Source organism: Manis javanica, chromosome 2, assembly GCF_040802235.1.
Source record: "Manis javanica isolate MJ-LG chromosome 2, MJ_LKY, whole genome shotgun sequence".
Taxonomy (NCBI): domain Eukaryota; kingdom Metazoa; phylum Chordata; class Mammalia; order Pholidota; family Manidae; genus Manis; species Manis javanica.
In genome coordinates, this window is record NC_133157.1 from 1,375,384 (window position 1) to 1,480,952 (window position 105,569).

At 59.1% G+C, this 105,569-nt stretch overlaps 2 protein-coding genes and 1 long non-coding RNA gene across 11 annotated transcripts; 1 reads left to right on the top strand and 2 right to left on the bottom strand.

Annotated features, from left to right (window-relative positions):
* Positions 1–4,639: 4,639 nt before the first annotated feature.
* On the bottom strand, positions 4,640–65,025 carry NACC2 (NACC family member 2). 5 transcript variants are annotated; one of them, XM_037007662.2, is made up of 7 exons: positions 64,889–65,025; positions 31,942–32,371; positions 31,428–31,584; positions 13,005–13,169; positions 10,813–10,918; positions 10,316–10,413; positions 4,640–9,131 (listed from the first exon to the last, which is right to left on the bottom strand). In XM_037007662.2, exons 2-7 carry the CDS (start codon positions 32,305–32,307, stop codon positions 8,629–8,631), a joined length of 1,395 nt encoding a protein of 464 aa, XP_036863557.1. In that variant the 5' UTR covers positions 32,308–32,371; positions 64,889–65,025; the 3' UTR covers positions 4,640–8,628. The 5 variants fall into 5 exon arrangements, with proteins under 5 accessions (XP_036863557.1, XP_036863554.1, XP_036863553.1 ...); XM_037007659.2 differs by adding an exon at positions 48,440–48,587 and having other exon boundaries at positions 31,428–32,371; positions 64,889–64,984; XM_037007658.2 differs by having other exon boundaries at positions 31,428–32,371.
* Positions 61,744–64,880, top strand: LOC108391891 (uncharacterized). Its single transcript, XR_001851878.3, has 3 exons — positions 61,744–62,663; positions 63,408–63,697; positions 64,129–64,880. It is a non-coding gene; the product is annotated as an uncharacterized lncRNA (long non-coding RNA).
* Positions 65,026–81,393: 16,368 nt separating the features above from the next.
* TMEM250 (transmembrane protein 250) lies at positions 81,394–85,875 on the bottom strand. 5 transcript variants are annotated; one of them, XR_005058360.2, is made up of 4 exons: positions 85,563–85,875; positions 83,919–84,429; positions 81,776–82,015; positions 81,394–81,601 (listed from the first exon to the last, which is right to left on the bottom strand). XR_005058360.2 is itself a non-coding variant. In XM_037007665.2 (4 exons), the coding sequence occupies exons 2-4, from the start codon at positions 84,332–84,334 to the stop codon at positions 82,450–82,452; spliced, it is 573 nt and encodes a 190-aa protein (XP_036863560.1). In that variant the 5' UTR covers positions 84,335–84,429; positions 85,563–85,862; the 3' UTR covers positions 82,105–82,449. The 5 variants fall into 5 exon arrangements, 4 of the variants coding, with proteins under 4 accessions (XP_036863560.1, XP_036863558.1, XP_036863559.1 ...); XM_037007665.2 differs by lacking the exons at positions 81,394–81,601; positions 81,776–82,015 and adding exons at positions 82,105–82,490; positions 82,628–82,743 and having other exon boundaries at positions 85,563–85,862; XM_037007663.2 differs by lacking the exons at positions 81,394–81,601; positions 81,776–82,015 and adding an exon at positions 82,105–82,490 and having other exon boundaries at positions 85,563–85,851.
* Positions 85,876–105,569: the final 19,694 nt, after the last annotated feature.

A 105,569-nucleotide genomic window follows, 5' to 3' on the forward strand; every position in this document is an offset into this window, starting at 1 on the left:
ATTCGCTTTGGGGTGCCTCCCACTGCGTGGGAGGAGGGGGCTGCTGGGAGTGGGGGCTCCAGGGAGCTGACCCGGGGAGGGCTGGAGTGTGGCCTGGGCCTCTGGGGTGGGGGCTCAGGGCCCTGGGTGGACCCTCCCTCCAAACCCACGCACCCAGTCTGCCTGGAAGGACGCAAGGCACAGGGGCTTCCAGAAAGGAAGTGGGGGGCTTCCCTCAGCCTCCTGGGACAGTAAGGAAGCTTGCTGCCCTGGAGGCGTCTGCCTGCCGTGCTGGGGGTTCACCCCCGGCCGCCCACCTCTCCAGCCCACCCTTGGCTCGAATCTTGGTCTGGGCATGTGGTCTTGGTCTTGGTCTGTGGTAAAAGAGCATGTGGGCCCCCACAGCGCGGGGCTGTCTGCTGTGTCCTCGGGGTTGCAGGGCTGCGGTCCAGCAGCTGGTGGGGGGGTGGGTCACACCTCCAGGCAGACCCTGGAAAAGGCGGACAATCCACACCTGGGTCACCCATCCACCCACCGAGGGACATTTGGGCGCTCCTGATTTTGGCTGTCAGACATGACGCTGCCATGATATGGGTATGATGCTGGCTCTTCAGGGCCACCCCTGCCTCCTCTCGGGATTCGGCTGAGAAAGAGTCCACCTGGGCAGTGGAGCCATCATGTTCGAAAGCACCACGTGGGCCCCACCACCAGCACCTGGCCTCGGTGTGCTGGAGCCTCGGGGTGAGGGCCGGGCTGAGCAAGACCACCTGCCCTTTCCCTGCTCTGCAAAGCCTGGGGGCACCCTGGGCAGGTGACCCCCGCCCTCATCTGTTCCAGGTGTCCTCCCGAGGTGTGCCACACTGCTGCTGGCTCTCAGCTGTGCCTCCCTCCCCTTTCTCAGAGAGCAGGGTGGCCCTGCAGACAGACCAGGTGCCCGATCTTCCCCTCCTTGGAGGGAGGGCCGAGGACTCTGCTTGGCAGATGGACAGGTGGCACCTGGTAGGTGGAGGAGATGGCCCAGCTCCCTGCCAGCCCCCCTGCCAACCTGGAATGCTCACTCCCCTTGGCAAGGGGTGCCGAGGGGCAGGCACCTGGCCCGAATCCTGGCTCTGCCACCTTCTAGATGTGTCCGGGTGACGTCCTAAGCTCCTCTGAGCCTCAGTTTCCCTGCCTGACCAGATCCCTTCATGGGGTCATGCTGGGGCTTCAGTGGGCTCCTGCATGGACCATAGGCCAACAGAGGTCAGCCAGGGTCAAGTTCACCCCCAGTGAGGCCATAGGCAAGGTGCTTCCTCCAGCAGTGGAACATGGACAGGATCAAAAGCAGGGCCCCCACCCTCCCCAGCATCCCACAGGCCTTGGGTGCAATCCTGGCTGTGTCTGCATTCCGTGTCCTGGTTAACACAATTCCCACGTGGCCAGGGCAGTTCCCCACCAGGCGCCTGAGACTGCGGCCTTGACCTTTCAGGCAGGTGGTGAGGGCTTGGGTCTGAGAGCTCAAAGGCTGGAGAGACCCTGCCTTCTGGAGGGGACACTGAGGGGCAGAGACGGCAGGCATGCTCCCTGCTCACAGCTCATGGCACCAAGCCAGAGCTGGCATCGTCCAGCCCAGAGTCCTCTGTGTGGTATCCTGGATTATCTGGGGCCCGGGCTCCCGGGGGCTAAGTGGGAGCTGGGCAGCCAGGGCCCGGTGCACAGACGGCTCTGGGTGTGACCCTGGGCTTTTCAGGTCCCACTAGCCCAGGACGCTCTCCTAGCTGTTGCCCAGCCTCCGGGCGCTCCAGGTGGAGACCCAGATGGCCAGGGCCCCTCGGTGGGGGACCACAACTGCTTCCTTGAGGGGAACCTCTGCCCCTGCCCTCCTCCGGAAAGGGCTGGCTAAGGGCCACAGAGCTGGGTGTCCCAAGAGGGGGCTTGCAAGCCGGTGTGACCCATCTAGGGCACTGGAACCCTCTGGGCCATCATGGCTGCCTCCAGGTGCCCTGCATGAGGTGCCGGGTGCCGCACAGGCACTCCTTTCTGCAACCTGTCCACCCGTAGGAAGGCTGGAGGGACACACAGGGCTGTCCCCTCCCCAGGTGGCTTCTGTCCATACCTGATGGAATGGGCACGGAGCCACACTCCTGGGCCTGCCCCTCCCTCCCGTGTGGGAGTCGGGCCAGAGGCAGCTGCCCAGCCACGCGCCCAGCTCAGGGCATGTGGGCTCCACCCTGGCCAGCCCGGCCCTGCTCCAGGCCCCGCTGACCCGTGCCTGAGGCCAGCTCTGGGGAAACAGGGCCGCCCTTCCTGGAAGTCAGAGCCTGGCGGCCCTCCTCACAGGACAACGGCACCCACCTCCACCCACCCGTCTGGGCCGTTAGTTAGGGTCCCAGGAGCTGCTTCTCTGCTCAGGGGCCTGCGTCCTGAGGGTGGGCTGGGGGTGGGACCTGGACAAGACCCCCAGCGCCAGCACTGCCTGGACCAGAAGGCTGTCCCCTGAGATCCCTGCACCCCCTCTGCAGACCCCCAAACCACACACCTGCAGCTGGGACCCCACTTGGAGGGGGCCCAGGAAGTTGCGCAGGTCATTGGGCCTACCCAGAAAGCCTGCCTCATGCTGTGGGGGCCCCTCCCCTGGAGCTGAGGGCCAGGACAGACCTGCCTTCTTGGCCTCATTGCACCCCCAGTGGGCTCCGCAGGCCCCATGCAGCTGCAGCCCTCGCCCTGGCCAGACACCCCAAGGAGCCCAAGGAAGGAGATGGCCTCGTGCATGGGCACAGAGGTCGAGTCCTGGCCTCCGTAGCCCCCTACTGTCAGAGGGTTCCATTGACAAACTGTAGCCAAATCCATCCTGCCCCTTCCAAGTGCCCAGACCTGGGTGGGGCTCCGGTTCCCCCCCCACAGTAGAGCCCCCACGCTCTGGCCCTCCTGTGGTCACATGATGGGATGGATGCGAGGCAGGGCCAGGACCGACCTGCCCCAAGCCTACTCAGCCACAGTGGGCAAGCTGGGCCCCCTTCTAGCTGGGCTGCTGCCAGTGTGGCATGGGGTGCACAGCACGGCGCGGGGTAGTTAGCAACTCCCTGCCCCTTGGAGCCTCCGCCTCCCCCTCTGAGGGTCAATAATGCCCACCTCCCCCTCTGAGGGTCAACAATGCCCACCCGGTAGGAGTGTGGAGAGCGTGCCACTCATAGCTTGTCATTTGGGGAGGAGCCCCAGCCGCCCCACCTCCCTCCCACCCCTCACCGGCCAGGCCCAACCCCTGCCCCACACAGCCCGGACCAGCAGGGGCCCTGGGGGCTCTGACCCTTTGTGCGGAGGACAAAGGGCTCAGAGTAGGGCTCCAGGTCCTGCTGACACTGCGCCCTCCTCCCAGGACAGGACAAAGGGCTAAGAACTAAGGGCTGATGCCTCAGCCGGTTTTGGTGGGAAGCTGAAGGGCAGAGGTGGAGGGGACAGGGCACAGGCTGCCTGCTGCCTGCTTCCCGCTTCCTGGAAAGCCGTTGATGGATGGGCAGGGCGGGGCCTCCTGTCCCAGGGGGATCCAGCAGGGTTCCTGGGTTCTGGGCAGACACCTTCCACACAACTGCCAGACCCCCAGCCCATGGGCCTCGTGGTCCTGGCTGCTGAGGGGCTTGAACCTCCCATGGTGGGGCATCTGGGGCTTCCCAGGTGTGTGTCCCTCAGCCCAGGGGTCGGGTGATTCCACCAGCCAAGGTGGGTGGCCTGGGAAGCCACCCCACCCAGGAGCTTTGAAGCTGACTAGGGAGCCGGGCTGGGGGTGGCAGAGAACAGCTGAGGTGTTGCAGGGTGCTGACAGACACGGGCACGCCCAGTGCTCCTGGGCCCCACCTGGTCCAGGGTCCTTGGTAACCCTGGGGGGACAGTGCCCCTGCAGGAGGCAGTGGCTCAGGGTGACCCCGAGCAGCACACCACTGCTGCAGAGGGCCCCTGTGGAGGTCACACACACACAAGCAAACAAATCCTCTGCTGCCAGGAAGCCCGGAAAAGAAAGGGGGGACAGACCGGGTGGCATTTAGAAGCGGGTCAGAGGCAGCCTCCTAGGATGAGAACCTCGCAGGACAGGGAGAAGCGAGGAGCCCACCACACAGGCATCTAGGAGTGGGACGGGCATGCGAGGGCCCAAGACCTGACCCATATCAGGGGGACGCACTGGTGCAAAACAAAGCCTGACCCACCTGCGGCCTGGGGTCGCTCAGGAAGGTCCTTGTGCAGACAGCAGAGGAGCAAGTGGGGAGACAGCCGCCAGGTCTAAGTCCAAGAACCCCAACCCAGGGCTGGCCTGGGGGATGGTTCCAGAGATGGCTGGGAGGGGGGCTCCCCAGCAGGCCCGGGTGGCTCCACCACTTGCAATCCCCCCTCCACACACCTGGGGGCAGACCTGGCACAGAGGAGGTGGCGGTGGGCCAGGTGAGGTGGCTCTCCTGGTTTGCTCTGAGAGGTCCTCGCAGGTCACTTGGAGTCCCCCCTCGGGACATCTCCAGCTCCCCAGCCCCCTTCCCTGGTAAGGCATGGGGAGGCAGAGTGAGTGGATGGACACGGACAGGGGGCGGCGAGCCTGGGGATCGTGGGTGGTTGTCACCCTGCCCCCAGCAGCCCAGATGCTCCCTGGCTTCTCTGTCTCCCCTCAACCCCACTGACCAAGCAAAGCACAGGCAACTTGGGTTTGAACTGAGTTTATTATTCTGTAAATGTGAATTTTACAAAGCGCTTTACAATTAACGATCACATCCTGTTTGTTTGAAACGGATTTCCACCTTACGATCGGCTCTGAGCAGGCTAGGGGCCCGCTTCCTGCTCGCGGGTGGATACCTCTGTAGGTCGAGTTATTGATACAGCGTCAGCCTTGGCTAGAAAGCAACGGTCTTGACTCTGCCATTGTGGCACCAAGGGAGTGAGGACCCGGAAGAACAAAGAATTCCTCCTTCGGGGGGGAAAAAAATGCTACAGCATCTTCTGGGCCTGCAGGGAACAGTGGTACCATGAAACAAGTATCCTCTGTACAGCACGGGAACAACGCAGGTTACATGTTTATTTAACAGTCGCGAGCAGCGGTGCCGCGTAGCCCCTCGCTAGACTCCGGCCGCCGGCTCCCTCTGCAGCTCTTCTACAAGCATTCCACCCAAAGGAGGAACCGGTCCGTCTGTAGCTGTACCATCCAAACGTTCAAGTCAAAAATATTTATAGATTTTATATTTAGTTCTTTTTGTTGTTGTCTGCTAAAAATAGTATTGCAAGTTTTGGCTTCTTTTGACATAAAAATTACGATCGTGTGCAAAATGCTAACAATGAAGCAACTCATCAGAATTCAAGCAGGTCGTCCAATCTGGATGCTTTAGATTCTGCATAATTCTCCTTTTTTTCAAAGACACAAAACAAACAAACAAAACCCCAAAACCTTTGCCATGTTAGAAACATCTTGTTCCCAGCCCTAATGGTCTCCGGCTGCAGGCGGGCGGCACGCTCAGAGCTGGCTGGCTGACGTGATGATGGATTTGTGGAAAAGCAACATTCCGAACCAGTAGTTAAAGCTCAGGACAGCTGTGAGCTCTCAGTTCTGCATTTAGGGTTTACTGCCGGCAGAGGTAAACAGAGGTTTTCTCTGAGTTTTCAGTTGGTTAATGGGCCATAGGCCTTTTTCCACCTGCATCAAGATATTTCCATAAAAGTAACCCATCTAGGGGAATCTAAGCAGTAATCCGCTGGGGCTGGAGTGGGCGTGTGCTACAAAGCTCCAGCCATTAAATGGGGACAGGGCAGGGCCAGGCACACCGGAGTGCCCACAGAGCAGGGGAACAGGCCCCTCCCGGGCCACACCTCAGCCTTCCTCCCGGCTCTAGAGACAAAGAGTTTTCTGGAAGGAGAAACGGGCCCAGGTCCCAGAGCGGCAGTCCAGCGCCCAGCACCATGGCGCGGGCAGGGCTGCAGGCTGCACACTCCACTGTGCCTCCCCTGCCGCTGTCCACAGCTGCGTCCACCCCTGGGGCCAGGTAAGACACTGAACCAAACACAAAGTCAAGCAACCACAGAGAACTCTGGACGAACCAGACACAGTGCAGCAAACAGTCAGAATTCAAGTACCGAGGCACGCCGGCCAGGCGGGCCCCGCGAGCTCACAGTATCTGTCCCCCTCCCGGCCCTTCCTCCGGACCTTTTGCACTGTCCCAGCTGCCTTCTGCGGCACATCACGTCCGCTGGGGAGGGCTGCTGGGTCCCAGGCCACCGCCCAGCACCGGCGGGGCTGGGTCCCTCGTCTCCTCCTCGACAAGGTGCTGCTGTAACTTAGCTCTACAATAGACTCTATGTAGTATATGTATATCGCTACTAGTCAAGCTTAGGAGTAAAGGCGCAGACATCTCATAAATACTGAGTGGCTTGTCTCTCGGTCTACAGGGTCTGGGTGAGTCAGGACCACGCTCACAGGACAGGAATTAGTCATCTTGTAAACAGAGGAGGGGAGGGTCCGGTTCTTTAAATCGGTTTTCCTAGGGAAAAATGATCAAAGGATGGTAAGGCACTCTGGAATGGCCTCCGAGCCCAGGCCCGGCGCGCAGAGGGCGCCCGCAGTCATCGGCCACGGCCACCTGTCAGCGCCCCGACCACGCCCCTGCGGGACACAGTAGTGCAAAACGCTCGGCCTGGCCCGCCGGGCACAGGGAGAGCTCAGAACCCATTCACATTTAATTGTTACTAGTTACACCCACAGCTTGCCTTCCTTACCCAGTAGAACAAAACAAACAGTTAAGGGACAGAGGTCACGGGACATTGTGCTGGCCTGAGCGGCGGTCAGGCCCTCTCTGTGCGGCCACCGCCCCCCACCCCCACTGGGCCAGCCCCCCAACCCCGTCCTGGCCTCAGGGAGGGGCTGGGCCCACTTTGGAGTGAAGAGAGGGAGAGTGGGTGGCCGCTCCCCAGGGTCCCCAGGGTGGTCAAATTAAAGTGCAAATTTGGGTGGGGGGCAAAGGGGACCTGCAAAGAGAGATGGGTGGCAGTCAACCTCACCCACCACGCCCTCTGCCACCTGTGGCCACCTGAGGACTCCAGGGGAGGACGTGGTCCTGGGCCCAAGTGGCCATGGGCCCCAGCACAGGGCACTCACACCCCACCGGCAGGGCCAGACACAAGGAAGGGCAGAGGGACCTGCCTCCAGGCTGGTGACTGGCAAGAAGCCCGTTCAGGCCCGCAGCATAGGGCTTGGACCTCCCTGCACTTGGGCAGGGCAGGTGGTAGAGGGGCTGAGGTCAGCTCCATGGGCCCACCTGAGGTCCCCCACCCCTTTTCAGAAGGCATCAGATCTTTCTGGAGGGCAGGTACATGTTTGGCCCAGCAGGAGGGGGGCCTGGAGGGCTGAATGCGGGCTGGGAAGGGGACCCCCCCTCCACCATGGCTCAAGGTCTGCCCCCAAGGCCCTCCACGCAAGGGAGGGTGGCGGACAGCAGGAATGAGGACCCAGAGCGAGGACCTAAGCCCCCTGCCCCCCTCCAGGCTGTGCCCTGCTGGGACCCCACAGGCGGTCCTGCAGCTGTGGGAGGCCCAGCTTTGAGGGTCCTGTGCACACTCAGGCTGGGGCCAGAGTGCTGGCCCAGAGGAGGGAGCTATGGCCCCTTCAAGCCTGGGAAGGAGGGCGTGTCTTCAGCCATGCCTGGGGGTTCCTGGGACCCAGGAGGAAGGCAGCCCTTGGACTAAGGCACCTCATACAGCCTGTGCCCACCCCACGAACAGCAAGTGAACGTTCTAGCCTCAGACAGAACAACTTCCACAGGCCCTTCCTTACTGCCTCCCAATTTACAGCCTCCACACTGCTGCCCCTGGGCGCCTCCTGCAAACAGGCCTTTCCCTCCACCCCATCCTCAGCCTCGGGCGTGTACACCGCAGGGCATGGGGCACCACCAGGAGGAGCCCAACACCGAGGGGGCCCTGCTCCAGGCCCTCTGGCCCCGCCTAGCCAGGCGCCCGTGCCTCCATCACACAGCCTGGTGGCACCTCCCTGGGACCCCTACTTCCCACAGGAGGGGGTGTGATGTGGCCTGGAGTCAGGGGGACACTCAGTCCTCCTTAACTTTTTGCTCTTTTGGGTCTGAAAGTTTCCACATCATATATGAAATAAATCTGAAGACAGAAATCAACAAATGTAATCCCTCTGTGGCTGCGGGCTGTGCCAGGGCGGCAGCCACCCACACAGGACGGCGGGGCCAGGAGGGGGCCAGAGGGCGCTCAGGTGGTAGCCAAACCCCTGGGGCCCAGGTGCGTCACAGGGCTGGGGGGCCTCAGGGATGGGCAGACCCACCAGCTGGGTGGGGCAGCAGATGAGCTGGTAACAACCCCAAGTCAAGCAAGGCCTGTCGTCGTGCCATCCCGCTGCTCCCCCACATGCCGGCTCCCCAGGGGTCAGGAAGGCGGTGGCTCGGAGACTGGCCTCTCGGGTATCAGGAGGAGCCCTGGGACCCACCTTGCAACTAGGTGGCCAGTGGCCTGATCATTTACAGTAGAATGGATGCATTTGTTTCCTTCATAAGTTTTAAATACAAGCAGGATAAAAATCACATTTTTTTCAGGCAACAGTAGCAGTTCGGTAGGTAAGTGGCTCGATCACATTTGTCTGTATTAGTAACGCATGCAAGCTGCTCTAGCACGGCCCGCGGCTCCGCTCTACAAGGCCCCGGCATACGCGCCCTCTGGTCTTCGCACCGTGGCCGGCGTCTGTGGCCGGCTGGAGCCAGCGCCGCCCTGCTCAAAGGGCCGCGGGGGGCTCTGGACATCGGCGGGCAGTGGCTCGGGCGCGGCCACCTCCTGGATGACCGAGCCGGCCCCGTCTGCCTCCTCGCCGGCCTCGAAGGCAGCCCCGGTGGCGCTCAGGTCGACGTTCACAGTGTCAGTCCTCAGAGCCACGACGGTGGCAGCGTCACCCCGCCGCTCGGCGTAGATGCGCTGCTCGAACACCTGTGCCGCGGCGGGCGGGAAGTCAGGGTCCAGGGACACACTGGCGGCTGCAGAGCCCATGACCGTGCGGTACATCTCCACGCCCTCAGGCAGCATGGACTTGATCTTGGGCAGCCAGCGCTTCCGCACGCGGCGGGCGTTGGTGCACATGTCCGCGGCGATCACATTCATCTCACTCTCCTTGAAACTGGGGGCGAAGTTCTGGCAGTATACTGCAGGGACAGGGTGCAGGGGGGCGGGCATGAGGGGGCGCCCACCTGCACACCCTGCCTGCCAACGTGCCGCCTCCCAGGAGCCAGGGCACGGCACTGCCCTGGACAGGCCTCAGGCCTGGAGGGCTTATGTGCAGCCGTGGGGATGGGGTGGGGCATTGCTACCCACTGGCACCGGAGACCCCGCGGCTGGCTGCCCAGGCCTCTCCTGGCCTCAGCCTGAAGCCCTGCAGTCACCCCCATGTGGTCCTGGGGGCCCTGCCACCTCCTTTGGGACAGTCAGCATGAAAGGCGCACAGCTGTGGCCCTCCCCGAGCACTGGCGGGCTGTGTGGCCTGGGCAGGTCCCTGAGCATCTCTGGTCAGACACTTGATAGATACCCCCAGCCCATCCAGAGAGGGAGTCACGGCAGGGCTCCGAGGCCAGGGAGCCTGGGCACCTACCCACCATATGGCTCGGGCATCTGCGGCCTGATCAAATGCTTCCCCTCACAGGCTGGACAGGAGCGAGAGGGTCAACCCCTCTTCTCGGCCTATCCCCGGGGCAGGGGCAGCAATGGCACCGCGGCCACCATCAGTCATAAAGAGCCCCACGGCCTTCCTCCCCAGCAGCCACAGGACCCGCTCTCCGCATAACGCGGCACCTGGAGGAAGCCCCGGGGTGAGCCCCCGACACCGACAGCCTGAGGCGGGCGCCCCTTCCTGGAGCCCAGCCATACCCACACGTCGCCACTCTGCCCTAGAGCAGAAGGGCTCTCGTGAGACGTGATTTTTAAGCAGGGAAACGGGCCGCCGGACGATGTGCTCTGGGCCGGCTGGCCTGCACCAGCCCGGCAGCCTGCCACGGAGGCGGGCGGGAGGCAGAAGCCGGCCGAGCAGATGGCAAAGGCTCAAAATAACCTCGAAATGTAAATAAGGGGTTTTGTTCAAAAAGGAAAATTAGATCTATTTCACATATTAAAATAGTTTCACAGCTGAATTCATCATGCTTGGAAACCTACCAAGAGCGTCAACACCTCGAGACCTGGCTTCTGAGAGCTGCTCTTTTCTCTCTCCTCCCCTCGACCCCACAGTCCCGGATGGGGTCCTGGGGGGTGTGCAGCCTTCCCCAGGCCGAGGTCCAATGCCCTGGGGGGCTTCTGAAGCTCGACACCACCACCCCTCCCCAGACACCTGGCCTCTTACATTTCACAGCATTCAGGACTCGGCTGTCCAGCGGCTTGCGGCTCGGGTCACTGGTGGATGAGCGGATGCCTGTACCACAGCTGTTGGCCAACGTGTTCCTGGTGGAGGGATGGGAGGGAGGCAGAGTGAGGCCGGCCAGAGGGGGGGTTTCCCTATCCGAAGGCCCGCCCGGCAGGAAGGCCACTGGTCTCTCCCGTGGACTGGGGTGGGGAGAAGGTCCTGCCGCCCCTCAGGGGAAGGGGCTGCTCTGGCCGTCCCATGAGTGGGGTGAGTATGGCTCTTCACTTCCCTGGGGGTGGAGGGGTCCACAGCCCTCCCGGGAATGCCAGGAGCCAGGCCCTCCCCAGTCCCAGACTGTGTTCGGGGGGCTCCTCCTGGAGCCCCGATGGCCCCAGGGCTGATGCTGCAGCACGAGGCCAGGAGGTGTGGGGCCCTTGGCCGGGAGACGGCTCCCCGCTAAGGAGACCGCAGAAGCCTCTGCGCACCCAGGGACCTACCTGTCGAAGAAGGTGGCGAGGAGGCGCCGCAGCAGGACCTTGTGCTTTACCCCCGCGCACAGGTGGCAGTTCATCAGCTGGCCCCGCGTGATGTACACCCCGGAGCCTGCGGCCGCCAGATGTAAAATTCCACGTGAGACCCTTGGCTGCACCCCCAAAACCCCAGCCATGACCTTCCCAGGGGGCTGCTAGGGCTGGAACAGGTGTATGGGCGCTGAGGAGGCTGGAAAGGACGGGGAGTAGCGGGACTCCGGGACAGACCACGGCCGCCCCGGCAGACCCCCATCTGGGCCTGGGACCCCGCCAGGCTGGGGAACACAGTCCAGCTTTCCTTGCTGCACCAAGGCCGTCACGGGAGGAGGAAGCCTCGGTCACAAGCTTCAGAGGCTGTCCCCAAAGTACCCTTCCGGCTTCAAGGGATTCCCTGGCTTGGCCCTGGGTTTGGGAAACACTTCCGTCCCTTCCCAAACACCTAAGGGCTTCCGGGGGTGGCGGGGAGCTGGAATTCCGGGGGTGGGGGAGCTCGGACTGCTCCCGCGTTTGCTGAGAAGAAAGAGCTGCACAGGCCGGAGTGTGGCCCGGGGGCCCCGTGGAAGCCTGGCGAGGCAGGAGCCCAGAGCCCTGCTTACCCACACTCCGCCCGCTGACAGAGGAACTCACGCAAGAGTCAGGGGGCCCCCAACTTTGGAGAGGAGATGGTGCAGGAACCCCCAAGGGGTGCTCCTGGGGACCTGCGTGGCCCCTCTCGGGCCTTCCTCTGAGATGGGAGTTTGTACCGAGCATGCACTGAATCTTCTCCTCAAGAGAAAAGGACAAGGCGGTGTCCCTTTCTTGGGGGGCAGGCAGGAGGAGACTATAAGGACCTGCTCTTCCTACTGGATCCCTGCTCAGTGCCTCAGGGCTGCTTCAGCCCCCCATGGAGCCTGCCACTCCAGCTTTGGGGGGGCCATCCCTTCTTAGCACTGGGTTTTCCTGGCATGAGCCAGGCCTCCCCAGGAGCCGCCAGCTATTGGTTAAATATGTGCATGGCTGATTCTGGATGGAGTCCACCGTCAGGACGTCTGGTCAGTGTGGTCTGACAGCCTCGGCTACAGCATGCCAGGCATGCCTGAGGGACTCAGGTCCACCCACCTCGTGTCTGCAGAGCCTCAAACCTGCAGAGCAGGTAGGTCCCTGAGGCCCAGGGGCCGGACACCCTGCCCTTGTGTGGAGACATCTGTAAAGGGGGTCCTCGGGAGGTGCGGGGCCCAGCAGCCTGACGTACAGCTGTACGTAGGCCAGCTGGCATCCAGTAGCCGGCCCCCTCCTCCGAGGACCCCTGGAACCAAGCCCACCTGGCACCCCCACAGCCTGGTAACCCAGCCCAGGAGTGCATCACAGCAGGCAGCAGCTGTGCCCTTGCCCCACTCCGGCCTGGCCAGGCCAGCCCACCACCCAGCTGCTCCCCAGTGACGCCACCTGTGACAGCGGCTCCCAGAACAGGTCAGCCAGAGCACCATGCTGCCCAGGGTGCGGCAGGAGTGGAGGACCTGGTGCCTCAGAGGAATCACTTGGAGCGGCTGAGAGGAGGGGCAGTGGCCACGGGTCCCCACCAGCCCTTTGGGACCCCCTTGGTGAACCAATCCAGAGATGCCGGCACGTGGCTCGACATCTACCAGCTGAGAGGACGATGCCGTCGGCTCTCGACCTGCCCATGAGCAGCCAAAGAAATCTAGAAGGAGCCGGGCGGCCACGTGAATCCCGACACTGGGCGGAATACTTCCAACAAAGGCTTTTGGACTCAACCGTGTTGTCTCTTTTCCCAGAAGAACTGCATCGCCGACCAACTGTGAGCTGCCATTTGGAGCCTCTGGCCATCAGCCCCTGGACGCTGCAATTGCGCCCTGTGGGGACTGGGGAGCGGGGCTAGTAAACTATCTTCGACCTGGTTTTCCCTGCAACCCAAACTGAAGCCCCATCGTGACAGCAGCCCCTGCCCATCAGCAGTGCTACCAGCCCAGGGGACTCAATTAAAACGCTAGATTAATTCAGCTGAATAACTCCTCTTAATGACACATCCTTCTGAAAGGAGATTAGAGGAAATCTAGGATGTTCTCTTTTTTTTGACTGATTGGTGATGAGCACATTGTTCAGCTCTGAAGGAGAGGAAGAGGGCATTTGCATACAAGAGACAGGTGGGAGCAAGGCCTCACCTGCCACCAGCTCCAGCTTCTCGCCAGGGTCCCCCTCGGAGTAGAGCTTGGGGTGACAGCGGTACCCGATCTGGCTGATGAGGCTGGCGGGCAGGGCCACAAGGTCGCGGCGGATGAGGACGCAGGAGCGGCTCTCCAGCGGCACTGGCTCCGGTTTCTCTTGCACTGCGGACGCAGAGCCACCAGTTAGGGGTCTTCTGGGGTCAAGCCCCTTCCGGCTCACCACCCAGCCCAGCCCGGCCAGACCTGCTCCTTGCCCACCTTCCCTGGTCCCTGGCACGGGCTGGACTGCTCCGGACCTGCCTCCTGCACGAGCAAAGAGGGGACACGAACCAGGGATGCCCGTCCAGGCCCAGGAACACGTCAAGGGCCCAGAGGCTCCGGGTAGGTGTCCACCACGGAGGGCTGAAGGTCAGGTGGGCACAAGTCAGCAAGGGTCCCTGCGCCAGCCTTGCTCTGGGGCACATGGCCCTTCTGCCGGCGGCACTCCCCGGCCTGTACATGTGTCCCTGGCCGGGAGGTGGCTCCATGCACACATGCCAGGCATCTCTGCCAGTCAGCTCCAGCCCTCCAGGCCGTCTGGGGACGTTCCTGACAAGCTGGGGGTCAGACAGGGACCCCGTAGTGTGCTAGACTGCAGCTATGATGGGGGAAGGGTGAGGCCATTTTTGAGGTACCTCAGCCACCCTGGAAGCTTGATGGCCACAGGCTGGACATCCAGCAGGGGACCACCACACCCAGAAGCCCTGCCCAGAGCAGGGCTCCAGGCCACAGCCTGGCTTCCCCGGCAGCCTCCTGCTTCATGCCTGCGTGCGCCAGCCCGGCTCCCTGCAGCCGCCTAGACAGAGGCCAGGGCACTGCTCCCTCAGCCCTGTGTCCCCAGGACAGGGTGATACTGGGTCACCTTTCGGGAGGGCCACCAGTTCCTGGCCAGCTGTCATCATTGAGAAACCACAGCTGCCGCAGAGTGGGCTCCCACACACACCTGGCCGAGCAGCAAGACCTACAGGTAAAGGCCCCGAGGGCCTGTCCACTCCCACCTGTCACACAGGCAGCGGGCTGCCCAGATGGCCCCTCCAGGTTGGGTCTTCCTTTCCAGAAAGCAGTCCTCCCTAGCAGCCCCAGGGGCCCTGATGGGAGGAGCAGTCACAGAACCTTCCAGTGCTCGGACACTCAGAGGGTAGGGCCCGGCTGGAACCCGCTCCTCCAGCAGGCCCAGGACAGGTGCACCTGGCCAGTACCTCCATCCCCTCTACACCCCTCAGGGGTCACAGGAAAATTAAACAGAAGCACAGAGCCTGGGTCTGGGGAGGCCAGGCTGGCCCAGGAGGAGGACCTGGGGAAGCCATGTGGGGGCTGCTGTACAGGGACCTCAGGAGGGAGGGTGGCAAGGGTGGGCCCTGGGCAGGATCACCCCAGCCCCCAGCCCCCACGGCCGGCCCGACCGGCAGATCCAGAACAGCCACGGGAGCCTCTTCTATTTCTGCTCTGCCATGTGCCAAGGCTGCGTGGCTAAAAATACCCTCGCCCGCAGGGCGGCGCGTCTGGAAAGGTGCTCCCAATTTCCTCCCTGCGCCTTCCCAGGCCAGTCTGGCTGGGGGTGGGGCTTCAGGGCTCCTCCCTGGGTCGGGGGCCCTCTCAAGTCCCCGTGGCGGGTCACTCCCACACCCAGTGCAGGGCTGGGGGGGGCCCCTTGGGGCTACGGGCAGGCAGCTGGCAGAGACCCTGTGCGTTGGGTCTCCCAGTGGCCCAGTCACTCCGTGACCGGCCTCCGTGGCTGAGCTGCCGCTGTCAACAGCCCCCCTCTTTGCCCAGCAACAACTCTGTTTCCACAATTGTGGCCTCCAAATATCCTGGCCCATGGAATTTGAAGAGAAGCGCCTGAAAGAGCAATGAGCTGCCTGAATAGGGAGCTGAGCAATTGCTTTTGATGCAGGAGAGGTGAGCCTCGGCCACAAAGCTCTCCATGGAACAGTCTGGAACAGCGGCCAACCAGGGCAGACAGGGCGGCAGCGGCCTAGGACAGGTACTCTGGCCCCAGAGAACACACTGCTAAGAGGGATCTGGGGCCATGCCGTGTCCCTCCTGCAGGTCCAATGGATAAAGGGTCCCCATGTGCCTCATGGCCCTACCACCACCCCCTGCCTCACAGACACTGCACCCCTCCAGGCAGCAGAGGAATGGGGCCTGGGTCCCTCACGCTGAGGGGAATGAACCCAGCACAGGGGGTCGGATCCTGCAGGTTCCCTGTGCTGGGTTCAGAACTTGGACCCAGAGACACAGTAGAGGAGGGGGCTGGGGCTGGGGCGTGAGTGCTTAACAGGGGCCGAGTCTGAGGCTGGGGAGATTGGAAAGTTCTGGAGAGGAGGGTGGCGGCGGCCGCACAACGTGACTGTGCTCACACCCCTCAACAGCTCATGCAGGAAGGCTAGGGTGGCAGACCTCACATCCCACGTGTTCTACCACAGTATCGCAACTTCCTAAAAGAACGAACGGGTCCACCCGAGATAGCGGGTGTCAACTACTCATTTCACAATACATGTAAGTTGGGCCTTCCTGCTGGACGCCTGAAGCTCAGTGATGGATGTCAATTAGTTCTCAATAAAACTGGGGGGGGAAAAATGGGTGGCAGGATGGGGCAGGCGGGACAGACCCGGAGAGCAACTGGGAGGGTCCCACTGGCCTCAGCCTCTCAACTTTCTCAGCCTCCTGTGGGTCACTTACTTGGGCTCCAAAGAAAGAATGGATCCTCTCCCCAAGCAAAAGACACTAAGACGCCTGCCCCCAGATGCTGCCGTGTCAGGAGGCCCCAGATGTCTAGAAGGCGGCCCCTGGGAACCACCCCGGTGGCACCACCAGAGAGCAGAGGCGACCCTACCCTCAGGGACCCCGCCAGTGTGCACGGCCACTGCGGGGGACACAGCCACCCTGGTCAGCCACAGCGGGGCCCTGCTGAGGTTGGGCAGTGGGGCTGGGGGCACAGAGAAGGTGACGCTGACTGTGCAGAAGTGCATGCCATTTGTTCAGACGACAGAATGTGAAAATGAACCCTGTTCCTTAATTATACAGAAAAATGCCACTTAAAACCAAACAGAAGGAAAAATGCTGAATCATGCTGTTTGACTTGGCCTGCAAAGCTGCCGAAACGCCTCTGAGGTGCAGGTGGACGGAGACACGGCTCAGCGCCCAGAAACAGAGCCACACAGGTGTGCCTGGCCGATCTTCACAAAGGTGCACAGGCCACTCCAGGCAGGAAGGGACGGCCTTCCCACAGACGGCGCCCGGCAGCTGGGCACACACGGGCACAACACAAGAGCAAAATCACCCTTGGCTTTAAACCTCACCCCTTACACAAAAATGGAGAGAATGGGTATCATGGGCCTAATGCAGGACATAGAGCCACATGACTGTGAAAAGAAAAGGGAAAAAAACTTGGTGACCTTGGGTTCATGACCCCAAATGCATAACCCTAAAAGAATGAACCGGTAAACGGGGTTTCACCAAAATGAAAGGAGAAGCTAGCTGAGGGGAGGGCCTGTAAATCACCAGTCTGACCCGGGACTTGCATCGAAGATACACAGGGAGTTCTTAGAACTCCACAGTGAGAAAAACGAACCAACCGATTTGAAAAAATGGGAGAAAGATCTGAACAGATACCTCACCCGAGTGTTATCAGATGATGAAGTCACCCAGGAAAAGATGCTCTACATCATCAGCCATTAGGGAAACGCCAATTAAAACGATGGGACCCCACTACAGATTTATCAGAATAGCTAAACCCCCAAACCCCAACCACACCAAGTGCTGGTAAGGACGTGGACCAAGTGGGAGTCTTGTCCTCAGAGGGGAGGGTGTGGAGGGCACAGGCCTCTGAACTGCTGGCAGTTTCTGTAAAGCTAAGTACCACCTGCCGTGTGACTGGCAATCCCACAGCTGGGCACCCACCCAACAGGCACGGGGAAGAAGGCGTCCACTTGTTCCCCAGCTGGGGAGTGCTCGCACCTGCCCTGTTAGCAAGGGCCCCACTCTGGAGACAACCCACAGGCCTGCCACCGGCCAGCAGACGGCACGTGGGCTGTCCACAGCTGGACTGCTGCCGAGCAGCAAAGGGGAAGGCTGGCCAACCACAGTGGGACCCTGGCCCACTGTGCCCACAGAAGGGGCCAGTCTCTGATGGCCACACACTGGACGAGTCCACTTGCATGACATTCTCCAAAAGACAAAACTATGAGGAAGAGAATCCCGTGGCTGCCAGGGGTTGGGTGCAGGGTGACCGTCCAGGGCAGCATGGCAGAGCCCTGGGGTGGACCGTTCTGTACCACAAAGGTTCAGGCCACAGCCCCCGCGTGCAGTGGGCTGCCCCGACCCTCCCTGGCGCCTTTCTGCTCAGCTCCACTGTGCACACACTGCAGGCAGACCCTTGCCATCGCTGCAGCCGGAGCTCGGCACCACCACTCCGTGAAGGGCATCCCTCCATCTGAACACACTGTGTCAGATCCCAGGAGCAGAGCAGGTGGCGGTTCCTGCAGGCGCCCCTGGTCCAGGCGGGGCAGATGGGGCGTAGGAGGCACCAGAGGCTAGGGGTCATCATGGCTGGCTTCCCTTACGCCCCCAAAGACGGAAAGGCCACCAGCAGAAGGCAGTACACCACCTACTGTAAGACACGCCCCAGATGCTAAATCGCGGGGACAAAATGCATCTCAGAACCAATGAAGTATGGTTTGTTGGGTACAAAATAACAGAAGTGTGGTAGGGAAAGCCAGGAAAGAAGAAAAATAAAGGTGGAAAAAGGAGCCCCAGGCCCGGAGTTGGGGGTGACCTACGTGGAAACACCAGCTGCCCAGGGCTGCTCGGGAGCCGAGACAGAGAGGGGCCGGCGGGCCTCTCAGGGTCCCATACGAGGCACAGACACAGCTGCCGGGAAAGACGTGGCTTCGAGATCAGCCCAGCACCCCAGAGGGGCACCCAGGGCAACTCCTGAACGGAAGGCCCCCAGGACCACGGATGGTCCCCAGGCCCACAGGGCCCACTCAGAACACTCCGAACTCCCTCTGGGCATCTCCCCACACACTCAGCCTGCCCCAGCCAGCTCCAGGCTCCCGCCACCCCTGCCCAGGCCCAGTGGGTTCTGCTGTTTTCTCTCCCAGGCCAAGTCTGGCCCTGGGAGACCCCACATGGCTCGAACTGGTCTTCCAACCCTATCCCAGCAGGGGGTCTTACTGCCAACCTGACCACATCCCTTTCAGCTCTCCGCCCAGCGTCAATTCCTCAGGCCATCTGGCGCTGTGCTCAATACACACGCAGCCTCCCTGTCCCCTGTAGATAGGCTGCACAGACCAGGCCACTATGTCCAGTGACACCAGTCGCCATGAAACACCACTGGGAAGGGAAGTGTGTAAGCGTGCACACACCCGTGCATGCACACTCTGTGCGTGTACCAAACGCCCAGCCGGCTGAGCGGCCCTGGAAATGGGGAGGCCAGCGGGTGGATGGGAACCACCTGCCACTGTATGAATCTGTGTTCTCCAAGGTGATGAGATACATTAGCCCTACAAAAGTCAGAGCATTTAACTTGTAAAATACCCCAGAGCACCCACCGTGGACTAGGCCCTCCTCGGCAACAATGCTGAGCAATCCGTGTGTTAAAAGAAAGCTGCCTGGACTTTTGGGGCCAGGCCTGGGGAGAGCAATGGCCGCCGTGGGGCTGAGCAGAAAGGGGCGGCAGGGCCCAGACCTGCAGACGCCCAAAGGCCACGGCCCCAGAACTGGCTGGCACCCTGGGCGTGAGCACCCTCCTTTCCTTCAACGTGTTTGCTGGCCACTGGGCAGCATGTGCATGGAACCAGTTTCAGAAAAACGAAAAGGCCAAGAAAGTAAAAAAACTGAGTCAGGAGTTTGGCATCTCACATACGGGCTGCACAAACCCTGGATTACAGGGCCTGCCGAGGAGGGGGTGCTTCCAGCTGCAACCCAGAAACAGCGATGGTCCGGGAACAGGGCGACCCAGGAGCACCCAGCCTGACTCACTCTGGGCAGTCATGGCGTCACTTGACCAAATCCTGCGCTGCAGACCTCGGACGACAGCCCCAGACCCTTTGTGGAGCAGCGCTGCTTAGAGCTCGCGAACATGTGTCCATACAATGTCCACCTTCCAATAAAAAATCACCAGGACTATGAGACATCATCCCAGACCCACAGGTGATCCACAGCAGGCAGATACTGACTTTGCATTAGGTGCTCCTACCCTGTGCAAGGAGGGTAGGTAGAGAGTTTCACCAGAAAACTAGAATCTGCAAAAAGGATCAAGTCCTAGAAACAGGATGGGTTTAGGAGGAAGTCAAATAGAGCAGATGAGATTTGTAAACTGGAAAATAACTCAGTGCTAAATATCCAGATCTTAGCAGAAAAAGAAAAAAGAAATTGCAAAGTTGGAAAACAGAACTAATCGCACAGGCCACGCGGGGTGTGGCAAAAGCTGGCGCCCAGCAGGAGAGGAGGGCGTGTAGGGGAGGCATGGTGGCCCAGATCCAAACTGATCAAAGACACGATGCCGCACGGAGAAAGTCCTCCCAGACAAGCGCGAGAGGGAGGAGCGGGAATAAGTGACAAGCGGAGAAAATAAACGTGCAGATAAATATAAACACGACTATTTAAAACAAGAGGCTCAGCGGCGGGGCTGACAACGTCCGCAGAACGAATCCACACAGGCCTGGGGGAGGGGACGCACGGAGCTGGTGTTGAAGGTGGGGGCAGAGGCAGGCAGGTCTCGGGTAAGGACGACTCAAGGTCAGTAGGGATGCTGGAGCCGCCAGCCCCGCAACCAGCCCCGCAGTGAGCCGTGTGCACACTCCCAGGTGGGGAAGGGGAATCACACAATACAACGGACGACTCACCAGAGAGAAGGGGAACAGAGACACCGAAGCTCAGAGGCACGAAGGGGAAACTGTTTCTGCCGTGGCAGAGGAGACCCAAAGGTGGCCACCATCACCCGGGATGACCGGCACTCTGACGAAGAAAGTTTAAGGTTGGATAAAATGACAAAGCCCGAGAGACCATCTGAAAGGGACAGAAAAGGGCTGGAGGCGAAGCCCACAGCAGCCGGCGGCCATGCAGACCACGCAGGCTCACAGCAAGAGGCGCCCCTCGGGCTCAGCAGAAAGTCCCGTGGCGGGAAGCGGACCGGGGCAGCGGCAGGCCCAGCCCACGGCAATGACTGCCCCAAATCACACCCTCAGAGCAACTGGCAGAGGCTATGGAGAAATGGGCAGATCTACAGCCGCCATACCTGGAGACTGGAGCACCATCTCCTCAGCCAACAAAAGATAAAAACAAATGTAAAAGAGCAAGAGATTTTACTGTATTGGGGCAGCTTATACGGCTGAGCAACACAGAGTTGTCTGCGGTGCACATGCACCATGGGGTAAAGTGAGTCTCAGAGCCACGAAGTGGTCTGAATACCTTCTAAGACCACAGGGAATTTAATTCAGAACTTTTTTTTTTTTTTGAGAGGGCCTCTCTTATATTTATTGATCAAATGGTTGTTAACAACGATAAAATTCAGTATAGGGGGGTCAACGCTCAATGCACAATCATTAATCCATCTCAAGCCTAATTCTTGTCAGTCTCCAATCTTCTGAAGCATAACGAACAAGTTCTTGCATGGTGGACGAATTCTTACATAGTGTAATTCAGAACTTTTCACAGAAAGACCAGAAAACCCAAGACATGTTTGGGAATTAAGCAGCACACCACTATACTACTCAAGTGTCAAGGAAAAAAGAAACCATTCATACGTTTGAATCTATTTTTAACTGAATGACAATGAAAACGTGACATGTGTTGGATAGAATGGAGCCAGGCTGAGCAGTAAATGGACAGCCCTGCCTGCATGTATCTTACAGGGCTGAGAAATCAACGGTCTAAAGAGCCATGTCAAAAACTAGGAAAAGAATAGCAAATTAAAGCCGGAGGAGGCAGAAGCGAACTGAAATTAAAATATATGCAAGTTTATGTGACAGAGAAAAAATCCCCAAGTTTGGTTCTTTGAAAAAGACCGATGTAATGGAACATGTCTAGCGAGTCTGAACGAAGACAAAATGGGGCAAAAGGCACAAATTCATGGCAGTGAGGTCCCCGTGCAGCGCGGCACAGCCCGCAGAACAGCGGTCAGCCAACACCTTCTAACACAAAGCGCCAGACAAATGCCTCAGGCCATCTGGGGACACCCAAGCATGTCTGGCTCCTGGGGCACATCCTTCTTCGTTGTTCTTTTTTTTCTTTCTTTAAAACCATAAACAGCATCCTTTATTTGTGGGCTGTACAAAAACAGGCCATGGGACAGGCATGCTCCATGTCACAATTTGCCACTCCTGTGACAAACATTAAGAGAACAATAGGAACAAACTCACACCAGTAAGTCTGGAAGTGGACAAAGCTGACAAACCTACAAAGAAGCCCAGCGGACCACACCTGATGGGAAAGGAAGAGGCCCCCTGGCCCGTCCTTCCTGCAAAAGCCTCCGGACCCCAGCGGCCCACCTGTGAAGGGTTTCCCACGCTGAAGGCAGAAATGGCCCAGTCATACACAAAGTCTTCCAGATCATAAAAAACAAAGGGAAATTCATTTTAGGAGGCCAGATAAACTTGACAGCAGAACTTAAGACATTAAAGGAAATTTAGAGGGTAAGCCGCCTCATCCACATGGTGGCAAAAGTCCTCAAGAAAGTATCAGCAGATCAGAAAAGCACCGTTCAACCCACACTGCTGGTGGCCAGTCACTGAGCTGATAAACCACTGGGCTTCCACTGCCGTCCAGGCCCTTCTTCTGACCCCCTGCCTCCTCTGAGGTGTCTTCACCAGCGCCCACACTCAGTGTGCTGGGTGTGGGGTGGGGAGAGGCGGGGGAGGCCTTCAGTAGGCTTCCCTACGTTGAGGCTGGAACTCAGGACAAGTGTGGGAGGGGGGCACCCTCTGCAGAGCCCTGATGCCTGCTCAGGTTCTGGCCAGGGAGAGTGTTCCCTCTATTTAGCAACTGCTGGACACCAGGCCTTCCACAGCCTTCCCTGCCTCAGGCCCCCTTCCAGGCCTCTAACACAGGAGGACCTGACACCTCAGGAGAGCCACGCAGAGGGACAGAACAAGGAAGCTGAATCCAGAGGCTCCATCACCAGTAGGCTGCACTCATTCCAGGAAGGCAGGTTTCTGTACTATTTGAAAAGGCACTCAGTGTAGCTCACAACATTAACCAGAAGAGGAGACCATGCCGCCACCTCAACTTTAGAGAAAGAGCTTTTGTGAAAACTCAACATTTATTTATAAACTGTTAGGAAAAGGAAATTCCTCAGTCTGATAAAGTGTATCACAAAAAGGCCCAGAGCAAATAGCCTACTAAAGATGAAATACTGAAAGCTTTTCCTGACTTTGGAAATGAGTCAAGGGTGGGTAGGAAGTTCTGGCCAGGACACTCGGGCAAGAAGGCAAATGGGATAAAGCAGACGAAAGAAAGAAAACTGCCACTGTTAGCAGATACCATGACTGTGTAGAGAGAAAATCCGAAGGAATCTGCAGGTAAACTACAAGGATGATTGAGCCAGGTGGCCAGATTGGTTGTTTTTAATAATCGACTTTGTTTCCCGGTACTAGCAACAATAAAAGATAGAAATTAAATACCATGTAGATTAAAACAGAAAAACTGACTTCAAGGAATCAATCTAATAAAAGAATGCAGAAATCCTTTTACAAAATACTCCCAAGAAAAACTGAAGATGTAAGTAAACAGAGGGATACACCCAATATTATAAGGCTACCCATCAGTTCACCCCAGATGGAGCCAGAGAGTCGATGAAGTCCCAGCCAAATCCCAGCAGGTATTTGTGTGGCACTTGACAATCTGACCCTGAAAGGCACATAAAGATGGCCAAGGCATGTCCACTGTGAGAAGAAACCCGAGAGCTGCACTGGGTTGGAATTAAGAGGATCTGTCCTGGCACAGGGGACGCAAAGAAGCTGACAAAGAATAGAGTTCAGACAGAATCACACATTTTACAGATGTCTCTAATAAACAGAGGGGACGGGACACCCCAGTGCCACGGTGGGTGGACGAGCTCGATGGAAAGTGTAGATCAACTGGAAAGTTACACGGGAAGGACGTGAATCTCGGGCTCTACATCACACTGCGTCGAAGAAAGTCAATTCCAGATACGCTGCAGACGTGAACACCTGTAATACGGAAGCAGGAGTCAGAACCTTGCCTGTCATGGGGAAGAGCAGATGTAGGGAAGGCCCCCAGGGTGCTGAATCACATCTGGAGATACTGGCACGGACTCATGATTTTTACATATGTAATTCCTAGCTCAGACTGATAAAAGGCTACAAGAACACCCCAGCAACATGAAGCGAACCTGTTGCCAAGATCTTGGTTTCTAAATACCACTGAACCCCACTAAAACAAGAAACAGCTGATTCCTAGGCTGGGAACAAAATGTATAAGATTAGCCTGGAATGTTCTGCTTAACAGGACAGTATGGAAATGCTTAAAAAAAAAAAAAACCAGTTATACTAATGCTAAATAAATAATAGCAGTCAGTGACAGAATGGAGCAAGGAAGTCGGGGGGCAGAGGGAAGCCCTTCCCCACGAGAACACCAACCCATAAAAGCAGGAGCTATGGGGTCAGAAATAACCATTCCGCACCCATCAGAGTGATCGATCCTGGCAAAAATCATCAGTGACTAGGACACGTGGCGGGTGAGGAGCTGATGATGCCGAGGTCACCACAGTCAAGCGATGAAAGGCAACACTGCAAACACAGCCAAGTGCGCCATGTGCCTCCTGATACAACTCGCTGAGGACGCAGCACCACCGCCTGGGATCCCAGCAGAAATGCTCAACCTGAATCCAGTCATGAGCAAAATGAGACAGACCCAAGCATGGGGACAGCTACAATATAATTACACTGTACTCCTCAGAGAGGAAAGGGTCATGAAGGAGAGCAGCTGAGAAACTGTTCCAGAATGAAGGGGCCAAAGAGGATAACCACTGAAGGCAACATATGGCTCGGAACTCAACACTGGATCAGGAAGAACACGGCATTGCTATAAAGGACAACAGAGATGACTGGGGACACGGACACATGAACTGTAAACTACATGACAGTCCTGTGTCAAAATCGAATTTCCTAAGTCTTAACACTGTACTGTGTTTATGAAAGAGAATGTCTTGGCTTGTAAGAGATGCTCGGTATCTTGGGGTAAAGGAGGACACTATCTTCAACTCGCTCCCAAATGGTTCAGAAAAACAAAACAAAAAAACCCTGTATGTGTAAAGACAAAAAGGATGATAAAGCAAATGTGGCAAATTCTTACTAGTTAGTGAGTCTCAGTGAAGGGTAGGCAGGAATTCTTTGTATTTATCTTGAAACATTTCTATAAATTTAAAATAATTTCAAATCAAAGTTGCTTTTCTTTTTTTTTAAAAAAAAAAGCATACATAGAGGAACGTCACAATGATCTAGGTGTAAAGAGAGATCTCCCTAAGCAAAAGTAAAGATCTGCTATTGATAAAGAAAAAATAAACTTCACCAAAATTACATTAAGAAAATGAAAAGGCAAGTTACAGCATGGGAGAACATATTCATGAAATATAGGTCTGGCAAAAGAGGCCTATTTAGAGTACACAAAACTCATGAGATGTGGGAAAAGAAGACAACTCACACGACCAACAGGCAGGCCAGGATCGAACAGGCGCCTCACGAGCGAGGCCGTCCAAGTGGCTGAGACTGTGAAAAGGGGCTCAACATCATTCTCGTCAGGGAATTCACTTAGCCGCACTGTGGGACTCAGCACGGGAAACTTCAGGTGCTCGACAGTGTACCCTGCACAATGTCCCGTATCCACTAAAAAATTAGTAGATACACGAAGAACCACAAAAAGGCAATCCTAAGGAGAAAAATCCATTGGTAGAAACCAATCAGGCGAAACAAGGACGGCACCGGCCAAGGCCTTAACACCAGCTGCTGTAAACATGATCAGAACTTCTTCAGCGATGTAAAAAACGGAACTCAGTGAGTGGAGAGATGGAAAGTATACGTAAAAACAAAATGGAACTGCAGAAGATCAATGAACATGAAGAAATGACAACACAAACGATTCAATCTAAAGCCTAGAGAGGAAAAAGGCTAAAGAGAAATGAAAAAATGAGGTCTCCGTGATCCTGGGGGTAAAAACGTGTTTAGTTCAAGTTCTGGGGGGAGAGGCCCAAACATGTTTGAAGAAATAAGGGCATCAACACACATGTCCAAAAAGCTCAACAAAACCTAAGCCGAATAAACACAAAGAAAACTACACAATGGTACATGGTAATCAAATGGCTAACAACCAGAGATAAAAGCAGCCTGTAAAGGTACAATCCGTACAGAGGAGCGCAGAGAATGACTACGATTTCCCCTGAAAAAAGAATGCAATTCAGAAGACAGGAGGATACCCTTTACTGAAAGGAAATTAATAATAATAATAATAAGTCTAGAATTCTATACCCAGTCAAAATACCCTTCAAAAATGAAGGTGACAATTGCACAATGAAAACAGGTTTTGTTGTACATAAATTATACTTCAATCAGGCAAATTTTTTAAAAAGGTGACAGAAAGACCCTTTATAATTTCTCAGAATTCATCACTAGTCCATCACTAGGACTGTAAGAAATGTTAAAGGAAATTCTTCCAACAGAAGGAAAATGAAATCAGATGGAAACACCAATCTACACAACATGAAGAACTGGACTTAAAGATGTAGGTAAGTATCAGAGGGCTCTTTTCCATATTTAAAATTTCTTCGAAAGAAAATTGGACATTCAAATGGAAGAAAAAACAAAAGGAATCTTAACTCATACCTCAAACATTAACTCAAAATGAGCCGTAGGCGACATATAAAACCCATGGCCATAAAACATCCACAAGAAAAGGAGAAAAAATTCTTCTTATCTTGTTAGATAAAGACTAAATGCAACGCCAAAAGCCCGATGTGTAAGAATGAAAAGACAGTCTGGGAGAAAATGTGTATGAGCGGCACACCCGACACAGGACGGCCTTCTCTCCAGAGTATGTAAGTGATGCACGATACTCAGCAATACTCTGTACGCTTAATACTCACCCAATAAAAAGGGCAAAAGATTCAGAGGCACTTGGACCAGAGTCGATAAAAGATGACAAATACATACGAGACATGTTCAACATCATTAGACCTTAGAAAAATACAAATTAAAATCAGTGAAAATACTATTTCAGACCTTCAAGAATGACTTTTAAAGAAAGACAAAACCAAGTGCTGGTGGGAACATGGGACAGTTCGCTGCTGGTCGCAGTGTAAAATGACAAAACTAGTTTGGACAAGAGTTTGACCGATTTCTTACAGTTCAATGTACTCACCAAGTGACCTGCAGTTTCACTTTTAGGTTAAGTCACCCAAGAGAAATGAACCCCACAGGGCATGCAAAAACCTGTACGCACATCTTTGCAGCCGCTTAATCCATGGTTACTAAGAACTAGAAACAGCCTAAATGTCCTCTAACTGGCAAATGGAAAAATGAACTGTGGTGTGGGCACACACGGAATACTATGCAGCAATAAAGAATGAACGAGGGGTTCATACAAGAGCACAAATGGTCTAGAACACTGTGACTAAAAAGGTAGACAGCAGGATCCCTATGCCTGAAACAGATCCGTAGTCCCAGGAGTTAGGAGGCAGGGAAGTTTTCAGGGTGAGGAAACAGTCCCATATCTCCATTATGCAGCTGGTCTCGTGCTCCAGTCTCAGCCACGTGCAGTCTCGAGGAAATGCACTTTAACACACTGGCAGGTTAACCGCAGAAAGATGTAAAGAACAACAGCACACAAACACTGCACACAAGAAAGCTACACTGTCTCTATTAATATCAAAGTATACTTCAGAAATGGATAAATCCCATGAACAATACAAATTACCATGGCTGGAACAAAGAGAAATCTGATTAGTTCTATATCTAAAGTAATGAGAAATTTGTGATCAAAAACTTCCCACAATTCACAACAACAAAACAATGCAGACCCAGGAGGCATCAGTGGTGAATGAATTTTTTTTTTTTTTATTGTGAATGGGGTTCGAACTTCGTCAAATGTTTTTTCTTCCCCTATCAAAATGATTATGTGGATTCTCTCCTTCATTTTACTAAGGTGGTGTAATTTCATCAGTCAATTCGCAAATGCTGCGCTGCCCTTGCATTCCTGGGATAAACCCTGTCTGGTCGTTGGGTAATAGGACCTGATGAAATCACATTAAACTTACATAAAGTCTTCCAGAAAACAAAGAAGGGACCATAAGGTTGGCATTTTCCTGACACCGAAACCAAAGACAGTATAAGAAAACTACAGATAATTAACCTTCACAAACACAGATGCAAACTGAACACAGAGATACGTAAAAGCCCTAATACCTGTCCACGGCGTAGGAGGATGTCAGCAACCAAGGGAACTGGGGACTAGCCCTTAGAACCACGTGCACGGATCTCAAAACACGGAGTGAAAAAGGTGGAAAATAAAAGACTCCATTCTGTATGGCTGCATTTCCAGAGACTTAGAAAAGGCAAAGCTACAGGGACAGAAAACAGTAGGTGGGGCCAGGGGCCCAGGGCCAGGTGGGAAGGACCCAGGGACACGCTGGGGTTAAAGGGTCTGCGTCCTGACTGTGCCATGGCACTTGACTGGGCTGCCACCACCAAACTCATCACCTGTGCCCTGGTACGTCAGACTGTGTAGAGCACATGCAGCTCTCTCCCTGCTGTGTGGGACCCCCAAGTGGCAGCCCTTGAGCTCTGGATGCTGGGCAGGAGCCTGCAGAAGGGCACCGTGCTGTGGTGGACAGGGGGATACCTGCAGGCCAGGCCTGAGCCTCGGCCCATCCATAGGATGGGACGGCAGCAGTGATGACTTCATGGGCCATGCTGGAAGCACCCGGCGAGGTGCAGGGCTGGCCCAGGAGCCTGTCCTTCCAGTGCAGGCAGGAGTCATCTGCAGCTTCCGTAGGAGCAGGCAGAGCCCGGGAACATGGGTGCTGCACACGCCAGAGCCTGCCCCCAGTAGGCCACCCAGGGCCACCAGCAAAGCACCCACAGGGGCCCCTCCTGGGAAGGGTTAACATGGTGACACACGGCTGGTGCATCAACACCGAGGGGTGCCTTTGTCTCAGACACCCACGGGGGTAACATCTGCCTGCGTCAAGGATGGGCTGGGCCTGCCGCTCAAGGTGCTCAGTACGCTGGCCCAGGGTGCAGTGGCCTGCCCAGGGGTGGCGCCCTCCCTACTCAACAGAGAAAGGGGCGGAGCCCCAGGCTGGCACCGAGACACCTCTCCCCCCCACCGGCCCTGTTGGCACAGCCTGCCCGGCCCTCACTCCTGGGGCCCAGGGGTTCCTGTCCTGCCTCGCTATCATCCGGGCTGGGGTGACAGAGGCCACTCCAGCCACCACTGAAAACTTGGTCAGTGTCCAAGGAGCGTGGTTGGTGGAGCCCGGGAGCAGACCCCTTACGGCCCTCAGACTCACCCACCCCACTAGACCAACACAGCGCCCCCCACTCTCCCCGCCTTGACTGGGAAGGCCCCTCACCCCAGCAGGGCAGCTGACATGCAGACACCCTCTGACCCTCAAGGCCAGAGCAGCGGCTTCACAAAGCCCCCGAGGGGACCTGGCCCCGTGCCACACCCTGCAGGCAGAGGGCACCCAGCCCTGAGACCAGGCAGGGCAAGCCTACTGGAAGGTGGGGCAGAGTGTTGGGTGGGCTCGCCCCACTGATCCCCACTCAGGACCTGCCTAAGAGCCACAAACTAGAGACCACCCGGGGGTCCCTACTCCGCCTCCACCAGAGAACGAGGAGAAGGGACCCAGAGGAACAGAGGGTGCACGGGGTGGAAACAGACGGGGGCTGTGGCAGGGGGGCGACAGCCAGCCGCCTTCATCCGTAACAGTTAACGCCCTGAGTCCCAGAGCCAGAGGCCCACCTCACGGGGGCCGCACGGTGCCTCGTGGGCGTGAGGAGGGAGACGGAGTTCATTGGTGGGCACCCCGTGCTTTCCTGCATAAAGAGCACCAGCCAGAGACCCCAGAAGGTTGCTCAGGCCAACCTCTCTGTTGGCAGGTGGGGAACCTCAGGTCAGGAAGGAAAAGGGCCTCCCAAGCTTCCTTACACCCCAGGGGTGCATCAGAGAACATTCCAGATTCCACCTGCTCCGAGAGCCCTGCCCAGCCCCCTGTAGCCACTGAGGTGGCCCGGGGTAAGGGAGCCAACACCCGAGGGGCGGCCAGCCTTTTGGGGATAGCCTCCTGTGCCTGCTCGCCTCCACGACCCCCTCCCCCATGCCCTCTGCCCAGCACGCCCAGCGCTGGGCGACAGCCAGCGACGTCACTGCCAATAACCTAGATTCTAACCAAGAACTCACACCCCCCCCTCCCTGTCCCACTTACAGGCTCACCGAGGAGAAAGCCCAGACTGCGGCATCCTGGGCCGGCTGGAGGCGGGGCTGACCCCCTCGCCCTGCTGCCCCCTGGGGCTCCCAGCTTCCCACCACCCCATCCTACCTCCAATACCCCGGCGAGGTGGGGCAAGGGGCTCTGATGGCCACAGGACTCCCTCCTGTCACCAAGGCATGGTGGACCCCGCAGGCGCACAGCCTTGGCGGGACCTGTGCCCCCAGCCTCAGCAGGACCCTGCACCTTGTCTGAGGGCAGGGGAGTGGGAGGCTGGTGAGAAGCCCAGTCACAGTGAAGACAGTGGGGCAGCTCAGGGCAGCCTTGCCTCCCAACTCCGCCCTGGCCATTCCACAGCCCCGTCCCACTGGCTCCTTGGAGACCTGAGGGCACAGGTGGGTCACTGTCCAGGTGAGGGGCAGGCGCACTCAGCCGGGCTTTGGCACACATCCGCACCGATGACCCAACGCCTGTCCGTCCAGGCCGTCACTCTTCCAGCCATGCGAAGGCCCAAAGCCCCTCCCAAGGAGCCGGCCACACAGAAAGGACCCCAGGGAGGCGCCTGGAGCACAGGGACCTCTCCTGGCTCCACGGTGCACCATCGAGGGCCACCAGCAGGCAGTCCCCGACCCTGGGCCCTTGGCAGATTCTGCTGCCTTGACCTCTCCAGAGCCCTGTCCAGGGACTGTGGGGGTCTGTCCTGGGCCACTGCGGCCTGGGAGCACCGTTCCCCCACCTCCCCAGTGGCCAACAGCAGACAGCAGAGGAAACAGCACATGGCAGGACAGGTTCCCTGAGGTCCCTGCGAGGCCTGAGCCCAGCGGGCCCTCCCTAGGGCCGAGCTGGAGCCTACAGGTTTCTTGGCATCGGCAACACTGGCCTATCTCTTCCTTCTACCACTAAAAAGGGTGATCTGCCTGCCAGTGTCCTGTGGAAATCTCGCAGATATTAGTCCATACAGCTAGCTCTGAGACAGACCCAGGCTGAGTGGCCAAAGGCCGAGACCTAGCCCTCCAGACCTCAGCCATCTGGGGACCCAGCTTCCCCAAGGCCCCCAGCCTGGGGCGTCACTTCCTGCCAGCACCATGTCTTCATTCTGTCCACTGGACACGGGTTCTGCATGCAAACCAGGCAGGCAGCAGGTCTAGGCGCATGGCCAGCTTTCGGGGAACACAGAAGGCAGGGGGCACCTGATGTGGGGTCTAGCTGTGGGACCCTCTGCCCAGCAAATCCCGAAGCGTCTCAGGCCCTGTGATGTAGTCTGTGACACCAGGCTTCTCAGGCTAGGGCAGCCTGGGTTTATACGTCCCAATTAGGCAGCCCCCCTGAAAAAATAAGGGTGGGGGGCAGCTCATGCAGCTCAACAGGCACTTTCTGGCCCGTCCCTCGGTGCTGGCCAGGGCAGAACGGGCGGGCCCGAGGTACTCTCTGGCTTCACGGACGGTTAGAGGGAAGGCAAACCACATGGGCAGAGAAAGGGCTGAGGTCAAAGGTAATCAAGACAGACCTGCTGGGCCCCTCAGAGTGCCAGGCACTTCACAGAGAGGGACACGGGGCCTCAGGCAGGTCCCTCCCCCGGGCCGTCCTACACCCACTGCAGCTTCCAGCGAGCTTTCACTCGGCTGAACCCTTTCCCGCGAGAGGGCCCCTCATCTCACCCAGTGTCGAGTTTCCAGTCCTCAGCTGAGGCCCCCGAGACTGACTTGGGCCCTGCTCCTGCTAGCTCGTCCCGCCTGGGCTGGGGTCCCCCCCAGCTGTACACCAGCACAGCGGCCTACTGGGCTGTCCCGGCCCCTGACGTCCCAGCCAGGCGGTGAGCGCCACAGGGCAAGGGTCAGGTCCGCCTCGGCATGCACACAGGACCTAGGCTGCGCCCCTGCCCATCGGCGGGCGGCCGCGGCAGCAGCACGGGGCCAGGCTCCCACCGCCGTTACCTGCGTAGCTGCCGGCGGCCCTGATGTACATCTGGCCATACTGCTCCTCCGCCATGGTGTCGTAGGCCTCATCCTCCTCCTCATCCTCCTCGTTGTGGTAGGAGGTCGGGCTGTCGGTGGTGGGCAGGCTGCTGGCCCCCGGACTGGTCCGCTCCCCCTGGGAGTAGGGCACCGGCTGGGTGCTGGGGATGAGGGCGGCCAGACTGGGCACCCCGTAGTAGGAAACCCGGGGCAGCTTGAGAGGGGCCGCGCCCGCCACCGCCCCAGCACCCGCCAGCACAGTGGCGCCATCCCGGGGCCCCGTCTCTAGTGGGCGCTTGGGGGCCAGGCCCAGGCCGGCAGCGGGTGGCAGCTCCACGGCCTCGTGCTTCACTCGGGTCAGCAGCGGGATGGGCACGGAGGGGGACACATAAGGGGGCGCGGCGGCTGGCTGCAGCTGGGTGCAGGGGCTCTGGGGCTCGGGGCTGGCATCCTCGATCACGGCGGTCTGTGAGTCGCAGTGGGGCGAGCTGACCTTGAACATGAGGTCCGTGCCGCGCTCCACGATGTGCTGGATCTGCAGGAAGCCGGCCGTGTACATGACCACGAGCTGCTCGCTGGCCGCCATGGTCAGCCTGCCCGTGTAACAGAAGGACAGGATCTGCTGGAAGCAGGCGGGCGGCACCGTGCCCGGCAGCTCGAAGGCACTCTTGCTATTGCCACTGAACAGGTCGCGGAAGTAGAGGCTGCTGGCGGCCAGGACGGCCCGGTGGGCCTTAAAGGCCTGGCCCTTGACCACGATGGACACATCACAGTACAGGCCCAGCAGACGCTGCTCGTTGAGGCAGCCGAGCACAGTGTTCCCGAAGTTGGGGATCTCGATGTGCAGCATCTGGGACATGGCGGGCGGGTGCCAGCGGGCGCGCCTCGGACTCTCAGCACGGGGCGGCCCAAGCGGGGCACATCTGTGGAAAAGAGGGTGCGGGAGACACTGCGGTCAGTGTCCCGGGTGGCCCGCGGCCCGCCCGCTAAGGGCCAAGCTCCACGTCCCACCCACGGAGGGCTGTGGAGAAGCGCTCTGCCAGGCTCACTCATGGCCTCCTCTACTACTGTCCCCCAAAGCCTGAACAACCCAGAGGAGGTCTTGGGGCCGACCTGCTCTGGCGGACCCCGGCTCAGCACTTGGCCAGCATAGCACAGGATGCTGGCAGCCCTGAGATGCATTCCCCACTGAGCCCCCCACAGAGAGCTTGAGCCCTCGGGGCCAGGGGACACCCTGTCTCAGCAGCCCCACAGCAGGGCTGGGAAAGGACGGATGGGTGGAAGGGCAGGGCCAGGGCAGCTCACCCCGTGGCGGCTGGGAGGGGCTGGGGCAGCAGGCCCCCGCCTGCACAACTCTTCTCCCAGGGAAAAAAGTTAGCACAGGGGCCCAGAGCAAGGAAGTCCTCCGGGGGTCTCTCAAGGCTCTGGTTTCTGGTTTGTTTTCCCTCTTCTCCCTCAGAACAGCATGCCAAGGGCCGGCAAGCGGGCAGCTCTGCCCAGTGGCCCAGAAGCCACCGGCCCCCTTGGCCCCCTGCAGAGGTGGGCAAGGGGTGGGGGAGCCCTGGCAAGTGAGCAGAATCCAGGAGAACCCAGCAGGTCCAAAAGGTCTCTGCCACCCCTGCCCCCTCCCGGCAGAGGACGTCCCGCACCACAGGGGCTCCCCCAGGACCCCGAGAGCTGCCGGAAGGGACCTGGCTGGACCAGGAGTCGGGAGCCTGCCGCAGCCCCACCACACACCCTCCCAGTCCCCCAGCTTCCAAAGCCGGCCAATCGCTGCTGGCTCATTCCCAGCCCAGGTGACGAAAGGGGTCATGGGGAGATTGGGGGGAGGGACCAGGAGGGCTCCCAATGCTGCCGGGCACCCCCTAGGCTGGGGACGGGGCTCCCACAAGGTGGATCCGATGCCCGATCAGAGATGGGGGCCAAGAACGGAGGAGCCCGAGAAGGCGCTAGCCCAACTCTGCGAGCCAGTGCCGCACAAAGGGCCGCTCTGTCCCGTGGAGGAAAGTGCAGGCGGCCGCAGAGGCACCGGGCAGGCGGGAGGGGCAAAGGAAGGCGGAGCACCGGGACCCCGGCAACAGGAGTTGGGCAGATGGGCGGCCGTCCGCAGGAGAGCCCGCAATGCCCCCGCTGCGGAGAAGTTGCCAGTCCGGCCGGGTGGCACCGGCCAGCGGGGGAGACCTACCTTCGGCCGCTGCTGCCAGTGGCCCGGCAACTGCCTGCTCAGCCTGGCAGGGGCAGGCTCGCCAGCTGCTCCGGGAATGCAGCAAACGGAGCGGGAGCCCTTGGGGTGGGGAGCCGGGAGGGGGGGGCAGAGAGTCTCGGCGCTGGGCTCAGCGGCCGCAGCTCAGCTGCACCCAGCCCAGCTCTCCGGGGCAGCACACAGCATCTCAATGAAGAGGCCGGATGCAGACGGACATTCAGGCAGCTCTCGGGAATGAATAGCCGCCTTTGATTTGGGAGCTGAAGTAAATGCCAGCTCCCAGCCCCAGCTTTAAAAACAGTGGAGTGTTGGTGCCAGAGGAATGCACGGCTCCGGGTGTTGGTACAAGACAGACTTTTGATGACTCACTGCAATGCAAACAAAGATGGCAGAAATACTGTACTGTACGCGGAGCAATGCTTCGTGGTGCCACGGCAACTGAGACAGCCTGGAAATTTATAGTGCAGTTTTGCATATGAATTACCCAGTAAACTGCCGCCCTGCCATCCAGTACAGGCGAGTGTCAAAGCATCTAAACTATTCCAAACAGTCTGCGGGGCTGGCAGAGCCGCCCAACTCCTTTGGGGAGGGGCAAGGGGGCGCAAGGGTGGTGGGGGGAGGGGGAGGGAGATGAGAAAATGAGACAGAAAGAGAAGAGGCGGCCCAGAAATGGATGGGCAAGGCAGAGGTCCAGGGCCCATGGGCACCGGGCACCCCGCCCACAGTGCCCCCTCCTTCTCCTTGGGGTCCCACAGCAGCAGGCCCAACCAGTCCAACCAGACACCCCCATCTCGCCCAGGGAAGCCACCCTGTCCCCAACCCTCCAATCTGCGTCCGCTCCTTTGTGAAAAAGCAACGTTGAGAGCCCAGTGGGGCCAGGCCCATGGAGGCAGAGGCGGGCAGCCAGGAGCCCCTGCAGGGCTAGCCCAGCCCCTCACGGGCCAGCCCAGCAGCACCCCCAGGTAACAAAAGCGGCTGAGCTGCCCTGGGGGGCTCCAGGGGGCTGACCTCTCCTGAGCCTTCCCTGGGGAGGGGGCAGCTCTGCCCCGCACCACCTGTCCTGCTCCAGAGGACAGCACCTTGTTCTAGGCTCCCGCCTCCACCTGATGGACTGTGTGGGCCTGGGGCCAAACCACTGGCCTGCCCAGCCTCAGTTTCCCCTCCTGGCACCAACTGAGGCCTGAGAGAAGCACACTCAGCCTACAAGAAGGGGCAAATCTGCAGAGGGCCAGTCTGTCCCCCACAGCACCCAGCACTACCCCCTCACCTGACAACTGGCGGCTGGAGCCGGGAGAGGCTGGGCCACAGGCAGCAACTCCCCCCGCCTCCTCCCCACAGCAGCCAGAGGGAAGAAAGGGCCATCTGGCGCCTCCCCATTCACGCAACAGGGACTCAGCATCTGAGACCAGATAAAAAGTCCCTGAACGGGAGTGGGAAGAAGCCCAGGTGTGAGCAGGGCCGGAGGTGCGATCCGCAGGTGGCTCTGTGCCCCCCACACAGGGCGATGACTGCGATTGGAGCACTGACAGCAACGGTCCCCACCGGCCGCTCTGGGCACCTGGGGGCCGGGCCTCCTGCCCAAGCCCCACCCCACACCAGGCGGGCTTCAAACCTGGGCTTGGGCTTCAAACCGGGGCTCGGCCTCTACCCACCAGCAGGTCAAATGAAACGAGCGCAGGTCCAGCGGGTGCCCGAGCATGCTGAGCACAGAGGGGCTGCTGGCCGAGCCTGGTCAGCAGTGGAGCAGGCTTCAGGGCCAGGCCTAGGGCACCATACCCTCGGCGTCGGCCCTGACTGCCTCTGGGAAGCTGCGCGGGGCCGCGGACAGCCCCTGCTGTGGCTGGAGCACTGCTGTTCCCTGCTGCCCCGGGTGGCAGCAGGCCCACCAGCCCACCTTTATCTGGACCCGAGAGGCCTGGCCTTGGGGAATCTCCTGCCAGAAGCCGTGGGGTCCCCAGACTGGGCTATGTCATCCCAGTGGTCCCCTTTTCCTGGAGCAAACAGAAAAACCCAATGGCCCCAAGACAAGGGGACGCAGCATCATGTGCCCACCCAGCCACAGGTCCTAGCTGACAGGAGGGGACAATGTGAGGTCCTCAGGGCCTGTATGCCTTCCAACCGTGGGCCTGTCAGTATGGTTCAAATCTGGGTCCTGCCAGGCACCACCCCACGTGCCACGCCTGGCACCAGCCACTTGGTGTACAAGCCAGGCCTCAGCAAATGACTGCACATCTGTATGCACGCCTGTCAATTAGGGGTCAGGCAACCTCAGAAGGTCACCACAGAGCCCAATATCAGTAAGGCCCCTCAGCTCAAGGCCGGCACACCTCGCCCCAGGTAAGCTGCACCGGGGACTCTCACCCGCTGAGACCTGGGAGGAGGGCAGAGCAGAGGTCCAGGTGGGTGTCTCTGTCAGCCTCCGCCAGCCTCAGCCAGAGTCCACACTTCAGAGGCCGGAGACCTACAGCTGGGGGTCCAGACTGCTCACCCAGAGGAGGCCCATTATTCTCCTGAAAGGTGACGGGCTGTCTGGTCCCTGGGGACCTAGGACAACAGTCGCCGTGTCCTCAAGCCACCTTCTCAGGTGAGGCCGCCACCCCGCAGCCTATGAGCGCCAGCACAAGCTGGTTTTAGGTTGCTTTCTTAGAAACCTCAGCTGGACAAAACAAAGCCGAACTTCAGGAGAGAAGAATAAAATAAAGGCTTGGTTTATGCATCCAGGGCTGCAAAACAAACCAGGAGCCGCCCTGCGTGCGATGGCCAGAGGGGGATGCGCCAGGGGCTGGGCTGAATCAGCCTCCTCGCCTCTCCCTGAAGCGGGCCAGCCCCACCGGGACCACCTCCCTGAGCCTGCTCCCTCACCCCCTGCTTCCCAAGCAATACCTGTTCTGTTTCCTTCCACAGCTTGATCTGCCATGCCCACTGGCTTCCAGAAGGTTCTGAAGAGCCAGGATCAGAGATCAGATCAGAGATCCCTAACTTTGCTCACCTTGGCCATCCTCAAAGCCATTGTACCACAGAACCCTCCTCCACATAACACCCTTCAGAATGGAATCCACTTTGGGGAACCCCTGCTGATGCCACAAAGCCAGAATCCAGTCCCTGTGGCTGTGGCAGCCTCAGGCATTCCCCACCTAACACAGACTCCAAGACATACACACTCCCTCCCCCACAATGAGAAACTGTGGGCAGCCAGGGGGGTCTTCTCTGTGGACCCTCCCTTGGGAACAGGGGGGATCCAGGCAGGCCCTGGGGTTAAGGCTGTCAACAGCTCCTCCCCACCCCCCGCAGGCAGCATAGCCAAAGGTGGACACGGAGGAGAAGTGGCCCCAAGATCTGCAGACACTCCCCCACACAAGGTCTGAGGGAGTGACCGGGGCCTCAGGCCCTAGGGCCCAGGTAAGATGCCAACGAGTCCAGGTTCTCGGGGGGGACGCCAGGCCAGGGCCAGCCATGCTGGACTCAAAGTGCAGCTGGGTCCCTGCGCCAAGCACCTGGGGGAGCAGGGTCTCCGCAGATACCAGAAACACACCGAGGGCCTCCCATGGGAGCCAGGAGAGGGTGGGCAGTCCCAGAAGAAGCCAGCTTCCAGGACACGGCTCCACAGTCCGCAGGTCCTGGCCAGAGTTCCACAGAAGCCCAGCTGGGACCCCACTGCTCCCCACGTGCCCATGACCCCAGGCCCCAGAACCAGCAGAGGAATGCAATGTTTAATTTCCGCAGGATCAACACCAGCAAGGGACGGAAAGGTGAGATAAACGGAATTAAATAAAATTATTGCACAAGATTTAATTTCGCCAATCTAATAAGAGGTCTGGACCTCAGCAAGTACACAGCTGTTAAACACACCCCCAGCTGGGGAGGAGGAAGGCCGGTGCATCCGGAAACGCCCTGGCGGGGAGACAGGGGTCCCTCTGGCCACCCTGCCTCGCCTGCCCCAATCGGAGTTCCTCCCTGCCCAGCTGCCAAGCCCTGCCAGCTCAGGAGAAGCCAGCCTGGTAACAAGGACACCACCCCAAAGTCAGAGCGCTCTAGAGTCTGGTGCAAGGCCCCAGCGGCCACATCCCCCAGACGGTGTCTCGCAGAGGCAGGCAAGTCGCTCCGAGAACACACGCGCATCGGGGCGTCAGGAGTGCAGCCGGGCTGTGCGCTGGAGGCTGTTAAGAGAGAGGAGGGGCAGTGGACAGGCGGGCTGCTCACTTTGGACCGCGGCCCACAGAGCAATCACCTCCGCTCCTCAATCACGGCACAGGCTCCTTGCCGGCCTGCACGAGGGAACCTGCTGCCACCATCTGGGTAATGCCCTGGCTGGGCTGTGCCCTCTGCTCTTCTGAGAGCCTGGGGGCGGCCCAAAGGCTGATCCCTCAGGGGTTGAGGTGCCCACTATTCTCAGTGAAGCAGCCCTGCAGATCTCCTGGGCTGGGCGAGGCACCAATGGGTTTGGGTCTCAGGTTTGCATTAGACTTTCAATGCATCATAAAGTAAGGCTGAACCACCTTGAGGCTGACGGGAAGGCCAGCCGGCCCGGCCGCACCCACCACCCCCGGTCCCCAACAGCCACTGGCACCAGCTACTGTGTGCTCGCCTCCAGGGCACTAAGGCCCCACGAGAGCCAGCTTGCACCCTGCACACTGTCACCACCCTCCCCGGCTTCCTCCTCTGCACACATCACCCCAGGCAAGCTCTGGAGAGTGAGGACCGACCCCGCTGGACAGAGGGGCAACAGAGGCTGCTCCTGCCCAGGTCCTCAGGACTGCGGCGGAGATGATGCCCACCTCAGCCACTGTACTCGAGTCCCAGTGCCGAGGGGTGGGGGCCCAGGCCCCCGGGAAGCCTGCACCGCAGCCTGGGGCTGTGATGCGGCTCTAACTGCAGTAACCAGTGTTTGCCTGAAAGCTTTTTTTTTTTCAAGTGGAGGAGGGCAGTGTGCCAGAACGTGCACTTATCAGTCCTCTTGCCACCCCAAGGAGAGCCAGACGCGGGACTGGCCCTCAGAGAGGCTCCTTCCACCAGATCAGGGCCGCCACAAGGCACACCCACCCCCAGACCCTGAGGGCAGGACCATGGGGTCAGGCCAGGACAGGCCAGACACCCCACCAGGGACAGCGGGTCCTGTGTTCTACAACGTGTGGCCTACAGGGGGCTCTGATGATGGTGCAGTCCAGGGGTCTGTGTGGTCCAGCCCAGCCCACGTCCTGTGGCCCCTGACACTCTACCACCTAGCAGGCAGGACAGCCCGCCATCAACATGTCAGCCTGACTCTCCATTCGGGAATATTCTGACTTCCATGTGGGTGTGCGGTCAGGGGGCCGAACACAGGGCATGAAGCTAAAGCCGGGGAACAGCGGTCACCCAGGGCAGGGGCCTGAGGGCGGCCCGAACGGCTCCAGAATATTTCCCAAGAACTAAGCAGTGTTTTGAGCGGAGCCGACAATCTCTCTCACCCGTATTTGTAATTTAAATACCGTAAGCTTGAAGAGTGTCTCCCTTGGGCACGGTTTAATAACTTCAGAAACCAGCTCCCCGCGTGCGGCATGCCCTCCTCCTCCCACGGGCGGCAGCAGGGTCTCCCCTCAGCCCAGGCTCGGCACTGAGGGGGGCTGCCTGGAGAGCCGGTCCCGAGGGCTGCTCCCCGGCCGGGCGCTGCCTCCGGGCAGTCCAGCGCACCAGGCCCTGTGTGGCACCCAGCTCATTAGCAGCAGCGACTCCAAGGACCCCCGCCTTTAATATTCACAGCTCTCCTCATCTGCATGTTGAGCCATAAATAGTCGAGGTAACACAAAGCTCCCTGCATTTCTAATTACACTTAAAAATCGAATGTAAATCAGACAGGCACAGAAATCCTAAATCAGTGCTGGGGGTGGGGGTACAATTACGCAGAGATGGGGGCCACAGCGTGCCAGCCCAGCTCCACGGAACCCCCTGGCCAGAGCTGGGGGCGGGGTCTCAGGCCACTTGCCTAGCCCACCTCACCCATGCTGGCCCTGAAGAGGCTGGTGTGGGGCGGGGGGCAGCACAGGGGGCTGCCCACAGCACCTGAGGACCCCCTCCCCAGGGCCAGCCAGCCTGTCCCATCTCCTTCCTGAGGGCTCCTGGTACTGTGTGACCACCCCACACAGGTGCCCAGCTCTCGGAACTCCCCCATCATGTGGTTCAGTCCCCAGGTGGGGACTGGCCCTTATTTCCTGTCCTGCTGGGCACCAGCCCTCCACCTGCTTAGCTGTCCAGAACAATGCAAGGCTCACCCAGCAGCTGAGAATGGTGGAAAAGGGAAAACTGCCCCCACCCCTGGGGCAATGTCCCAGCCTGAGAACAGCAGGGATCCTGGCAGAACACCTGGCCTCTGGGGCTGGAGGGCCCAGCACGGCGGGTCTCCTGAGCCCCAAAGCAGCTCAGCCCTGCGAGGTGGGGTGGGGGTGGGGGCTCTGCACTGCCCTCCCCATCTGCAGGGAGATGCACCCAAGGGACCTATAGAACGGGAGGTTCTGGGCCTGGGAGAAGGGTGCAGAAGACACACTGGCTGTTCAGTGCCCTGAACGGCACCAACACCCACAAGTGGGCGCCAAATGGGCATCCGACACACAGACCTCAGGACCCCCGTGGGCTCAGCTGCAGGAGCCATGGCAGGTGACCTGCCATCTGCCCAACCCGGCCCCCATCAGAGCCCAGCTGTGTACACCCACCTCCTTCCCTCCAATCAGACCCCAAACACCCTGATCCTGGCCCCCAGCTGCAGCCAAGACCCAGGAGTCCAGGAGCTGGGGCCCCAGGGCTGGCACACCCCTGCTCCTCCTGGGGTGCACTGGTGGGGCCATCTCAGGGGACTCACAGGCGCAAGTGACACGGGGGCTACCCTGTTCTGCCTTTAGAGGAGACAGAGATGCCTGCTGCCCGCATCTGCCTGGCATCATGCCCAGAGCTATTTTTAAGCCCATTTACTAGAAATCCCACAAATTAAAGGAAATACGGATAATGCAGTAAGAATCCTGGGGGCCGAATAAAAGCTACACATAATTGTCCTCGTGCTCCAGTGTGAGAATCTTAACCACAAACCCAGCGCTCCCCAAAGCCCTTGTGCCACACGGAGGCGTCATGGTGTGTAAAGGAGAGGAGGGCGGAGTCCTGCACCGCTCCAGCACGGGCCGCGGCTTACAGCCGGGGCCATAAAAGTAATTACTAATATGAAAAATAAAGCCGATGAACACTAGCGCCAGCTTTAGGGCCTGGGAACACCTATTACCGAGCACCCAGTGGTTCTTCCTGGAAGGTGGTACAGCTGCAGGCCCTGCTCCCCTCCTCCCTGGGGTGCCTGGCTGGGATGGGGTCCGGCCTCGCCAATGCCTGGCCCTGGGGAGGTCACAGCTGTGAACCTCCCCACCACTTCTCGAGGCTCCCACAAGCCAATGGGGGGACACACTGACTTCCCTGAAACAGAGGCCAGGGAGAGGGCTGCCCAGCCAGTTTGCCCAGGAAGGAGGGGCTCTGAGCTCCTACCAGGAGGGGTCAGGGCCCCAGGCCCCAGGGCAAGCTGCTGGGCCGAGGTGAGGGGTGAAAGGCCTTAGGTGCGGTCCCCAGGAATCAGGCCCAGGCCTGTTGGCCTCCAAGTCCAAGGGCTCATCTGGCAGGCTTGCCGCACCTCCATGGGGACGGACGTCAGGACAGAGGACAAAACATGACAGGGGCTGCTGGTGAGCACGGCAGACGCAACTGGGTGGGCACCAGGTCCCCTGAAGCCCCACGGAAGCCTCAGGGCAGGTCCTCGCCAGCCCTGCCGCCCATCCCCACCTGCTTAGTGTGCAGCTGTCCGGGTGTCCAGCTGGACCCCACACCAAAACCTCCCCCAGGGCATCCTCAAAGCCCACCCAGACCCACATGCCCCTGATTGTGTGGGCGAGGGGTCTGTACATGTGGAAGAGCAGGGGCGTGTGTCTAACATCCCGATCCTCGGCCTGCAGTCACACTGTTCACGCCAGGCTGTCAGCTGAGGGCCATGGCCCAATGGAACCGCAGCATCCTAAGGCTGGCACAGAGGTCGGGGCAGAGCGAGCAGCACCAAGTGGGCTGGGCTCCTCCCCAGGCCGCCCCCGCCCCAACTGCCGTGCACCAGTCCCACTGAGGTCGCCCCAGAGTCCCACGGAGGTCTCAGAAGCCACAGCTGTGAGCTCACATCCTGCCAGGCCGGGCAGGTCATGCGCCCCTCCAGGCCCTTGGACCTACAGTGGGCACTGTGAGGGGAGGCTCCCATGTGCTGGACACTGGCCTTCCTGCCCTGCAGACCACAGGACTCAGGCTGACGCTCACCAGGCCCAGCTGCAGGGCCAGCCTCTCACTGGGGACCCTGGGCCGGTGAGGGGTCCGCTGGGAATTCAGCCTACAGGAGAGGCTGGGGGCAGAGGGAGGGCTGAACCCCAGGAGCAGGGAGGCAGGACAGAGAACGGCAGGTGGACCGGACATGCTGCTCTTGCCACAGAGGGGCCAGGGAAGCCCCAGATCCCTCAGGTCTCCCCAGCCCCCAGCTGGTCAGGAAAGGGCCGGGGATGGGAGGCCCCTCAAGGCCCTACAAGCAGGCAGGCTTGGAGAGGGGAGCAAGCCCACGAGACCCACCAGCTCAGACGCAGGCAGACCACTCAGTTACCAATGCCTGGCAATAAGCCAACTGCTGACTCACATTCCTTCGTGTCCTGGGGGGCACAGGCCTGTCCCCCGCAACGGTCTGGGAGGGCTAGCCTTTGACTCACTCTCTTCCCATGCTTTGCCAAGTTATGTACCAACTTGCTCATTTTTGCCCAGGAAAGATGCAAAGGTTCTTTCCATAGCATTAGACAAAGATGCAGGGCTTCATCCTGCAGGACGTCCACAGGTCCAGGCCTAGCCCGGCCAGCCCAGGAGATGGCGGTTCTCCTTTCCTCGAGGCCTGCGGTGCCTCCCAACCAGCTTTGCAACCTGCTAGCAGCTCCTTCACTGCGAGCTCAGTACCACGTCAACACATACTCGCTTTGATTTGTGTGAGGACTCCACCGGGCCCCCAATGGCTCAGCTGCAGAGCCGCTCACGCTGGCCAGCCCAGCTCCTCCCGGCATGCGTGCCATCCCCGGGATGGACCCAAGAGACAGCAGACCTCGGCCTCTGCTGACTCTTTCTCTGTGTTTATTGGGTTTTCCACCAGGACTGTTCTGTTTCCGGCTGTTGGTCAGGTCTATCGGTGCACAGGTATCTGTGTAACCTGAGGTTTGGGCTCCGGCCCTTTCTGTGCTGCAGACCAGGATGAGCAGCCACGGAGGACCATTAGGCTGGTCTCAGCCGTGCCGTCCAGGGCACCCCAAGCAAGCCAGCGACGGCTGGGGGCTGGCCTACCAGTCTGACCCCGCAAAGACTCCAGAGAGTGGACGAGGGGCATCTCATCAGCCCCTATCGGCCACCTGATGGTCCATCAAAAAGCAGTTCATATCCACTGCAAGGAAAACCTGTCGCAGGCACAGGGAGGGGTGCCACCTTCCAGGCTCACCACTGGCCTGAGGCTGAAGAGCAGGCTCTCCCCGTGTCCAGGCCCGAGACGAGTCCTTCCCCACACTGGGTGGAATTTTTCCTACTGCTGAAGGGTATTCATGACCTGCAGAATCTCTTAAAGAGACCTACCCTCCTGAGCTAGTAGATAAGGAGCAATTTCATAAATCTGGTATTTTCAGAATTCCCAGAATATATAAAGGGAACTCCTGTATCTTAAATGAGCATTTAAGGGCAAGCGGACCCTTTCCAGAGGAACTAGGAGCTCAAAAAGCTCTTCCACACAAGCTCCAAATTCCCACAGTCGAGGGGGACACGGAGGGCAGATCAAGCTACTTGGATAACGTAGGTTAAAAAACAACTTGATGTCTTCCCTGACTTATAAATCCAGCTTTTTTTTTTTTCCAAGACCTGGATGTGTTTTCTCATGAGGAAAGTAGCTAATCTGAGTTTCCCAAACTCCTTACATACTGCTCCGCCAATCAGAAATGCTAGCGTTACTTTGACATTACAGTCAAGATTACTAAAAAGACGCAATTTATAGTCAACCGGGTTGAATAATTCTGAAAAACTGACATCAAAGTTATTAACTGGTAGATTTTTGCTTCCGGGAATATGGAACACTGGAATATTGGCGTGTTGCTTTAAAATCCCTACCAGGTGATTCTCACATCTGTCACCTAAAAACATGTAACATATAAACAACACATAAAAATGCTCAGTACATACCAACTTTACATTTCCCTATATGGCCCCGGAAGATGATTGGTTAGCCAGAGACGGGTAAGATTCCTCAAGGGAGGAACAACCTAAGACAGGCACAGTCGCAGGGGGGCCATCAGGTGAGAATTTGGGGATCAACAGAGGTGAGGCTCAGAACCTCACCCCCCTGCTTTGAGAGAAATCTTCTGCATCCGTGGATGCCTTGCTGCCCTTGTCTAGGCTGGATTAATACTTAGTCCATAGGCACACACCTGATCACCTGATCATCTACATTTGCCCTCTTACAGCACTAAACTATGTTTTCTACCTTTATCTTGCATCTACCTACCACTTCAGCATTTTATTAAAAATAAAAATAATAATAATAATAGGAGAAGTGTGGGATCAACATATAAATCAAGTACAAAAATCAAACGAATATTCATATTTGACCTGATTGTTTATAGTTCATAATGTGTGATCAGAACCGAAAGTTTCTGTGATGACTGCCCTTGCACTGTTCACCATGTAAGAACTTATTCACTATGTAAGAATTCGTCCACCATGTAAGAACTTGTTCGTTATGCTCCAGAAGATTGGAGACTGACGAGAATTAGGCTTGAGATGGATTAATGATTGTGCATTGAGCGTTGACCCCCCCTATACTGAATTTTATTGTTGTTAACAACCATTTGATCAAGAAATATGAGAGATGCCCTCTCAAAAAAAAAAAAAAAATGCTCAGTACATAAAAAGCACTCGACAAACTAGGAATGGGGGAAACTTCCTCAACCTGATGGAGGGCGTTACATGAAAACCTCACAGCCAGCATCACGCTCGGCGGCAAAGGCCTGAGTGTCTCCCCTTCAGGTCAGAACAAGGCAAGGAAGACCACACCGTTCTAGAGGTTCTAGCGCAGGCAACTGGGCAAGAAAAGGAAATGAATTGGAAAGGAAAAAGTAAAACGTGTCTACACGTAAAATGCCACGGTCTTGTATAAAGAAAATTCTAAAGAACCAATCAAAAGTCTAATGAAATTAATAAGCAAATTCAGCAAGGTTGTAGGATATAAGATCAATATACAAAAAAACAAAATGCACTTCTATACACTTCAAATGAACAATCTGAAAATGAATTTAGTAAACAGTTCCATTTATAATGACATTAAAGAGCACAAAATACTTAGGAATAAATTTAACAGAAGTAATGTAAAATGAATACTTTGAAAACTGTGAAACTTTATTGAAAGAAACTAAAGATCTAAATAAATGGGAAGACATCCATGTTCAGGGATTAGAAAATCTAATACTATCAAAATGGGAATATCCCCAAATTGATCTACAGATTGAGTGCAATATTGATCAAGATCCCAGCTGACACCCTGCAGAACTGACACGCCAATCCCGAAATTCACATCAAAATGCGAGGGACCCGGAATAGACAAAACAATATTGAAAAAGAACAAAGTAGAAGCACTTGTATTTCCTCATTTTCAAGACTTTCCACAAAGTGACGGTAATCAAGACAGTGCGGTCCAGTATCAGGATAGACGTATGAACCCACAGCAAACTATGTGTCTGTGGTTGACTGATTTTTCAGCACTGTGCCAATACCATTCAAGACGAAAAGAAGTCTTTTCAAAATATGGTGCCAGGACAACTGAAATCCACATGTAAAAAAGAATGAAGTGGGACCCTTAACCCACCATATACAAAACTTTAAAGGAATTAATGACCTAAATGTAAGAGCTAAAACTGTAAAATTCCTAGAAGACAACATAGGGGTAAATCTTGTGGCCTTGGATTATGCAATGAATTCTTGGATATGACATCATAAGCATAAACAGCAAAATAAAAAAATACCCGATAGATTAAACTTCATTCAATTAAAAAACTTCTCTGCTTCAAAGAACACCAACAAGAAAGTGAAAAGACAAAGAATAGGAGAGGAATATCTACAATATGCTTGATATGAAATTTGTATCTAGAATAAAAAAAAAACTTTGACAACTCAACAGTAAGAAGGCACATAACCCAGTTTACAAATGGGAATAGCATCTAAAGAGACATTTCTCCAAAGAAAATACACAGGCGTCCAATATGCACACAAAGACGCTTAACATCATTAGCCGTTAGGGAAATGCAAATCAAAAGTGAGGAACACTTCACACTCACTACGATGGTTACAACAAACACACACAGATAGAACTTACTGCTGAAGATGCGGTAGGAATGTAAAATGGTACAACCACTTTTGGAAAAGTCTGGAAGCTCCTCAAAGGTTAAAATACAGAATTACCATATGACCCAGCAACTCTACTCCTAGGTATATACCTAAGAGACAAAACCTATATCCACGAAAAAATTATGCATGAACATTCACAGCAATATTATTCATAATAACTAAAAAGTGAAAACAACCCTAATGCCCACCAACGAATGGACGGATGAACGAAGTGCAGTCTACCCATACAATGGAACGGTACTCAGCCATAAGAAGGAACCAAGCACTAATAAATACAAGACATGGGCAAACCTCGAAAACGTGCTAAGTGAAAAAACGAGTCACAAACACCGTATGTTATATGACTCCATTTATGTGAAATGTCCAGATAATAGGCAATTTATAAAGACATAAGAGAGATGGGTGGTTGCTTAGAGCTGGGAGTGGTGGTGGCTCAGGAAGGAGGGAGGGGATGGAGGTGCCTGCTAGGAGGGATGGCACTTCTTTTTGGTGATGAAAATGCTCTAAAATCAATTGTGATAATGGTCACACAACTCTGAGTAGACTAAAAACCACTGAGTTGTACACTGTATGGATGAATTGTGTGGTTTATGAATTATATCTCAATAAAGCTGCTATTTCAAAAAGAAAAACAATTACAGATACATCAAAATGAAATTTTAAAAAATGTTCAAGTGAGCCACAGGAAGTAGGGAAAAACAGAAACAAGGAACAGAATGAAAACTTAAAACGGCAGACTTAAGCCCGGACACGTCAATAATTCCATTAAGTGTAAATGCCCTAAATATGCCACTCAAAACACAGGGATTAGCAGAGAAGGTAAAAAGACTGTGACCCAATTATATGCTGTCTATAAGACATTCTCTTCAGATACGATGATACAGGCAAGTTAAAATGAAAAGGCTAGAAAAATATAAATCATGCAAACATAATCAACAGAAAGCAGGGGTTGCTATATCAAATAAAGCAGATGATTTCACAGCAAAGGAAAATTACCAGAGATGGAGAGGTTCACAAAGATCAAAGGGTCAATCCACCCAGAAGACATAGCCGTCCTAACCGAGTAGGAAACCAGACAACGGGACAGCAAAATGTACGCAGCTGAGGCAGACAGAACTACAAAAGTGAAAGGCCACTCCACAAGATAGTTGGGGACTTCGACAACCCTTGCCTCAACCCCGAGAGAACCAGACAGTCAATCAGCACAGACACAAAGAACTGCACAACTAACAGCATGTAATCGACATTTACAGAACCATCCACTCGACAGCAGAAGAACATACATTCTTTTTAAGACCACGGAACATCCACCACGATAGGCGACACCCTGGGCCACTGAAATAACCTCGAGAAAGTGAGAGAACTGAAGTCCTACAGAGCATGTTCTCGGACCGCAACCGACTCAAACTAGAAATCAGTAACAGAAAAGTTAACAGAGAAATCTCCAAACGCTTGGAGACATACAACATATCGCTAAGCCATCCACGCTTCAGAGAGGAAGTCTCAAGGAAATCAAATAGAATGGAAAGGAAAAAACAACCCATCAAAGTTCATGGGACGCGGACTCAAGAGCTGAGAGGAAAATCCACAGCACTAAGTGCATGGAATGTTAAAAAGGAAGTTTTCAATCAATAATCTAAGCTATCATCTCAAGAACCTAGAAAAAAAACAAAATAAAAAAGCAAGCAGAACAAAGGAAATCATGGTAGGAGTAGAAATCAATGACATTGAAAATAGAAAAGCAATAAAGGAAAAAAAAAAATCAATGAAACAAAGAGCTGGTTCTTTGAAAAGATCGGTGAAATTGATAAACCTCTAGTAAGACTGCCTAAGAAAGAGCAGACTAATTGCCAGGAATGAGACAGGGGCTATCACTACAGACCCTGCAGACGGAAAGAACAAGGTAGTTAATACGGACATTACACACATGAACTTGACAACCTAAATTAAATGAACCGATTCCTAGGGAGGAAAAACTACCACAGTTCACTTGATATGAAACAGGATCCAAACAGCCTTACAACTATTAGGGTAACTGAATTTGTAATTTTAAAATTGTCAAAAAGAAATCTCAAAGCCGAGATGGTTTCCCTGGTGAATCCCACCAACTGTTGAAAAGAGAATTAACATATTTGTACACAATCTTCCCCAGAAGACAGAAGAGGAAGGAACGCTTTCCAATTCATTTCAAGAAGCTTAGTATTACCCTGGTGTGAAAACCAGACAAAGATGGTGCCAGAAGAAGAAAGCTAGACCAGTGTCAGTCATGATACAGATGCAAGAATCCTTAACAAAGTATCAACGAACAGAAGTCAACGAAGGATCAAGAATTACACACCACGGCCAGGTGGGATTTACTCCAGGGAGGCGAGGCTGGTTCAGCACCTGAGAGCTGGTCAGTGTGGCCCGCCGCGTCAGGCTGATGAAAACCACACGAACACACGCCACTCAATGCCGAAGATGCACCGACACCATTTGACATCCATCTGTGACCAAAAAAAACTCTCAGAACTTGTTCGTTATGCTTCAGAAGATTGGAGACTGACGAGAATTAGGCTTGGGGTGGATTAATGATTGTGCATTGAGCATTGACTCCCCTATACAGAATTTTATTGTTAACAACCATTTGATCAATAAATATGAGCAATGCCCTCTCAAAAAAAAAAAAATCTTACAGCTAAAGTTCTCTCCCTACAATGGGGAACATGGCATGGACGTCTGTCCCCACCACTGACTCGACACAAAGCAGTTAAGCAAGAAAACACACACATTAGGAAGGACAAAATACAGCACCCCACTGCAGATGGCAGGATCGTCTGCAAAGACAATCCAGGTAATCTAAAAAAAAAAACTTCTAGAACTAGTAAGTGAGCTGATCAAGGCCACGGGATAGAAGATAAATATTTTTCCATGCCAGCCGTCACCGAAACAAGGAATGAGTGAGCACCTTCTAGTGTTCTGCGCTGATTAGGCCACGTCCATGCCTACTTAAGGCTGCTTAAAAAAACTGGATTGCCCCTCCAGTTAATAGACAGCCAGGCTAAAATCATTCACTGCTCTACTTAATCAAGTGTCCACATCTCTTCTGATAATGCTGCTGACTTAGCCTTCTCCAAACCAGACCCTAAAATAAATGAAGTTGTACTTTGCATTTGACCATACTCTGTAGTTTCCCAAACGTTTGTTTCCAGCGTGCGAGTTGGGGATGGTGGGTTTATTCGATGTGTCGGTATTCTGCACTCCACAGTAGGGGCTGCCCGGGAAGAGGTGCCAAATCCCCGGTCAGCTTTCCTTGGGCTGGCAAGCGCCCCCGGCAGGAACGTAATTCTTACACAGCCCCTCCCAGGAGCTCGGAACTGGTCCCCCCCACCCCCACTGTCCATTTGTGTTCTTACTGGGCAGGGGACCGTAACCAAACCCTCATGCAATGCCCAGGAGAGGCCTCCCTCCAGGCTGGCACGGATGGGCTGTAAAACGAACTAATCCCGTCTGGCCATCAACAGGTGGCTTCTGCTCCCTGAAAGCTGTAGGCCAGAAAGAGGGCCGTCCACAATGGCCATGCTTGCCCCTTAACAACTGTCACACCCACCGAGGAAGGGACAAGGTCTCCAGATGCCTTCATGGCCGCGCGCGCAGTCATGGGCTCATGAATATCAGGGAAGAACACCCCCCCTATTCTAGGTCCGTCTGGCACAGAAGCCTTGGTTCCAGACTTAAGGGAACACTGTGTACACAGCGTGCCTGCTCCCGGGGCCTCGGGACTCAGTCTCTTTCCCTTTCATGGCAGAGGTACCTGAAGAAGCCAGCCCCTTTCACATGCCGACGGGGCCGGGGCCGGACCAGCGGACGGCGGCTGAGGGGGAAGCTCCGCACAGTGCGGGCCCCTGAGGACCCGGGATGGGCCAGAGCAGCAGCTTTCCGGGCTGCACAGGCTCAGCCACCAGGCTCCTCCAGGTACGCTGCGCAACGGGCCACACGAGAGATGGCCACCTTTTAAAAGCTGCTTGGAGAACACTTAGGGCCACAAAAGGTTACTGTCAAGGACAGTTGTCAAAAGCTTGGATATACAGGTGACTGTGTGCCCCTCCCGAGTGATGGGGGGCTGTCCAGCTGGCCCACCAGGGTTGTTTGATTCAGAGGATTGTTTCATACCCATTTGATGTGCTATTTGATATTGACTACATCCCAGACTGTGACCAGTTAGCTTTTAGACTTGTGCCCCAAAGAGATGCACACAATGATTTCTGCCCATTAGCAAAGAGAACCCCAAAGGGCCAAGTTTTCCTGCCCTGAAGGACATTGAGCAATCATGTAACTAACTGGATAAGCCAAGCCCAGCATTCTTTCTTAGATGACTACAAATACTGAGTTCTTCAAAAGCTCTTAGCCAGCATTCCCGTCCACACCACAGAGTATTACTCAGCCCTCAAAAGGAGGCTGACGCACGCCGCAGCACGCAGGGACCTCAGAGACGCCACGCTCCGCGAGAGGAGCCTGACGCGGAGGGACAGATGCTGTGGGAGTCCACTCCCAGAAGGCCCCTGGAGGGTCAGAACCACAGAGACAGCGGGGGTGGGGACCCAGGGCTGGGGAGGGGCAGGGAGGTGAGTGTTTGGGAATATGGAAGGTTCTGGAGACAATAGTGGGGACGGCCACACAGCACATGGATGTGCCTGATGCCCCAGACGTGCACTTCAAAATGGCTAAGATGGTGTATTTTATTATGTGTATTCTATCAAAATTTAAAAAATGCTTAAGTCTTACTTTATCAGACCTCCATGCAAAAGGGAGTCAAGCTTCAAGAACAGAAGAGAAATGTGACCTTTGGCAAAAAAGGTCCCACCCTGACACAAACAGCGCCAGCCACAGGGAAACTGATAAACTGTGTTTCATTAAAATCGAGAACTCCAAAGGCCACCTTTCAGAGTGAAAATACGAGGAGCGCATATTTGCAAAGCAAAGGGTGTGCGGTCAGAACCTGTAAATGAAGAAAAGTAAACTGAGGAAGGAGGGAGGGAGGCAGAAGCCTCAACAGGCACTCCCCAAAGGGGCCAGGCGGGCGAGGCAGTCGTAGGGGAGATGCAGGGGGCCTCCCAGCACAGGCCACGCAGGCGACCTGCAGGGGGTCACCTGCACTGCAGCCCCAGAAGCTTCCTGGCAGGGGGTGCTCCTAAGAGCCCCAAAGTGCAAATGACCCAGAAACTGACAGCATCAGATTAGATTCTGAAAATGTGGGGACATCCCCCGAGGACCACCACCCACCCGGAAGTGCTCACCGGGCACCCCTGAACGTCAGAGTGCCGAGCAAAGCAGCGGACCCCAGCCCACATACACGATTCCAGAACCACACACCCATCCAGGCGCCAGAAGCCAGGCTGCAGTGGTGCAGGTAAGAGGGGTCTAGGGTTGCCCCCGGTCACACACACAGGTACAGTGGCTGCATAAAAGTAGATCAAACCCTCATTTGGGATCTGGGAGCTGGTCTGTGGGTTGCACGGCTAGGCGTGCTTAAAACAGCCACCCACGTGGTAATAAAAGGTGAGCAAAAGCAGTTTGATGAATTTGAGTATTAGTTTGTACCTCATTACAAAGGTGTGCTCAAAACAAATATCATTATAGTGTTTATAATACAATTTTCAGTAGTGCGTCTAGACAATCCATGCTGAAGTTTTAAAAAAAACTATTTGAAGGGTACAATCCCCCCAAGGGCCCCAGGCACCTCGATCCTGCACAGCAGCAGCAAGGGGTTCCCTGGATGCCCACTGCCTTTAGCCTAGAATTCCCAAACCTCGGTCCCTTGGCCTCAGAATCCTGCTTCCACTAGGAGAGCGGACATGTGGGAGGGCCCCTGAACCACCTAGGGAATCGTTCTCATGGCCTCACCTCCAGATCCCTCGAGGCTTTTCTTTCTTTAAGCTCAGGAGATACCGCTGCCCCCATTTTACAGATTGGGACACTGGCTCTGAGTGGGGAACTGGGACCTGGCTCTTAGGAGTGGACATGGACACAAGGCCCCTTCACCCACAGACAGGACCCCAGGGCTCCATGCTCCTGGACGGGAAGCTGATGAAGGCAGTTGGGCCAGAGGACATGCCTGGGGTGCCCAGGCCGGCAGCCACACGGGGCTGAGCAAGGCCTAGAGTGGGTGCGTGGGAAGGGCTGCCATCATGGGTGGGGTGGGTGCGTGGGCCCTGGCCTGGGCCCTGCAGCCTGGAGGCTGGAACACAGCCCACTACTCGGTCTCCACCACCTCCCAGGATGAGGGTGCCAGGGGCCCCGAGAGCAGCAGGGGAGGCTGGGCCAGCACTCAGGAGCCTGGAGAGCCAGGTGCCACGGGCCCCATCCATGGTCACTGTCACCACATGCTGCGGCCGCCATGGCATCTCCAAGCCCCTAATGGTGCCCGTGGGAGCGCTGAAGGTAAATATGCTAATTTGGCTTCAGTCATGGCTTTTTCAAGTGCACATTCTATCAGTCTAGGGCACAGAACCTGAGAACTAGTCATGTGTGTCTGAGCAGCCGTCCTGGGCATCAGAGATCTTGAGCATTAGCGGTCTGGGGTGCCAAGGGGGCAACCAGGGAGGCCTGCCCCCCCAGCTCCCCAGTCCCGAGCGGCTGCACCAACCTGCACATCAGGGCACCAAGCCCTGCGGGGTTGGCCAGCGGTGCGCCATTTGGCTTCCGGGCAGCACGAGGCTGGGCTGGTGGGGAGGAGCCTGTGGACCCCGAGACACCCTGGGGAGGGCTCGCTCCCAGTCTTCAGCCCCACAGCCTGCGGGACAGGCCTGCCCTCTCAGTCAGCACACAAGGCACAAGGGAGTGGGAGGCTGCTGGGCTGCCTGGGCTGTGGACACCCCCTCCAGCTACCACCCTGTGGGTTCCTGACAGGGGGCCCCCAGAGCCAGGCTGCCCACAGCAGTAGGGTCTGAAAATGCCATAAGCCCTCGGTGGACATGCCCCCAAGCGTGCCCAGGTGCGCCCCAGCCCAGGCAGCACAGGATTTACCCAACAGAGGATGCTTTGCAGGGCTCCCTTCATTACTCAGTAGGGGGGGTCTCCTCTCCAGACATGGGAGTGGGGTGGCCTGTGGGTGGCACAAACACCACCCATCCCACCAGGACCCCATGGCCTTCCGGCTGGCACACTTCCAGGTGAAAGGCAAAGTCAGCGAGGGGTAAACAGACCATGCCTCCAGCACAAGTCTTTGGTGGCCTTTCTAAATTCCAGAGTAAGTACCCATCACTGGTGGTCAGTCACCACAAGGACAGCCCTGGGGCGTCCCACTGACCTGGCTTTCAAAGCAGATGTGACCCCAGCCCCAGGAAGGCCTGCTCCCACGCCAGCCTGGGCGAGGCCAGCATGCCGGCTCCTGCCAGCTCCTCCAGGAGGCACGGCACCAACCCCATGGGTGCCCTCCAGGTGATCGGAGGGAAAGGAAGAGGGCTGATCCTAAACACCATGGTGGGGGTCAAGGACCGCAAACAGCATCGGGAAAAGAAGCATGTTCACGCTTGCTCGTATATTCTGGGACCGACGAGAGACACAGGAATTCTTGGCACGCAGACCAAACCAGACTCAGAACTGACACGGCCACTTTGGGACCTGCCAGGCCCCAGGGGCCACTGGAAACTCAGAAGGAAAGAACCATCAGGGTAGACACGGGCCGGCCGGCTCGCCTGGGCTCTGGGCAGAGGCAGGATGGGGTCGGCGAGTGACCTTGGCCCACCTGGAAACCTGTGACCTGCCCCTATCACCCCCTTAGGCAACCCCAGCCGGCAAGCCTGGGGATGGGCAGGTCCAGGGAGCCAGCGACCGCCCTCTTCCCAGCAGTGGCACCAGCTGCCCACCGTGGGCCATCAGGTGGGGCATCTGCTTCCACTGTGAGCGCCGACAAATTTCCTCGTGAGGTTTCTTGGCCATAGCGACTGTGATGTCCTCTCAGCGGCTGGGGCTCTGAGTGACCCCACCCAAGGCTCCTTTCCGTTGCGACTATTACGGGAATGCAGTTAAGACACACCGAGGAGGAACCGAAACCTTCAGGAGCAGCCAGGGCCGGGGGAGGGACATCCACCTCATGGCCAGGCCCGCACCTGCTGCCCGCCAGCCCACCTAGGACCAGAGCCCGGCCCCTTTCTGCTGGTCCCTCAGGCAGCCACCCCGACCCAGGGTGGCAGGTCAGGAGCACCCCGCCTTGGCCCCACCCACCAGGACGTGCCTGGCCCAGTAAGGCTGGGTGAGGGCAGGGCTCACCGCCGCTGTCCACGGGCTCCTGCTGCCTTTCCCCTGCCCACCCAGGGAGCCCCACATGTGACTATCAGTGGGTGCGCTGCCACTCCACCCTCACCCACTGGGCACCGGCACTGCCCTCAGGGTGCCTGCAGACACACCAGAAAGAAGCCAGGGCAAAGTACCCCCTTGGCTGGAGGCAGCACCTCCTGCCCACACCCCACCCCACCCCTGGGGCCCCTGCAGGGAAGGTCCAACCTCGACGGGCCAGCAGGAGGAGCTGCCCGGCCCCACTCAGCAGCCAGGCCACCAGAGCCCTGGCCCCGTACTATGCCCCCCGACGTGTGGTGGGGAGGCGGGCTCACAGCCAGGACCTGGTGTTTGCTTCCTTCCTTCTCCCCAGAGAACAGCAGGCTCCCACAGCAGCTCACAGCATTTGCTAAGTGAACCCCCACGTACGGCCTGCCTTACAACTAGCGTTTCATGCTGACTGCCTCAATCCTGTCAAATTTCCGAGTGAGAGCAATGACCCTGTGCGTCACAGCCGCCGTGATGCCCGCTCCGGTAGCCATGTGTGCTGACACAGAGGGCCGGCTGGTCTCGGTTCCCCACAGAGAACTCCGAGTGTGCACACAGCCTCTCCAATTCGGGATGGAGACCTCACGACCCCTTTCCCAGTTCACAGGGAGCATACCACCAGACTGGACACAGGGGTGTGGCCCCCGACCCCCAGCAGAGAGATGCCTGGAGACCGAGCAGCCTGGGCAGAAGGTCACAGGGTCAGGGGCCCAAGCTGAGACCGAGGGACACGGGGACATCTCGCTGCTTGGACAGGCAGGGCTGCTACTCCTTCCAGGGCTGGGGGTGTCGGGGCAGCAAGGCCATCATGGAGGAAAGCTGGACATGCCTTCACTATTGGGCTGGATGGGGTCCCCCCAAACTCACATCCACCTGAAACCTCAGAACATGACCTTAAGTGAAACCCGGCATGATCAGTCAAGATCTTACTCGATGTAGGGTGAACTCCCCATCCAGACCGGTGCCCTCCTAAGACAGAAAACTGGACACAGAAAAGCCAGGTGACAGTGAGGCAGGGGCGGGAGCGCCAGCAGGGACCCTCCCCAGGTCTCCGGAGGGAGTGCGGCCCCAGGCACCTGACCTGCAGCCTCAGGCCTCAGGACCCGGAGGGCAGGAAGGCCCTGGACGCTCACAGCACCCCCTCCACCCCGGACCTGGACCCGCTCTGGGCAGTTCCGCTCACGGTCAGGCTGTGCCCACCGAGCGGCAGGGTGGCCCAGCGCAGCTCCAGGTCAGGGCGCATGGAGTAGGCGCTGCACACGGGTGAGGCTGCTCCCCTGACCCTCTTCTCGGTGCACCCATCCCTGCAGGAGGCCTCCACCCTCGGGCTCACCTCCTCACCCTCTGCACAGAGCCCCACGGGCCGGGAGGAAGAGCAGGCCAGGACAGTAAGAGTCAGCCCAGCATCCAGCTCACAGTGTCTGGACTCAGGGGTGGAGAACATGGCTGCGTGCCTGCCAGGACAAGACCCACCTTCCCAGGGCAGCTGGCTCTGACATGACCCCGACATCACCTGCTCAAGTCCCTGTCACTCACCACTCAACAGCCTCCCCTCCTGGGCCGAAGACACAGATCCTCCCCCAGACATAGGCCCAGTGTGGCCCACTGTCTGTACTCTGCACGGGCAGCAAGCACAGGGCCAGCCAGCGGGGCTGCTGCGGAAACCCCGCCATCAGACAGAAATTCCGAGTGACCAGATGCAGACTCTGCAACGTGCCATCTCCAGTCGGCAGGACAGTCACTCGGCTGCAATGCCCCTGCCCAAGACGCACTGCCATGGGCCTCCAGTCAGCCTCAGACAGACCTGGACTAGAGGGGCACTCTGCCAGGCTGGCCTGGACTCCAGAGTCAGGTCACAGGAGCCCCACGGGGCAAGGAGTGGGCGGGGAAGCTGGCACGCTCTGCCAGCAGGAGGCCCCAGGCCTGCACATCTTGCCAGCCAGCCCCTGGCTCTCATAATGGCTCTTAAGCCCCGAAGCCACCTGCTCCTCATGGTCCCAGGCCTGAAATGGGGGGCTCTCCGAGGTCAGGACTTGCTTGGACCGCAAGGGCAGCAGACCCTCACTGCCAATCCCGGCACTGTGGCCACCTCCAGTCTGTTCTGCAGAGACCCACCTCCTCCCAGGGCACTGTGCGTCGACCCCTTGTGATTCTCCCTGCACACTGTGACCTGACTTTTCTTCAGGGGGACGGAAGGGGACCCGTGGGGAAGGGATCGGAGGCATGCGGTGTCCAGCACACAGCCAGGCCTGGCCCTGAGGACTCCTCTGTGACCATGTGCCTCCTTTCCAGGCCCCGCCACACGATGTGGACGGGCTGCCTAAACTGGGTTACAATGGTTAACACAAATCCCGCCTCCCGTCCCCAAACTTACATAACCACAGACGCTGCTGCAGACAATCCTCCGTCAGCGGCCCCATTTCCCACCCTAGCCCCGACTTTGCTCCTGAAAAACAAACCTTTTGGACTCCCAACCTGCACTGGCCCTTCCCGCCCCACTGTCTGGGGGCTCATCCCAGCAGTGGCTCCTGCCTGTGGCTGGCTGCCCACCCTCCTGGGCACACACAGGCCTGAGCCGGATGGCCTGTGTCAGCAAGGCCCAACCCCACCTCCAGGCACTAAAGGGTTTCTCCACCCCCTACACTGGGGTGGAGACGGTGTCCCAAAATTCACATCCACCCAGAACCTCAGAATGTGACCTTATTTGGAAGCAGGGTCTTTCAGATGTGCCTAGTTAAGGCCCTGGAGGTGAGGTCATCCTGGTCAGGGTGGGCCCCGCGCCCAGTGGCCCCCAAAGAGGGCAGTCCGGACGGACACACAGGCCAGCTGGCCATGTGACGACCGAGGCAAAGACGGGGGAGCAGCGAGTCTACAAGTCAAGGAACGCCAGGAATCTTGGGCAACCCCGAAGCCGGACGAAGCAAGGATCCCCCTACAGCCCCGGAGGAGCGGCCCTCACACCCTGACTGGGGCTTCAGGCCTCCAGATGTGAGGACTGACTCTGTGAGCCCCGGGTTTGTGGTCGCCTGTCAGCGGGCACCCAGACACTGGCACCTCCCCCATGTTCCAGGGTACCCACGAGGTGCAGGCCCCCTCCAGTCATCTCCCTGGGCTACCCCCAGAGCACCACTCACAGAATGGGGTGTCAGGCCACAGCAGGAAAGGGGCCAGTGCTGGGGCTGCAGAGGGGACCTCCCGGCCCCCAGCCAGGGCGTCCGGGCACAAGGCACACACGCAGCCCTCCCGAGCAGTCCCAGCGACCCAAAGGCAGGGTGAGCCCCACCTGTTTCTCCTTTAAAGCTCACAGTCGGCTTCCCCGACTTCGCACACAGGGAAACTGAGGCCCAGGATGGCCACGGAGTTTGCCCAGCACAGTGAGGAACAGCATTCAAACCCCAAGATGTCGCTGGCTCTGAAGCCCGGCTCTGGGGCAGCGGCCACTCTGCTGAGGAGGTGCCCAGCTTCCTGGCCCCGCCTGCCCATCCCAACAGCCTTCACAGGGAGTGGGTGGGGCAGTGTGGGGGATCACGGCGGCACTAGGGGTTCAGGCATGTCGGACACCACTAGGCTGCCAGGGCTGCCAGGTGGACACTACTTCTCAGAACCCACATACAGGTCCTTCTGCTATGTGGGGTCAGAAATATTTTTACCCCAAACTTGCTCTGTCCAATTTCTTTGACTCAGTGGGGCAGAGGGCATTTGGAAGGAATCTGAAAGCCGGCAGCCCCCCAAGACCAGCTGGGGAGCCGCTTGGGGAGGAGGGATGCACTGCCCTTGGGGTGGGAGCCTCCCTCAGAGCCCAGTCCCCTCCGGAGGCTCGGGTGTGAGGGGGCAGTCCACGCTCTCCCCCTTGGGGCTGCCCCAGCCCCTGAAGCTGCAAACCAGGCTGTTAGGCCCGCCAACAGGCTCCTGCTGAGCCCAGGGCGGGGCGCTCTCCATGACTGTGACCTCAGGCCCTTCCTCAGGGAAGGACAAGTGCTTAGAGCGCTGGGTCTCCAGGTCATTACCGACAGAGCCCCTCACCAGTAGCCACAGCCACCAGGATCACAGCTGCCCCTGTGAGGGGCCACCCCTGCCTGCCAGGTCCTGGCATGGTGTGGGCACTCACTAAGCAAGCACCACGGAACCCGGTGGCAGGCTTAGGGACGAGAGCTGCCCCAAAGCTGGGTCCATCCTAACACCCCGCTCCCCCATCCCTCCTGTGACCGCCCCCCCCAGACCGGCCAAAGACTAGGGGCAAAGCCTGGCACACAGGGAGGGGACAGACTGGGCCCACTGTCTTGCGGAGCTAGGACTAGTGGCTGGCAGGCCCGGGACAGAGCGACGTCCCCCCGCAGGGACCTGCCCTGCACCCCACATGCATCCTGGGAGAAGGTTCCCCGGAGAAGCCAGCAGGCAATTTGCATAATATTCTTTGCAAGTTAATATCAGCCTCTGATAATGATCTCGGCATAGCACGGAGGCTGAGGCGTCTGTTACAACACTAAGTAATCATATTTTAAATTATGTTTCCCTTTATAGAGAGGTGTTGCAAAAACACACAGACAGGAAATCTGTCTGTTGCAGCCCGGCTGCCAGCCACCAACCAGCTTCCCAGTGTGATAGCTGTGACTGCAGCCCCAGGGGGCCAAGAAAGCCCTCTCGGCTGGCAGGACCGACACCATGGGCCATCCTGGGCCCAGCCTCACCCAGGCCAGGGGATCCTTCCCAGCAGGGGCACCACCCATGCCTGAACCACCCACCACCTGGCCACTGTGAAGGGTGAGTGCGTACAGGTCATGGGGATCCTACTGGCCACTCTTGCCGGGGTCCTGACGGCCCTGGGAATAGGCAGGAGGGTCTCCCCCTTCCCACACGCAGCCCCTCGCTGGAGAGCCCAGCGCCCACGGGGCCAGACTTCCATGCAGCGCACGGGCGACACAGAACCTGAGAACTCAAAACTCTCTGGGCCTCGGCACCACCAGCCCTTCCACGCTGCACCACGGGCCTGGCCAGGGCACTCCTGCCACCCTCACCCATTGTCCTCTCCCCAGGAAGGTGAGCTCACCGTCGGCTTTGATACACCCACACCCTGATGCAGCCCGAGGCACACAGGTGATCCTCGGTCTGGCACAGGTGTCACTCACCAAGGGGCCAGATGGCGGCGGAGCACACATGCACAACCACACTTGGTGTTCCCCTGGGCTACCAGGCTGGGCGTCCACAGCAGTGGGGGGCCCCGCACTCAGCAGGGGTGCCCAACATAGGGTAAGAGTTCATCCCGCCCCCCTTTATTCTCCCCATTTAGGAGCTAGGGCCACCACTCAACCTCTATTCTCTTAAAAGCTTTTTTTTTCTTTTTTATTAAAAAAATCCAATTATAGCACAAATCTCTCAGCAGGGGTCAGTGTGGAATAAGAATAGCCCAAGTTAATGGACGTGACACAGCCAGGATTAATGCCCAAAGGGTTTCAAAAGTTGTATGATGCAGATTTCATTAACATTTTAATTGTAATGTATCTTTTTAATCTTCTCTCTCCCTAATGGCTTTATATCCAAAAAAAGGAAGAAAAAACTGCTGACAACAACAAAAAGTATCAATATACAAAATTTAACAAAGGCGCCTCGTTCAGCAGTGCAATGGAAACTAAATCAAACTATGTGAACATTGTGATTTCTTAACAGCACCAAAGTCAGGAATGCGGCAAAGGCGGTCACTTCTCCCTTGGCACAGAAACAGGCGCCCAGCGAGGGAGGCGGGGCTGGACAGATGCTAAGGGCCAGGGTGGGGGACTATGACCACGAGGGATGCTGCAGGGGGACCCCGCACATGAGAAAGCCCACGACAACCTCCTCCTGCTCCCACCAAGAGGCACAGGGTAGCGGACTTCCGCCGAAGCCCATCCCAGCAGCGCCCAGGCCCATCCCCTTCCCCACTGGCTGGCCTCCAGGCAACGTCCAGAGACGGAGGGAGGGAGGCACTCTTCCAGAAAATACCAGCCACCAGCAGGGAGGGCCACCGGTACTGTGGGGATAGGGAAGGGTACATCCATGGTTGTTGCCATAATCGGGGGGCATTTTGTGGGGCAAGAACTGGGGTTATGGACAAGCAGACATCCGGCCAACACCCACAGCGAGGGCCCCCAGGCAGCTCTGGCCAACGCAGCAGCCACCTATTACTGCCTCCAGCTTTCAAAGATGGTGATGACAACCTAGGGCCCGGGTGATTTTTATTTTCAATCAACAAACAGTCCTAGAGCCAAACCTGTGTCTGTTGCTGTATCTCATGTTTTACCCCAAATCCAGCACCCCTCAGCACCCTCCCCAGACAGGATGTCCTCCGGGACCTGGGAGCTGGGCCTGCGACCCAGCCCCGCAGCCAGCCCTGCTCACTGCTCAAGCCCAGTGACTATATATGGGCACTTTCAGCCCCTGTGGTCCCCGCCCCCCGGCCCTGCCTGCTTCCCAGGCACCCAGGCAGGCGTTGGGCTGGGCCCAGGAGCTCCAGCCCTAAGGGGGCCAAGTGCCCTCCCGGATGCCAGGACCCAGGGCCAAGGGGAGGGGGAAGATCCCTTCAGAGACCCAGAGCCACCCTCCGCCCCCTGTGGGAGAAAAGTATGCCTCTGTCCTCCCTGAAGCCTGAAAAGCACCCTCCCCTTTAAAGGGGCATGTGCCCCCACTGGCTCAGCTCCTGCCAGGGAGGGGCACCCCAGAGGGCCTCCGCAGGGCAACCCAGCCTCCCAGCAGCCTCCCAGCACCAAATAAGGACACTCCTCAGTAGCATCCCAATACACAGGCCTGAGCAGGGCTCAGAGAGGGTAAGTTACCCATCCCAGGTCACACAGCCTTGGGCTGGATACAACCTGAGAGAGACCATGGGGCAAGCTCTTGCTCCCACTGCTCCAGCCTGGACTCAGGCCCAGCGAACGGAAGGGCAGGGGGTCCCGGAGTCACCGTCACATTCCCTCTCCATTCCTTCTGCTCAGAAGCAGTCAGGCCTGGGCACTGCCCTCGTCCTCAAACACTGTCCCCTCAAAGGCGGCCCACCAGGCAGCCCGCTCCAAAGTTCACGTCCCAAATGTCAAGGACCTCGACTTCCAGACACCTCTGTCTTCCCACCCCCACAGCCTGCTGAAATCCTCACCCACAGGGCACAACTTCCAAAACCGGAAATTTTAACGAGAAAGGCCAGAGGCCGAAGCAGAGAAGGCCCAGCTCCCAGCAAGCACGGAACACAGGGAAAGCCTAGGTGAGCCAGGAGGCATGCTCTGCAGATGACTGGAGAGCCCGCTCCTGAGAGCAGGAACTTGGTAAAAGAAAAACAGAAGTCGCTGGCGTCCCTGCCGATCCCCAAGCTGCTCAGCCTCAGGCCTCGTTAATCTGGACGCTTCCCAGCCAGCACCCCAGGTCCCTGGAGCCCAGGTCCACAAAGGAGGATGAAACCTCCCAGGCACCCCCATAGTGGCTCGGACATGCCAAAAGGGAAAGAAAAGAGGGGTGGGGGGCACAGGCCTCGTCCAGGGACCCCGTGTGGGTGCACACCTCCCTGAACCAGGCACTAGAGCCAGTGAAGGCAGCACTGGCTCTAACCCTAAGGTGCAACCCCACCTGAAGCACCCCAGGGCTGGACTGCTCACCTCGGGAGAACCAGAGGGTGCCTGGAAAGGCACCAGACAGGAATCAGGGGCTCCAGAGGGTGCTGGGGGGGTCCAGAACACAGACCCCAATGGACCAGCAGGCCCGGCTGGGGCAAGGGCCAAGTGAGCCAGCCCTAAACAGCCCTGGTGCCCCTCACCAGCCCCCAGCCCCAAGCTCCCAAAGAGGGGCTGACTAGCAGTTCTGGGTCTAGCTGGGGGCTGGGGGCACCTGTTCCTGCCTTGGGAAACCACACCACAGGGCTCGGCTCCCTTCAAAAGACCAGGCCTGGAAGACCAGCCCCAGCACCCCCCAGGGACGGCCAGCCTTGGGAGTGAGCCAGGTCCAGGCCAGCCAACACTGCTCTGAATGGGAAGGCAGCTGGTCTTGCCCAGAGAACTCAGCCATGGTCAAACTTCCCAAGCAGTCCCATCACACTGAGAGTCTGCAGAAGGCCCTGGCCCCTGGGAGAAACATGCTGGAACGCTCCGGGGTGAGGGGAAGCGATCTGGGCTGCTGCAGTTCATGCTCAGACGGCTCGGCAGACTCTCACCACACTGCCTACCACGCGGGCGGCTCACCCCACTCCGTACAGTGCAAAGGGACAACAGAGCCCAGGGAGCACCAGGCGGAGCAGAGCCCAGGTGAGGGGGCACAGACCGAGCCTGAGGGGCCGATAGGGAGTGGCTGTGGCGGGGACAGGACTGCTGGCATGGGGTGGTTGGCTCTATTAATGGCAGACGCCAGGGACTGCAACAGGGCGCCCAGGGCCACGCGGGGTCCTGCCCTGTGCAGCCCCTGCATGATGGGAACGCAAAGCAAGGGGCACAGGTGGGGGCCCTGGGACCCCGGAAAGTGTCAGGGTCACAGTTCTCACCTGTCCCACGAGGGGGTCCCAGGCCTACCCAGCCCACCATCAAGGCCGCAGGACCCTAGAGGCCAAGATGTGAGAGGAACCCAGGATGCGAACACAGCCCAGGACTGGCCATCAGGGACTCTTACACGAATGAATGATGGAGTTTGTGTTGTAGTTGGACATTGGAAGAGAGCTTTGCAGGATTTTGTCAAAAGTCATCTATGAGCTTGCCTCCCAGAGCTGGGCTCTCCCCCTCCTGCCCAGCACACCCTCCAGCATGGCCGTAACCTGGACATCTGGGGCTGCTAGTGGTGGCCCAGAGGTCCCAGTCAGATACACAAGCATTTCCTCCTCAACCACCCTTCAGAGGAGAGTGACAAACGCCTGCAGAGTCTAGGACAGGCGAGATGGCTCAGCGTCAGCACTGTACCAGACACTCCGTCCAGCACTGTCCCCACCCTGGGTGTGACCACTGAAAACAGATCTCTGGCCACGAGAGGCGACAAGGGTTCTACTCCTGTGCCCCCTCCAGCAGGCTCACCAAAGGAACGGTCTCGCTGCTGTCGACTTTCGGTGCTCAGGCCCCAGCCGAAGTGCCACCCATTGGTGGAATGACCCATGGGGAGATGCCAACGGGCCTCCTGGGGGGGACGGACACCCAGAGAGCACGGGGAGAAGGGGGTGCTGGTTGGTCGGAAGGCTGAAGGCAGCACCTTGCTGCCTGATGCTCGCCTGCTCCCCCAACCTGGCTCCTTCCTGCCGACACTTTTCCCCACCTGCAAAATGGAGCCAATAATGGAAGCTACGTCTCCTGGAGTCCTGGTGAGGCTGAAAAAACACCCCACCCAGAGCTGGGAGAAACACCTGGGACTTCCTGCAGTCATCACCTGGGCCAACCGGGAGGGAGGGCAGAGCGAGGGGTCCGGAGGCCAAGCAGCCTGGGAAGTTGGGGAGTGGGTGGCAGGGCGCGGGCCCAGCGAGGTGCTGGCAGGGCGCTAGAACCACCAGCCTTCCTGGATGGGGCGCACTCTGAGGGCAGGAAGCGCTGCCCCCCAGCCCAGCCCCACATCGCACCAGCATGGCCTCAGCTAGAACACGCAGCCAGGGGACACATGCTGGGTGCCAGTGTGTCCCAAGAAATACCACAGGGCGAAGCCGCCCAACTGCCCACAAGGGCAAACACCTCAGACCCCAGCAGGAGGGGGAGGGGGCCACGGGATCGGCCAGGAGACTGAACAACGGCAAATCCACAGGTTTAATGAAAGGGCATCAGGAGAGAGTCGGCAATCACCAGTCCCAACTCTCTGTGACCGAACTTCTGAGAAGCCTGTAAGAGGGGACCTGGAGGTGACCTCTGACCCCACGCCCCCCAGCCTCCAGGCAGACCTGGGGGCCCCTGCCTTGGCCACGGGGGTAGGCAGCGGGCCCAGAGGTCACCTCTGAGTTTCCTGGGGAGGCGGCCTGAGCCCCAGACCTCAGCTCCGCAAGGACACAGCAGCGGGTGACAGGTGGGCGCCCTCTCCCCAGGCGGACGGCGGCCCCCAGGCCTTCCCCCGGTGGAGGGCGGCGCGAGCGGAACGCGGGGGTACTGACGCGCCGGAAAGGGGCCCCCGGGACCGGGAGGGAGAGGCGCAGGGCCCGACGGAGGGCGGAGGCGCGGCCGGCCCGGACCCCCGGCCGGGAGGGGTGTGTCCCTCGGGCCTCCCCACCGCAGCTGGGCCCCGTCCGCCCGGTGGGGGGGGTGGGGGCGTCCCGAGGGTCCCCGAGAAGCCCGGCGGGAGGGAGCCGCCCCGGGCCGGCCGTTGGGTGCGCGGGCCGGGGCGCGTCGGGGCGCCTCCCCAGGCCGGGCCCGCCGCCCGCCCCCCCCCCGGCCGGCGGCGCGAACTTGGCTGCGGGCCGCGGCGGCGCTGCGGCAGCGAGGTCGGCCCGCGCCGAGTTGGGCGGCCCGGCGCGCCCGGAGTTTGCGGGAAGTGCGCGGCGGCGACCCCGGCCCGCGGCGCCGAGCTGGCGTACCTGCGGGCGCCCGGCCCGGTCCGGCCTGCGGCGGCAGGAAGTGCAGCCGTCCCCGCGCTCCGGCTCACATGGACTTTCTCCGGCCTCGCCCAGCACCGGCCGCACCGCGGCGGGGCGGGGCGCGGGGAGGGGCGCGGGGAGGCGCCGCGGGCCGTTTAAAGGGACAGCGCGCCGGCCGCGCGCGCGCGCCCTCGCCGCCCCGGGGCGCGCCCCCGGCGCCGGGTGGGCGTCCGGCGCGCTGGGGTCCCGGGCGGGGCCGGGGACAGGGATTGGGGCGAAGGGTCCTGGGCGCGCTCAGGGTTGGCAGACGGGGTGTCCCGGGCGGAGGTCGGGGATGGAGTCCCGAGCGGGGGTTCTCGGGTGGGCCAAGGGTATCGGAGGGTCCCGGGCGGGGACGAAGGAGGAGGGTCGGGGGTTCCGCGAGGGACACCGGGGACAGGGGCTGGGGAGAAGGGTTCCCTGGCGGATTCGGGCGTTGGTGGGGCAAGGAGTCGCAAGCGGGAACGGGGGTCCCTGGCGGGGGTGGGGACGGCACCCTTCGCTTCTGTGCCCCACCTTCCCAAGCTCCTGCCTGGCACCGGGTGTTGGCCCGACCCACACCCTCCCCGACCCTCCGGCCCCCACGCGGACCTTGAAGCCCGGAGGCCCCGGCCCTGGAGCGTCCCCACCCCGCGGCTGCTTCGTTTGTCCGGGGCAGGCTCCGGTGCGCGGCGCGGTGCAAGCGCGGGTGCGGGAGCGCCCTTGCAGGAGTCAGGCACAGGGCGCCGGGCGCCAGCCTCCTACGTGGGCCGGGGAACTGAGAGCTAAGTAGACGCGGCCGGGGGCTACTTTCAGGCCCGGCGGGATTCGGGCGCCCCAGCGACTAGTCCAGCCGCCTGCCCCTCGCTGCCCCCCGTGCACCGGAGGTCGTACACCGGTAGACATACCTGCGGTTTTAAAACAAATGTGCGAAAATAAAACCGGCGACACACCCATGTCTCCTTAATCGCCCCCACCCGAACCCTGGTGTGTATGTGGGGGTGGGTGAGGATCAGAACAGGTGGTCCTCTTAGGTCAAAGGCAGCCTGGGTCCCTCACTCACACCCGCATCCCCTCATGAAAATGGCACCAGTTCAGGGACCCTGAGCACGGGGTAATGGGGAGGAGGGGTTCATGAGAAAAGCAGGATGCCCACCCCACTCCCAGAGCTAATTTTGAGCCCCTGGGGGGACCAGAGGCTAGGGCTAAATTCCTGAAGGACAGTTAGCCAAGGTCATTCCTAGGACAATGATCAAAATTTGGTCCAAGGTCTCCAGTCCCCAGCCTCAAGCTGGGTCCTTGACCTTAATCATAGACTGACCTCAGCCCAGAAAACATCTGCACAGAAAACATGCCCCCACCCACTCCTGCCTTGCCCTCTGGGGAATAGGTGTGAGCCCTCAAGGAGTCCGCACATCACCAGAATCCCACTTAGACCTAAACACCCTCCAGTTGCCACACCCCGAGCCCAGCCCAGGCCGCTCCCAACCCACAGTCTGACAGTCTGCTCGGGCTCTGCCTGCTGCAAAGACAGGCACATGGCTTAGCATGTGGTCACATGGTCCAGCAGGCACAAGTGAGAGAGGTAAGCTGCCAACACAGTAATGCCACTTGCTCAGCACAAGGACCAGGAGAAGGCTCTGGGGCCCAGGTCAGGGGAGAAGGGCCAAGCGCCTTGGCCAGGGCAGCTGAGCAGTCTCAGGGTTCCCACAGGATCCTGAGCCCTTTTAGGGTCTGAGTAGTGCAGACTTCCCTGGGCCTCTGGGAAATCAGGACTCCTTCAAATGACAAGTATGTGCAGACAACTGTCTCTAGGGCTTCTAGCCCTGGGGCCAGGACAGGCAGCCATCCACTAGGCCGTGCCTCCCCGGGGAATGGTCTGGGGTCACTGCAGACAGTCTAGACATGTAACCATCTCCCAGCACAAGGTGCAGACAGGGGGAGGGGTGATGCCTGTTCTAGGCTCCTGGCAGGGCGCCTGCCCTCCTGGGCAGCCTGCTCACATATTTGCACATTCTGATTATTTTCATCACTTTTCTTTTCTAAATATTAAATCCTTCCTGTTAAATAGAGGACATTTGGAAAATATTTAAAAGTTTTTAGCAGACAGCAGATAACCAGAAACCTGTTCCCCAAGGATAACGGGGCTTGGTGCAGGGCACCCCTGTGTGTATGTGTGTGTACACATGCACGTGCGCCCACTGGATGGTATTAGATGCCAATACCAAACACCTCAATTGCAGGCTGGTGCCACATGTTCTGTGCGTGATATCTAACTTGATATTCACAGTGAGCCTGTGAGGTCAGCTCTTTCTCTCCCTGTTTTACTGATGAGAAAAGTCCAGCTAGCTTGGGGCTCACTCCCAGGCCCCAACTAGAAGCCTCCATGGCAACTTCACTTTATCATTACGGTTATGTAGATGTTGTGAACCAGCAGCCTACTGCCGACCGATAAGCAGGCCAGGCGGCCACAGACCCCCTTAAGGGATCTGATCAGCGCCAGAGCCTCTCTGAGACACCAGTGCCAGTGAGTTTTCTCAGCTCAGGGAGGTACTGGCGTCTGGTCCTGAGTTTTCATGGCCTGTGGGTTGTTTTTCCTCTTTTCCTCCAGGAAACATCAAGCTGAGGGATGGGGAAGTCACAGGAGATAAGTCTGCGAATTGTTAAGCCACCAAGGTGGGGCCTCAGGGAAGGGGGCTCTGGGGGCCCCTGGGAGGGAGGCAGAGATAACCAACTCACCGGCCTGGTCCAACCTGCCCAGTCTCCCCGGCATGGTGGGGGCCTTCGGCAGCCCACTGGGTGCTGTGGCAGTGCTGTGGGGTCTGAGGGCTCAGTGGAGACCTGACAGGGTGACTGGATGGAGAGGAGGTCTGGAGGTGGGCCCTTCTCCCAGGGACCCTGCTGCCACACTAGTCAGCAGAGGCTGCTCCACCACGCATCAGACTGCTTGCTCCACGCTTGTTTTCCTGGCCTCTGTGTGGTGCAGGAGCTCCCACCCCAAGGGCTTTGGGTCCCCAGGGCTCTGTGTGTGGACTGCAGGGGTACATGGCCCCCAAACTGCAAAGAGGCAGGTATGCATACACTGCTCATCAGTTCTGGAAAGAGGCTTACTTCCTCCATCTGAGGCTCATCTCCAAGAAGGGTTAAGGCCCATGAGACGCCCGAACCTAAGAGCCCCATGGCCAGCTGCTCATCAACCTGTCCACGTGGGGGTCTGAGGGCCTCTCCAACGTGACACAGCCGAACAGAGCCTCTAACCGTGCCCCCGAACTGCTCTTCCCACCCCCACCCCCCACCTCAGACAATGGCGGCTCACTCTCCCAGCTGCTCGGTCCGACCACCTTGGGCTTCCCCCCAGCCAGGCCCACCCTGCCCTCAGTCTTACAACTCCACCAGCCTTAAACTGTGTCGGAGGTGACCGTTTCTCACCTCCACTGCTACCCCCAGCTCGGGCCCCCTCTCCTCGGCTTACTGCAGCACCCCGAATCTGGTCTCCCATCTCCCCCACTCTTGGCTCCAGCCCAGTCTGTCACAACACAGAAGCACAGAGATGCTTCTAAACGTGTCAGATCACATCCCTCCCCCACTCAGGCCCCAGTGGCCCCCCCAACTCTCCTCCCACTTTGCAGTGGCCAGGCCCCGGCTCCCCACCCCTCAGCCATACTTGGTCCCTCTACGGCTCTGGGCACACTGGGCTCCGCATGGGCCCTCCAGCTGCTGGCAGACGTCCGCCCCAGGGCCTTTATACCTGCTATTCCCACTGCCTGGCCTTCCCTAACGTCTTCCCAGCTACTCCGTCACTTCCTTTGGGTCTCTGCCCAGACATCCATGGACTGTGGGTCTTCCTGACCCTCTCATACAGGAGACAACCATTGCCAGCCAGCTCTTCCCGACCCAACCCTGGTACTAACCCTCTCGTATACTCCCTGCCCACCCAAGTGCAGCTCTGCATCTTGCCCACTGCCCTGGCCCTGGCCTAGCGGGGAACCTGGCACAGGGCAGGTGTCTGCAGACATCTGCGGGGTGTGGAAGCCTGAGGGGTGCAATGCCCTCCCTGATGAGGGGCTGGAGCCCCCTGCCCACCTGTCTGAGTCCTGGAGGCTCTTTCCGGCCCTCAGTGTCTGGGGGGCCTGGTCAGCAGGAGGGAAGTAGCAGGTGGGGTCCCCGTGGCCAGACTCTTGGCCAGGAATGCTGGTCTGAGAACAGATGCCAGCACCACCTACGGCTGGGTGCCAAAGTCATGCTTCCCTGGGCCCGCGTGGGTCCTGTGGGCCTGTCCTGGGCACAGCTGGGAGCCTGGCACACCCCCCTCACAGGGCACTGGGGCTGCTGTCCAGGGCAAGCAAAGGCCTGTTCTTGCCTGTCTTCATGGAAGTGAGGACACAGAAAAGCCTTTGGTGACATGGCCTCTCTTGGGAAGCATTGCGGTCCACGGAGCAGTTTACCGGGGCAAAAGGAATATGTGTCTCAGGGCCCAGTCCCTCCCTGGAGGTGCCCCCAGAAGGGGGTGTTCTGGGGGCCCAAGGAGGGCCTTCTGCCAGCTTCAGGCACATCAGCATTAGTCAGTGGGGTAGACCCCAGCCCGGGACCAGGCCGCTGTCAGGAGAGTAACGAGGCTCTGGAACGACACCCACGCCCCACCCCTTGCCCAGCAAAGCTCTGGGAAAGGCTCTGGCCGCCCCGTTTGCGGCCGCAAGCCAGCAGCCACAATGCTCCCCCTTGTTAGAACCCTGCTCCGTGCCAACTGGGCAGCACAGGGAGGCTGAGCAGCCCAGGCGGGCTTTGTGCGGGCCCCAGGCAGGGCGGGAACCAGCTCACAGCCTCCCCACTTGCAGTGAAAGTCAGGCCCTGGGTGTTCACTATGGGGTTTTTGCCCACTTAGTCCCCAGCTTGGGGCTCACAGGCCACCACACCTCTTAAAGCCCAAATAGTCTCTATCCAGCCCTGTAACTTAGCCGAGGTGGGCAGCGTCCCCAGGAAGTCTGCCCAGCACCCCAAGGTGGTATCCACCAAGCCTCCGAGGGGAGCATGGGGCTGAGGGGACAAGAGATGTTCATGCCTCAGGGCCACTGGGCAGGCCACCCATCAGGGACCTCACTGGCCATCCTCGCCAGGACCCAGGACACCCCCACCCCCACCCCGACCCCAGACAAAACCAAGCTCGGGATCTCAGGCCCAGGCACCTCCCCTGGCAGCAGGGGGCCAACCCTGAGCACCTGAACACTAGCCCCCACCAGGCCCTCAGGGGACATTATCTCTGCTTTGTTCCTGGTCCAGTGCCTGGAGATCCCGCATTTGCATGACCAAGCTGGGGAGTCTGGCCCTAGGGTGCAGGTTCCCGCAGTAGAAGGCCACAAGGGGAAGGGCTGAGGGGCCCCATCCTGCCCCCTCCCACAAAGGGCCCGGGGGCCTCGCCTCCCCCGCACCCCCTCCCTCACCCCCCAGCGCGGCTCAGATACCCTGCCCCCATTGCACATTTATTCTCTGCTGTTCTGGAGATCGGTGAGAAGGCCCCGCCCCCGACTGGCGCATCAGCTCCTCCCCTCCCCTCCCCTCTCCTCCCCTACCCCCCACTCCCCCTGGCCGTGTGCCGCTGCAGGGCACCTGTGGTCGCCGGCAGCCCTTCTGGGGCATCATTCCTGCGCTCACCCTGAAGCCAAGCATGGCATCCAGGCCTCCCAACGCTCCTGGCTCTGCCTGCCTGGCACCCAGCACCCCCTGCAAGGCCTGCACTGGGGGGCATCAGGCTGTGCTGAAACAGGCACCAGGCTTGTCCTGCAGTGATCCGGTGACATTCTCCTGGGGTTCCAGCCCCAGCCCCCCAGGCCAGTCCCTGCTGCCCTGCAGATGGTAAAGTAGGCAAGTGGAACCTTGTGAGAAGAAGCCCTTAAACTTCCATGTTTCTGGCGGAAGGATTGCTGGGCAGCTGCGTCTGGGAGGGTCTCTCCCTGCACACCAGGTGTACTCTCAACCTGGAAGGGTGGGGCAAGAGTTATCCCTGAAGGAGAAAGAATTCTCCAGCAGGTCCGAGGCGTGCAGGTAAGGAAGGAATTCACTAAAGCAGGAGGAGCTGGGAAGGGCAGCTACCCTGCAGGCAGCAGACAGCAAGCGTCCAGTTCCGCTTGGATCTGCTTGGTGTGGGAACTAAGCCCCCACCACCCCAGGATTTGGGGGAGCCGCAGAGCCCTGGGTGGAGTGAGCTTATGTTCTGAGAACTTCCCAAAGGCAAAGACGGGAGATTTTCGGGCACCCTACTAGGAGCAGGATCCGACAGCTGCAGTTCGCTCCGGGCCACCCAGGCGACGGGAGCTCCAGCCCAAATCAGAGCTCCCAGCAGCCCCTCCCTGCTTATCTGGAGTAGAACGCAGACGAAGTGAAGACTTGTGCTTAAGTCTAGAATATAGAATGAGATGGCAAAGTGACAGAGACCCCTGGACGAGCACAGAGACAAACGCAGTGAGCTGAGCGGCGGGAAGGCTCTACTTAAAAAGCACACACGCAAAGAAGGGGAGTGTGGGCAACCTCAGAAACCAGGACACTTAAGGGTCTAGAGTCTGGGGTCTTATAGGGCCTTTTGGGTAAGGGTCAGCATAAGGCATGATGTATACAGGAGATGCATAATTCCTTTGAAGTTTTGTCTTAAGAATAGGGTTTTTAGGTGACTGTTGACCCGGATCTTGGCATTCTCTATCCACATAGGTTCATTTACACTTCAGAGGTCTGTCTCCTGTCCTGGTTACAAAGTTACTTAATTGATTAGGGGGCTGGAAGAAGAGAAAGAAGAGCATGAGATTAAATTAAAGAATAAACTGGGCCTTTTGCAGGCTAAGTAGATTTTACAGTGGCGTGACCCTTGTCCCGTTTGCATGGCCCACCTCAGAAGCGTCAGGCGGGAGCCCGGGACTAGCGCGGTGTCCAAGGAGGAGGTGCAGAGGGGGAGGAGGAGGGACGCCAAAGTGGAGGGGGGGGCGGGGGCCTCACTGCTCCTCACCTGTGTTCAGGGGCTTCCTGCCAGTCCTGAGTGGCTGGCCTCTGCTCTCTTCCCAGCCTTGGACCTCCTGCCCAACTGCTTACACTCTTCTTGCAGCACATGGCCCCCTGCTGTGCTGGCCGCTCTCCCCGCACCCGCTGCCACAGGGCCTTTGCAAGTGCTGTTCCCTTGCCCACATACCTCCTCTTTCTGCCTCGGCAAACAAACTGAGACTAGTTCATCCTAAGGGCCCAGGTGGCCAACCCGGGTCTTCAGGGAAGCCATCCCAACCCCCCAGCTGGCTCTCCTAGCACTGGGTCCCCACCCTGCAGCCCTAGGTACAGCTGAACTAATACACTTGTGAGCAGATGGTTTAATCAACTTACCAAAAGAGAGCACAGCACAGCGGAGGCTTAGACAGCCTGGCAGGGCTACAGGCAAGCCTCCTGCCCTGTGGCTGGGTGCTGAGGGCAGTGCCAGTCCAGCACAGTCTCCAGAGACAGCAGAAAGGTCCTGTCCTCCAGGACCCTTGGAGCACAGCCGTGTCCCGGGCCTGCCGCTTGGCCGTGGGATGCAACTGAGAACATGGTGGGCTAGGGCTGTTCTCTGGGGCTTCTGGCCTAGCTGGGGAGACTAGATGGTTAAAAACAAATGGGGAAAATATCACAGACTGAGAAGTGCTGCGCACACCGTAAGATGCTTCTCCCAGTAGGACGGCTAGAGTCAAAAAAAAAACAAAAAACCAAACTAAGCAGCACTGGGAGGGCATGGGGAAATGGGCCCTCGTGCACGGCAGGTGGGAACTGAGATATGGTGTGGCTGCTGTGGCTCGCAATATGCTTCTCCTCAAACAATCAGACGTAGACTTACACAGGACCCAGCAGTTCCACTTCTGGGTATGAATGAAAAGAATTGGAAGCAGGGTCTCAGATATCTGCACCCATGATCATAGCATCACTATTGGCAATAGCCCACAGGTGGAAGCTACCCCAGAGTCCACTGAGAGGTGAAGCAGATGGGGTCCGGCCAGACAATGGAATGCTAATGACTCACCCTGGACCCTGGAGGAGCCACACCCATAGAGCCTGAGAGTGGGTGGTGGGGCCCAGGGCCAGGGAGGGGGCAGGGAGTAGTTGAGTGTTTATCCGAGACAGAGTCTCAGCTTGGGAAGATGGAAGGTTCTGGAGACGATGGTGAGGGTGGCTGCACAGCACGTGGATGTGCCTGATGCCCCAACTGTGCACTTAGGAACAGCTAAGATGGTAACTCTTATGTTATGCATATTTTCCACAAGAACAAAACAGGAGTTGTGCATGACATCTGGGGGGAAGCTGCCCCTGGGAGACACCTGACAGGCTGCATGAGGGGCCAGCTCTCCAGATGTTGTGAGGACAGGCTCCCAGTGGGCACAGGAAAGGGGTGGCATGCAGGGCTGGTCAGCAGGGCCAGGACTCTGCCTTGTTCCAAGCACCAGGCAAGCTCTCGGGCCCCATGTGTGTGCTTAAGTGGTCTCCTGGCTGCTAGGTAGAGAAGAATGTTCTATCAGACCCACTGGGACTCGCCTGGAGGTGAGATCTCCTGGCACTCGGGTGGAGTTGGGAGCTCTCAGACCATGGCCAGAGAGCAGGTCCTGATGGCCATTTCCTCAGATGGGAAAGGGTCTGGGGGATCAGGTCTGCCATGTGGCTGTGTGAGCCCTCTGGGTGGGAATGAGCAGTGGGTGGCTACTGTGGGGACGCAGACTCTCCTCGGCGGGGACAGCTGAGGGGGAGCATGGCACACGTCCTACAGCAAGCTGGTCACCGACATAGAGGTCCTGCCTGCAGGAGGGCCAACTGAGCAAGCTCCTGAGGTCATTCAAGGTGGCTGCCCAGGAGAGGGTCACCTGCTCACGACCACCCCTCCCAGGAGGGGCAAAAGGGGTGTGCACGGCTCACAGGTGCACGGCCACCTGTGACCATGTGGGCACAGCTCCCAGAACTGCCTGTGGCCTGCAGGGCCCGCTCAGCCCCTGCTGTCTGGGCCCAGACAGAAGTGCAGCCCCTGGCCCTTGAGGACCAACTGTCTACCGCAGGCGGCTGCTGGGGCCATAGGAGTGACTAAATCCAGCCCTGCTCTGCGGCTGCCACAGCCCCAGTCCCTGCGGGCCTCTGCCATCGTCTGTCATCTCCGTGTGCCCTGGAAAATGGGTGAGGACCTGATGGCTGAGATTCAGGCTGCCAGAACGAGGCAGTCAGCCTGGGAGAAGGAGCAGACGGGCACTTTCATTCACCTGGGTAGCCTTAGCTCGGCCCGGGCTTTGTGTGAGGGACACGGGCCCATCCAGACCCAGGTCCCACTGCAGCCGGAGCCTGAGCCCAACCAGAGAGCTCACACCTCCTATGTGTCTGCCGGGCTCCAGGAAACACACACTCCTACTTCCTGGCAGGAAGAGTGATCCAGGGAACAAGGTGCCTACAAAGCCATCGGGAGGGCCAGCAGGGAGGCCGCGCCTCCAGGGCTCTCCGGAACACCCTGCCCAGGGGCGAAGCTGCAGCCAGGGGTTGGGGCGTCCCAAGGGTGTTGGCTTCAATCCCTCAGGCTGCAGTGTGGGGTCAGGAAGCCAGCACAGTTGAGCACCTGCCAGGACGCTGGGCTGGGGCCCCCACCCTTTGAAAACTGCCCGACACGTGCATCTGCACACCCATTGCCAGGAGCCCAGAGGTATGTGCTGGGAGCAGCCGGGGAGGACCTGTGTCCCACTCTGCACTCAGAATGATACCCCAGGGGAGGTCGGAGGCAGGCTGAGCACACAGGCCAGACCCACAGAAAGGGAAAGGATCCGAGGGGTGGGGCTGTGGCTCCCATATCTGGGCGATGGTGGAACCTGCCCCACCCCGCCCCGCCCCGCTCCGCTCACCCCCCCACCCCCCAACCAGACAAGGGCTTCTGGGCCTGAAGCTCCACCTGGCTCCTGGCCCTGGGAGGGGCTGTAGCAGGTGCCGACACCTGGACAGGGCTGCCTGCCCCCTCTGCAGGCTCCACAGGATGAGGGGTATCCCAGGGGCCTTTTACCTTCCGCTGGAGGGCTGAACAGGCAGCTGAGTTCATACTGTTTACCACAAAGTCCACGTCACCTCCAAACCCCCAGGCAGAACCGTTCATTTTCCACAAACTCACCTTGTGAGACCAGGCCAGGAATTTGTGCCATCTGTAATTGAGGCACCAACTGGCTCCAGAGGACCGGAGAACCCCAACCCCCCGAGAGGCCAGTGGCTGGGTCCGCCCACATCTGTGCCTGCCCGGCCAGGGACAGGTCTGCTGGTTTTCCCAGCACCAACTTACGGTCACACACAGACCCATTCCAGGCTGAAGGCTGAGCCGGTGCCCAGCATGGCTGCTCAGGGGAGACTGCAGCTCAGGGCTGGGTGCACATGGCCATGGGACCAGAGGACCACTCACTGCTGGCCCACCTGCTTACAGACCAAGCCCGGCTGCTCCTCTGAACAGGGCTTCCAGCAGCAGGAAGTCACTGAGGACCACTCTGAAGATAGAAGACTTGCTCACCTTGAGCCTGGCTCCTCCCAAAAAGCCCTTCTCTGGGGCCTTCTACTTCCACAGGACCATCCTCTCCAGAATACTAGAGAGCTGACCTGCCGGGCAGGCCTGGGCAGGAAGCACACTGCAGGGAGCTCTCCACCAGGTTGCAGGAAGGCTGGGGTCAGGGTGGCACTGGGGAGCAGGGCTGGAGCCAAGGATGGGCACCCATCTGCTCATGGGCTTCTGCCACAGTCTGGTGAGGTGGAGGTGGAGGTTGAGTCAAGCTGGGCTTTCTGCCACCCACTCCGGGCTCCAGCCTGGCCTGCAGGATTCAATTCTGCAGCCTGAGGTCTGTGCACCCTGGGCCACCCCCCAGTGGGGCTGGGGACATCTGGGCGCCTTGTCAGGCAAGTTAGATCCCTTGTATGGAAGGAAACTGGGTGAGTATTTTGGTTTCTCATCCGTGGCTGCAGAACCAGTGGTGTGTGTGTGCGTGAATTAGGGCTCCCCGTTTTGGCTTCTGTGTGCCTCCCCTCAGTTCGATTCAGATGCTCCAATCTTCTTCCTCTTTTGTCCTGAATTTCCCTCTAACATTCTGCGCAGCTGTTAAGCAGCTGCCGCTTCCTGCTCCTGAGGAGATCTGAGGGTCGGGTGCTGCAATGACTCACTTCCCAGGAGGGCAGCACAGCCTGGCCGAGTCCTGCCGGGGTGTCACTGCAGCTTGGGGACAGTCAGTGCCCCCTGCAGGACGCAGGTCAGAGCTGGGCACACATTCCAGAGAGAAGCCTTCAGCAGCAGCTGAGGACACCAAGTGACAGGAGAGGAAGGACTGCAGGGCCAGGTCCTAGAAGGTGCGTAATTGTGCGTAACTCAGCAAAAGGCAAGCACCCATTCCCTTGGACATTCTGGAAGGAGATTGTCACACACGTGAGATCCGCTATGGAGCCCGGAGAGACCCTGGACACATTTGTAAAGAGAGCATCAGGGCCTACTGTGTGCCAGGACCTAGGGACACAAGGGACATGCTACCATCTGAGTGTGTGTCCCCCATCCATATGTTCAGTCCCAGCCCCAGTGTGTGGCATTAGGAGGCGGGCCTTGGGGGTGACTGGGTTGGGAGAGGAGCTGCACAAATAGGTCAGCGTCCTTGTGAAAGGGAGCCCAGAGCGCTCCCTTACCACTCCCACCTCGAGAGGACAAGAGAGGAGGCCGTCTCGGAGCCGGAAAGCAGCCCTATCCAGACACCGGGTCTGCCGGGCTGGGACCTGGGCCTCTCACAGGTGCTGCAGCTGCCCGAGCCGAGGGCAGCCCACTCACTCCTCTGCTCGTTCATTTGACAAGGGCAGTGTGGTGCCCCCTGAGAAGGTTGGGCGTCCTTCTACAGGCTGACCCCAAGGACGTGTTCATGAAGTCAGGACCAGGGAATGCGTCTGTGCCATTGAGAGCCATCCTGCACTGGCTCGGGGCAGGGCCTGCAGCCTTGGCTTCCTGCCCCCGGTGGGGTGGGGAGGAGGGGGCTGTGTGGGTCTCAGGGGACGTCAAGAGCTCCACCCACCCCAAGGGAAGGCCAGCAGCTCTGTCCACTCTGGGCCACAAGGCCAGCTGTCCCTGGATTGCCTCTTTATCTCCCGGGAAGAGCTGGTCCTGGAGAGGAGCCAGCCTCCATGCACACAGCGGCCAGGGGACACGGCCTTGGCCTTTCTCCCTGAGCGTCAGCTCACACAGTGACCATCTGACCCAAACGCAGTAAAGGCAAACCAGCAAGCTTGCTTTCCAGCTTTTACAGCAGGCTGTTTGCTCTGCAGGAACCTGGAGGTAATGGCCGCCTGGGGCTCCTCGGTTCCCAAGGGGCCCAAGCCCTCAGTTCTCTCCAAGAGCACCTGAAGGGAGCCCGGGCTGCAAAGGGTGGCAGGGCCAGGGCCCGCCCACGCTGCCCTTCTGGCTCCCTGGGCAAACAGGGCCAGGATTTAAAGCCTCAGGCAGCAGAACACACACACACACACAAGCACATGTGCTTGCACACCGCAGCCACGCCGTGGGAGTAGGGGCAGTACCAAATGGGGCTGCAGCTGCTTGGAAAGGCACCTCTTTGCCTCATCTGTGCATGACCCAGGTGGGTGCTCAGCACAGGCTGAACCAGCTCCTGGCTGTGGCCCTGGGGAGGAGGCTGTGTGTGTTAGGGGCTTCAGTGGACCAGGAGGGCTGGGAAAACAGACGGGTATCACACACAACCTGAAATACATACAAATGATTCACATTACCATTATGTCTCATGGCATTGTTGTAAATAACAAATTGAAATACACAACCCAGATTTAGATCATTGAAGGGCTGGCTGCCCGCCTTGAGTGGCAGGGCACAGAGGCCCCTTGGTTCTGAAGAGCAAACTGCAGGCAGACGGCCAGGTAGCAGGCCAGGCCAGGAGAGGGGTGAGGGCTGAGCCGTGGGAGCAGAGCCCCCCACCCCAGGAATGGAGCAGGGCGCCCCAGCTGGGTTCCGCACATGGCAGACGAGTCCCCAGCCCTGCCCCAGCCTACTGGCTCCCAGGCAGCACCATCTGACCAGTCTGGAGCCTGCCCCCCACGGTACAGGGAACACACCTCCTCCGAGGGCCACCTGGCTGCTTGCTGCCCCTCTTGTGACACCACCTCCAGCCTGGTGATTGATTTATCTATGAATATTCACACCGCATTTCCTCCAGGAACAGTCATTAGCTAGCACTCTGAGCTGATGGGAGCACCTTCCTGAGTAACGTATGGTGGTCGCCATGCGGCTCCTGGGAGCGTGGACGTGGGCATCCAGACACACACATCGGCCGCTAGGGCTTTGTCTGCAGACACTCTTCTACCACTTCCAGGGGTCTGGACGCTTTTGGGTGGGCTGCCCCAGGCCCTGGCCCTCCTGTGACCCAGCCTAGCCCTCCGGCCAATCAGGCCCTCCGGCCCATTTCCTGTGGCTTGTCCCCTGCCCTTCCCAGACTCTTCAGTGGGCTCCAGGCCTGCACCTTTGTCAGGTGTCTGCCGGATGCCTGTGGTCCTCTCTGTGATGGGGACATGGAGGAAGGAGCCCACTTCCACTCACGGCCATTGACAGGACCCGCTGCACAGTGGCACCAGCTCCTTCCTGCCCCTGCACCCCACTGCTGGGCCCTCGGGGTTCCAGCTTCAGCTGGGCTGCTCCCATCAGTTGTCCAGTCTGGAGCTAAGTTTGGGTCAGCAGGGCAGCCTGTCTCTACCCCAGTCAGCCTCCAGTCCTGGGTTGGTGGCAGGTGACCACAGGTGGACTGGTCAGAGGTGGAGGACCCCTGCCTCACACCTGGGATCCCGGGAGAACACACGTGGCTGGGGCTGGTGCATCTGCCACCTCTTGACCTAGGATGCGCTCCCTTCCTGGGAGCCCATGGGAGCCCTACTCACCCAGCATCGTCTCGGGGCCACTGCTGTGGCAGGAAATGGGGCACAGGGATGGCAGGGGTGCCTGGCAGCCTGCCCATGGCAGGCCCTCCCCCAGTGTCCATCTACCACCCAGCAGGCGCAGTGCGGGCCACACACGAACAGCCACAGCAATCCTGCCAGAGGCCCCTTGTGACATGGCTGCCAGCAGGCCCGGGCATGCTGCCCGCCAGACTGGGGGAGGGGTGCGGCCTACCAGCCGCTGAATCAGCAGCACCCTTGTGTCCCTGTCCCCTCCCGGCAAGGATGCTGGCGGGAGGCTCCCTCTTTGGGGAGCTGTCAGTACGTGCCAGACTGCAGGCGATTTTCTGCAAGCAGCACCCGCTTGGGGTGGGCGGCCTCCCAGGGCCAAGAGTCAGGGCCTTCCTGGAGGGGCTGGTGCAGAGGCGCCCTTCAGAAACACCACAAAGCCAGGAGTGCAAAGCGCTGGCCTCTGCAGGGGAGCAAAGTGCTGAGTCAGCACCCGTGCCTGCCGCCCTCCTGTCCCCTCATCCAATCAGGCACCAGAAGCAACAGGGACCTCTCAAGGTCAGGGAACGTCAGCATCCATGTGAGCCCCAGGGGACGCCCGTCCTCTGAGCGGCTCTGGGGGTCACGCTCCGGTCCAGCGCTGACCCCGCTGGCCCCAGCCTCCTGGTGGGGATGGTGCCTCTTCCCTGAGGCTGTCCAGCACCACCACCACCCAGGGGGTGGAGGGGCGAGGGACACAGGGGTCCAACTGCCCCCCACAGATCTCCACGAGCCTGAAGCAGCTGAGCGCTGAGGAGGGCATCTGCGGAGGCTGTCTCATCCGCCGCTGCCCAGGGCCTGAAGAGCCTCCCACTTGTTCAGATAAACACCTGGCTTCTGGAAATTCCCAGGCACCGTGCCTTCCTGCCGTTGCCCACCTCTCACTCGCCAGAGCTGGCTTGGGAGGAACAGGCGGCCCTGGCTGGAAACCAAGCCTGCCTATGTCTTTGTGGTGGCAGAGGCAGGCCTGGGCTTTCCGACACCTGGTCTCCCTGTTTGAGGGAAGCACTTCTTTCTGGCTGCCTCGCCTTTCCTCTCCTTCTCTCCCAGGCTCCTGTCCTGGCCCCGACCTCTCTGCTGTCCCATTCGGCACAACTCCTGCTTGGCGACAGCCCCGCCCGGATCTGACCATCCTCCCCCGACCCCCTGTGCCTCCCACACCCCGCGATGAGCCTGCCTCCCAGCTGCTGCTTCCTGGGCCGCCCACCCCCTCCGCTCTCCCATGGGCGCTGCTCCTCCGCACCTGGCTCACTTCCTTCTCTGTGGCCACTGCTGAGTTTGGTCCAGGCCTGCCCGCCCCCCTCCACCTTCCGAGTTTGAAGACAGGGATTGGTCACCCAGCTCCCAAATCCACGCGCTAACCAAGAGCTGTCGCTCCGGACATCGCCAGCCTCCAGGCACTCTCCTTCCTCTTCGGACTGCACTGGCCTGGCCTCTGGCCCGGGCTGCAGGTGGCCCTCCTCACCCTCCTGGGTCACTTCCCACCGCACAGGCAGCCTGGGCCATTCGGGGGTACAGGGCGAGTGGCTGAGGACTGACAGCTTTCTGAGGATTAATTCTGTCTCCTAAACCAGCCGCAGCTCCATGCCGTTGCTGGTGCAGCCCTGGGACTTGAGCTTAGGCTGTGTCTTGTCCTGGCTCGTCCCCTGGCCTGACTCCTCACAGCCCCTGGAAGTCTCTGAGCATGCAGGTCGTTCCATTTTTCATAAGAGATGTGCAGCCACAATGAGCAAACACATCTGCTCTAAATAAGATTCAGTGGAATGCTCATGTTCCCCAGAAAGCTGCCTGTGAGGGTCCCCCTCTGGGCAGGGACACAGGGCCCCTGCGCTGCTGCTGGAGTCCCTGGCTACAATGTGCCTTAACTGGTAATTAGGGCACTTCTGGGTTGCCAGGGTCTGCCACCAAATCCCACCCACCTTCTTGTAGCCTGGCCATTCTGCAAGTGGTGTTTAAAAACGGTGACTGTCGTGCAGGGGTATGTCAGGTTAACTCAGCCCAGAGGATGGGAGTCTGGCAGGGACCCCACCTGACTGCCTTGGCTTGCACACACCTAGCCTGTGCCTTCTGTTGCCCAGCAAGGTGACCTCAAGCCATGTGTGGCTGATCCAATCAGACTTCCGCTCAGCCACAGCAAACCTAGTGGGGCTGGCGGCTCTGCACTGGACAGCAGACCGCACTCCCACAGCGCGTAAGTCTGGACAGCAGGAAACTGGTCTTGAGCCCCTGAAGAAACTCCAACTCACCTGAAGCAAAGGGGGGCCGCAGGAAGGCCCGTGGGAGCCCCCAGCAGGGCTGCGTCCCTGAGGCTCTGGTGAGGGGAGAGGGCAACTTGGGACAGAGGTGGCATATGGCCACTGCCACCCACACCCAGGGGCGCGAGGGAGGCCAAGTGCTCTGCCGGCCTGTTTCCTCATGCGCCCACCCAAGCCCCAGCCAGGCGTTGGGAGAGAAGCCCTGCCTAAGCCTTGTCTGCTGCGCATCGGCGCCAAGGCTTGCTAAGGACCCCACCAACCATCTGCCGGGTAAAGCTAAGCCCCCAGACGACTTGTTTATTTTATTCTAAAACATCTAGTTCCACAAAATTCCAGGAGCGGCACATAGGCTGCTCTGTGATGCGACCATCCCCCCTTCGATGGCACTTTCTGGCTTCCTGGCCGCTGTGACCGCTGGGAGGCACATGTTCTTATCACTGTGCTGGGAGTCTCTGCAGACACGTGTCCCTGGCACAGCAGCCAGAGAGACCTGTACAGAATAAAGGTACAAAGTGAATGATGTGTCTCGAATTTTTCAAAGTGTTTTTAGGTTAAATAAGAACTGCAACTTTGGTTTTCTACAGTTTTTCTTCCTTCGCATGTTACCTTCCCCTGAAACTGAGCTCAGGCTGCAGGTACAGCTCTGAATAGGGTTTCCACGCACCGATAGCTGAAGGCATCTCCGTCTTGTTCGAGATGGAGCCTGTTGGCTGACGTCAGCCCTGGGGACCTGCGAGGCCCCTCGGCCAGTGCCGATGAACTCCTGGTGTTCTCTGGGCAGATCCCCAGGACAGGCTCTCACAGAGGAATCCCGGGCCTCAAGGTCAGGATGGGCCCCTCCACAGACCATGACATTTACTCCTTCCCCAGTATTGCAGATGATCGCTTTGAGTCCCAAGCTGACCTGTGACAAATGGGATCTGTGGCGTTTTTGGTTATATCCTTAAAAAAGGATAAACTTTCTGACTTTTAAGCAATCATTCCAACAACATGTTAAAAAAATAAGTTTAATGCAGGTGGCTCGTTTCATAAAGAACTGAACAGGCACTCAAGACACGGGGCAGCTTTGTATTCACCGCTGCCGTGTTGACATTCGAGGTGGCACAGCCAGACTCCTCCTGCCACCCCAACATGCGCCCACCTCAGTGACGGGGGCTTCGGAGGATCTGAGTAGCATTGAGTTAGTTAACACAAAATGAAGCTTTTAGGAAACAGCATGATTTAGTGCAAATGAGTCTTTGAGTGCCGAGGAGCGGGACCCACGCAGCGCGCTCCTCGTCTGCTGTCCGCGTGACTCAGACAGACTCGACTCGTAAGAGGACTTCGTCCAAGGGGCGTTCACGCTGACCTCAAGTCGACAATCGTCCGAGAGAAGCTGGCTACAGATCAAAGAGCGTGGTTTACGGCCAAGTATTTTTTGCTTTCTCTACCTGATATGGGTTTTGCTTCCAGTAGCACACAACAGCTTCCCCTGGCCGCTACCCATGCCCAGTTAGGTAAAGTAGCATCAGCTGACCTGTCACCATCAATGTTGGGCCTGGGTCCCGTTCCCATCTCTGCCGTTGTCCAGCATAAATATCAGCATGACCCCTCACTTGCCAGCAAGGCCCGCAGTGGCCACCCTGGCCCCCTCTGATGGAGAAGGCCAAAGTGAGGGATCTGGGTAAGACGTTGGCCCTCTCATGTGCTATTCTCTCTGCAACTGAAAGCCCCCCGAACCCTGGCCCTTTGTGTTTTTCTGACCCACATTCATTTTTGCTTTTTACTCCCTAGCTGCTCTAATGGCTGCTGAGGCAAGAACAGAGGGTTAGCAGAGCCCTCCCGGGGGGCCCAGCCCAGGTGCACACCCCTGACTCTGGGGGCATTTCTGAAACGCAGAGCTTCCTGTTTCCAAGTGCACACTCAGAGGCCATGACAGCTGTTCCAGACACACAGGCCTCATTTCGGGGTGTTCCTCAAAGGAAGACAGGCCAAAATCTCCCCCTCCAAAAGCCAGAAAGGAAGTGAGTTGCCTCCCCAAAAATAGTCATGCAAAGAGATCACAGCATCCAGCTTGACATTCTCAAAAGACTTGCCCTGAAGGAAGACAGATCTCCCCTGGACCCGGTGCTTCCCTGAGCTAGCCTAATCTACGAGCCTGCTACGGCTGGGACTCCCCACTGGACTGCGTCCAGGCCCCCCAAGGTGACCCCGAAGCCTGGCCTGGGGCTCAGGTCCCGCACTGCCTCTCACGCTGGCCGTGGGAGGAGGATCTGTGGACTGCGCCGGGACTCGGGCAGCCCAGGGCGGAGCAAGGAGCTTCATGGCAGTGCGGGCTATCGGCTAGCAGAGCCTGACGCTTCCCTAAGGCTGGGCAGGGGCCAGGGGTGACTGAGAAGGGGCTCTGCAGCTGGCCTGGAGGACCTCGCACACCACTGGGAATGCCAGCGTCCTGGAGAGTGGACAGGGGCCCAGAGGCTCTCCAAGCACAGGGCGGACCGCCAGCACCCCACAGCACAGCCTGCAAAGTATAGCCTGGAGCTGCAGGCAGGCAGCCGGGGACGCTGCTCCTAAATACACACACAGGGGTAGTTGGAGGAGCAAACCAGCAGGAGGGACCCGTGCTCCCCTCACAGAAGTCTCAGCCCTTTCCTCTCCTGGGCCAGAAGCGGGCGCAGGGGTGGGACTTCTGCAGACAGCGTGCGTCGATGGGTGAAAAGCGCAAGGGCCCTGACCCGCCCTCCCCAGCAAAGAACAGGTCGCCACGGCGCATCGCCCACCACGCAGCACAGCCAGCCCACCCGGAGCCAGGCTCCAGCGCCCCTCACATGTCCACGAAGACCATGAAGCACCAGCCCAGGCCGCCGACCAGCAGCACGGTCACTCGGATGCCGTGGATGAGCAGAGCGTTCAGGAGGCGGAAGTCGACGCGCCGACGGCCCAGCAAGAGCAGCAGCGCGGACAGCTTGAGCTGGAAGCGCAGCAGGACGCGCACTCCCAGGTACTCCAGGCAGAAGAGCGCGGCCAGCGCGCCGCACAGGACGGCTGTGAACAGGCTGCAGCTGAAGTACAGCAGGAAGCGGATGAAGCCATAGAGCCAGCGCGCCCGCACATACACGTCGAAGTTGTTGTACTTGGTGCGCGCCGGGCGGGAGGTGCGTGCTGGCCCGCAGGCCGCGTGCAGGCAGGTGGTGTGCGGACCGTGGAAGGAGCGCATCCGCCGCGGGATGGGCATGACCGGCATGGGGCCCGGCGGCGCTAGCTTGCGGCGGCGGTCAGCATCGGCGTCATGGGCCTAGGCCCGAGAGCCCGCGGTGGGGCTATGGAGGAGGTGTGGGTCTGCAGAAGAGCCACAGGAGAGCGGCCGGTCAGCCAGGCCGCTCAGCGATGCCCCCCTGCGGGGAGATCAGCCACCCTGGGCCCTGGCACTGCTCATTCCCCCGGGGGGACCCCCCAACGCTTCTTCAGACGCTTCAAAGGGACCTACAGTCTTGGCAACTAGAAGTACCAATTCCACCGTAAGGGCCAGGACAACGGCGAAGGCCCTCTGGAGGCGGGGCCAATAGCAACCCTGGCAAACCTCACCCTCCCACAGGCGTGGCGAGTCCCCTTCACTAGATCCACCCTCGGGCTTTTCTCTAGGATGCCCATTCCTACCTCAAGGCTACGGCTCTCTCATCCAGAGGTAGGCAAATCCCTGAACGTCTCCCACAAAACCCGGATGGCGAGGGGTTGCCCCGGAGCACAGACGGGGCAGCCCGCTTCAGAACTTGCCAGGCCTAGTACTGGGAGCCAGACAGCGGGGTGCGCGGCTCCGGGGTCCCGTGCTGGACCTGAACCCCGCTAGTGTCATTCACTACGGGTGACCTGGAGCTGGTCACCTCACGCCCTCCCCCAGACCCTGCTGCAAAACGGGCATGCAGAGAGCCTGGGCTCCTGGGGTGCCCAGGAAACACGGCCAAGAGGGAGGGCCCGCCATGCCTGCCTGGCAGGGCGACGACAACGGACTGCAGGTGGTTCATCGCAGGGCGCGGGCCCGCAAACTGGGCGCGTGGAAAGGAGGAGCAGCCAGCGGCTCTCCTGTTCCGCCTAGCAGCGGCCACTTACGGCTTGCCTAAGTGATCTGTGGGTGGGAGGAAAGGGCTGGAGGTATATATAGAACGTATACAGGTGGAGCCGCGCGGCTGCGCGCCGGCTTGGGGGAAAGCGCCGGGCTTCCACCGGAGCCCCTCAAGGGGCTGCTGCCGCCTCCAGGAAGGCCTTCGGACACCAGCGCCGCGCTCGGGGGGTCACGCCCCCACTTGGGGGCGCGCCGCTCGCCAGGCCACTTCGACGCCTGCCGCGCGCAGGCCGCCGACCGACCCCAGCGCCTGCGCCTCCGGCGTCTGGTCGCGGGCTTGGGCCTCTCCGCTCGCCTCCGGGACGCCGACGACCCCGGCCCGCAGCCCCGACCCCCGCAGCCGCCCGCTCACCGCTTGCCGTCTCCGCGCCGGCGTCCCGAGCCGCGAGGGAGGCCAGCGGCCGGGCCTGCGGGCCCCCGCGGTCCTCGGGGCTCCAGGGGCAGTGCGGCCGCATGGTGGCGGCCGCGGGCCCGGCCACCCACACGTCCGCGCCCGGGGCCTCCCCGAAGATCCAGGGGTTCGCGCACCAGGCGTCCGGCCGTGTTTGGCCCAGCGTGGGAACCGTACCGCCGGCCCTGTGCGGCCACCGTAGAGCCTTCCTCACGTCCCTCCGCCCGCGCCGAGTCGGAGAGCTCTTCCTCCGTCCCGTGCTCGGCCGCCGCCTAGCGCCCGGAACTCGGCGCTTCCCCGGGGCGCCCGCGTGTGCGCGCGCGCCCGCGGCGCTGCCATTCCGGGTTACCGCGGCCTGTCCTGCGCAGGCGCAGATAGTGGGCCGGCGTAAATGACCGCGGGCAGCCCCTCTGCGCACCCCCCGTCGCTCCCGAGGCCGTCGGCCATGCGCACGCGCGCTGCCTAATGGGATCGGTCCCGGGGCTCGCCAGGTTCTTAGTGTCCGCGACGCGGAGCGCGGCTGCCGGCGTTGGGGTGGGGCAGGAGGCCTCGGACACACGTCCCCAAATGTAGGGGGGTCGGGGCGGGCTGGCTGATCACCGCGGAGCTCCGGGTTGCCCTTTCCCGGGAGAATGCTGATGTCAGTGCTAACGTGTTAAATACTTTAATCCACGGAGGTGTCCCATAAGGGTAACACTTCGTGCCTCTTGGATGTAGCTGACGAGTTCCGTTTGCCCTAATTCTGTCAAGGTGGGAGAATCTGCAGGTTCCACACACGTGTGCCCTGGGTGACTAGGGGCCTGGTCCTCGTCGCCCTTTTCGTTCCTGGACACTAATTGAGGCCAGCCCTTCAGCACCCTTCACGGAAGACAGCTGGGCTTGGCCCTCCTGGCACTGCCAGCCCAGGTGCCAGCCTCTGCAGCCACGGTGCTTCCTGTCTGCAGCCCCTCCAAGGCAAGCCCTAACCCCGTGCCACACCCTGCCCCGTGATGTAGGAAGGGGCCTAATGCCTGATGGCACGTGTGGTCCAGCGCCACCGCTCCTGTCCTGCGGATGAAGGGTGACGATGGCGAGGGGAGGGAAGGGCGAGAAAGCCTGAGGCCCAGAGAGTTTGGGAAGGTGTCCAGAGCAGCTGTGAGGTGGCAGTAGGAGGTGGGAGGAGGGGTATTTTAAGAAGTGTTTCTTTAAGTGCAACTTCTCTTCGGGCTGAACTTTAGCAGTGGCCCCTGTGCCTCGCCCTGGCCCTGGGGCGGTGGTTTTCCTCTCCTCCCTGGTCCAGGCCCACCCCCTGGGCTCTGTGGGGTGGCTGCATCGCTCCTGTCTGGCTCTTGCCCCTTCACAGTCGCTTTTTCCACCTCTGCGCCTCCTCCGCCTGCTGAGCTTCTCACCCACCAAGACCTGGATCACATATCCCCTTCTCTGGGGAGCTGCCTCCCACCCCTTCCCTGGTGGGGGACTATGATGCTGACTATTCTCTACCCTACCTTCTTCTGCCCCCAAAGCTGCAAAAATTTGTTTAGGGACCCGTCTCTCCCACTAGCTCAGTTTTCTTACCATGACTCACAGCAAGATGTCATCTCCCCTAATGTTTAAACAACTCCAGAAGCTTCACAAACAACACTTCTCCTGACCACACACTGTGATACGTGTATGTTCTATTGCTTTATTCCATAGAAGTGCTAGATGCCACCTGCCTGCAGCTGACCACTGGCCTGCAGCCTGACCACCACCAGATCAGGAGCTGAGAGGATGTGGATGGGGCTGTGTCCTCAGGACCATCTCAGTGCTGGGCCCAGGGAGGCCGTGCCACAGGCTGTGTTTATCTGTAGGCTTGCCCTGGTGTGGGGGTCCAGTGGGCATTCCCATTTACTCTGACTGGGATCCCTTTCCCCACGTCAGCTCCAGGCCTCCCCAGGGATTCAGAGCTGCAGGCAGTGGCCTTGTGCCACCTGCTGGGACAGTGCACATGGTGCTGCAGTGCCGGGGCCCCAGTGCTGAATATAGGACCAGAGGGGCTCAGGGCTTCCAGGGCAAATCTGGCCCACTGCCTGGTTGTTCGTGACGGCTTTCAAGCTGCTCATGTTGTGAGTAGCCCCCCGTGACGGAGCACCAGTGGCCCACAAACCTGAGAACTTGCACTGTCTGGCCTTTGTGGGACGCTTGCTGACCCCTGCTTTGCACAAGCATCTGTCCTCACTGTGTCTGGCAGGCAGTGAAGCTAAACAAGTTTAGTGGAGTACTTTAAAGGGTGCTGAGGGGCACCTAGTTCGTGTCTAAGGCTCTGAGTGACACGGGGCTGCCCACAGAGCCTGGTTTATAGGTCAGAGGTGTGCACTGATTTCAGACGTGTGTCCCCACCCCGTGCTCTAAGAGGCTGCTCCACGCTTGGGTGACCTACTAACTACCCCTTCCAAAGGGGCCAGCCCTCATCTGTGAGCTGAAGAGACCATCCCCGGGGCCACTTACCAGGGTTTAATGATGTGGAGCCCTTAGACAAGGCCAGGGCAGAGTACGTACTCAGTAAACACGGCCACTGGGAAGTGGGGAAATGCATACTGAAAACAAGCCACGGATTGGCCCACAGGCAGAGACCCAGCCCCTCACTGGGAGAGAGGAGGCTACACGGCCCAGCTTCCGGGTAGTCCTGGCCTCCCCCTGGCAGCAGGCCCTTGGCCGTGTAAAGGGTGTGCCCTCCTAAAACCCAGACCTGGGCCGAGAAGGGGACACAGGAGGCAGGCTTTCAAGGTGAGCCCTCACGTCGGGTTCAGCCTCTCCAGCCACCCAGGTCCCCCAGCCCAGGTGACTTAAGTTTTTTCTCCTGTGCTGATTTCACAAAAGACACGACTCCTACCCCTGTTGATTGGACAGCTTTGTGCTGACAGAATGAAGATTTGTGGGGGACCTTATTATCCTAGAGTGTCGGTGATTTGTCTGGCTCTGAGGAGCCTGGTGAGGGGGATATATTTTATGGCAGGCTGGGAAGACAAACATAGGAGTTTATATGTCACTTGTTGCAATACAACAATATAAATGCTAACTTGTACTTCTTTCAAAACTTTTAATGAATCGTATACGTTACGGAAGATTTATAGGGTGAATGGAATGGCTCCAAATGTTATTTTTAACATATTTGTCCCTTTGGCAACAGCACCAAAAAAACTTGAAAGATATTACATTCAGAAATAAATCATAAAATAGATGCATCTTAAAAGAGGTTTATTTTGGTCGTTAATGGTTGATGGGCCCCCCAGTGCAGGATTTAAAGTTAAATTATGCAAAATCAAAAACAAACATTATAATACTTAATCAAACATGCATAAAACTGTCAGGCCCAAATAAATTCTCTCAATTAACTTGCTTCAGGTTGTGATTGCTAATTTAATCAGTCCCAGAATAATCCAGAGGCCGGGAGATGATGAACGGCGGCAGGCACACACGGAGGGAGCAGGCCACGCAGGCCGGACTGGCAGCGAGGCACTGATTTTCCAGGGGACAGCTACTTCCCTCTTTTCCTCCCGTGGAGGTGGCTCACGCGCCAGGCACCGTGTGGGCTGTCCTGGGAGTGTGGCAGCCTTCACGTGTGCCCCCTGGATGAGGCAGGCCTGGAAGTCACCAGTGGGCTGACTGCCTGCTGCCTCCCTGGCTCCGGAAGCCTGGTGCTCCCATCAGCCTGGACATGGCTGCCGCCAGCTCTTTTCCAGAACAATGGGAACTGAAGTGTGCTTGTACTGGTTCTCTTTGCAGGCATAGCCTCTGGGAGCCTGTCTCTCATTCTTGATTAAATAAGGGTTTTGAGTTAAAATGCATTTTACCGTTTTTTTGGGGGGAGAATGGCAATGACAGGCAGATAGTGTGGGGTGACCCCATGCCCCATGCCTGGGCCTTTGGGGGAAGGAGGTCATCTCAACTTAAAGTCTGGTCCCCAAGGTGGACACAGAGCTGAACTCACCAAGTGCGCCCTGCCGTCTAGACACTGCTTTGCTGCCCGAGGGAGGCTTTGCCCCAGGTTTCACTCAGCACCTGCTGGAGACCACCCAGACCCTCCAGTAGGACCCACTCCAGACCCCCACTGAGACTGGCCAACCCCCACAACGGGACTGGTCAGACCTCCCGGTGGGGCTACCCAGACCCTCCAGTGGGAGCAGCCGGACTCCCCAGTGAGACAGCCTGGACCTCTCCTGGGACGACTGCCCAGACCCAGGCCAGCCACTGATGCCCTGAGACCCACACACGCATTTATGCTTTAAGAAGGAAACCAGAGCTTTGCGGGGCATTTTGTTTCTTTTTGTTAAATGTGATGAATCTGTTTCAACCAGAACAGGTCTGCTTATTGGAACTCTAGCAGCTAAGAAAGGGAAAACAGACAGGAGACAGAGGGGGAGAGAGATGGGGCAGGGGAGAGGGGGGCAGAGAGGAGGAGGCCAACACCTCACCCCAAAGGGCCCCTCTTTACCCCCTCCCCACATTTTGGCAAGGGCCTCAGTTAAACCACCAGCACCCACCGCCTCACAAGCTCCGCTGCCCCGTGGGCCCCTTTACCTACGAGGGCGAGGCCGGCTCAGCCCCACATGGGACAGCAAGGCAGCGTGTGCTCTCTGCCAGGCCAAGTGCTTTATTACGTTTAATTGTCAAAATAGGGATTATGCTGTTTACTTGGGTTTGCGTTCTGCTTCCCCCACCTGACCTCCTATGATAGACGTTTTTCCGTGCCACTGAGCACTTCATCAAGTTGGCATTGAAGGGCCACATGGCATCCTGGGGCATGATGGTCCATCGTTCACCTCACCCTTCCTCTCCTATTGGACATGTGCGTTGTTGCCAATTTCTTGTTTTATAATCAATGCTGTGATGAACATCCTGGTACAAGAATCTGTGTGCAGGCACATGCCACGCTCCCTCCGAATGGACTGCCAGCGTGGAGCAACTTTTTATGGCTCCTGATTCTTGCTGTGGCAAGTTCCTATTCCCCAAGCTGTCGCAGGTGGCCAAGGGGTGAGGGTCTGCGCTGAGGGGCTCCCTGCCTGAGGTTCCCATTGCCACACCTCCCCCCCTCTTCCTGGGACACAAGAAATTTCCTGAAAAACAGCCAGCCTGTTTCCTCCCAACAGAATCATGCCTCCGGTCATTTCCAAAACTAGCAGCAAAGAGCACCCACTCATGGAGAGAAAGAGCTGCCTCATCGCTGGGGAGGGGCCCCACAGAATGCACGCGGACGCTGCTGTCTGCTCCGCAGAAGCTCAGAGAGAGGGATGGTCCATGACACGCCTACAGGGACGATTTATTTGGAATGTTGCTCCAGATTTTGGTGACCCCAGCCGGCACATGCACTGGCCCCAAAGCCCACCCACTCTAAAGAACAGCATGCAGCCTGGGGGTTAGTCCACAGAGGCACTGGGTTAATTAAATAAAAGAAAGTGCCCCAAAAGCATCTCCTAGACTGGAAAGATAGATTGTGGGACTCCACTCCTAGAGGGTCCCTGGAGGGGTCAGATCCACTGAGGCAGAGAGTGGAGGGTGGGACCAGGGGCTGGGGAGGGGAGTGGGAGGGGAGTGAGTGTTCAGTGGGGACAGAGTTTCAGTTTGGGAAGATGGAAAGTTCTGGACATTTTGATGGGGACGGCACACAGCCTGTGAATGTGCCTGATGTCCCAGAACTGGACACCTCAACGTGGTTAAGATGGTAAACTTTTACGTTATGTATATCATACTACGATACAAAATGTAAAAAGGCAGGTAGATGTCAGAGTCATCTTCAATGTCAGAGGAACAGCGTCACCAAGAGTCTAGGCCTTTCAGCCCTCTGGGGTTTGAGGGCTTGGTGGAAGGAAATAAAGCAGGCCAAACCTTGGGAGGGACAGAAACATGGGTCAGCACGAACCCACTGAGGCAGGCAGTGCTGGGGATCTAGGCCCCATGCAGGTTCCTGGCCGCCTGAGGCACCAGCCCAAGCCTGGGGGACAGTCAGTCACTTGGTCAGTGTCCTTGTGGGTCCCCAGCTCCGTGAGGAAAAGTCCCTAGGACTCAGGAATTCCAGGGTGGCTGTGTCATGAGCAGGAAAGGGGTCCTGGAGGCTGGTTCGTTGGTCCTTGGAGAGCAGCAGAGCCGTGTGCCCTGGACACAGGAACTGCTCCTGTCCTGTGTCCCTGTAGGGGAGCACAGAGCCCCTGCCCCCGGAGGCCCCCTGACTCTGCTCGTGAAGCACTCACTTCCTCGGGCAAGTCGCTGCGTCCCCATATCCTGGCTGGACGTCCAGCGGCTCAGCACCCCTGGTGCCCAGACTCTGTGCAGGGGGCTGGGCAGTGCCTCTGATGGGAAGAGACGCCAATGTTAGGTGTCAAAGCCACCTGCTCTTGGCCCTGGGCAAAGGTCAGATGTGATGAACTGGGTCGACATTAGGGCACATCAAGCGGGCTCCCGTCTGTCACGTCCTACCCATGTCCTCGAGCCCAGACCCCGCTGCAGGCCCTTGAGAACAACAAGGGTCTGCAGGCCCAGCGTTCCAGGGCTGGACTAGACCTGGCTCGAGTTCCTCGGGGCTTGCCTTCCACCTTGCGGGGCCTGGCCCTGCGGGGGAACGGCCTCCCTGCCGCCCTCCCTGCCCACTCCCGGGAGCAGTAAGGGCCTGTGGGCGAGCGCCCTGCCCCTTACAGTGAGGGCCTCGGGCAGGGTCCTCCCCACTAACGGGTACCACAGCACTTGGCCATCACGCGGGCCACCCCCTGCGTTTCACGCACCTGAGGTCGCTCGCGGTGACTGCAGGCCCACCACTTTTATGTGCGGTGTAGCCAAGCCCCTGGTGCCTGCAGGAGGCGTCCCACGGCACGTGTGCGTCTTTAAGCAGCAGGAGCCGGCGTCTGCGCGGTGAGGTAGGGCGCGCGCCCTGCCGCCCATCCCGCACCCCGCCGTGGGTGACGGAGCCGCAGCACGGGAGCACCCCGCTGAGGGCAGAGCGGCGCCGAGGCCCGCGCTCCACGCCCGTCGGCCGGGCTCCGCGCGGCGGCTCAGCTCGTCCCGGCGGGTGCGCGCGGCGGCAGGCAGGGGGCGCCCCCGAGCCGGGAAGCGCTCCGCACCCGTCGCGCGGCTCTGGGTCCGCGGTCACCCTCGGCGCTGGGCAGCGGCGTTTCCCCGAGGCCGCGTGGCCGCGGAGGCGCCCGGCGCACGCAGCCCGCCCCGCTGGGCCTCAGCGCACCCCGGCCCACGCCGGCCCACCCCACCGCACCCGGGGCACGGGCCCATCCCCACCGCGCTGCAGCGCACCCGCTCCTCACTCTCCCGCGGGGCCCCGCGCTCGGCTGCGGTGAAGCGGGACCTGCAGTAAGTGCTGCCACGCCGCACAGCTCGGGGACGTCGGCAGGACGGGGGCGCTGCTTGCGGGTTGGGGTGCAGCGGCGCCGGGAGGCCGGGTTTCCTTGGACCGTCTCGGGTGCCCCATTTTAAGGATGAGCGGAGTGCTGAGCACGAAGGGGCTGCATCCCTGGTACACGGGGCCCCCGAGCAGAGCGGACGGGGTACACGGGATGGGGACGCCAGGACACCGCCTGCCCACTCTCGGGGGCCCTACTCCACCTGGCCGGGCGGCTCCCCGCGGGCCCCGGCGCGCCGCGTCCGCTGGCGCCAGGGGGCAGCCGAGCCCTTTCCGTGGCTCCTGGGTCCGCGCAGCGGGGCCGGACCGGACTTCCCCTGCAGCCCCTCTCCCAGTATGGAGGCCGTCCTCCTCAGAAAGCCTGAGCGGTGGTCAGGTGGGGCTGTGCGGGGGCTGCAGGCTGTCTTCCAGGGACAGAGAGGGAGGAGGGCAGGTGGGAACGACCCCCCACCACAGGCTGGGGCTGCGTGCTCAGCAGCCAAGCCTTAGGTCCATGCTCCAGTCAGCAGCAGGGGACAGAGACAGAGAGACAGAGAGGTCAGAGACACAGAGAGAGACACACACACGGGGAGAGGGTGGGAGCCTGCGTGGGAAGCCCAGCACTGGGCAGGGGTTAGGTGGGTCAGGCTGGCTCCAGATGCCCACTGAGGAAACAGGGTGGGGCAGAGTCATGCACCCAGCAGGACCCCAAGGCCCGGGGCAGCCCCCAGAGCTGGGCATTGAATGGCCCGCCTGATAAAGGAAGCTGCTGGGTGCTGGGAGAGCCCGCAGGCCCCGCCTCTGGCCGTGCTGCTGTGATGAAGTAGGGGTCTCGAGGACAAGTGCTAGATGTGCAGGGGTGTTCTCTACGTCCGTGCTTGGAGGCTTCCTGGCTGCTGGTCCCCGGGGCCCTGGGGTCTCCCCATGGGCCGTCGGGGCTGCTGGGCAGGTGCAGACAGGAGTCCCGCAGCCCACTGATTGGCTCACGCTGTCCTCTCCCTGGGGACTTTGGCATACAGCCTGGGTCATCCTCCACCTGTGTTCCCAGCCGCCCCACTGGCTTTCGTGTATGAGACAAACGTTCATTGGCAAATGACTCTTTCAGGCCCAAGGGGGCTCTCAACCCAGGTCAGCAACCTCTCAGAGAAGACTTCCTCTGGGTCTGGAGATGGGGGCCGTGCAGCAGCCTGAGACTGGTGCAAGTATTTTAAATAATAATGGCAAAAGGCTGACACCTCCCAGAGGCTTACTTTGAGTATATACACACACCCATTTGCACTATTTGTTAGAGCAGTTTTAAGTTCACAGCAAAACTGAGGAAGGAACAGAATTCCGATATGCTCCCAGCCCCATATGCATAGCCTCCCTCATTATCAACATCCCATCAGAGGGGTCCATTTATTACAATGGATGAACCCCCACTGATACATCATTATCACCCAGAGTCCAGAGTTCACACTGGGGTCCCTCTCAGTGTTGGGCGCTCTGTGGGTCTGGGCAAATGTGTAATGCCCTGTGCCCACATTATAGCATCACACAGAGGAGTTCCCCTGCCCTAAAAGGCCCCTGTGCTCCCCGGGTCATCTCCCCTCCCCTCCACCACCCCCAGATATCACTTTGTAGTTTGGATGCGGGAGCACTGCCCATGGGCCTTGAAGCCTCCCCTCACAGCACTGCCTGGGCTCCGGGCAGAGGACGCACACCTGGGAGGCGGGTCTTAGCCATATCCTGTGGGCTGCTGTTGGGTGGTGGGGTGGCCTCTGGTGCACTGCTCATGCTCCTGGGCAAAATCATAGCCGCCCAGCTGAGTGATTTTGCTAAATTGTCAAATGCTAAATCGAAGAGGCAGGCAGTAAAAACAGTAGGCTGGAGGGGGCGGGGCTCTCACGTGCTCAGGGAGCACCTGCAGGGCCGTCACTCAGCACTGGGCCCGTGGGGGCTGCCCCAGCACTTCTGCTATTAGTGAGGCCAGTGGGTCCCTGGCTCCCCTGCCTGGTGCCTGGCTCACTGCTGCCCTCATGCTCTCCGTGCCCGGTAGACATCTGTCTAATGAATGAACGATGAATGAAGGCAGGACCCGAGGCCCTGCCGTCTGGCTGTCAGAGCCATAGGGAGATAGCATGACATCCCAATGTCCATCCCTCCCACCCCCAGGACATTCATCTGCAGACCTGGCCCCCATGGGGACAGAGCTCTGAAAGGGCTCCCGTTTGGCCAGCCACAGAGCACTTCCCCATCCCACGCCAGCTCCAGGTAACCACTGGGAGTCTCTGGCCCTGGTGGCCCTGGCCTGGCCCCGGGTGTGAGGGCACGGGCCCCACCTCGGCATTGCAGCACAGCCCCACAGCTGTTGATACCGGCACGTCAGGGTTATTTATGAATTCATCAGTTTGCAGGGGCCAGCCTTTCTGCGTTCCGTTGCCATGGCTGCCTTAAAGCTGGTATCTTATTAATTCTGCATGTTATGGAATCAATATACATCAGACAATCACAGTGAATGTTCTTCCTTCATTATGCAGTTTAGGTATTGGCACCTAAGACAGGATGTGTCCTGCACGTGGAGTCACACTGACCCACATCCACCAGATTCTGGGTGCCCGGGCAGGCTGCAAGGAGGCGCTCACAAGCCCCGAATCTGAGAACAGGCGCGCAGGGAGACAGAGCTCCACGGGAGGGGGAGGCTTGGAGGACCCAGCCGGCTTCTGCAGCTCCCGAAGGGATTCCTGCCGCTGAGTGAGCAACGCCATTGGGTGCTTCCGCTGGAGTGCTGGGCACCAGTGAGTCGGAATAGTGCCAGACTGCTGGGTGGGGCTGTGCGGTCCTGCGTGGCCAGGGTTGCCAGGGTGAGGGACCGGCTCTGCCGCCCTGGAGCTGCCCAAGCAGTGGGCGACAGTTCATCAGGAGCAATGCAGGCGTCCAGTGTCCATGGGGTTCAGGGCTGGCTCAGGGCTGAGAGGGCCCAGGAGGGTCCTGTCAGGATTTTGGTCTGCCTGGCCACATTTGTTGACTTTAGTTTTTGTTCTTTTTGCCATTTCTGGCACTTGCTTGGTGTGTTACATGTACAGAATGGCCCTAAATCTGCCTAGTGGCCGTGTGAAACGCTCTGTTCCACTGATTCATAGAAGCACATGATTTCATCACGGCCAGGACCTGAAGCCCACGCACAGCCCTTGCTGGCCCTTCCCCAGCCTCTGAAGTGAAGCCTCCGCCATGCATCTTGGGGCCAGAGCCTCCCCGGGCCTATTCCCCTGGCCCGCTGTAGGCCAGGCAGCCACCCCATCCCACTTGGCCGCCAGGCCACTCCTGTAGGTACCTTCCTGGCACAGATGGCACCTATGGAAACACAACAGCTTTGGCCAGGCCAGCCAGCCTTCACTTCTTTCCTGCCGCTGGGATCAGAGCCAGGAGAGCATGAGGAACCCAGGCAGGCAGGGCAGGGTGAGCAGTGGGGGAGACCCAGTCCAGGGCTCTGCAGGGAGCCGAGGGCCAAGAGGACCTGCCTTCTGCCAGCTCTGGAGCAGCCCCGTGGCCGCCTGCAGCTAGGGTGCTGGTGCGAGCCCTGGAGATGTGGCCACCCCAAGGAGAGGTGGTGGGAGCTGGGCTACGGTGCTCTCGGGTGCGGGGGAGGGCCTAATGCTTTGGGGTGGGAACACAGCCTCCGCTCGTCTGGCAGCTGGAGCTCCGTGAGTGCGCGTCCATCGATCCCCCTGCTCTGCCAGCACCAGCGTGGTTTCCTCAGATGCTCCCAGCCCCCCAGGGCCTGATCAGGGCATCGGCAGAGCTGTGCTTGCCATTTAATTAAGCTTAGTTTAATTAAAAACCTGGGGTTCTTTATTAGACTGGATAATTGATTTAATTTTCTGTGGAATTCAAGTGCCAAACACCTCCACTGCATGAACTCCCAAAGTCTGGAGATGGAGACAAAAAGCGAGAGCTTCCTAGGGGGGATATTTGCTCCCAACTGTGGTAGGCAGCCCCCCAGCCTCCTCTCCACCCACTCCTCCCCACGCCCCCACACATATGTCAGGCGTATCAGGTGAAGACTCCCACCTGAGCTGGGGGCTCCTCTCCAGCACGTGCTTCCCTGATGGGAAAGGTGGGCGGGGCCTGGCAGGGGGTGCCCTTGCTGCAGACAGGGTTCTGGAAGTCCCACAGCACAAGTTCCTACAGCTTCTCGGGCCTCTACCAGTGCCCCAACCCCGGGGGGTGGGCAGGAGTCTCCCCTAGTGGTCTCAGAAGACAACGACTCATCCCGACTCGTGGGCCTCTGGATGGGGGGCAGGCGGAACACACTTTATTCCTGCCCAGCTGCCCTGTACCCCTCCCAGCGCTTTAGGGAGGACCGGGCTAGAGGATGGGACTGTCCAACATGCTCTGAATGCCTCCTGCCAGGATACCAGCTCGGATCCCCCAGAGGGCAGATGCTTGGTGGTGGCTGCACTGGAGCTTGATGGCCATGGGAAGCAGGGGGTGCAAAAACACAGCGGGTGTTTGTGCGCAGACAGACCTTCACAGATCCCCTCCCGGGAGCGGGGGTGCCACTGTCCTCAGCAGGAGCTACGGGCCGGAAGCGGCCTGTGGGATTAAAAAGGCTGCACACCCAGGGGTGGTGTGGGGTGGTGACCCTTAATTACTAAAAGCCTGGGAGGGACTGGACACCCTCCTGCCCAGTACACAGTGGCAGCCTTTGACCCCCAGGTCTTCCCAGGGCCAGAGGACACCTCTGTAGAGGGAAATTTCTCCTCCCTAATTGGGATAGGTCCTGAGACCACCTTTTAAAAATAGAGGTTGGGCTTGCAAAAGGGTCTGGCGGTGCCCACAACGCTGAAGCACGGGGTTTGCTGTTTGCCCAGCATGGCAGTCCTGGCGCACACCCCACAGAGCAGAAACACAACCACATAAGAACGTGGGCACACATATGCCCAGCAGCTTTATTCATGATGGTCAAAGGTGGGAACCGTCCAAATGTCCATCCACGGATGAATGGGTAAAAAAGGTAGGTGGCCCCTCCACTGAACAGAATGGTATTTGGCCACAAACAGGAGCGAGGCAGTGTTAGAGAACACACGCGAGCCTGGAAACGTCATTCTGAGTGAGAGAGGCTGAGTGTGTGCTTCTCTCTCGGCAACGCCCGGGGCAGGCAAACCTGTGGACAGAGAGGGTGGATTAGTGGCCGCAGGACCTGGGGGTAGATGGTGGGTAGCAGGGTGAGAGCTACCGGGGACCAGGTTTCCTTCCTTAAAAAAATAGTTTTTGTTAAATTATACATAACATAAAGTTTGCCATCTTAGCTGTTCCTAAGTGCACAGTTCTGGGGCAGCAGGCATGTTCACATTGCCCTGCAGCTGTCCCCACCATCGTCTCCAAAACCTTCCATCTTCCAAGCTGAGACTGTCCGCCTTTGAACACTCACTCCCCATCCCTCCCCAGCCCCGGGACCCCACCCACTCTCTGTCTCCGTGGACCCGACCCTCCAGAGATGTCCTGGGAGTGGAGTCCCACAGGGTCTGTCCCCCATGTCTGGCTCATCTCACGGAGTATTGTCCCCCAGCTCCATCCCTGCTGTGGTGCATGTCAGGATCTCCCAGGGTTCCTTTCTGAGGTGAAAAAGTGTTCTAAAATCGGCTGCGGTGATGGCTGCATGTGTCCATGAATATACTAGAAACCACTGAACTGGACACTCCAAACAGGTGGATCTTACGATGTGTGAGTTACAAACAGGCTGGGTCCAGGCTGAGTTCCTGAAGACACAAGACAGATGCTGTCCCCAGAGCTGATCAGGTTGTGGCTCCCCTTGAAGGGCCTCTGGGAGTGGGGTCCTCAGGGTCCCCCAGGGTGGCTGAGGTGGTGGACTTTCAGTCTGAGGAGCAGGCAGCAGGCAGACCTCTGTCCAGGCGCCCCGCCCCCTGTGGCAGAGATAAGTCAGGCCCTCTGCCCTTCATCACAAGCCCAAGCAGGCCCCAGAGGGCACCCTGGGGTCACGGCCCCACCGCTTCCTGCAGGACCAAGCCAAGGGGCAGCTGCTTGCAGAGGCGGGAGCCCACGGGGAAGCTGGGACGCTCCCAGGGCAAGGACGCGGTCAGCCTTCCCCAAGCCACTCTGGTGCCCTGTCCCCTCTCAGGCCTGCCTTCCCCTCTCCATCCTGGGAGGGGCTGAGCTTTAGAAACCAGTCGTTATAGGTTTTCCAGCTAGTTCTTATGGAAGGGGGCACACACATGAGTGGATCCTCCATGACGAGAAGCTTCTGGAAACTCGGCACAGAGGACCCAGACAGCTTTCTCCCCTGCTGGCACTGGCCCCAAGCCTGCAGCACCGGGAGCTCTCCGAGGCAGCCCTGCGTGGGCACAGTCAGTCTCTGAGCTCAGTTCTTCTCTCGCCTGGTCCCAAGTGCCCACCTCATGGTGACCCCAGCATGTCAGGGGCACAGGGCAGGCTCTCCTCGCGCACATGGGAGGCAGACGTGGACTTTGCTGTCGGCTATGTCCACAAAGCTTGCCAGCTTCTGAGGAGTTGAGACTCACACAGGACTCAATTTCCCCAAAAGCATCAGAGGCCTGATTACAGAATCATGGATGGTGCAGAGGCTGCGGGGGCAGCAGAGAGGCCCGAGGGCACCGGGCTTGGAGGCTGGGCCCCTTCGAAGTCAGGAGTTTTCTCCAAAGCAGTCCCCACCCACGTGTGCCCACGACTCTCCCCAAGACCAAATCTAGCAGCTACCGATCCTGCCTGTTTTGCCTGATAATTCGGACTGGCCGTGCCCTGCCCTACAGGTATTGATTTTGCTCTACTTTACTGGTTTTAACTCAATGGCTAGGAACCCCAAACAAATAAAATTTCCTTTAAAAACTTGGGAGATCAATTGAGTGGGGCTGGAATCACTATTCTACGAACTGAAGGGCCTGTCCCCTGCGCCACCCAGTATCATCGCTCACGGCCAGAGGTTCCTCAGGGATGCGGGCAGGCGTCCTGGGGTGGGGGCATGGTGTGCGTGCCTGGGCTGACCCGCTTCCCTCATAAAGGGACTCCCACTCTGGCATTTGAAAGCGTGTCTCCAGGTTGTAAAACTGGGAAAATCTAAACATTATTCATGCCTCCAAGCACCCCAGGCGACCTTGACCTCAGTCACCTCAGAGGCCGAGCAGGGCACCAACAGGAGAGATGCTCCAGGCCAGGCTAGCCGCAGACACCCAATGAGAGGGTCCCTCCCGAGCTGGCTCACCTGGGCGGTCAAGGGCAGGGGCAGGGGGAGGGCTGCGGGCAGTCCAGGAGGAAGTGCCCTGGCACATCGTCCTTGGGGACAAGCGGGAGACTGAGCAGGAGCAGCGCTGGGCGGGAACTCATCTTTGCCTCTGCTGGACCCTGGCGCCCAGGACCCCCGCCCTGTGCTTGGGGGCAGATGCAGGAGGCCGATAGGACACACTCAAGCACTAAGGCCCCAACCTGTGTGGCCATGAGGCCCCGCCTTCCCTCTCTGATGGCTGGGCGGCACCTCCCCCCACTGCCCTCGCTGGTCTGAAGGGCACCCCCCTGTCACCTGGAGGCCTGGCTGCCTTTCTGACTCAGATGTTCTTGGGGTGCGGGAGGAGCAGAGGCCCGGTCCATTTCAGGCTGAGGCAGGGCCCTGGTCAACGAGTCCCAGCTCTGCCGCTTCCCATGACACCTGGCGCGAGGCTCCCACCCTCTCGGGCTCCTGCCTGTGGGCACTCGAGGGGCACCTGAGGCACCCATGTCTGTGGGTTTGTGTCCTCAGAGTTGATGGGCTGGCCGCCGACCCACAGGATGGATGTGGTGGGGGTGGGCAGGAGAGGAGGGCAGGGGCAGGGGGTGACTCCTCCCGGGTCTGCCCGCCATGCGGGGACTGGCAGAACCCCCTCTGCACCAAGGTTGCCGAGCCAGGCTTGCAAATCTGCCTGGCTCAGTGGGGAACAGAGGAAGGCCAGATCCACATGTGTGCCTGCAGGGCTACCCCAGCTTGGGGTTCCCCTCCTTGGGCCTCAGTCTCCCCTTAGGTGCAATGGGCTCATGCCTCTGGGATGAATGAAATTGGCCAATGGGACACTTGACCCCTGGAGGGGCCAGGAAATGGCCACCTGGCCAGCTGGCCGGTGCACACCTGGTCAGCTCTGGGCCGGTCAGCCTGGAACTGGCGGGACTGGCAGGTGGGTCTCATGGCAGGACTGTGACCAGGCCCGCTTGGCCTCCCTCGACCCCCATGCAAGACAGCAGAGGCCTGGAGGGAGGCTGGAGGAGGTGAGGCGGCCACTGAGGAGTGAGCAGCACTGGCCCAGCACGACACGCACAGGGCCCTGCCTGCAGACTGCACGTGTTCCCCTAATGGCTCCAACTAACCAGTCGGCCAGCTGCGGCCTCTGACCTCAGGGACAGGGTGGCAGCGAGCCTTCCCCTGGCTGGTCACGACTGGTGGCTACCCCCGGGCTGGTGGCTGGACACTGCGTGCAAGCCAGCATTTGAGTCTTCCCACGAAGCTTGTGAAGGCAGCCTTGGAGGACGGGAACACAGTGGGGGGACCACAGCCTGGCGAATGTCTCCCCTCCCAAAGGGCGCACACACGCTCACCTGCCACCCGCCAGGGCTCAGAGCTGGGGGAGCACCCGCCCAGGCTCTCTCTGGCCAGCTCAGCAGCCAGACCCTGCCAAGTGCCAACAGAGTAGTGTGGGCAGTTGGCCCCAGTGGTCAGACCTCTATTCCCCACCTGCAGATGGCCCGTCTGGCTGCGGAGTCCTGGGTGCACGAGACAACTCGGAGAGGCATCGCCCCCAAGCCAGGACAGGGCGTGCTCTGCCCTCAGGACGTGGCACGAGCCTAGAGGCCATAGTGAGGGAAGCAGGGTCATAACTGAGGCCCAAGGGGTTATGCAACCAGCCTGGCCATGGGGGGGAATTGGGAGATATGGGTGCCAGCCAAGAAGCGGGGACCCTCCCATCCAGCCGGCTCCCTGAAGGGCCAGCTGTGTCAGGATGTGGGGGCTCTGGGTGTGTGTGGGCTCCCCTGGTCAGACACTTGGCCATGGTCAGGGTCAGCAGAGACATCGACCAGGAGGTGTCCTTCTTGGAGGTCCAGCCCCTTAGGCACAGTTAAGGGATGCCATGGCAGCACTCCTGTAATGAGGAGATCATGACCCGGGCCCAGAGTGTGAGGTGCCCTTGTGGGCGGTCAGGAAGGCAGGGTGCCCACCGAGGCTCCAGGGTGCACCTGCTCTGGCACAGCTCCGCATCTTGGGCCCCAAACTACGGAAGACCGCACTTGACCCTGGCTCCTCCGCCCCTCAAGCGCCCCCAGGTCCCCTGGGCTGGGGGTACAGGCCCACTACCTCTCTCCTCTGCTGCCCATCCCCACAGCAAGGGGTGCTGCCTGCCCTTGGGGGACGCTTCCATTTCCTCCCGGACCTAGTACCCAAGCCCCGGAAGTTTCCAGAGCAGTGACACTCCCACGACAGCCCACAGGTGCGATCCCACCTCTCCTCACCTGGTGGGAAGCCCTTCGCTCAGGCAGCCTGCCCCTGGGGCTCCCCCAGCAGAGCTGGCATGAATCTGCCCACGGGGGCTTTACGCCAGCTCAGAATGAGGGTGGCGCCGTCGTCCAGGTGGGCACGGACGGGCATCAGAGAAGGCCGAGAGCCCCCTGCCCTGGCCAGTTGGCCGGCAGCCAGGCACCCATGAGGCCTGGGCCAGGGGGTGGCAGGAGGCTGTGAGCAAGTATTCGGGCATCTGACCACCTGGTCTGTAGCTGGGCAGCACCGGGCAGGTTCTTGCCCTCCCTGGGCCGCAGTTTCCTCGGCTGTGAAGTGGGGCAGTGATGCCAGTTGTGGGGAGTGCATGGAAGGAGTGGGAGGAAGGGGTATGAGTGCCAGCCCGCTCTGCCCTTGAGAGGCCACCTGGGGGGGTGGGTTCCCTGTGTGGCCACCAAAGGGCCTTGTCCCCTTCTCTCATGGTTCTGAGGACAAGTGGTCGGCAGTGCCCCTGCAGCCCCCACAGTCTGCCTGCCTCCCCTGCCCCTCTCCACTGAGGTGGCACCCAGCACGCGCCCTGCCCTCCCAGGCCCTGCCCCCTTCCCCCAATCTGCCTGCAGGGCAGGATGGGACTTTCCAACCAGGGCTGGAACAGGCCCCTGAGGTCCCCAGGTCAGGGCCGAGGTGACCTGTCAGGGAAGGCGGCATGCGCACGTGTACGGCGCATGTGCAGGCACAGCATGCCAAGTGCACCTGTGATGTATGTGTGTCTGCCCCTGCACGCAAGCACATGTGTGTGCATGTGTGTACGCTCTGTGTGGTGCACACCTGTACGCGTAATATGTTTGGGAGTGTGCACATGTACGTGTGTGCCATGAGGGACTTGTGTGAACCCACGTGCCCTGCTAGGGAGCAGAGTGGGGCAGCCAGCATCCATGCTGATGAGCACCCATGCCCTGGCAGCCCCCACTGTGAAAGGGGTGCCCCAGTCCTGGGGGCTGGTGGGGGCAGGAGGGGCACAGCTCAGGCCCCTGCCCGCTAGCACCCCTCCCTCTGCAGAGGCAGTTTGATCTGATGTTGCTGGCAGGGCAGAAGGCTCTCCACCTGCCAGATGTTCACGGGGCCAATTGTGAATGCCTGTCATCAATATTTAAGGGAGGAGCCCTCTTTGTTTAACAAAGCAGCAGCCATAGGAGAGGCGCCAGCTCAGGTTACCTGGTCTGCAGGTGCCCACGCGGGCAGCAGGGTGCTGGAGGGGCCCAGCCTGGTCCTTGGAGGGACAGGAGCAGTGTCTAGGGGCAGCCACCCAAGCCTGGACAGGCCATCCTCATAGCAGCCCTCCAAGGGGCCCCCTGCCCAGGGCGGGCAGAGGCAGGCAGAGCTGGGCAGGCGGCCTGCCCAGGGCCCTGTAGTGGAGGGTCTCCTCCAGGTCAGCCCCTGCCCCACATCATCCACGGAGAGAGGGGCAATGAGCGCCCAGTCCCCAGTGGCTGAGGCGGGGCTGAACTGGAGGGCCTGAACGCTGGGCTTCCCAAGAAACCCCCAGGGCCTGGGGACCGAGGCATGGGGGCTGCAGCGGTGGGTCCCCTCAGACACCGTGTGGCCTGCGTGGGGGGTGGCTCTGGGTCCCGGGTACTACAGACAGAGGTCTGGGGTCTCATTTTAGAGGCGAACATGAGAGGCTAGGACCACATCTTCAGTCTCACAGAGCAGAGGTGGGCATGGGGCGGGCTTGGCGTGGGGAGGGTCTGGGGTGGGAGGCCCTGGATGTGGCTGCTCCGGGCCAGGGGCAGGCGCAGGTCCACAGGGCTCCAGCCCCAAGCCGGCCAGCAGGCTGCTGGGTTCCGGGGGCCCCCGCGTGGGGCACCTCGGGGCAGCCCCACTCGGGGTCATCCTCACACCCCTCACACCCTGAGCTGCAGGTGCTTCTCTGGGCCCATTTCACATGAGGACACTGAGGCCGAAGCACTGGGGCATGGTGACCTAACCAAGACCACATGGCAGGGGAGGGGGCTGCTGGGTGCCAAGCCCACCACCAGCCAACCCTGAGCAGCCTCAGCTCAAGGCTGTGTCTTGGGGCCCCGACAGCCAGCATGGAGACCCCCCGCACCGCTCCCTGCCGGGCCTGTCACCGGGCACAAACAGGGCAAAAGGGCGTGTCCTGTCCACCGTGGGTCCGGTGTCCCGCCATCTGATCAGGCGGGCAGGCCTCATCAATGCCCGCAGTGGGGCCTCTCCAGGCACCTGAATTATGCACGAGGCCAGCCTCACAGGGGGCAGACGGTGGCACACAGTAACCGGAGCCTGAGGCAGGTGAGCTGTCCAAGGGGGAAGCAGCCATGGGTGGGGGGGCGGGGCGGACAACGGGCCTGGGGACGCGTTGTGCCCCAGGGTGTCTGCTGTGAGGGCCCTGGGGTCGTCCCTCTGTCTCTTGTGCGTAGTTCTGGTGGGGTGCCTCGCCCTCACAGAACCCGGATGAGGACTAGGTGCCAGGCGCAGTCTGGGGTGGGCACCGGAGGTGGGGCCCAGATGAGGCTGAGACCAGGATACCCCCACCCAGCTGTCCCTGGAAGCCGGGGCTCTCTGCCCTGGGGGCTGCTGGAGGGGACCGATGACACCTGGCTTTGTTGGAACACCAAAGTGGCCAGCATCTCGCTGGCAGCCACCAGGGTGGGGAGCTCGTGGAATACACAAAGCTGTGAGTGCTGGGGGACGTGCACACCCCAGCCTTTCAGGCCTGAGGGCAGCAGGGAGCAGGCCAGAGCCCACTGTGGGGTGCAGGCAGAGATGTGGGGAGACTGCTGCCAACAGCCTCCTGGGCCCTGGGTGCAGACTCCCCTCCCTCCCCCAGCACTGACCCCAGCACGCTGGTCTTCCTGGTCCTGACACTGTAGGAATGGCAGCAGAGGACTCTACATGCTACCCCCCTGGTCCTGGTGAGGCTCTGGAGGATGTCGTGGGCAGAGCCGGTCTGAGGGTGCTCGCTTCCCTGGCACGCCCTCGCCCCCCCCCCACCAGAACGGGACCACCAATGCGCCCGCAGGAAGAGCCATCACTCCGGCCTGGGGGGCCTGGCAATGCCAGAGCCCACCCCCAGTACCCCTGGTCTCCCGGGGGAGGTAGGCTACGTGTGTCTCTCCAAACAATGATTTATTTC

Excerpts from the sequence above, each read along its gene's own strand:
- NACC2 (XM_037007658.2), bottom strand. The coding sequence starts at position 32,307 with ATGTCCCAGATGCTGCACATCGAGATCCCCAACTTCGGGAACACTGTG. Across the intron at positions 13,170-31,427 it reads GGCCGCCGGCAGCTACGCAG|TGCAAGAGAAACCGGAGCCA; the intron begins GTAACGGCGGTG and ends CTGCGTCCGCAG. Across the intron at positions 10,414-10,812 it reads CTCGCCACCTTCTTCGACAG|GAACACGTTGGCCAACAGCT; the intron begins GTAGGTCCCTGG and ends TCCCTCCACCAG.
- TMEM250 (XM_037007663.2), bottom strand. The coding sequence starts at position 84,334 with ATGCCGGTCATGCCCATCCCGCGGCGGATGCGCTCCTTCCACGGTCCG. Across the intron at positions 82,491-83,918 it reads TTCATGGTCTTCGTGGACAT|CCAGCTTCTCTCGGACGATT; the intron begins GTGAGGGGCGCT and ends TTTGATCTGTAG.